At 40.3% G+C, this 144,179-nt stretch overlaps 1 protein-coding gene across 2 annotated transcripts; it reads left to right on the top strand.

The window, feature by feature from the left end:
• Window positions 1-74,231: 74,231 nt before the first annotated feature.
• On the top strand, window positions 74,232-143,727 carry LOC124776408 (nascent polypeptide-associated complex subunit alpha, muscle-specific form). Of its 2 annotated transcripts, none has more exons than XM_047251391.1 (7): window positions 74,232-74,876; window positions 75,042-75,129; window positions 96,984-97,579; window positions 99,369-99,545; window positions 126,187-126,568; window positions 135,706-136,614; window positions 142,174-143,727. In XM_047251391.1, exons 1-7 carry the CDS (start codon window positions 74,337-74,339, stop codon window positions 142,233-142,235), a joined length of 2,754 nt encoding a protein of 917 aa, XP_047107347.1. In that variant the 5' UTR covers window positions 74,232-74,336; the 3' UTR covers window positions 142,236-143,727. The 2 variants fall into 2 exon arrangements, with proteins under 2 accessions (XP_047107347.1, XP_047107348.1); XM_047251392.1 differs by having other exon boundaries at window positions 135,724-136,614; window positions 142,174-143,726.
• Window positions 143,728-144,179: the final 452 nt, after the last annotated feature.

Raw genomic sequence — 144,179 nt, 5'->3', positions numbered from 1 at the left:
CAGCAATATTTAAAGTGAACTTTCAAGAGACATTTCTAAAAGTACCCACATCAGTATCAATGATTCGCAAAAACAGATGGATAATAGCAGATATTAAGAAGTCCCCCCAAACCCCTAAGTACCTAATTTCCATGAAAGAAAGTCATAATGAGCCAGAGTTCTCGAATTTCTATCGTATGTACAAAAAGCTTTATAGGACGGTGCTGATTGAGGAAAAGAGAGTCATATAACGGAAAATAGTATACAGTACAAAGAATGAAAACAAAGAGATCTTCCCTGTCTTAAAAAAGGAAACAGGGAGGACGAACAAAGGCATAACATACTGATGAGGATCGGGCATAAAGTAATGAATGATCCACACCACTGTGCCATGTCGGCACTTATCTATTGTGGAATCAAAATGCAGTGACCTCTCTTCTCTCTGCGGAGGTTCTCTGGCGCTGTGGTCCGCTGGGGAGTGAGGATGTTGTTGACTGGAGTGGGGCAAGCCGGAAGCGTGATGGCGAGGCGAGGCTGGTGGGCCGAGAGAATTGGCCGGGAACACGTGGTGTGCTCAGTGCCCTGCTCAAGCAGTGTTACTGCAGAAAGATCACAGCTTACCGGAAAACGTAATAACTGCTTGTTTTGGCGATGTAAGCACGTTCGATGCCAACTTTTATGTAGAGGTATGATTGTACAGTGCCTCTGCTGAGAGTTTGCTAAAGAAGCCTCTTGGAACTGTTCACCACTTGTCAGGTCTGTCTCTTGTAAAATACCGAGTACTATTTCGGAGACAAGGCGCTGAAGTTAATGGTGGTCCCTCCTTCGCAGTGTATCAAAGGTATTTTAAAATGAACGTTAATAGCCATCCTTATAAGACACCAGAGTAATGGACTGGTGTTTCTCCAACAGTTTTCTTAACAGTCTGACATTACTGATTCGTTACGGGAGCTTGCACATTATTTTCTTAGCTGATGAAATGTTATTTTTTCCGGTGTGTAACATATGTCTGTTGCAGGTTAATGAAATCAGTGTCCAAGTGATATGTATAGGAAGGCGAGGTCTGTGCCGATGAACTCCATGTAATGTTGCTTCTCTCACAGAAAGCAGACGTTCTAGGCTCTGAATTACTGGACAGGATAACAGGATAGTGGCACGGCCGAGGCGAGTTGCTACAGAAGGGAAGCATTATTCTGTATAACATAAACTTCTGTATGTCTGTAAATGATGCTGTAAAAAGGTGTTCAACTCCTGGGTTCTAACCTGTATCGGAAGGCCACAGGATTCACTGGTTATGAGTTGTTCTATAGAGGCGCATAAATCAAGATGATTATATTATGGTTTTATAAAAGCAATAATTTTGAAATTTGCGTTTGTTGTTTTTAAATGTTCTTGTCTTCAAAACGTCCTGTTAAGTCTTAGATAAGACTTTGCTCCAGCAAGTCTAGATCCGTAAATGGCCACTGTGGTAAAATACTATTAAAATATTAGTAGCCTCCTCCTGTTAGTTATTCTTATATTAACTTTACGTTAAGTTGTACTAGTATGCTATTTATACATTGGGTCACTCTTGTGTAACCTGATGATCAATATATCTGACCTTGTATTGTACACTCAGTCGCTCGACTACACTAGTAATTATTCTGGACCGAACTCCCTGCTTCCATAACACCACCTAGTAGTACGAGAACGAGTATTAATCGAGTACTACAGAGAAGTTACAGCAAAAATTTCCGAAAATAAATATTACACTCGTAAATAATTATGCAGTAAGTACAGTGATGTTGATACCAACCACAGAGCATAAAATAAGTAAAAGTGTTCAAAAACTAAAAAGTAAGATATCAGGAGGTTTAGATGAAGTACCAATGTGTGTACGGAAAGAATGCATAGAGAATATACAATCTCCCTTAACGAACGTAATAAACGAATCCTTCACATCAGGAGAATTACAAGAGTATTTGAAACAGACAAAAGTTTATCTTCGCTGAAGTGTTATGTGGAAGACATAGAAAATTACCGGCCTATTTCCTTGCTGTTACCATGCTCAAAAATAGCAGAATCAATTAAGAAAGACAGGTTAATGAGTTACTTCAACGAACATATCATTTTAAGTGAATCACAGTTGGTTTCCAAAGTGGTAGAAGTGTGGAATCAACTATAGCGTAATTCACAAAAGTGGTACCTGATGCTCTTGACAAATATGATCAGGTCTCAGACATATTTTTAGATCTTTCTATGGCTTTTGATGCCTTTTTAATACTTTTCTTTACTTGTGCTGTATATTTGTTCGTTGGGTTATAGGGTAGTTCTGTGATGTTGTTAACTTAAACAACATCACAGAACTACCATATAACCCAACAAATAAATGTACAGCACAAGTAAAGGAAAGTATTAAAAATTTCAGTGTAATACTAGCGGAATGTGAAAAAAAGTCACGGCTTTTGATACTGTTGACTGTAAGACTCAACTATATAAACTAGAAGCATTAGCAATAAGAGGAGTAGCTAATGATTGGTTCAGATCAGATCTAGCTAATTGGCTGCAAAGAGTACAGATAACACTTACCTCAAATGCCTGAACTTATAGTAAAATACTTATCAGATCCAAAATACATTAATATACGAGGTGTGGCTAGAAAAAAACCGGACTAGTACTGGTGAAACAATAAAACGAATACAATAAGGCTGAAAGTCGCGTGGCCTGTCACGTGACTCTCGCTCCGCCTACTGCTCGAGTTTCATCTGCCTCCTGCACTCAGTCTGCCCGTGGCGTCTGTTTTAAGTAGCTGACGTTTTGTCTGTGCGTCGGAAAATGTTGAGTGTACAGAAAGAACAGCGTGTTAACATCAAATTTTGTTTCAAACTAGGAAGATCTGCAAGTGAAACGTTTGTAATGTTACAACAAGTGTACGGCGATGATTGTTTATCGCGAACACAAGTGTTTGAGTGGTTTAAACGATTTAAAGATGGCCGCGAAGACACCAGTGATGACACTCGCACTGGCAGACCATTGTCAGCAAAAACTGATGCAAACATTGAAAAAATCGGTAAACTTGTTCGACAAGATCGCCGTTTAACAATCAGAGCAGTGTCTGAGTTAACAGGAGTTGACAAGGAAAGTGTTAGGCAGATTCTTCATGAAAGTTTCAACATGAACAAAGTGTGTTCAAAAATGGTTCCAAAGTGTCTCACAATTGAACAGAAGGAACGCCGAAGAATGATTTGTTCAGACATCCTGGAAAACATTGAAAATGATCCCACCTTCTTACAAAATGTTATTACTTGCGATGAATCGTGGTTTTTTACTTACGATCACGAAACTAAACGCCAATCGATGCATTGGAAAACTCCTGGTTCTCCACGACAAAAAAAAAGCACGAATGTCAAAATCGAAATTCAAGGCAATGATGATTGTTTTTTTTGACATCAAAGGGATTGTGCACATTGATTGGGTACCAGAGGGACAAACAGTGAATCAGCATTACTACGAGTACATTAGCGTCCTGGCTACCCTACGTGAGCGAGTACGGAGAAAACGAAACGATTTGTGGAGAAAAAAGTCATGGATCCTTCACCAAGACAATGCCCCAGCTCACAGTGCGTTGTCAGTGAAGACGTTTTTGGCAAAACACAACATTCCCATCTTAGAGCATCCACCCTACTCACCTGATTTGGCCCCTTGTGACTTTTTTCTTTTCCCTAAAGTCAAGTTAGCTTTGAAAGGAACTAGATTAGAGACTGTTGAAGCAGTAAAAGAAAAAGCGACGGAAGTAATGTATGGACTTACCGAAAATGATCTGCAGCATTGCTATGAACAGTGGAAAATTCGTATGGAGCGGTGTAGAGACCTCGTAGGCGTTCCATGTGGAAGCACATTAGGACCAATACTGTACCCGATACGCATCAACGATTTTCCCACAATTGGTAGTCACGGGAAAAAAATTCGTTTTGCTGATGACAGTAATATCGCAGTCACTGAGAAAACAAGAGAACTCCTTGCAGAGGAAGCAAATAAAAGCCCAAGGAAGAGTACAATTGGTTAATTAGCAATAAATTGACGTTTACCGTAAAGGAAATAAATGCATGCACAACAGTTTGGACAGGGAAAATGCTACTATTAAATTAAATGTAAATGGCACTTCTATAGAAAGTGTAAGGAACGCAGAATTTCTAGGAATGCATAATGATTCGCAGTTGAAATGATGTGAACACAGAAAGATACTTGCAAACAGAGTGTCATCAGCACAATATAACTCTAGTCCTGTCGTCAGTGTGTACCAGCCAGTGTCTTTTAGTTACGTACTATTCGTATGTACACTCAGTTCTTAGCTATTGCATTGTTTTAAGGGGAGCAAATGCACAGAATGTGAACACAGTTTTCAAACTGCAGAAAAGGGCGATAAGAATAATAACGAAAAAAGTAGTCGAGCGTATTGCAAAGATCTGCTCAAAACATTGTGGACTTTAACCACACCGTGTGAGCACACTTACCAAACAGTTGTACACATAACAAATAAGACTGGTAGTTTCTGCACAGACAACTCTGTCCACCACCATGGGACAAGATCTAGACTGAACTTATACTTACCAAGGAAGAGTAAACGTATAACTCACAACAGAGTTTTCTGTAAACGAATAAAACTGTACAATAAATTGCCAAAGGAGATTAAGGAAATTGTTAAACTTACTTGAAAAGGCAGTTAAACAGTACTCGTTAAGCCAGACATTCTATACATTGAAAGATTACTTACGTAACACAGAGTTAGGGTTTGGTAAAAAATGTAACACAAATAACAATAACGATAGTAAAACATGTAATGTTCCACATAACACTTTGTGCCATATTTTTCCTTCTTTTTTCCTATTCTGGGAAAATTTACTCCGAAATATCACATTGACAGTATATTTTTCCTTTTCTGAAAAAACTTATTCCCAAAGCTATGCAGTGTACACTCTAAGACAAAAAAAAAGCGCACCACGAAAGAAGTACCCGAATGGGACGGAAATATATAGATGTGGTGTACATGTACAGACAAACAAATCATTACAATTTCAGAAAAATTGGATGATTTACACAAGAGAAACATCTTCACAAACTGAGCAAGTCAATAAAGCGTTGGTCCACATCTGGCCCTTATGCAAGCAGTTATTCAGCTTGGCATCGATTGATAGAGTTGTAGAGTGACCCCTTTTGGGATATCGTGCCAAATTGTGTCCAATTAGAGCCTTAGATAGTCAAAATGCAGAGCTGGTTGGAGGGCGCTGTCCATAATGTACCAAACGTTCTCAATTCATGAAGGGCAACAAATCGGACTTAGGTTACAGTCGACGTGCCAGTGTGCTGTAACGGTGTCGCAGATGACGATCAAAGGGATCCTGCTATGAAATGAAATGGTGCCACAAACCATCACATCTGGTTATCGAGCCGTATGGTGGGCGACAATCAAGTTTGTATGTCTCTACTCTCTGGAGCCTCTCCAGACACGTCTTCTCTGGTCATCGAGCTCACATCGAAACGGGACACATCACTGAACAGTCCTACTCCAGCCACGAGATTCCAGGCAGATCGTGCCAGACACCACTGCAAACAGGCTTGTTGGTGTACAGAGGTGAATGGTAGTCGGCGCAAGTGGCTCCGCGCACTGATCCCTCTTTTTATGAGGCACCTATTAATGGTCATTGTGGTCACTGAAGCACCAGTCGTTTATCGGATCGATGATAATGATGAATTCGGGGTTCTGAGGGCCTCTCTGACGATTGCTCGATCCTTACGTTCTTTCATGTCTTAGGTCCACCGCTTCCTTCTTGACGCTGTGTTCAGCCACGGCTCACCCATTGCTGCCAACATCGTCGAACAGTGGCATCGCTCGCTCCTATTCACATGTCAACCGATTTGGCAGTTACTCAAACCGGCTTTTATGGGCCCAACTACGCGTCCTTTCTCAAATGCTAATTTCTGCGTACATTGTTCACGCACTCGTCTGCGAGGCTTAGTTGCTGTCCAACTGAGTACACGGAATGAAATTAGCAAAGACTGTATTCCCTGGTATCGACATGTCCTCAGTTTACTATCCTTACCAGCTGGGCGGTAAGGTGCGTTGCAGCATCACACATTCATCCATCGGCCGTCAATGAATACAATTTTGCATTTTCCGTCGATGTCTTTATCAATAACAGTTTGTGACCAGTTTAGATAACTCCTTCGCGTTGAGTTGTCTTTTCTTTGTCTTAGAGTGCATAACACCAACGCCTATGCAGTCATGGACTGTGCGGCTGGTCCCGGTGGAGGTTCGAATCCTCCCTCGGGCATGGATGTCCTCAGGATAATTTAAGTACTGTGTAAGCTTAGGGATTGATGACCTTAGCAGTTAAACCCCATAAGATTTTACACACATATGAACATTTGAACTAACGCCTATCCTCTTTCTGAGCTCAACATCTAGGTCATTATAGACGGATGCTGGCCTAGTTTTTCAGTCTAGTGAATGGAAAATTTTGGTGCACTGAATGGTCCTGACATGAGCTGATAGTGTGCGTACCGTTATGAAACAATGTGTGTAGTGAAGTGTAGTGTGTGCAGTGACTAGGAGTGAGAAATGAATCAGAAGTGCCAGATTAGCCTTTTATGATTATTAAATAAGTTAGGTGGACTGATAAGGTGAGGAATGAGGAGGTTCCCCGGAGAATCGGCGATGAATGGAAAATATGGGAACATTGACTAGAAGAAGGGACAGGTAGGACATCTTTTCAGGTATCAGGGAATAACTTCAGTGGTACTAGAGAGAGCTGTAGAGCGTAAAAACTGTAGAGGAGGACAGAGATTAGAATACCTTCAGCAAATAATTGAGGATATGGGTAGAGTGCGTTACTCTGAGATGAAGAGGATCCCACAGGAGAGGAATTCAAACCAGTCAGAAGACTTATGAATAAAAAAAAAATGTTTTTGAAGTCATGTTGTACACTAGGGGTAAACCGAATGTGGTAGCACTGTTTCGGACAGAGTGGCCTTATATTCGGGAGGGTGTAGGCTCCAATTATCATCCAGCCATCCTGATTTAGGGCACCCATGGTTTCCCTAAATTATTTCAGGCAAATGCTGGGATGGTTCCTACTGTAAGGCCACGGCCGACTACCAGAACCGTCGTCATCATTCTAGACCTGTAACCCTGTAAATGTTTATGTATGTGAACTACTTTATTTTTGTTGTTCTTAAAATTTTAATACTAAGACATGTCCAGTATCCTATCCAACTTGTCTACCAATAAATAAAACTACTGTTACTACTACTATTCCCAATACTACTACTTCACATGGGATTCGTATTCAACGCCGTTAACTAAGTCTTGGATAGCGTCGTCCAAGTGCATTAAACGAGTCGAAGTTTCCTACGATTGACTGTAAACGTCTTCTGTCTCATAGTTTGGCGTGGAGTCGTCAAATGAATTTACTTGATTAATGAAGCGCGTACCGTTGGAACGCTGCGTTCCTCGTGCATGTTTTTTTAACTTGGATAGTCGGTTGAATCAATATTTGTGCTGGTGTTCAGTCGGAATTGTTGCGCCGCTAACAGGTGGCACCACTTGACAAGCATTAATATTAAACTTTCTCGCTAGAGATCAACATGAGCTTGTTGGATAATCAAATTTTCTTTTGTGCTCTAATCAAATGTTATTCCGACAGCTAGTATGTGGACAGTAAACTGATACATTTTAGTAATGAATGCAAATAATCCGAAAGTCACAATGTGTAGGTGACTTACTAGAAGAGCATACTGCACCGGGATTTTTCTAATTTTTCATAGTTATGACTCCTTAAGTTCAGACCGCAGATTTCAAATACCCAAGCAAGTCACATATATTTGTCAAACATTCTGGAGAAAATCGACTTTGAAATCTTCCGAGCGCCTTTAACGCAGTAAATTACGGTTGATTTTTCGCCAGGTAGCGTGGCTCTGTGATACAATGTTTCCCTGTCATATGGGACGCCTAGCTTCGATTCCGTGCAAATTTTTAAACAATGCTGCATGTTCAACAGCGTCTCCGTAGATGTAAAACACGTAAAGATGGAAAAAAAGTCGGTAGCATTAGAGACTGGTAATCGCACGATAACTGGATCAAATCTCATTTCTGTAATTATTATTTTTTTCTGTTCAGTTCGGTTATCTACGTCCTTTAAATCTAAAATTCATACAAGTATGTGCTAATTAAGACATGTATAGAGGAGTCCAGAAAAATGCAGACATTCTTTGCAACAAAATTACATATCTTTATAATTTTGCGTGATAGCGTAGTCTATTGTTTTCTCAACAGATCTTGGCGTGCGTTTTGCACTTTGAACAGCTAAAATAACCTTCGCCCTGTGCAAGAATCATAACGGTATATCATTTTGTTCCATTGATATTGACCATCAAAGAGTGTCTTCATTTTTCTGGGCCCCTATGTATGATTGTCATTTTTATAAAAATGTACGTTTTCTTATATCTATTACATATCACATACAAAAACCGAGTTGTCATTGGAAATATAAATTTTTAACTACCAACCTCTTATAAAAGATTGTTTAAATTAAATATTAAAATTTAATTTTTTCGTCTTTCGTATTTTACAGGTCAGGGAAATGCCAATAGAATATAACATGCACCTTTACTTGAAAATTAACCACGGCTGGATATAGCACCCAGGCCATTCACACGGCAGGCGATCATTCTACCACGCAGCCACACGACCCGTTGAGGAACTTCCTTGCTTCATTGTATTAACGTCGCTAGGAAAATTTCAGAGTCGATTTTCTCGATAATTCGAGAGAGTTGCATTGAACTGTATCGCAGGATTATTTATATTTGAGTTCCAAACTTCAAGTACAATAAATGGAGAAAAATACAAAGATCCGATTACCGTGTACTCTCCTTATTAGCGAGGAGCGTTTCTTGTAGTTACGCGAGAAGAAATTACGCCGTGTAGTCGCTCGGAATTGATGTGAAAGTCCTCTCGAATTACCGTAGAGCTCTCAGAGATTCCAAAAACGCCTGTCCGAGTCGCTTTTTTCTGTGTTTCGGCACCATAAAATATGTGGGAACAGTTAGAAAGTGATTTTAACACTAAGTAGCAAGCAACTATATTTGCACAGAACGTATAAATCATGGAAGTTACGTTACATATGTCACCAGGAAAGCAGAAATGCAGCACAATTCGGAAACATCTTTTAGCAGTTCCCCACACTTGCCACGAGTAGTTGATTCAGACCAAGAAGTCGCTCGTGCAAAATATCTTTAAGCCAGTCACACGCTCAGCACTGGGAAAATCCGTCTAACTGCTTTCGTGCATGTTAGTAATGGCCTCCTTGACCGAATGGCTAGAGATAGCGAAATAATGCTACAAACGTAGGTTAGACTGAAAGCAGATTGATAGAATCCGTAGGGCGAAACGAAATCCAAACAATCATCATGTGAATGTTGCAGTTCTTTTTTGCGCGCTTACTCAGAAAACTGGAGAAGAATTCCGTCTTATGCAAGACATCTTTGTAGTTTTGCTTTCATCCAGACATTTTCCAGCACTTTTGTGCTATCTTGGTTTGTTTGTCTGTTTTCCTTCTGCGAATTTGTTGTTCATGGTAACCTTTAAAGACACTTTCGGTATAAAATATTTACATTTGAAAAATGAGCAATCATCGACAAAAATTTTACATTGGTTTGCATACAGTACAGAGTTGAGCCATGTATTTCTGATTTAGGCCTTCTGTATTGTTTGTTCACGATACGTCTAAAGGTTTGGAAACAAAGTGCATGTATGCATTTGTTTACATACCTCAGGCGAAGCTATTGGATATTCATGCTAATAGCTTTAGGTCATCTGTAATAAGCAAAATGTTATTTTACTTTTCTGTTTATTATGCATTTCCGACCGAGACTCACTATGTATCACGTTACTTATCATGCTACTTTCAATTTTTGATACTATGGTGTTTGTTCATGTCGAGGTAACACGCCAATTTTTTCACTATCATCGTTTATTACACATGCATTCTCTACGATTTTTCCAACAAGTGTAGAGTCTTCACCTCCATTACGGGTTGTTGTGGCTGTTTAGCGTTCATTTCTTTCATGACATGTCTGTTTGGGGTGTGGCGTGCGGAATTGAAGTGTTGTTGACGTTTGTGGTGCTCGTGTTCTCGCGCGCGCGCGCGCGCGCGTGTGTGTGTGTGTGTGTGTGTGTGTGTGTGTTTCCTCTCCCTTTCTCTCCCACTCCCTGTCTTCGAAACACATGTACATACAGACACATAATAAATAAATAACAAAGAACACCTCAACTCAGTGATACATGTCTCAACTCTGCAAAGATCGCAAACCAATGTAAAATATTTGTTAATAATCGGTCATTTTACAAATGTAAATATTTTATGCCAAAAGTCTCTTTAAGGGTTGTACAATAAAAATAAACAAATAAACCCATTTAAGATAGCACAACAACAGCTGAAACATGTCTGGGTTCTAAAGAAGAGGGTAGTCGACATTGAAATTACTGCCATAGATTAAAAGTTGTCATAGAGCAAAGATGAACGAAAGTAGTAACTTAAAAAAATTTAAAACAGCAATGTAAAAATTGCTACAGAATTCAACAAGGTGTCCACGGCAAGAAAACTGAGAAGTTTTACATACAAACAATTGAAATCACTATAATTTTGAGCTGATTATAATAAATCATTATGATTCAGCAGAGTCTGATATGCCATATTTAATTTTTGTTGTTTTTCAAACAAAACAAAAATAATCAGTTGGTTCATTCTTGATTATTTGACAATGTGAAATTTCAAAAAATTTATTTAAAAATGTAATTATTGAAATTTATACTTGAGAGATGTGGAATTTAGACCCACCAAATAACTTTTTAAATGCTTTTTAAATGAGGAACAGGAAAGAAGATATTGATATAAACCCATATAATTTTATTATTTATATTGCAAACATGACTTGAAGAAAAATTTAGCAACACAAGAAAACTACCATGAAATTGTGTGCTACCTTTAATGAAACTTTAGCTTATAAATTTTTTTATGGAAAAAACAATGTAACTTATGGTGCTCATGATATAATATTATCTGAAAATTTTAAAAATATTTTTAGTTATTGAGTAAGAAACTTTTAAAAATACTATATAAACATGAATATATACTTTTATTGTTTGTGGCAAATTATAACCATAAAGATGATACAATAAATGATCATGATTTGGTGATAATCTTCCATTTTTTTACAGTTATAAAAAGAGAGAATTTGACTTTTTTATTTCCTTGCAAGTAGCTATAATATTTTCATTATAAAATCCCAACATATAATCAATACCAAACTGTATACTTTGTTTCTAAAATATTCTATTATTAAAGATGGTTTAAAATAATATTTGCAAGTGCTACATTTATCTTGTTTCCCTCAGTTTGTTATTTCTCCCAACAATAATTTTTTTTTAAATTTAAATTCACCTCATATATTAGGCATATTTTATTTCTGCTAATTTATAAGTTAAAAAATTATGAGATTTTGAAAAATGAAAAACATGAGTTTTTATTTTTTAGTTTTTGTTTTTTAAAAAATATAAATTTTATATTTTTAAAATTTACATTTTTTCATGTATAAGTTTTTTTAATTTTTTTATTGTGGTAAAAATTCATAATTAACTGAGTTTCAGTCATTTTCCCATTTAGTTAAAATTCATAATTTTTTATTTTCAATTCATTTTCAAATTTGGTTAATATTATACCTGAAATGATTTATTTATTTAGTTTTGTTCATGAAGTTCAGTTAAATTAATTTTTCTAATTGAATGGAATGTTTGAGTTCAAGGGGACAAAAGGTTGGTAGTAGTAGATGAAAACTGTTTACCCACCCCAGGGTTGGGACAGTGGTCCCAATTTTCATTACTTACACCTTTGTATATATATATATATATATATATATATATATATATATATATATGCAAAGCTTTTTTAGGATATCCGCCAAATCTTGCCAGACATTGACGTAAGGCCTGGGGCAGTTTGTAGGTCTCCTGTATTGTGGCACTAATTGGATCAATGTGTCCTAAAATCCCATGGTGTCACTGTGTTCCATCTACAATGCAACAATTTTATTCTGCTATCTTTCTCTAAATCTACAAAAGATACAAATGTGATTTTCCTCTCTTCAGTCTCTCTTCTAAGTCCCCTCTCTAATTCTTCATGCAGTAACATAACTTTCATCTTCATCCTTTTCCCTTTCAGTAATATTATCCAAGGATTCCTATTTACCCTATCTACTTGACTATTCTATGCTGTTCTGTCTTCACCACTTTACCTCTCAAAACTAGTCATTCACCTACCACTGTATTACTTCCCCTGTTCCTGGAAATCATTACCTAATGATCACTTTGAAATTCTTAATAACTGGTGGTTCTTTCAACTCATTCAACTACCATTACTTTTCTGCAATTTCTTCAGTTTTAATTTGCAATTTATAATCGAGAAATTACTGTCAGTGTCAACATCTGTCCCTGGCATGTTGTGTAGTTTAAAATTTTGTTTCTAAATCTCTGCCTTACTATTATGTAATCCATCTGAAACTTTCTGTTATCACCAGGCCTGTTCAGCGTATAAAATCATCTGTTATGATTCTTAAACCAAGTATTAGTGATGATTAAATTATCCTCAGTACAGAATTCTCCTAGATGGCTTCCTGTTTCTTTCCTTTCCCCCAGTCAGTCTGGTCTTAGTATTTTTCTGTCTCCAGTTTATCGTTCTTTCACATGCTGCTCCCCAGCTACAATTAAATTTTCATCTATTTAAACAGTTACTTTCATATAATCAAACTTCATTTTAATCCCTCTATCATCTATTGATCTAGTAGGAATATAAACTTGTGTACTCTAGTGGGTGTTGGCTTTGTGTCTATATTGACTAGGCTGTTCATAATAACATGCCTTCATTCCTATTTTTTTCATTCATTAATTATTACACCTATTCATGAATTACACCTATTTGATTTTTTGTGTTGATAATCCTGTACTGATCAGGCCAGAATACTTTTCTTTCTGACATTTTATTTCTCTTTTTATATTCTTAATCTGCCTACCTGATTAAAGCACTTAGCATTCCACAGTTAGACTTGTACAATGCCATTTTTTTTTTCCAGTTTCGTTTTTCATGATGACAAGATTTTCCTGGGTAGTTCCCACCCAGATATCAGAAGGAGTGTCTACGTTACCTTCAGAGTACATCATCTAAGAGGATCATTAAGACTTGTGAATATGAATTTTCAACCTAGAAGTCTGAAGTGTGCACAGAATACTCAATATGTGTAGGAGAAAGAGCAGTACTTGGTCACCGACAACATTGAAACAAATGTCCTTTTTTCATTTTCGCGATAATCTGAACGAGTATACCCAAGTCATGGTATGAAAATCACCCGAAAAACATGACAGTACTACGTCTGGCGCGAGCCCCCTGCACACACTGCACATTAGACGACTCATTCGTGTTTTGGTGCTGTCGACGCCTCACATTATTTGAAATTAGGCCTAATTGACAGTTACTGGACCAAACTACACGCTTCTAGTCAGCTACAGTCCAGTTTCTGTGTTATTTGCACTACTGAGCACTTGTAGCTTTATGTGCCTCTGTGAGCAATGGCCTTCTGCGTAGTACCCAACTCCAAATGCCCTTTAGGTGTATTTTTTGCGAATACTGGTGTGTTTGTTTCTAACCACATCAAACTGGTCGAAAATGAGCAAAAACTCGCCTATTTAGGATCAAAGAAGCGTAATTCCAAAAATAATGTTTTGAGATAATTCGATTTAAAGGATTTGTCCAAAAAACTTAATGTTTTCTGATAGTTTTCCACAAACATTCTATGGTAAACAAAAAGTATACTTCTTTGACTGTTGTTTTCTACTAGGTTTTACACATTCTAGTCACTCAGTGGCCACTAATGAAATATTGTTTGAAATTATGCACGTAGCTATGTTTGTCCGATCCTTAACTTAATGGCTGTTGCGGTATAACATACGAACGCCAAACAAATAATATGCAGCTTTAAGCAATATTATCATATTAATGATTACTGCAGTTGTGTTAATAAAGTTTTTATAAATACAGATCACACAGAACAAGCTATGGGAGTGTGTATCAGTGCTATTCAAATAGTACTATAAGGAAGAGAACTATTTCTCCGGAAGTTTATTATCAGTCTATGACAGAGAATACATAAAAGACGTTATTACTTTCACTTTGCATTATTTGTCTGCAGAACACTGAACTTACAATAAATAACTTATAGGTAACAGAAATAATATTCTTGCTCTTTTGTCTTCACATAAAAAACACAGGAAAAATCATTTTAATGAAACACAGCACTCCCTCACAACTGTTTTTTTGTTTGGAATTACTAGTTAAAACATAATACAATACAGACACTTAAACAAGCCACAATTAGTAGTTTACTTGAAATAGCTAAGGTGATGAACTAGCAACAATAATAAAGGAAACAAAAAACATAAAATAAACGTGAAGTCTATTCCTGTGAATCTTCCACGTTTTCCTCATTTTAGCTGCATTGAGTCCTTGATATAATGTGTTACACCTAGGAGGTATAATACCCGTATTACATAAATCCATAAGATCTTTTTTCTTTTCTTTACGTTTGCAGAGAGGGCTCTCATATGCTCGGCGCAGAGTATTGTCTTCAGGTCCTGAATTCGAAGAATTTCGTAGGTCAGGTTTTTTCCTAGTGTGCAAAACTTGAAAGTGACGATCATCGTAGGAATACTTGAAAAACATCATGTCAGGCTGATCTTTCCTATATTGCATCCAGACAATCATAAAGCATTTCACAGTTTCGTCATTCTCAGCAGTTTTCTTATCCCAAATTATTTTCTTCTGAAGCTGGTTGAAATCTCAGCCAATGGGATTAAAAAATCTACGTGTTTACTTTTTCTGTCAATGCTCGCATGCGCTGAGTCTACTTCCATTTGTGAATGTCCAGGCTCAAAAAAGCATTGGTCGATAGTTGGGAATGTCCAATTTATTCACTGCATGCAGACACGTAGTGCTCATGTTGGTATTCCAATTCTGGCCCCCACATGTATCAGAAAACAAGGTTATCGGTTTTCCTTGTGCATGATTTTTCAGAATACCCCACAGATGTGAAGCCACCTCTATGGACCCCCTTTTTGTTGTTGTCTCGTCCTACATATAGCAATCTGTTTTGTTTTCTCCTACATTAAGAACTGTGAGATTGTACATGGAGAGCCTTCTTTTACGGAATACTGCCTTTGCTTTCACTTTAGGGTAGTAGAGCACAGCTTGTAAGTCAAATTCAGCCAGCAAAGATTCGCCTTTGCTTGCACTTTCTTTTTTAATATTCTTAAATTCCCTTGCCATTTCTTTCCTTTTCAAATGCTCTTCCTGTTCCCTTTTAAAATCTTTGTCTTCCTTTTTCTCAGCCGAAAGGTGTGAAAACTTTTAACATTTATCACACATATCTTTTCGTCGCCTCTGGAATTTCAGATTAAATTCCTTTGTGAATATCTCCCTATACAGCCATAATTTCTCGACTGTCTCTCCTTCCTCATAGCATTGTTCCCGATATAACTCATACATTATCCTAATACTCATATTGGCAGGTAAATAATCTGCTGTACATTCTTTCCTCTTGTAATGAGAAGGAAGGGTACGAAAACTTCATGTGTTTCCTTATAGCCTCTTTACTTTCTTCTGGTCTCTTTATAACTGGCTCATGACATCCTCTTCGCACTTTCTCAATTACATGATGCTCATCTCATTTTTAATAGTACTTCTTACAAAGGTTTCGGAAATGTCAAATGTCTTGAGAAAAAACTGCACACACATTTGAATCTTATCAGATCCTATTATTAGATAGAATTTCTTGGACCTCTTCCTTCGTGAGTTATCTGATTTTGTCCTCATACTTTGTTTCCGTTCATCTTCCACTAAATTATTTAGGTACTGCCTTTGTAGCTCAACTGATCCAAGATCCCAGTAGGCTCTATGGATATTTTGTCTGTCTTGCTCAGTAAACTTACTGCTACACTGTCGTGGACATTTAGAGGAAAATTTTAGCGTCACATTTCTTGCTGGAACTTCGGAATTCTTCGTAGTAATATATGCCTTACCATACTGTATAGTCATTTTTTTCTTTTATTTCGTTTCCATTCCTCTTTAACCGCTGCCCTTTTCTCTCCACTGCAGAGAGTCTGGCAGGCGTCTTCACTTGGCCTTACGGCACCATCTATGACGGTGTACACAGTGACTGAATTTGGACTACCCGGCAAATACTACCCCGTTTGATAGGCGCCCTGACGTCATCGTTGGCGTGGTTGTTCGTGCAGAACACGATCGTACGGACATCCGTTGACAGTTTATATAATTATATCGTGGATTAGTCACAGCACGGGGAAATAGCGGTTTGCTGCTTTAATTTTGGACACCACTGTAATCACTCACTCTGTTCACATGAGACAGCAGTCTTCTTGTGGTGTATTCAGTTACCTCTTCTATTGTGGCTCCTTGGGTCTTGTAAACCACTGTTCATAGGCTTGCAGAGGACACTTAAAACATGACATCACAAGCAACTCCAGAAATAAGATGGTGGCCAAAACAAAGCTTATTTCGATTTCACCATTTATGTTATTGATCACTTGCAATGCCTTCTGCATATCTTGCTGTTGCATCTCTGTAACGATGGTTGATGAAATGCATTACAATAAGAGAGATTGTGACGATTTAATATTAAACATGACAGTATAATTTTTTTAAACATTACAAAGATTTCTACTGGAACACAGACTTCATTGTGTTCTTGTTCGTCACAAATTTTCTGTTTTAGCAGTAGTGAGGTTGATGAAGAGCTGTGGGTTCTTGAAATCTATAATTTCGTTCAGAATTTGGTTTTCCCACATTTGGTCATGGATGGATATTTCCATTTCCTCCAAAATGTCAGTTTTCCAGCTTTTCTCTAAAGTATGCAATATTTTTAAGATCATTTTCTACTGCAACACTGTGTCATTTCGTCTGTATGCTTCGCTAGAGCTGATTTTTAGATTTATCGAGTCTGGAACTGTCAACATGTTCTTTAAAACAGGTTTCAAAAATTCTGCTATTTCGGCCTTTGTAGTGTTTGTTTCAGTGAACGTATGTTACTATGTAAATTCTTGATTTGCTCAGTTTCTCAGGTGGCTGTGAGATGTCATGCACCAGTTTCTTCCTTAAGTTGTTAGTGGTGGAAAAAGTGATTCTGATGCCAGCGTTTTTAAAAAGCTTGACTGTTTTGTCTGAACTGACACCTAAATAAGGTAAAGTTACATGCTTAGACTTTTATGTGTTGTCATAAAAATAACAAAAATAATAACAACATCTATTTGGCAACTTCACATGGCATATTTCAGCATATAAAAGTATGACCACTTAAAGGTATGAATGTGCAAGACTTCTTCGAAGGCTTATTCCAACCACTTCTTGATCCATAGCATGATGTTTCGAAGGAAAGAGGTGAAACCTGGTAGTCAAGGGAAGGCAGGATTCGGTTACGATTGTGGACGGCGCCGTAATCAGTTACTATTGGTTGCCTTTTACAGTTACACACGATTTATTTTAAACTAGTAATTCCAGACTCAACAATAAATAAAAATACCACACGTTAGTAATGAAGGAATAAACAACTGTCTAAATAATAGTGTTTTCAGTGAGTTGCGATTTAGCAAATCACAGATACAGCAGATAATGTTTTAAAAGCAAGCCACTGTAACCTGGGCAGAAGGCCTTACACGCCAGGAATGGCAATAAATTAAGAATTGTTCCAGAACTCGCTGCAATTTACAACTTACAGGTATTGAAATATTAAAGGCAAGTTGCCACAAACACAGCAGAAGGCATCAGACGCCAGGAATGGCAGAAAATAAGGTTTTAAGGCTTACTGCTAAAATACAAATACCAAATTAGAATTTTAAGGCAAGTGACCACAATCATGGCTGAAGGCCTGACATGCCAAGAATGGCAATAATATAACAAATTTAGAAACTTGCTGCAAAACAGTAAATATAATAGCAAAGGTTAATTAAATAGACAAACAACTGATCACTAAGCAGGTGAAATATGGTGATGGTAAACTTTGTAACACAACCCTTAACATCCACTGAACACTACATTGCTAGATTTATTCCATAAGGCGACCAGAACTATTAACTAGACATATATACAATAACAGAACACAAGGACTCGTACATAAGTTCCTTAAAGGGTACTGAGGCAGATTATACCCGCAGAAGACGTGGGCTGAAAGAGCGTTACACTGAACTACTGGCCATCATACCTCCTTTTAGAACACACATGTGTTACAAGAACCAAGGGGCCACAGACGGTGCTCCAGGAATCGACCTCTGAGAAGGTCCGGCAACAAACACTTTCTTGAGTGATTAGATAGGCAGCCAAGAGTTGCATTCACTTCACAAGATGGTAACTCAGACTAGTGGCAGTCTAACGAATGACTAATGACAATCTTGCTGAGGCTACCTGACGTCCAATAAACCAAAAGCTACGATGGAACAATACGCCAAAGCCCGAACCGGCGGCCTGCACTACGTCTCCAGGATACTGTGTTTAGAGCGCCCGGAACGAGAGAGGGATCACTACCACCAGAGTAGAAGAATCACCAACCGGCCTACAATCAAGAAAGCTGTCAAAACTACACACCTTACCGGACAGCAGCGGCAAGACGAAGAAACGTACAAAGCCGTTACATACACTAACCCCAGGGCAGGTAACTGCGGCATTAGCGGCTACCAGGCAAGAAAAATTACCGCTGGTTGAACTTAACAAATTGTAACAAGTTGAACGCAGTAAATAGTAATAAGAAGTCGAGGAAAGCTAATCAGATACGCTTTCCCCAAACACTTCAATCGCTGCTCTTCGCCTCTGCGACACTACGAGCAGAAACACGAACCCAAGACACTGGAGAATCGCGAGATATCACAATTTTGGAGGTTTCTCTACTTGGATTGAAACGCACTCATCTTAAAGCTTGCTGGATCCGGTTTACGACGATGTCGTGCACCCTCGTGACCACAGCCCTTCCATCCAGCAATCCCTGCCCGCCGCCAGCGGTCCCGGCGTGTTCTGGCACTGCGCGGACCTGGCTCCTCCTGAGTCCCCAACCGAACTGGCCCACTCACACGACCCGGGAAAACAATGATGTCGCCGCAAAGATAGGGCAACAGTTACTACATATCGATAATCGCCGCTGCCGCCACTAGCGGACAGGCAGCGCTTGCGAAACCGAGTGGCGCCAGTCAACACGAGAAGAAGACAAACAACCGCAACCATGCTAACTAAACGATACCTTCTTGCCTCCAACAGAGGGCGGAAACCTACAAACAGCACTAACGCGAACTGAAAAGAAAGGGACAATGTCCTTTTCAAAGGAAGCAACCCATTGTACATTTTTGATGATGCAGATAAACCAGGATGGGTGGACGGGTATTTGAACCCGTCTTCCCGAATACGAGTCCGGTGCCTTAACCTCTGCGCCACCTTGTTCAGTACGACGTTTAGAAGCTCTGTCTGCAGCACATGGTACTTTCACATCATACTCAATTCTCTAAAGCTGATCTCGCTTGCATTTCCGAATTAAATAATGCAATCATCACTACAGGACGAAAATAACAAGTTAGTTAGAGATGTTAGGTCTAACACACTAATGAACCGCAGAATTGAAGTGTTCCTTAACCACACTAACTCTTCGTCTTCGACAGGCCCATAGGAATGATGTGTTCGCTGAAACGAGTGAAACAGAAATGTAGATCCGGACTCCAATTTACATCACTGCCTTTCAAGAAAACTTTGAAGGATGCCTCATTGTAAAACCTTTTATAACATTCTTCCTTTTCCAAAGATGATAGGGACTAACTTCTTACTGTGAAGGATTTCGAACATCGTGGACAATGGATATGTTGCACAATAACGCTGGCAAAATCAATCCCATCCAATCTGCATCGCTGGAATTTTCTTCGTAATAAGAATGCGTTCAGTCGATTTACTCCAATAGTGAAACACGAAGACTGTTCCTTGTGAGACGGCAAAGTGAACCAAACGAGAGCTGAGTCCATCTGTTACGTGTGGTCTGGCAAAAGGTTAAGCCTGCGCTCCGTGTTTAGTTCCCCACCTCCGTCTAAGAAACCTGATACACTAGTAATTAAATGTGCAAATCCAGCCGGTGTAGCTCATTCACTCTGGCTGTACTACGACCATGGCCGCATTTTAAGAGCGGGATATGTCGACTATAGTATGTAATAGGGGCCCGTCCCATAAAGGAGAAAGCGCGATAAAAATTTGAAATAAAGTTGTTAGTTTAATATTGTAGAGCTGGTGCCTCTTACAATCGTAAAAGACATGCCACGCACTCCAGGCCATGATCAAACGCTGTATTCCCTGTTAAACGCTCTGCTTGTCAACTGGCAAAGCCGCTAAGACGTTTAAAAAATTGCTGTCGGAATTCTGACTCTTTGAAACAAGTTGAGTATAACAAAATTCAATTTCTTCCGTTCCTCATCTAAATAATGATCTGCAATATTCATAAGCCTCAATTTTGAGATCCCTCTGAGAAAGTGCTTGTCACTAATGTCAACAAAAATTTGTGGGAAAAGGTCATTTGCAGAATTGAAGTTGGCCAAAAACAGGTTTCGAATATCCATACTAGAAGACGAGCCGTTGGCTTTCTTCAGTACTGGAAGTGGTATTTTAAGAGGATGTCGTTATCAGGAGAAAGAAAGCTGGCGTTCTACGGATCGGAGCGTGGAATGTCAGATCCCTTAATCGGGCAGGTAGCTTAGAAAATTTAAAAAGGGAAATGGATAGGTTAAAGTTAGATATAGTGGGAATTAGTGAAGTTCGATGGCAGGAGGAACAAGACTTTTGGTCAGGGGAATACAGGGTTATAAATACAAAATCAAATAGGGGTAATGCAGGAGTAGGTTTAATAATGAATAAAAAAAATAGGAGTGCGGGTAAGCTACTACAAACAGCATAGTGAACGCATTATTGTGGCTAAGATAGACACGAAGCCCACGCCTACTACAGTAGTAGAGGTTTATATGCCAACTAGCTCTGCAGATGATGAAGAGATTGAAGAAATGTATGACGAAATAAAAGAAATTATTCAGATAGTGAAGGGAGACGAAAATTTAATAGTCATGGGTGACTGGAATTCGGCAGTAGGAAAAGGGACAGAAGGAAATGTAGTAGGTGAATATGGACTGGGGGTAAGAAATGAAAGAGGAAGCCGGCTGGTAGAATATTGCACAGAGCACAACTTAATCATAACTAACACTTGGTTCAAGAATCATAAAAGAAGGTTGTATACATGGAAGAAGCCTGGGGATAATGACAGGTTTCAAATAGATTATATAATGGTAAGACAGAGATTTAGGAACCAGGTTTTAAATTGTAAGACATTTCCATGGGCAGACGTGGACTCTGACTACAATCTATTGGTTATGAACTGTAGATTAAAACTAAAGAAACTACAAAAAGATAGAGAGTTAAGGAGATGGGACCTGGATGAACTCACTAAACCAGAGGTTGTAGAGAGTTTCAGGGAGAGCATTAGGGAACGATTGACAAGAATGGGGGAAAGAAATACAGTAGAAGAAGAATGGATAGCTTTGAGAGATGGAATAGTGAAGGCAGCAGACGATCAAGTAGGTAAAAAGACGAGGGCTAGTAGAATCCCTTGAGTAACAGAAGAAATGTTGAATTTAGTTGATGAAAGGAGAAAATATAAAAATGCAGTAATTGAAGCAGGCAAAAAGGAATACAAACGTCTCAAAAATGAGATCGGCAGGAAGTGCAAAATGGCTAAGCAGGGATAGCTAGAAGACAAATGTAAGGATATAGAGGCTTATCTCACTAGGGGTAAGATAGATACTCCTACAGGAAAATTAAGGAGACCTTTGGAGAAAAGAGAACCACTTGTATGAATATCAAGAGCTCAGATGGAAACCCAGTTCTAAGCAAAGAAGGGAGAGCAGATAGGTGGAAAGAGTATACAGAGAGTCTATACAAGGGCGATGTACTTGAGGACAATATTATGGAAATGGAAGAGGATGTGGATGAAGATGAAATGGGAGATATGATACTGCGTGAAGAGTTTGAAAGAGCACTGAAAGATATAAGTCGAAACAAGGCCCCCGGAGTAGACAACATTCCATTAGAACTACAGACAACCTTGGGAGAGCCAGTCCTGACAAAACTCTACCATCTGGTGAGCAAGATGTATGAGGCAGGCGAAATACCCTCAGACTTCAAGAAGAATATAATAATTCGAATCCCAAAGACAGCAGGTGTTGACACGTGTGAAAATTACCGAACTATCAGTTTAATAAGTCACGGCTGCAAAATACTAACGCGAATTCTTTACAGACGAATGGAAAAACTAGTAGAAGCTGCCCTCGGGGAAGATGAGTTTGGATTCCGTAGAAATATTGGAACACAACTTATCTTAGAAGCTAGGTTAAGGAAAGGCAAACCTACGTTTCTAGCGTTTGTAGACTTAGAGAAAGCTTTTGACAATATTGACTGGAATACTCTCTTTCAAATTCTGAAGGTGGCAGGGGTAAAATACAGGGAGCGAAAGGCTATTTACAATTTGTACAGAAACCAGATGGCAGTTATAAGAGTCGAGGGACATGAAAGGGAAGCAGTGGTTGGGAAGGGAGTGAGACAGGGTTGTAGCCTCTCCCCGATGTTATTCAATCTGTATATTGAGCAAGCAGTGAAGGAAACAAATGAAAAGTTCAGAGTAGGTATTAAAATCCATGGAGAAGATATAAAAACTTTGAAGTTCGCCGATGACATTGTAATTCTGTCAGAGACAGCAAAGGACTTGGAAGAGCAGTTGATCGGAATAGATAGTGTCTTGGCAGGAGGATATAGTCGACTTAAGAAAGTCGGGTGATGCTGAGGGAATTAGATTAGGAAATGAGAAACTTAAAGTAGTAAAGGAGTTTTGCTATTTGGGGAGCAAAATAACTGTTGATGGTCGAAGTAGGGAGGATATCAAATGTAGACTGGCAATGGCAAGGAAAGTGTTTCTAAAGAAGAGAAATTTGTTGACATCGAGTATAGATTTAAGTGTCAGGAAGTCGTTTCTGAAAGTATTTGTATGGAGTGTAGCCCTGTATGGAAGTGAAACATGGACGATAAATAGTTTGGACAAGATGAGAATAGAAGCTTTCGAAATGTGGCGCTACAGAAGAATGCTGAAGACTAGATGGGTAGATCACATAACTAATGAGGAGGTATTGAATAAAATTGGGGAGAAGAGGAGTTTGTGGCACAACTTGACTAGAAGAAAGGATCGGTTGGTAGGACATGTTCTGAGGCATCAAGGGATCACCAGTTTAGTATTGGAGGGCAGCGTGGAGGGTAAAAATAGTAGAGGAAGACCAAGATATGAATACACTAAGCAGATTCAGAGGGATGTAAGTTGCAGTAGGTACTGGGAGATGAAGAAGCTTGCAACAGGATAGGGTAGCATGGAGAGCTGCATCAAACCAGTCTCAGGACTGAACACAACAACAACAACAACATTTTAAGACTACTACGTTACAAAGAATCATAAGTAGCTTCATTAGTATGGAATGTGAGTACAAACCAATAAGCCAATTAGATTATTTCAAACTTTCTGAAAGTATTGTATTTGAAGTAGACATAAGTAAAATTCGCTTGGTTGATACATTACTTTTGTGATCTTGCGTTTACCCGACACATATGTTTGCTTATAGTTACAACATGTTCTATTTTCAAACTGAAATACTAATGAAACTTCCTGGCTGATTAAAGCTGTGTGCCCGACCGAGACTCGAACTAGGTACCTTTGCCTTTCGCCGTCAACTGCCTTACCATCTGAGCTACCGAAGCACGACTCACGCCCGGTCCTCACAGCTTTACTTCTGCCAGTATCTCGTCTCCTACCTTCCAAACTTTACAGAAGCTCTCCTGCGAAGTTTCATATCAGCGCACACTCCGCTGCAGAGTGAAAATCTCATTCTGAAATACTAATGTTTGCATACACATGAATCTTAACTTTGTTATCCTTTTTTAAACTATAGTGTTGATCATAGCGATTTTAATAAATCGTATTGAATACGCTCGTGTCTCGCCCGAATAACGACGTCACTTCGCCACAGAAGATATCCACTTCACCGAGTGAAAGAGTTTACGGTGTACAGAAAGCCAGGATAGGTCGCGCTTAGGGGCGACTCGCCGGGTCCCACCACGTAAACAACAGAATGTCTCCATAAACAGCGGCCGGGAGCTCGACTGACAGTTATCCGTGTTAGATGCTATAGGATGCCCAGGTCGTATGCTCAAGACGATTGACTAGTTACCGACGGGTAGGTAATTCTTCGTCAGGAGCGGCGGTCACTCTACTGACAAAACAGCGATTATGGCTCGGGTGCCGCGGGTTAGGTTCTGGGACCCGTGCTCTACACAGTCAACATGAACGATATACCCAGGTAGGCGGGAGGGGAAATCGCCCTGTACGCCTATAACACCACACTAATCAAGCGCTGCCACAAGCTGAACTACATTGTAAGGCACCTCGAAAGACACCCGGACATGGTCACCCTGTGCTGTGCTGCCTGGAAGGCGAATACTAACCATAACAACAACCAGGTCACAGTGTTCACTACCAAGTTCAAGCTCCCCAGCAGGCAGTTAACGCTTGTTGGCCTGGACTTTGCTCGGTGTGCCTCGGCAAACTATCTTAGGGTCACAACAGATCAGCGGTCGACTTGGAGATCGCACATAACCTATGCGGCCAATAATGGTTGCAACTTGCTGTATGAGCAGGACCCATTTCTTTACAATGACGCACTTTCTACTGCTGCAAAGCTGATTGTCTGGCGCATCGGAATTAATAAAATATTCTGGGCTGTTATGCCGTGATCAAAGGGATTTCACTTTAAGACACGACGTTTCGTCCCCATCTGCGGAGGACATTTTCAAGGGGTATGGTAGCTTTGTTGAATGTCCGATTCACACCGTTGCTCGCTACTGACTGCAGCAAAATTCCGCGCAGTGGCGTGACGTCACATGTTTAGAATACGCGAGCGCAATTGGCCTTTGTCGACAACGGCCAATTGTGGTCACGTATTTAGAACATGTGACGTCACGCCACTGCGCGGAAGCTCGCAGAAGCGGAATTTTGCTGCAGTCAGTAGCGAGCTACGGTGTGAATCGGACATTCAACTAGGCTACGATCCCTCTTGAAAATGCCCGCCGCAGATGGGGAGGAAATGTTGTGTTTTAAAGTGAAATCCCTTCGAGCACGGCATAATAGCCTGGTATATTTTATTAATTGTGACAATTCCGGCCGTGAAAGTTTACATTTTACAATGTCTGGCGCCACGTTATACTTCCGATTAACGTCTGAGGTTCGGTGGTGTAGTCTGCGGCTGCTGATGGATACATCAGACGCTTGTAGCTATTGTAAAACAAGCTTTCCCATGTTATCACGAACGCTCCTTGATTCTGTCGTAACAGTGACATACGGCAGCACGTGGAAGAACCATTCATGTCTCATATCATACAGCAGAAATCTATCTCCTTTTGTCGGAAATCAGCTCTCTCGCCTCTAATCATTATCTCAAGAACTCCCAAATTCACTCACAATGGACTTCAAACGACACTTACAAGATACTTAGGGGATGACACATAAATACAGACAACGCAGATTGTGAGAGGCATCAGCCTGAGGCTCAACTGCCTGCTCTGATATGAATTCACGTCCTAATTACGATATGGTAACTTGGGAAGCTGCGCAGGGTGGCCGCGCGGTCTTGGGCGTCTTGTCACGGTCCGCGCGGCTCCGCCCGTCGGAGGTTCGAGTCCTCTCTCGGGCATGTCATGTGTGTGTCATCCTTAGCGTAAGTTGCTGTAAGTTAGATTAAGTAGTGCGTAAGCTTAGGGACTGATGACCTCAGCAATTTGGTCCCATGAGACCTTACCACAGATTTCCAATTAACTTGGGAACTAATTAACACATGCTTATGATTAAACTGATTCTCTGAGATCGGCAAATTGTTACGTGATCCATGTGACGTTTCTCTTCATCTCCTCGTTCTAATTGCATTTACAGAGCTTGTCTTCAGTAACGGCACTGCGTGCTAGGTTCAGGGACGCTGTGTGAGCTGTGGAAATGAGTGGAAAGAGGAAATCTGTTTCCGTTTACCTGGAATCTGTCCTTAAAGGAAGATTACAATCGCGCTGACAACAGAAGTCTCCGAAAGAGAAACATCTGGCGCCAGAGCGAACACTACCGGGCGAACGCCATGGGCTTGCTCGAGAATTGTGTCTGTGGAGGGGGCGGGAATCACCAGAAATGCAGAGCAAAACAGTGATTGCATTCTGGTCGGCCATTTAATGCTTTTCAGAGGTCACATTCCGACTGTAGATAAGCGCAGTCTCTTTCCGGTTGTAGATAACGCACAGTCCATTATTTGGTAAGAGGGCGCATTCCTGGAGAGCTGGCAGCAAACGATCTATTAAGATTACGTCTTTCTATGTTGCGTTAGAAGCAACTTCGGGCGATGCCTCATTTTTTGGTCTGTGGGGACGTAGGCGACGTTTTGACTTCGAGTCTGGAAACATGTTTGGGCGTGCGTTACTCGGGCGCCGGAGTATCGCCGGTTGGTTCATTTTTAAAAAAAAAAAAAAAAAAAGACCTGGGGCGAGTAGAACTCGAGCACTGAGGGTTCTGTACAAACTTAACTACGTATATAGACGGTTTATCCAGTCCGGTACTTTAGGTTCTAGACGACTTTTTCCTCTTATAGACATTGATACTGACAAGGTATCAGTCCCAGGGATTCCAAAACTTTCGAGAATGTTTTAATTTCAAGTTTGAAATCGGATAACAAATGACGAAAGAAATTTTTTTAGTTTGATAGAATTACAAATAAACAATTTCCTGATTCTTTTATACTGTGAAGCCTTTCTTCTTGCCAAATTTCATGATTCTAGACCGAAAGAAAGTACTCTACAAGTTTTTATGAATAAGTTTGAGAGTATCAAAATATGTGACGTAAATGGCCGTACCTTTTGATTGCACTGGCTTAGAAGGTAACGTTTATTACAACGCCAAGGGACCACATAGTATGCGAAATAAATTTCAACTTAGTACGTCGACCTATTCCTGAGAAAAACGAAGCTTCACAGACGGACAGACAGACAGACAGTTTGCTAACAAATGACATTTTTTTTGTTTGATACAATTACAAATTACTAATTTTAGAATTTTTTTCTTTGGTCGTTCTGTGAAGCCTTGTTTCTTGGGAAATTTCATCTTTCTAGGGCAACCCTGTAGGTTTTGATGGGTGAGTTCGGGAGTATCGAAGTATGTGACATAAATGGCCGTATCTTTTGACTGTATTGACATAGAAGGTTCAGTTTCTTACTTCGCCAAGGGACCGTAGATCTTAATGTACTATGTGATCAAAAGTATCCGTACACCCCGAAAATCATACGTTTTTCATATTAGGTGCATTGTGCTGCCACCTGCAGCCAGGTGCTCCATATCGGCGACCTCAGTTGTCATTAGACATCGTGGGAGACCAGAATGGGCCGCTCTGCGGAACTCACGGACTTCGAACGTAGTCAGATGGTTGGGTGTCACTTGTGTCATACGTCTGCACGCGAGATTTTCACACTCCTAAACACCCCTAGGTCCGCTGTTTCCGATGTGATAGTGAATTGGAAACGTGAAGTGACACGTACAAGCGTACAGGCCGACCTCGTCTGTTGACTGACAGAGACCGCCGACAGTTGAAGAGGGTCGTAATGTGTAATAGGCCGACATCTATCCAGACTGTCACACAGCAATTCCAAACTGCATCAGGATCGACTGCAAGTACAGTGACAGTTAGTCGGGAGGTAAGAAAACTGGGATTTCATGGTCGAGCGGGTACTCATAAACCACACATCACGCTGGTAAGTGACAAACGACGCCTCGCTTGGTGTAAGGAGCGTAGACATTGGACGATTGAACAGTGGAAAAACGTTGTGTGGAGTGACGAATCACGGTACACAATGTGGCGATCCAATGGCAGGGTGTGGGTATGGCGAATGCCTGGTGAACGTCATCTGTCAGTGTGTGTAGTAAAATTCGGAGGCGGTGGTGTTATGGCATGGTCGTGTTTTTCACGGAGGGGACTTGCACCCCTTGTTGTTTTGCGTGTCACTGTCACAACACAGGCCTACAATGATGTTTTACGCACCTTCTTGCTTCCCACTGTTGAAGAGCAATTCGAGGATGGCGATTGCATCTTTCAACACGATCGAGCACCTGCTCATAATGCACGGCCCGTGGCGGAGTGGTTACACGACAATAACATCCCTGTAATGGACTAGCCTGCACAGAGTCCTGACTTGAATCTTATAGAACACCTTTGGGATGTTTTAGAACGCCAACTTTGTGCCAGGCCTCACCGAACGACATCGATACCTCTCCTCAGCGCAGTACTGCGTGGAGAATGGGCTGCCATTTCCCAAGAAACCTTCCAGCACCTGATTGAACGTATGCCTGCGAGAGTGGAAGCTGTCATCAAGACTAAGGGTGCGCCAACACCATATTGAATTCCAACATTACCGATGGAGGGCGCCACGAACTTGTAAGTCATTTTCAGCCAGGTGTCCGCATACTGTTGATCGCATAGTGTATGTGACATAAATTTTGTTACGTCCCCTTAGAAAAATTAATGAATTACTGTGCTCTTAAGTTATTTGATTTTCAAACAGATGAGCAAAACTGAACGTACTCAAGACAGTTCTCTCTTTACTTATTCTGATCAACACTAAACTGACACACAATATTTTTAGCGCATCGCAATCTGACTTTCAACAGTCGCTACAAAAGAATGGCCCTGTCTAACAATAACCTATAACTTTCATTAATCACTTACCTCACAAAAATCTTCGTTACTCGAACTACTGCAATACAGCGAGCGCCAATACTGCCAGCTAAATAAAAGATTCTAACTACTGAAGGCACTAACTAGTGATAGGCATAGTTAGCAAATGAAAGATAGAGAACAAACAATATATTTACCTTAATAATGTTCAAAAGTCATCATATCTATATCAGTTCATGATATTCAATATTACAAATTTACTCTTTCTGATGGACACACGTCCAGATCGTCCGCTCTCAAAATTCTGCCATCTCTCTCCCCACATCCACCACTGGTGGCGGCTCACCTCCAACTGCGCACGCCGGCTTAAATGGCCGTGCGGTTCTAGGCGCTACAGTCTGGAACCGCGTGACCGCTACGGTCGCAGGTTCGAATCCTGCCTCGGGCGTGGATGTGTTTGATGTCCTTAGGTTAGTTAGGTTTAAGTAGTTCTAAGTTCTATGGGACTGAGGACCACAACAGCTAAGTCCCATAGTGCTCAGAGCCATTTGAACCAACTGCGCAACGCTATGCGCTGTTCACATCCAACTGCCCACCACTACAATAGCGAATATTTCAACAATGCCAACCAGCCACAGACTGCACACAGCACAGTCAGTGATTTTCATACAGAGCGCTACGTGGCGTTACCAACATACAAACCTAAACATCCTGCTTAGAATTTCAATTTGATCCGTCTACTCATTCCTGAGAAGAAAAGGTCAAACAACAAAGTGACCCTATAAAGGTTCCGTTTTTACAGATTGAGGTACAGAGCCCTACAGTTGCTGTAGATGGACCAGCAGCATTTTTATTTAACTTTCACTGGTCAGAAGCTGTACAGCCAGCGCTTGGAATGGTGGAGGAGGCGGTCGAAATTGTGATACCGACCTCTGGAACAAAGAAGCGAGGACAGCTGGGAGAGGGGTGGGGAGGGGGGGCAGGAAGGGGAACCTCGTGGTGGGTACTCTCGGGGTGAAATCGTCAGGAGTTTAATGTCATTCGGGACCATTTACACACACACACTCCAGACACAGAAAATCTTACGCTGATGAGCATTGCAGGAAGAGGGACACTGGTGGTGAGGTAATCTGGCAGTTTCACACCTGACGGTTGCGGCTGCACCGGCGGCAGCAACGCACGTCACGCAGTTGCAGTCCGGAATAGATGATAAGCTGTATCTGCGAGGCGGGGTTTGGAGGCTTCAGGGAAGCTTAGGGGCGATCGGAACATGGTTACATTCAGTCCATAACTGCTATTTCACATTTGTTAATGGCTCACCAGAGAGCTATTGGGATAAATATAGGGTCAGGGACTTGATACAACATTGCAGACAGAATCGCGTAACCACTCACGCAGCTATTCTCAGACGGTAGTTTCTGAATAACCTGTATTAAATAAACCAACGGCTGTATTTTCATTCATGGTTTATTCCTTAGACAACCAGTTTCGGCATTTAGTTGTACAATCATCAGGCCCTCTGTGGTAACGTAGTTGCTGCGCCTGTATTGCTACAGAAAATATCATGCTCGAGCGAACCAGTAACCGCCCCAGCGCATGTAAAATGATTGTACAGCCGTATACAATCTGTGCGCTCAAACTGTTTCCGAGTGTACAGGCGTTCCATGATATTTTGTCCGGCGATGCAAGCTCAGCCACCATGTTACCACAGAGGACATGATGATGGCACAACGGAATGCCGGAACCGGTTGCCTCTGGAATAAATCAGAGACGAAAATACAGCTGCTGGTTGTATGTATATCGTCTCTCGTCCTGTCGTCTCTCATAGTAAGAATGGATGAAGTGAAAAAAGGTCGTTTCTATAGTTGTCACTCAAATACCCTATGCTTTCATCTAAATATCCTCATCCTTCTAGCGCCTTCTTGCCAGCTCTGTTGAACATTAAGTAATTGTATCAATGTTTGTTTGTCATAGAAGTACGTTATTATCCAATTTTATTTCGTGACGTCGAATTATAGTACCGTGTTGCTGTCATGTGACTAAGTAATAAATGCAGTGTTTAAACTGGACCTTGAATTCAATTTTACTACTTAGAAATTTTATGCAGCATCACGTTAGGTACTGTATATGCAGGGACCAACACCATATCACAAGTACTTCGGGTCCGCAGCTCCTGGTCTAGTGGCTAGCGTTGCTGCCTGTAGATCACGGGGCCCCGGGTTCGATTACCAGCCGGGTTGGGGATTTTCTGTGCCGGGGCTGGGTGTTTGTGTTGTCCTCATCATTTCATCACCACCATCATCATTCGTGACAGTGGCTAGATTGGATTATGAAAAAAACTGGACTGCGTAAAAATTTGGACTTTGTATGGGAGCTGATGACCGCGCAGTTGAGCACCCCACAAGCCAAATATCATCATTATCACAGTTACTTCGGCATTGCTTGATCCCATTTAAGCAATTAGTCTCCATTAAAATCATTAGCGTTTCCATTGCGTAACACATTTGATAGGTAGTTGGGGTCATGGGAGTTGCCTGGCTCACGCAGATCCAGGCGGAGTGGACTCTTTTTACCCAGCTCTGGTTTCTAGCTCCGTTGGTACCTTGTAATTGTTACACTTTAAACAGTCGTATACCCTTATTTTCTTTCGTCTCTAGCAAGAAGGGAATCAGATGGGCCAAAGGCCATGTGGCTCTTCCAATCATCTTTTTCGGGATCAACGAGTCGGGCGACTGACACATCGTTCGCCTGTGAAGTCGATTGAAATCATCCTCGTGACACGCTACTGAAAGCTGGCTGCTCTCTGCTGGATTCTACTATGGACTACTGTACAGACTATTAATTGCTGTGCAGATGACGGCTTTGCAAGGACTTACAGATTTTTCTGGTGTTACTCTTCCTCCCTAAGTTTTATCGCTCACGCCAACATACCTTTTTTCCGGTTTTCTGAACCTTAATATCGTTCTGACATTGTTTAAATCTGAATTTGGAAGCCCTACAGGTTTGGCTAGCATCTACATTTATGTTCAAGCATTCGTTTCTCGTGGTGTTTCCATATTTTTGGTCAACCCCTGACATTGCTTTATATTGACGATAGGCGCCAGAAGACAGTTGCAACAGCCAGACGTATTTGACGCATTGTCATGAGACTAATCTCTAAACTTTTTTGGTCAGTATCGCAATGCTATGGCGATAACTGTTCAACCAGAATAACTAACCGAGAAGATGTCGCTCGTCAGTTCTCCGGTGATGTCATAATGCTAGGGGGGGGGGGGGGGGGATTTCGGACCGACATCTATAGACGGGGAGACGCACGCATTTGAAACGGGTGCCAGAGATAAGGAATCTACTACCGCTGTACTGCACATACTCTCCTAAAATTATTTAGAACAGTTGGTGAAATATCCCGTCCGGGAGTGAAATGTGTCGCGTATGCTGGAAATGAAAAATGCCCGACCTTTTCGACTTAATAAACATACAAGTAGGAATCAGCGAAGACAAGGCTATTATAGCAGCACTGATCACTGGTGTCTGACGAAAAGTTATGGAAGCTATAAACATTTTTCTGCCTAACAAGTGTAATAGGGAAATTGTTAGTAACTGTCCGAGAAAGCTACAAAAATCGGTTCTGGAGAGCAGAATATGGAGAGTCTCTGCCTGCAATTCGATCGTATTGTACTCGTACATCATATGCTGAATAAGGTGGTGCCATGGGAGACAGTGGGGGATCGGGAGGACTCACGAGTTTTAGGAACCTGCTAAGAAAGCAAAGAGAGCTGCATATCAGATTGAAACAAAACCGAACACTTGCTGAAAAAAGTAGAATGAAGCCAAATAGCGTAAGAACAGCTATGCTAGGAGCGTTCAATGAATTCGAAAGCACCTGCCTAAAACCTTAAAAAGTTTTTGTCCTACCTAAAATCAGCAAATGGAACAAAGCTAAATGTCCAAATACTCGTAGAACGCCGGCCGGAGTGGCCGTGGGGTTCTAGGCGCTGCAGTCTGGAGCCGCGTGACCGCTACGGTCGCAGGTTCGAATCCTGCCTCGGGCATGGATGTGTGTGATATCCTTAGGTTAGTTAGGTTTAAATAGTTCTAAGTTCTAGGGGACTGATGACCGCAGCAGTTAAGTCCCATACTGCTCAGAGCTAGCCATACTCGTTGAACATGACAACACCAAATGGTAGACAAAAAGAAGGCCGAAAAGATTGACTCTGCCTTTAGAAACAGTTTTACCAAAGACGCTTGCAATGCAATTCCTACGTTCCATCTTCACACGAATGCGAGAAAGAAGATATAAAAACAAGTACGCACGAAAATGAGAAACAGATCAAATCGCTCGACAGATGGAAGGTCACAAGTCGTGATCTGGTACCCATTTGATTTTGTGCTGTATAATTATGTTGAGGAACTGATTCCTCTTCCGTTTCCCGTACGGCACTGGTACAATGAAGCGTGTCAGTTTATCGTACTTCTCTGGAACAGTCGAGCTTGTCGAGTGACACATCGTTCTCAGTATACAAGAAGGCTCGTGAGTTGGATGAACAGGACTATACACCTACATCCGATCAGAAGTATCTGGGCACATATCAGTGAATATTAGTCTGGGATGTGTCCATCCATCGCCTTTATGGCGGCTTGAATTCTGCTGCTGACACTTTCAATGAGGTGTCTGAATGTCTATGGAGGAATCGCAGCTCACTCTCAACAGCTGAAGACAGAGAAGGTAGTCATGTTGAATGCTGGATTCTGCAGCAGTCAAAGTTCTAAAGCATCTCAGATGCTATATCTACATATACATAGGCGTGATTACTCTGCTATTCACAATAAAGTGCCTGGTAGAGGGTTCAACGAACCACCTTCAAGTTGTCTCTCTACCGTTCCACTCTCGAACGGCGCGGGAAAAACGAGCACTTAAATTTTTCGGTGCACGCCCTGATTTCTCTTATTTTATCGTGATGATCATTTCTCCCTATGTAGGTGGGTGTCAACAGAATGTTTTCGCAATCGGAGGAGAAAACTGGTGATTGAAAGTTCATGAGAAGATCCAGTCGCAACGAAAAAGGCCTTTGTTTTAATTACTGCCATTCCACGTATCATGTCTGTGGCACTATCTCCCCTATTTCGCGATAATACAAAATAAGCTGCCCTTCTTTGTATTTTTCGATGTCATCTGTCAGTCCCACCTGATGCGGATCCCACACCGCATAGCAATACTCCAGAATAGGGCGGACAAGCGTGGTGTAAGCAGTCTCTTTGGTAGACGTGTTGCACCTTCTAAGTGTTCTGCCAATGAATCGCAGTCATTGGTTTGCTCTACCCACAATATTATCTGTTGTTGTTGTTGTGGTCTTCAGTCCTGAGACTGGTTTGATGCAGCTCTCCATGCTACTCTATCCTGTGCAAGCTTCTTCATCTCCCAGTACCTACTGCAACCTACATCCTTCTGAATCTGCTTAGTGTATTCATCTCTTGGTCTCCCTCTACGATTTTTACCCTCCACGCTGCCCTCCAATGCTAAATTTGTGATCCCTTGATGCCTCAAAACATGTCCTACCAACCGATCCCTTCTTCTAGTCAAGTTGTGCCGCAAACTTCTCTTCTCCCCAATCCTATTCAATACCTCCTCATTAGTTACGTGATCTACCCACCTTATCTTCAGCATTCTTCTGTAGCACCACATTTCGAAAGCTTCTATTCTCTTCTTGTCCATACTAGTTATCGTACATGTTTCACTTCCATACATGGCTACACTCCATACAAATACTTTCAGAAACGACTTCCTTACACTTAAATCTATACTCGATGTTAACAAATTTCTCTTCTTCAGAAACGATTTCCTTGCCATTGCCAGTCTACATTTTATATCCTCTCTACTTCGACCATCATCAGTTATTTTACTCCCTAAATAGCAAAACTCCTTTACTACTTTAAGTGTCTCATTTCCTAATGTAATTCCCTCAGCATCACCCGATTTAATTTGACTACATTCCATTATCCTCGTTTTGCTTTTGTTGATGTTCATCTTATATCCTCCTTTCAAAACAATGTCCATTCCGTTCAACTGCTCTTCCAAGTCCTTTGCTGTCTCTGACAGAATTACAATGTCATCGGCGAACCTCAACGTTTTTATTTCTTCTCCATGAATTTTAATACCTACTCCGAATTTTTCTTTTGTTTCCTTTACTGCTTGCTCAATATACAGATTGAATAACATCGGGGAGAGGCTACAACCCTGTCTCACTCCTTTCCCAACCACTGCTTCCCTTTCATGCCCCTCGACTCTTATAACTGCCATCTGGTTTATGTACACATTGTAAATAGCCTTTCGCTCCCTGTATTTTACCCCTGCCACCTTCAGAATGTGAAAGAGAGTATTCCAGTCATCATTGTCAAAAGCTTTCTCTAAGTCTACAAATGCTAGAAAGGTAGGTTTGCCTTTTCTTAATCTTTCTTCTAAGATAAGTCGTAAGGTTAGTATTGCCTCACGTGTTCCAACATTTCTACGGAATCCAAACTGATCTTCCCCGAGGTCCGCTTCTACCAGTTTTTCCATTCGTCTGTAAAGAATTCGCGTTAGTATTTTGCAGCTGTGACTTATTAAACTGATAGTTCGGTAATTTTCACATCTGTCAACACCTGCTTTCTTTGGGATTGGAATTATTATATTCTTCTTGAAGTCTGGGGGTATTTCACCTGTCTCATACATCTTGCTCACCAGATGGTAGAGTTTTGTCAGGACTGGCTCTCCCAAGGCCGTCAGTAGTTCTAATGGAATGTTGTCTACTCCCGGGGCCTTGTTTCGACTCAGGTCTTTCAGTGCTCTGTCAAACTCTTCACGCAGTATCGTATCTCCCATTTCATCTTCATCTACATCCTCTTCCATTTCCATAATATTGTCCTCAAGTACATCGCCCTTGTATAAACCCTCTATATACTCCTTCCACCTTTCTGCCTTCCCTTCTTTGCTTAGAACTGGGTTGCCATCTGAGCTCTTGATATTCATACAAGTGGTTCTCTTCTCTCCAAAGGTCTCTTTAATTTTCCTGTAGGCAATATCTATCTTACCCCTAGTGAGACAAGCCTCTACATCCTTACATTTGTCCTCTAGCCACCCCTGCTTAGCCATTTTGCACTTCCTGTCGGTCTCATTTTTGAGACGTTTGTATTCCTTTTTGCCTGCTTCATTTACTGCATTTTTATATTTTCTCCTTTCATCAATTAAATTCAATATTTCTTCTGTTACCCAAGGATTTCTACTAGCCCTCGTCTTTTTACCTACTTGATCGTCTGCTGCTTTCACTACTTCATCCCTCAGAGCTACCCATTCTTCTTCTACTGTATTTCTTTCCCCCATTCCTGTCAATTGTTCCCTTATGCTCTCCCTGAAACTCTCTACAACCTCTCGTTCTTTCAGTTTATCCAGGTCCCATCTCCTTAAACTCCCACCTTTTTGCAGTTTCTTCAGTTTCAATCTGCAGTTCATAACCAAGAGATTGTGGTCGGAATCCATATCTGCCCCTGGAAATGTCTTACAATTTAAAACCTGGTTCCTAAATCTCTGTCTTGCCATTATATAATCTAATCTATCTATGTGATCGTTTCAGTTTAGGTTATTTGTAATTGTAATCCTTAAGTATTTAGTTGAATTTACAGCCTTCAGATTTGTGTGAATTATCGTGTAATCGAAGTGTAGAGGATTTCTTTTAGTACCCATGTGAATAACTTCACACTTTTCTTTATTCAGGGTCAGTTGCCACTTTTCGCACCATGCAGATATCTAAATCATTTTTCAATTCGTTTTGATCATCTGATGACTTTACAAGACGGTAAATAACAGCATCATCTGCAAACAATCTAAGACGGCTACTCAGATTGTTTCCTATGTCGTTAATATACATCAAGAACAATAGAGGAGATACAACACTTCCTTGCGGAACGCCGGATATTTCTTCTGTTTTACTCGATGACTTTCTGTCTATTACTACGAACTGTGACTTTTCTGACAGGAATTCACGAATCCAGTAGCACAATTCCATAGGCACGCAGTTTTTGTTAGAAGACGCTTGTGAGGAACGGTGTCGAAAGCCCTCTGGAAATCTAAAAATATGGAATGAATTTGACATCCCCAGTTGATAGCACTCATTACTTCACGACCATAAAGATCTAGTTATGTTTTGCAAGAACGATAGTTTTTTTAATTCGTGCTGACTATGCGTCAATAAATCGTTTTCTTCAAGGTAATACGTAATGTTCGAATACAGTATATGTTCCAAAACGCTACAGCAAATCGACGTTAGTGACATGGGCCAGTAATTCAGCGGATTGCCCCTACTTCCCTTTTTGCGTATTGGTGTGACTTGAGCAATTTTCCAGTCTTTAGGTAAGGATCTTTCTGTGAGCGAGCGGTTGTATATACACTGCTGGCCACCGTAAATGCAACACCAAGAAAGACAAGAGGTAGCACAACAAAATTTATTTTGTAGATAACATGTTGACCAAGTATCAAATGATTACGTTTACAGACGTCTGTGACATGTGGTTCCTGCCAGAATCAGTAGCCAGAGTAGCCGCCATTGTTGGAGATCACCGCCGCCACACGTCTCGGCATTGAGTCAAAGAGACGTTGGATGTGTTCCTGGGGTACAGCAGCCCAAGCAGCTTCCACACGTTGCCAAAGATCATCTGTTGTGGCAGCTGGGGATGTAATCTGGGTCACTCGTTGAGCAACCATGGACCACATGTTTTCTATCGGCGAAAGATCCGGAGAGCGAGCCGGCCAGGGAAGCAGTTCAATCTGGTTATTGACGAAGAACCTTTGGACAATGCGTGCCACGTGTGGTCGCGCATTATCCTGTTGAAATTTGGCTGTGGTCGAGCCCTGAAGGTAAGGAAGGACAACTGGCTCCAGCACCTCGGATATGTAGCGCCGGCTATTTAAAGTACCGGCAATGCGTACTAGAGGCGTGCGAGAGTAATATCCAATACCGTCCCATACCGTAATACCCAGTGCAAGACAGTGTGGCGGTGCATACTGCAGCTGTCCAGCATCCTCTCTCCACGGTGTCTCCACACTCGAATCCGACCATCGTGGTGCTGCAGACAGAAGCGTGCCTCGTCAGTAAAGACAACGTCATTCCATTCTGCCGTCCACATCCGTCTCTCATCACACCATTGGCGACGGAGATGTCTGTGGTTCTGCGTCAATGGTAGACGAAGCAATGGACGTCTTGCGGACAGACCACTCTGCTGTAAACAGCGTCGAATGGTACGCGCAGACACTGGATGATGCGTTACAGACGCAATGTGCTGTGCTATGGTTCGGGATGTCACTGAGCGATCCGTCACTGCCATGCGCACAATTTGCCTGCCTGTCAGCACGTGCAGTGGTGCACCGAGGTGAATGCGATCGACCACGTCGGTCCGTCGTACCCTCCTGCATCCAACGGTCACATATCCGCATTACAGTTGTTTGGTTTCGTCCAACACGACTAGCGATTTCTCTGTATGATAATCCACAATTTCGGTAAGCCACTATCCTTCCTCTGTCGAACTCGGATACCTGACCAAAAGATGTTCGCTGTTGTCTATGAGGCATAACTGATCATCTTGTGAAACAACCACAAGGTAAACACACGTGCAGAACGTACACTCGTCGAAATCGCCAAGCCTTAAATGGCGCTATGAGGTGGCGCCACAGGCGCGCGTGATGTGCGTCTGCGCTGAAATTCTAATCAGTTCCATATCTCATCGCTGCAAACTCATGGTGTAAATTTCACTTGATTCGGTGCTTCCTTCAGGGTGTTGCATTTACGGTGGCCAGCAGTGTAATTGCTAAATATGAAGCTATTGTATCAACATACTCTAGAGGAACCTGACTGGTATACAATCTGGACCAGAGCAAGGTTATCAACCGAGCGAGGTGGCGCAGTGGTTAGACTCTGGACTCGCATTCGGCAGGACGACGGTTCAATCCCGCATCCGGCCATCCTGATTTAGTTTTTCCGTGATTTCCCTAAATCGCTCCAGGCAAATGCCGGGATGGTTCCTTTGAAAGGGCACGGCCGATTTCCTTCCCCATCCTTCCCTAATCCGATGAGACCGATGACCTCGCAGTCTGGTCTCCTTCCCCAAAACAACCCCCTGGTTATCAAAGGAAGGTAGGACTCGGTTACGATTGTGGATAGGATCGTAATCAGTTACTACTGGTTGCCTTTTTCAGTTACACACACTTCTTTTTAAGACAGTAACTCCAAACTCAACAATAAATAAAAAATATCACACGCTATTAATGAAGGAATAAACAGCTGTGTAAATAATTGTGTTTTCAGTGCCTTACAATTTAGTAAATCACCATAAAATACAGATACATATAAAGTTTAAAAAACAAGCCACTGTGATCACGGCTGAAGGCCTTAAACGCCAGGAACGGCAATAATATTTTAAAAAATTTGAAACCTTCTGTAAAACAGCAAATACAATAGCAAAACTTAGTTAAAAAAAAAACAAGCAACTAATCCAGACGGTGCTCCAGGAATCAACCTCTGAGAAAGTTCGGCAACAAACTCTTTCGCGAGCGATGAGATAAGCACCCAAGAGTTGCATTCACTTCACGAGATGGTAACACACACTAGTGGCAGTCTAACTAATGACTAATGATAATCTTACTGCAGCTACCTGACGCCCAATAAACCAAATTCAATGGTGGAACAGTACGCCAAAGCTGGAACCGGCGGTCTGCACTACGTCCCCAGAACACTGTTCAGAGCACCCGGAACGAGAAAGGAACCACTACCATATTTCCGTCCGATTCCACAAACTCGAAAACCTGAACAAACAAGTCACAGTACAGAACATCAGACAACTTAACAGTAACTAAAGCCCCACTCGCTTTGTGTGCTAGGCAAAACCGAAATGTAACCAACCAGAATCAGCAACCACACATCACTGCGGAAACTATCACAAAGCGTGCCAAAAAGGAGTACGAAATGAGTGACATCAAATTCATTAGGCACACAAACACACACTGAACTCACTGACAACAGCTGGCAGAATGAAACAAATTTCTTCACTGCTTTATTAATTCACAGTTAAGTAACCACACCGTCTAATCACTGAGACAAGTGCTTTTAACACAGTAGGTCTTCAAAAGTACTAAGCAGTACGCAGATCCACCAAACTGCAAAATGACGGCGCGATGGTAATCTGTCACAACATCACAAACGTACTACAGGGTCCACATAGGTGACTGACTCCGCTCTACTTGGATTTGAAATGCACTCGTCTTAAGGCTTGCTGGATCCGGTTTACGACGAGGTCGTTCACCCTCGTGACCACAGACCTGCCATCTGGTAGTCGATGCGTGCCGCCAGCGGTCCCGGCACTTCAGTGCGTGGACCTGGCGCCTCTTGAGTCCCCAACCGAAATGGCCTACTCACACGACCCGGAAGAACAACGACTTCGCCCCAAAGATAGGGCAACAGTTATTACATATCGATAACCGCCGCTGCTGCCAATAGCGGACGGGCAACGCTCGCGAAACGAAGTGGCGCCAGTCAACACGAGAAGAAGAGAAACAACCACAACCATGCCAACTAAACGACACGGTCTGGCCTCCAACAGAGGGCGGAAACGTACAAACAGCACCAACGCGAGCCGCAGCACGGCTCACAGGCCTTGGCTTTATTGAGTGATTTAAGCTGCTATGTTACACTGAGGATATCTGCTTCTATGTTTCTCATCTTGGCAGTTGTTCTTGATTGGAATTCAGGAATATTTACTTCGTCTTCTTTGGTGAAGGAGTTTCGAAAAACCATGTTTAATAACTCTGCTTTAATGACACTGTCATCAGTGACTTCACCGTTGTCACTGCGCAGTATTGATTTTTTTCCATTGGGTTTAGGGCGGGACTCTGGGCAGGCGATGCTCTTTCAGGAATCTTATTGCCCACAAACCGTTGCCTCACAGATGCTGCTTTACAAAAGCGTACACTGTCATGGCCGGTCGGAGTGGCCGAGCGGTTCTAGGCGCTACAGTTTGGAACCGCGCGACCGCTACGGTCGCAGGTTCGAATCCTGCCTCGGGCATGGATGTGTGTGATGTCCTTAGGTTAGTTATATTTGAGTAGTTGTAAGTTCTAGGGGACTGATGACCTCAGAAGTTAAGTCCCATAGTGCTCAGAGCCATTTGAACCACACTGTCATGCTGATGCAAATGATCAAAGTCCACGAACTTACCCTACGATATACGCAATAAACTACGCTGTAAAATGTGTTCCTATCATTCCGCATCTAGCATATTTTAAAGTACAATAAGGGTTCTGCAGACAACCGCGAGAAACATCACCATACCGTAACACTCCTTCTCCATACTTCCCTGTTGGCACTACACGTGATGACAGGTAACGTTCTCCACGCGTTCGCTAAACCTGAATCATTCCATTGGATTATCACGGGATATAGCGTGAATCTTCACTCCAAATCATCCGTTTCCGATGATCCACTGTCCAGTAGTACTGCTCTTTGCACCACCTCAGGTGGCGCTCAGCACTGACTATTGAAATGTGTGGCTTTTGAGGAGCTGCTCGGCTATTGGACTTCTTTCTTTTTAGCTCCCTACTCACAGCCATTCTGCTAGGTTGACTTAAGGGTGATTCCTTCCGTGACTGCATGCGACTTGTTATAATCACCTTTCGTAATGTTCGACGGCCCTGCCTGTCCTTACGTGAGGTCTGCCTGGTCTTGATTTAGCTGTGATTGTTCCCTCGCGTTTCCACTTCACAGTCGCAGCATCAACAGTCAACCTCGACAGGTATAGAAGAGTTGACAAGTCCCTTATGTGACATCCAATGACTAGTCCACGTTCCACTTCACTATCAAAGCATCAACAGTCGACTTCAACAGCCTGAAGAGGGTTGAAATGTCTCTGATGGATCTGTTGCTTAGGTGACATCCAATGACTAGTCCACGTTCAATGCCCTGAGCTCTCCTGACCGAGTCATTCTGTTGTTTCTGGTTCTCTACTGACAACAAAGTTTCCCCACTTGCTTTAACACTGGTAGATACAGCTCTCGTTAAATTTAGTGATCACTTCCATGTTACATAGGGGCGACTGGATACTTGATCAGATAGTGTATTTTTCATACATGGCTCGTGAAGATAAGATTAATTACACCGCGCACCGAGTAAGTGCAGCAGTACTCACGTACGATTACTTTTCTGTAGACGGGACAACTCGTATGAAGGAATAATTTCCAGAAGCACCGATTGAGTGAAATCCAGCTTGCTCTGTTCGTTCAGATAGAAGTGCTCGGGTTGCTGCTCTGTTTTTTGACTTCCAGAAAGCTCCGCACCATCGCTTGATAAACAAAATAAATCCATTCTGTACGTCCAAACAGCTAGGTGATTGGATTGAATATTTCAAAACAAAAACAAATCAGTGTGTCGTTGATGGTGAGGCCTCTGAAGAAAATGTGGCATATGGCGTTCCTCAAGATCCGCGGCCGTTCGTGATATGAAGGACCAGACATACGTCTGAAGCTTAGGATGCTGTCCGTAGTCAACGTAGTTGGAGATAGCATCGTTAGATAGTTGCTACACAACGCGAAGACTCTTGCAGATGTTACTGCCTGGTGCAAAAATTGGTAGTCAACTTTTCGCATAAATAAATGTAAAGTAAAACGCCTAAATAGAGGAAAAGATACAACATTATTTCATTACAAGATCAGTGATTAGTAACTCGAATCAGTCACAACCTTCAAGTATCTAGGGGTGTCTGTCAAGGAGGATTTGAGGTGGAACGAACTCGTACGTTGTCTGACAAAAATGTGGAGCACCCAAAGGGGAGGATGAAACGAAATTAAACTTCACAGATTGAGAGGGAATTTAATGTTATTTCAGTGATTAATGTACCGAGTCAAATTTACAAAGTATTTGACAGTAGGAGCCCACCTATCAACATGACATTGCAACCCCTCTCGCAGTGATACATGCACTCATTCAGTTGAGAAGCATGTCATAAAACTATGGTATCCTCTCCTGAGGCAAACCGAGCCTCATCTTTTATGTGAATGCATAGTGCCTGTTCTTTTAGACATGTCAAAAAAAATGGGCGTTATTACAACTGCCCAATGAGCAGGAGATCCCGGTCAGGTACACATTTTCACTTGAGACCTCTGTTTCCGCGTAATGTCCCGCTGCAGCTCGCAGTAGTGATCACCTTCAGTTTACATACAATGATCCACATCTGTTGTAACTGATCTTATATGTACTGCATACTGACACTGGGACAGAGTTGATATCCGAGTTGTTCCATGCCTGCTCTACTGAGACCAGATCTGGGGAGTTTGCTGGTGACAGGATTACTTCAACGCCGCTCGGACAGTTCATAGAGACATGTAACCTGTGTGGACAAGCATGGTCACACTGAAAAATGGCATCATGATACTGTTGCATGAGATGTAACACAGAAGGACGCAGGATGTCTGTGACAAACCATTGTGCTGTCAGAGTTCCCTCAGTCACTACCAACTATGACCTGAAAGTAGAGCGGCACAGTACACGTGTGCACCATCTGCTTTGTTACCGGAGTTCCCCCAAGCTCATGCGCAAGGCCACACCCTCATCCCTTCCCACTTCCCAAATCCCACTCCTCCCCCACCCACTTCCCCACACTCTTCCTCTTCCCACTCCTCCACTTTTCTAGGCCAATTGGGTGAAGTATAAATGGTGGAAATTCAAAGGGATGCTATTCTGTTGATTAGGAGCTCTCACAGACTGCATAATCTCCAATGTATATTTACAGCTAACTTATGATGCAATTATGTTATTGGTTATGATTTATGGCCCACTATCGAAACATATCTATCTCTAGATTTACATCATCCTTACGACGCTTCTCAAGATGTTGGTTATAATTTGTGACCCAAACTGACGTGCAAATGGCAGCCTGTGTATTTAGTCTTACATTAATTAGTGTAATTTATGAGCCAAAATGGATCACACTTACGAATGGCATTCAATAAGTAATGCAACAAATTTTCTTCTCGGTCAGTTACGGTTGAAAAAAATGCTGAATCTGTTGTCGAACATCGTGGAATACCCCGCTTCAGCCCCTATAGTTTGATGAAGTCCCTACTGGTGGTGGTGCTATACGTACCCTTCAAAACTACTTCCGTAGCAGAGGTGCATTTCAAGCAGAGAGCTATCACTGAGTTTCTTTTGGCAGAAAAAGATATCCATAGGTGCCTGCAGAATGTCTATAGAGACCTGGCAGCGAGCAAAAGCTCAGTGGATCGTTAGGCGAGAGATCTTCATCATCACAACAAGGTCACGGAAAACCTGTCCGATCACCCGCGTTCCGGCTGGCCACACACAGCAGTGACTCCTACAATGATAGAATGTGCAGACACTCTCACTTCGAGGTGATCTGCGGATCACAATCAGACACCGTGCTGCTCAACTGGACGTCTCTGTTAGTAGTCCTGACACACTCGTCCACCAGTTGGAGTTCTCAAGGGTGTGAGCCTCCTGGATTCCTTGCTACCTAACATGAGACCATAAAGAGCAACAAATGACTATCTGTGCAGATTTACTTGCTTGCACGTTAAGTGGCTGATCGTGACAACTTTTGTCGAATATCGTCACAGGCGATGAAACATGGGTTCTCACTTCCCACCAGAAACAATCCATACAGTTCAGAGGTGCACGCTCAGCATAGTGACAGTCTACTGGAACTCTAAAGGGATTTTCCTGTTTGATGTCCTCCCTAATGGTGCAATGATCAACTCCGAACTATTTATGATACCCTCAGGAAATTAAAGAAACAACTTCAGCGTGTTGCTCGCCACAAAATCGCAAACGAACTTCTCCTTTTCCATGACAAAACAAAGCCCCACACAAGATTACGCACCCGAGAGGAAATTCATTTGATTGTTCTTCCTCATCCACTCTACAGCCTGAATCTCACACCCTCCGACTTCCATCTGTTTGTCCCAATGAATGATACACTCCGCGGGAAGCAGTACGTGGATCATGGGGCGGTCATTGATGCAGCAAGATGTTAGCTCCAAAGTCGACCAGTAGAGTGGTACCCTGCGGGCATTCAGGCCCTCCCAGTAAGGCAACGTAAGGCCGTCGCACTGAACGGAGATTATGTTGAAAAATGGTGTTTTGTAGTCAAAAGAGTGGGAAATAATACGGTGTATTCGAATCACGTAGAAAACCAACCTGCATTCAGAAAAAAAGTGTCTCGTTACTTACTAAACGTCCCTCGTAACATGGCTGCCTCTGTATATACGCCCCCCCTCCTCCCCCTCCCCATATCTTTGTTACTATAATTTATGACTCAGATTGTTCTCCTGTGTATTTAGCCTTATCTTAATTAGTGTAATTTATGACACAATATGGCCAACACACTGTGACACCACTGTCAGGTTGCCTGAGATACGTCCAACAACATGGCATTACAGTGTGCTTGCAAAAACTTCATGGCATTAAAAATATCTAAGCGTATTTATGAAGGAACGTTGCTCCTGAAATGTATACGTTAAAAACACACTGATGGTCACACATACACACACACACACACACACACACACACACACACACACACACATCACTAAATTACACTAGTACCGTATACTTCCATATTTAAACAATTTCCTCCATCCAGTTTCCAGCCCAATTCAGGTGTTTCTACCAACACTGGAATAGTATAGAAACAATACAATCTTTATTATAAGCGACAAACATGCTGGAAGGCCTCTCCCAAGTGCCACCGTCCCGCTCCATGGCCGCCCTGCCCCATCACCGCCCAGCACTGCAAGATCTGTCAGCCGGGGACAGCCGCCGCCCCCACCTTGCTGTGCTCTCTATAATTGCCGTAGCGGCCACCAACAGCCGCCGCCTCTGGTCGACTTGGAGATAATGTGGAATGATTTTAATAGAGCGGCCAAATTCACTGTGCGAAGATACGGGCTAGGCCAGTGGCGCACGTGCATAAATAAATCTCTCACTCCATCCGTCCGGGAGCAGATGGGAGGCGTCTCTTCAGGTCATGTACCACCTGTCCGAGGCAGCGTCTAAACGAACACTGACACTCCGATAACAATGTATTCCTCTTAACAAAATCATGTTTAGATACAAGACTTATTCGTGCAGTGTGTATGCGCAAACTTGTTTCCCTATTATTTGCTTGTAGTGAAATACAAGGCATACACAAAAGGCGGTACGCCATTCCAGCCCCCGACGAGCAAAACGTTTCCAGGTGCCCTTGCGTACCGTGATGTCCTGCAGAGGAAAGTAGTGGCTGTGCATTCACCAGAACAGGAAGTTGTGGTGTGCATCCAAGGAAAGTAACTCTATTGTGGCCAGAATGAGCAGGCGTCACTGTAAATGCGCCTTGGCACAATGCATCAATATTGTACGGAAGATGACAAACGTTATTTATCATAGTGTTTCCAATGATGAGCACTTGCATTGTGAATGAATACTTCGGCCGGCCGGAGTGGCCGAGCGGTTCTAGGCGCTACAGTCTGGAACCGCGCGACCGCTACGGTCGCGGGTTCGAATCCTGCCTCGGCCTTGCATGTGTGTGGTGTCCTTAGGTTAGTTAGGTTTAAGTAGTTCTAAGTTCTAGGGGACTAGGGGACTGATGACCTCAGACGTTAAGTCCCATAGTGCTCAGAGACATTTGACCTTTTTTTATTTTATTTTATTTTTTTAATAGTTCGATGCAAATGGGTGGAGAATTTTTTGTGATAGGCTAGAAATTTAACAATAAAAGTATTATCTAAAGTTCCTGCACGGTGAAATGGTCGAGATACATTCCTGATCTGCTGAAGGTTGTGGGTTCGAATTCCATTAAGTGGTTTTACATTTTTATTTGTAAATCTTTATTGAAATCAATTTGATCATTATTTTTATTCAGTTAATTGGTGTAAAAATAATTTTTTTTATTTCTAATCCTTTGTTGCATCATTTTAATCATTTACTCTTTTATCTGCTCTCATTCTTTTCTTCTTACCATTCCTTCTCATTTGGAATCCTTATCCATGTGATTTTAATTGTATTTGTTTATTTCCATAATACGAGTATTTAAAGTTCGAAAATGCCGATATATCAATTACAAAATAAAAGATGAAGTAAACTGTTTATAGATTATAATAGTGTCGAAATGTATTTTCGATACAAGATGAATACTTTTTTTGGATTGAAATCGTAAAGCAAACATTTAAATCATAAGTTCTGTTGTGTTACGGACAGAATAATACAGATGAAGATTTAAACGAAAGAATGAATTATAGATAAGACGAAATCCAAGCAACAAAGAACTAAAAACAATGAATGCAGTTATATGGACGAATGTATAAAATGATAAACTATAAGAAATTAAATCAGTATTAATACATAAAGATAATTACATTAACAATCATCACAAATAGAAAAATCAAATAAAAAAGTTATATGATGCTTAAAATAATACGATAAAGGATTAGAAATACAAAATTGCGTTTATACCAATTAACTGAATAAAAATAATAATCAAACCTATTTCAGTAAAGATTGAAAAATAAGAATGTAAAACCACGTAATGGGATTCGAACCGAAACCTTCAGTACATCAGGAATGTGTCTTGATCACTACACTACGCCGCAACACTCGTAGCAGATGTTGATGAGTCGGAAATACTGGAAATGACAGACGCTGTAAAAGCCTAAGAAAATTTATTGAGAGATACGGTAACAGTGTGTGATGACTCGGCATTCTCGAATTTTCTTCCAGATGCGGTGAAGTACATTGCTGGCTATATTGCATTTAAATGGCAAAACACTTATGAAGACGTCAAAGTTTTACGATATGTGATAAAACTGTGGGATAACTATTGTTTGTGTTCAAGCTTTAAGATATTTATTCAGTGAGGTATTCACAAGATGCGAAAACAGACAATCTGACAGAAGGAGTTGCAATGTTTTTTCAAAGGTATCCGCAAATTTCGGTTTTCTCCTTTTGTGTTCACACACTTAAATATTATGCCTAATTATGTATTTATTTTTATTTATTTATTTTATCCAAAGATCATCTCACATTGATATAGGAGCTTTCACGCTAATACAATAAAAATCAATAACTTAAGATTACACAGAATACTTACGTATGTTCTTAAGAATACAACAAGTGGTCGACCGTGGCATTGGCGAAGGAACCATCTCTGCATTTGCCAGAAATTGTCTATGAAAACACGGAAAGCTCAAATCAGGATGGTTGGACAGATGAATCCCATCCTCTTGAATATGAGGTCGATACCTTAACAGCTGCACCGTCTCATTTGGCTGGTCCCCTGTTACACAATGTTCCTTGATTTACACACAAATCTCTTCTGAGAACTAACAATACAAAAACTTATTTCTGTTCTCCGTTGCCGCGCACACTGAGAACACCTGCGGATGATTTCTGGGCTAGGAAGTTGTAGCTAAGCCAGTTGCCATAACTCCAGCCTATTCGGACAACAAACTCCTGGACACCAACATTGAAGTATGCTCCATATTTCCTTCCCGTCTTTCCCTCTGTCCATCTGAAAAAAAAGCTGTGTCAGCAGAACATTACTACAGTGCAGTTTAAATACTGTGCTATGTCAGCCAGCTAGTAGCATCCAAACACAATGTCCGCTCTTCGGTCTGCGAAGCTGCGGAGGTTCACTGGCGCTGTGGTCGGCAGTGGAGTGAGGATGTTGTTGACTAGAGTGGGGCAAGCCGGAAGAGTGACGGGCCAGGCGAGGCTATGTAAGCACGTCCGCTGCTAAATTTTGTTTTCAGGTATGATTGTACAGTGCCTCTGCTCGGAGTTGACTGAAGAAGCCTCTTGTGACTGTTCACCGCTTGTCAGGTATGCCAGTTGTGAAATACCGAGTACTATTTGTGGTTCGGGGACAAGGCGCTGAATTTAACAGTGGTCCGTCCTTCGCACTGTGTCAACGATATTTTAAAAGGAACGTTAAAACCCATCCTTATAAGAGGCCAGAGTAATGGACTGGTGTTTCTATAATAGTTTTCCTAGCAGTCTGGGGCCATTGACCTCGTTACGGGAGCTTGTGTATCATTTGTTAAGCTGATGAAGTGTTATTTTTTCTGTTGTGTAACATATGCCTGTTGCAGGTTAATGAAACCAGTGTCTAAGTGATATGTATATGAAGGCATGGTCTGCTCCGATGAACTCTATGTAATGTTGCTTCTGTCAAAGGAAAACACGCCATTAACAAATTCTATGTTGCTGAATTACTGGACAGGGCAGTAGCAGCGGTTGAGGCGTGCTGCGACGGAAGGGAAGCATTATTTTTTATTCACTACAGATTTCTGCATTCTGTAAATGATGCTGTAAAATGTGTTCACCTACTGCGTTTCAACCTGGACTGGAAAACCAGTGGGTTCCGTGATTATGGTTTGTTCGATAAAAAGAGATAAATCAAGATGATCGCATTAGGGTTTTATAAAAGTAATAATTTTGAATTTTGTGTCTGTTGTTTTAAGGATTATTGTCTTAATAACACCCTGTTAAGGCTTTGATTGTCAGAAACTATATTACGGAAGTTAAAGGCTGGAAACTGTTTTTTGATAAAATTTTGCTGCTTAGTAGCTTTATGCTGTTAATCATTCTTATATTAATTTGCAATCATTACGTTATACTACTTATGCTATTTATACTTGAGGTCACTATTGTGTAATTTGATCAATAAATTTGACCTTGTACTGTACACTCAGTCAATCGACTCCACGAGTAACTATTTTGTTTTCATTATAATACTGGCATACGATTTTCTTGCAAGAGCAGTAAACCATAATCATGTAATGAAATGCGACCGTGTGTTGTATTTAACTACTCTCCTTATTACCCACTACTCAGAGTCCTCCAAGTAATCTTCACTTGTGTCGTATGCATTAGTTATGAAGAATGTTTTAGCTTTCTTTTTGAACAACTGTATTTCATTTCCTGGGGAAGTTTATTGTCAGGTTTCATTCCCTTATAGAAAATATTGTTTTAAGTTTTTTGCTTGTTTATCCTTGGTAAATGTAAGTCCATACTGGCACTTTTTCCATGATTATGTGTAGAACCACAATGTTATCCCTCATATGTAACACGGATTGGCAGATGTACTCACTTGATGTGCCAGTACCCAGCTTCTTAAACAGCTCTTTACAATGATAGTGAGTATTACATTACGACGCCCTTACGAATGTGTTTACTGTTTTTTTCACCTATGAGCTGCAAGAAACGTTGAAAATTTCATAAACTGAAGGATAGAAAATTTTTTTGTCGGTATGATTGAATTATGTGCTTTCTTTACGTTACTTTGATAACAACTGGTTCTTTTTTTACAGAAATTTGTAGGGTGATGACCTTAACAATGTCTTCATCAATGTACTGCAAGAAACAAGAAATTTCTTGAATTTCGATAAGAATACATTATATTGTTCTACTGCACTCCTGTTATTTTAAACAAAATTGGTTATAGGTAGCCGCAGGGTTTGAGCTACGCCAACTTTTCGAAGTACTTATTAGAAAGCCTGAAATGTATGGAAGTTCTGACACATTCCAAGAGAGATCGAGATGCACTGCCCGGAGCACGCACATACCAAAGCAATACTTTCTGTGCTCCATGCTTTTACTATCCTGAAAGCGAGCGCAAAATTTCCGTTTCCTCTGACAGACAACACAGCTTCGGCAATATTTCAGAATGGTGTCAGTAAGTGATGTACGTTACAAGCAAAGTGAAGTCACGGCAGAGAAAGAAGCCGTGGAGATCATTCACAAACGTTTGTGTGAAGTCTTCTGAGCATTTTCAGTTGACAGGAGTACAATTGGCCGTTAGGCACAGAGCGTGAGGTCATCAGAAGGCTGTTTCGTGAAGATCCACGATTTGCAGCGGCTGGAAAGACCATGCGCCGCTGTCACGTCTGACGTTCTCACTAACGAGGATCGACGAATTACGAGTTGGCTTTTGGAGCTGCCGATGCCAGTTAGCGAAGGTAGTGTGGATACAGTTTTCCACGTTCTTTGACACTCAGTAGTGTGTGAAAGACGAGATGTGAGCTATCTAATGATGGAGCACAAATTTCACAGAAAAATAATGTTTTGAGTTGCTGAAACGGTTTAAAGCTGAGGGAGAGGCCCTCTTGTCCCGGATTGTGACGGCCGATGAGACCGAAATGACCGTTTTGAGGCCGAAACAAAAAGACAGTCGATGGAATGGCGTCATCCTGAATATCCACAGCAGAAAAAATTCTGAGCAACTACTTCCGCCAGTAAGACCATGATGACTGTGTTTTGGGACTGTGAGGATGTGATTCTCATCGATGTAAAGTCAAGAAACAGTAATGTTAATGCGGATCGTACGTAAATGCATTAATCAAGATCAACGAGCGTTTTCAGCGACTTCGGCGCAGTAACAACTCAGGGGGTGTTTTGATTCAACACGATAACGCTCGGACTCAAAGACTTCTGAACACGCCACGAAACAGTCTCGCAAAATTTTTCCCGATCCACCCTACAGTCGTGACGAAGCACCCTTGGACATCCACTTGTTTCTACCATTAAAGGACAGCATTCGCTGAAGACATTTTAGGGACGACGGAGGGGTGATGCCCACAATTGATACCGATAGTGCATACACGACCATGTGTCTTACTAGAGGAGGGACATTGAACTGGAAGGAGAGGTTATGTAGAAAAATAGGATGTGTACATAAAACACAATTCTTTCATGTGTGTGACTCCACCACGTGGGATAAATAATTGTTGGAAAAAAATGTGGGATGACACTTCATGCGTAACCCTTGTAGAATCATACTGCAACCAAACAAATTACCGTTTTAATATCATATTAGTAATCAAAACGTCCTCGGTCCCGAGTTCGAATCCCGCCACTGCTCAAGACTTCCGGCATGAGAAGTCACCGTCATTCTGCCAAATGCTGTGTCAAAGATGGCGGAGGAGCGGACGGACGTTCGGGGCACTCTCTTGACCTAGGGGGGGGGGGGGGGCGGGGGGGGGGGGGGGGGGCAAACTACCCATAAAGGTGGAAGAATCAGCAATGATCAATGGAATGAGGATGCAGAAGGCAATGAAAACCACTGCATTAAAGATACGCAACGTGCCTCCACAGGACATGTGGCCTGTAATTAACAAAGTGTCACGATGGTCTTTCCATTGGCAAAAGATTCCGGAATAGTCCCCCATTCAGATCTCCGGGAAACTCAGGAATACAGAAATACCAGTCGCTGAGGAATGAAATAAACAGGAACCGCAGAGAAGCTAAGACGAAATGGCTGCATGAAAAATGTGAAGAAATCAAAAAAGAAATGATTGCCGGATGGACAGACTCAGCATACAGGAAAGTCAAAACAACCTTCGGTGACATTAAAAGCAATGGGGGGAACATTAAGAGTGTAGTGGGAATTCTACTGTTAAAAGCAAAGAGAGCGGATAGGTGGAAAGAATATATTGAAAGCCTCTATAAGGCGGAAGATTTGCCTGGTGTGATAGAAGAAGAAACAGGAGTCGATTTAGAAGAGATATGAGATCCAATATTAGAATCAGAATTTAAAAGATCTTTGGAGGACAACGTCAAATAAGGCAGAAGGAATAGATAACATCCATTCAGGATTTCTAAAATCATTGGGGGAAGTGGCAGCAAAACGACTATTCACTTTTGTGTGTAGAATGTATGAGTCTGGCGACATACCATCTGACGTTTGGAAAAATATCATCCACACAATTCCGAAGACTGCAAGAGCTGTCAATCAACTTAAAAGCTCATGCATCCAAGTTGCTGACAAGAATAATATACAGAAGAATGAAAAAGAAAATAGAGTAAGTGTTATATGACGATCAGTTCGGCTTTAGGAAAGGTAAAGGAGCCAGAGAGTCAATTCTGACTTTACGGTTGATAATAGAAGCAAGAAAAACGAAAAATCAAGACACCTTCGTAGGATTTGGCGACCTGGAAAAAGCGTCCGACAATGTAAAATGCTGCAAGATGTTCGAAATTCTGAGACAAATAGGAGTAAGCAACAGGGAGAGACGAGTAATATACAATATGTACAAGAGCGAAGAAGGAATAACAAGAGTGGACGATCAAGAACGAAGTGCTCAGATTAAAAAGGGTGTAAGACAAGGATGTAGTCTTTCGCCCCTATTGTTCAATCAGTAAATCGAAGAAGCAATGATTGAAATAAAAGAAAGGTTCAGGAGTGGAATTAAAATTCGAGGTAAAGGATATCAATTATACGATTCGCTGATGACATTGCTATCCTGAGTGAAAGTGAAGAAGAATTACATGATCTGCTGAAAGGAATGGACAATCTAATGAGTACAAAATATGGGTTGAAAGTAAATCGAAGAAAGACGAAAGAAAGGAGATGTATCAGAATTGAGATCAGCAAGAAACTTAACATCTGTATTGATGGTCACGAAGTAGATGAAGTTAAGGTATTCTGCTACCTAGGCCGTAAAATAACCAATGACGGACGGAGCAAGGAGGACATCAAAAGCAGACTAGCAATGGCTAAAGGGGCATTCCTGGCCAAGAGGAATCTACTAGTATCAAAATAGGCCTTAATTCGAGGAAGAAATTTCTGAGAATGCATGTCTAGAGTACAGCATTGTATGGTAGTGAAACTTAGACTGTGGGAAAATCGGAACAGAAGAGAATCGAAGCATTTGAGATGTGGTGCTAGAGACGAATGTTGAAAATCAGGTGGACTGATAAGGTAAGGAGGTTCTCCGCAGAATCGCAGAGGAGAGGAATATGTGGAAAGGAGAAGGGGCAGAATGATAGGATATCTGTTAAGACATGAGGGAATGACTTCCATGGTACTAGAGGGAGCTGTAGAGGGCAAAAACTGTAGAGGAAGACAGAGATTGGAATATATCTAGCAAATATGGCTCAAATGGCTCTGAGCACTATGCGACTTAACTTCTGAGGTCATTAGTCGCCTAGAACTTAGAACTAATTAAACCTAACTAACCTAAGGACATCACACACATCCATGCCCGAGGCAGAATTCGAACCTGCGACCGTAGCGGTCGCTCGGCTCCAGACTGCAGCGTCTAGAACCGCAGCGCCCTAGCCTGACTGGTCATCGAATCGAATTGAGCTGGGCATGACAGATGATGGTACGTATTACTTTGTGTCAGACATATGAGCGTAACTGTAACTGATCAGCGAATTTCCTAAAGTGTACACCTTCACTGATTAAGGTAAGTGCCTGGATGGTCCCTTTGAAAAGAACGCAGGTGATTTTCTTTCTCATCCTGGTACATTCTCAGATCCAGCAGAAACTACAAGGGCAACACTGACAAGAGTTTATGAGTTGTTCGCTGATGAAAAAAATACGTAACAATAACACTATTATCTCCTGACATCAAGATCACACGATTTTTGTATTATCTTTGGGCTAAGTTGAAAACTCTACTTGCACTGAGACAATTACAGCAAAACAATTTAAACGCTGTCTTCGGCGTCAGCAATGTGTGATCCTCAGCAGTGTCGCTCTCTTGGGTCACCACCAGGGATGGCGCCATGGGAAGACTCCATAAGTGGTACGGTACTTGGGCCAATACTGGAGAAAGGTGAGATACTGCAGGCGCAGTGGTCAGTGGGCGAGAGCGAGTCTGATGTTAAGCTAGGCAAACCCTATTTGCTTCTATGTCGAACATCACATCATTGGCTATTATGATGCCGTTAATCCATCCCCAGATCTGACCATACGTGTGCACCCAGAATGTGGTACCCACTGCATATCACTGACGGTTGCCGCATATAAGACGTTGCAGCACCAGTTGCAGGAGGTCAGAAGTGCACACTGCCAAGCGCCATATTGTATGAGAGGGTTTCTACAGGCTGATAAAAATATGTAGCGCATCTCCCATTGTGCCCATAGTGACGGCTTCAGTCGTTTGCGTGTTGAATGTATGCATGAAGCATTCAGCTGCGCTATTACATGCGGGATGAAGAGGGTGCCCATCGGGAAATCTTGAATTGTACTTGGGGGTAGGTCGAGAGTCCGTCTTCCCAAACCTATCCGAACTTAGATGCACTAAAGTTCAAAGGTCGACCCAGGTGGAAATTCCCAAACATTTCTAAATTAAATCTCCTGATAGCGTTATATTCAATAGCAAGTAAGCCCTGAGACCTTATATGCATCTGCTACGTGAGATTTACAGTTCCCACTAACACACCACTGCTAACATTTTTTACTCTCGCGAAACTTTTCATGCTTCCAAGGAATAAACAACTAACACTTCATCGTAACACTTGCTTCACTCCGAATCAATTAATCTGTTCCATTAAACAATCACAGTGAAGGGAATATTTTGTCGTAATCTCCTAACTAGAAGTCAATGAACCGTAAAAACTTTTGTCAATTCTCCATAATACACCGTACCTTCTAAATAAATGAAGAAAAAAGATGCACCAAATACTGTAGAAAATATCTGAATGGACCGGAAATCGGTAGATGTGATGTACATGTACAGACAAACAAATGATTACAATTTCAGAAAAAAATGGATGGTTTATTTAAGAGAAAGAGCTTCATAAAATGAGCACGTCACTAATCCGTTGGTCTACCTCTCACCCTTAAGCAAGCAGTTGTTCGGCTTGGTATTGACTGACAGAGTTTTTGGACGTCCTCCTGAGGGTTGATTGATTGATTGTTTTGGCAAAGGAGACCAGACAGCGATGTCATCGGTCTCATCGGATTAGGGAAGGACGGAGAAGGAAGTCGGCCGTGCCCTTTGAAAGGAGCCATCCCAGCATTTGCCTGGAGCGATTTAGGGAAATCACGGAAAACCTAAATCAGGGTGGCCGGACGCGGGATTGAACCGTCGTCCTCCCGAATGCGAGTTCAGTGTCTAACCACTGCGCCACCTCGCTCGGTCTCCTCCTGAGAGATGTTGTGCCAAACTCTGTCATTAGATCGCCAAAATCCCAAGACGGTTGGAGGCCACTGCCCATAATGCTCCAAAGTCCTCTCTTGAGCAGATATCCGGCGACCTTGCTGGCCAAGATAGGGTTTGGCAAGCACGAAAGCAAGCCGTTTGCGGGTAGGCGTTATCTTGCTGAAATGTAAGCCCAGGCTGGCATACCATGAAGGGCAACAAAACGGGGCTTAGAATATCGTCGACGTACCGCTATGTTGTAAAGATGCCAACGGTGACAACCAAAGAGGTTCTGCTATGAAAAGAGGTAGCACCCCACACCATCATTCCTGGCTGTGAGGCCGTATGGCTGGCGCCAGCCAGTCCCACTGTTGTGCAGTGCGTCTCTAGACGCGTCTTCGGCTTGGAATATCATTGACTGGAGTAGAATTGTGTATAGTGAAAAGTCCTGTCTCGAACTGAGCCTCTGTGACCAGTGGAAAGGTACGAGGAGATCGACAAAGACAGGGTGGAGGTGGGGGAGGACGGACAAAGTGAGAGGGGGGGGGGGGGGGGAGAAGATGGATAGAGAGAGGGAAGAGAAGGAAATTAGGACACACGCTTACATCCAATTCCCATACATATTTATCGAATGTGAAGCATTGTCGAATTTGTAGTAGACTATACGAGTATGTAGGCAGAGAGATTGTGTTAAGAAGTCTCGTGGAGAAAAAAATGTCTAGAGACTACTTGTTTGGTCTTTGTGAATTTACAGAAGTCCTACGACAGAGTTCTACAAGCTAAAACATGGATCAGAATGATAGCGATCCCTTTACGCCAGTTAAACTATTTTATGCAGGCTGTACTATTGCAATAAAGTTTCTCTCCCAAAGCGATTGCAACAATACGGTGCAATAGTTCACAAGCCAGGAGAAGGAAACATAGGAGCATGGGAATATCAGTGAGTTGCTGCATACCGTATACCCTTTTTTTTACAACGGTAAAGTAAGTGTGGCTGAAGATGAACCATATTTGCTTCAAACGATGGGATACGATTGTAGTATATTGGGCTTTGTAATAAACACAAAGAATATAATATACATCTGTAAGTAAAACATAATGAGATATATAACATGAGCATTGAAACAGAAATGTCAAAGGCCTTAAAGCAATTAACTATTTGGACATCACCTTCTCATCAAACGGTCAAAGTACGAATGATAAATGACAAGATAGTTCGGGTTAAAAATACGTCAATCAAACTCTATACTGTGGAACACTGATGAATGAGAAAGAAAACTCGCTTAAGAATGCACTCTGATTAAAAACACATACACACACACACAGTTTGGAGCACTGTAGGTGGTGTGGAACTAGTACCAGGCGGCCATGTGACCCCCCACTGCTGACATAAACACAACAGTGTAGTGGTGTGTACATATCAGTTAGCTGCATGGGATCAGCGCTGTAGGGTGGGTCGACAAAGAGACATGACATAGAGACATAAAGGAGCTACTGTGTTTGAGATGCGTATGATTACACCCTGTATGATGATGCATAGTTTATTATCGTATCCACGCGGATTGACCAAAGTATCTGCAAGGAAAGTTGTACCATTTGCTGCCATGTATAATGGACTGTCTAGGATGGCTATTTGTGGGCAATAATTCTCTGCCAAAAATGGGTGGAGGTACAGCAGCGAAGGCAGCATATGGATACCAGAAATTTTTTATTTCTGTTTGTTTACATTGATTAGATTTTGATGCTGCTAGTGTCAGTGGCAGAAAATACGGCATTTCTTGGTAACTGACCTCCAACCCGGCCCTGTGGGCGTTAGCACCGCCTGTGTACCGCTACCACAGCTGCACTAAGTTGGAGAGGTCTGGTTGATTGGTTTGGTTGATTCGGGGGAAGGGACCAAACAGCAAGGTCATTGGTTCCATCAGATTAGGGAAGAATGGGGAAGGAAGTCGACCTTGCCCTTTCACAGGAACCATCCCAGCATTTACCTCAAGCGATTTAGGGAAATCACGGAAAACTTAAAACAGGATAGCCGGACGCTGGTTTTAACCGTCGTCCTCCTGAATGCTTTGTTTGTCATTATCATCGTGGTATGGGCTGATGACACCAGGCCTTTGGCCATTGCGGCCGTACTCTCCACACTCTGGACCCTGTCACAATCGTCACTGACCTTCACAGCATCCATCATCGTCAGCGCAATCACTCTCGGCCTAGCAGTATCAGTACCCCTGCTCCCTCAGTTATGGATCATGAAGTAAGTCCTGCTGCTACATTGGACTACTCTGTAGTTGCTGACGCTTTTGGGGAAAGAATCTCACAGATCCGTCCTGACAACACGAATGTTGGCTGCCAAGATCCTATAACTTTTCTCGTTGCCCACCAAGCCATTTTGGAAAGGGTACCCTCTGAAATTGTCAACGACTCGCAGTATCCTGGTGCTGTGAGCTGATGCCTCCGCCAAAAGAGGGCAGTGATACTGTTGAGGAAAAGTATATTCCAAATCTGGAGGAGAACTAACATCGCAGGGCGATTCAATCGCAGAGTGGTATGAAATTTTTAGCAAGAGGGTCATATTGGTCTGTTTTTGCAAAATTCGGGAAAGAGGATTGGCTGAGGCACTCAGCCATCTACTCCACCCTGATACCCACTCGCATGTCAGCAACCCAGTTAATGGGCATTCCAGTTTCATTTCCTTCCAAAAGATATTGCCGCTAAACAGACGTATATTAATGTCCAGATTCTGGACATGAATATTGCTTAACATGATCATTTTTGACTTGCGCCAGAAATTAGCAGTAACATGCCCAGCATACCAGCACATACAAAACATCTCATGTCTGCAAGCATTATAACTTCAAAGGCATCTCATTCCCTGCAAATCTCCAGGACCTATCAAAATTCAAGAGATAGGACCCAGACTATCCAGTCCACTTGTACAACCTGGAGGTTAATGATAGCAAGCTGGAAGACGAAGGTGAGCACCAGCACACTGTGCGGAAGAAAGAAGTCAAGCAAAAAGTGGTTGGACTGTACTACCTTTAAAAATTAGCTGATCAACATCCCAAACAAAGAGATTTGTTGCTATTCTCTGAGGGTCATAAGCAACATTACATATGGATCAAAAACATGTCCTGCCTACTTTCTGCCCAGTTATCGGAACATGACGGTGAAATGTACTTTTACTGCAGACACATTAACTCTTTTACCAGGAGTGAGTGTTTGGAAAGGCATCTGAATGACTGTTCTAGCCGGGAACCGATGCATTTCTACTGAGGATAAAGATCCTTAAAATTCAAAAACGCCAACCACCAGGAGCGATAATTCTTCGCCATATACGCAGAGTTTGAGTGTCAGTTGACTATCATATGTTTGGCCTTCCGTTGGATAGAATAATGGAGACTCCACGCAGAGACCACTACCATTTAACGAGTAAATTCCACAGTGGAGTCTACAGTGCTGGAAATTTGAAGTACCAACTGCCATGGCACATACTTGTCTACGTCCGTAATTTGACCAGCTATGATGCTTACTTTATTGTTGAGAACTTGGGTGACTTCGGTTTCAAGGGTGATAAGATCAATGTCATTCCTGACGCCGTCGAAAAGCACATTTCATTTTACGATAAAATCACGCCTACAATAAAACTCTGCTTTCCGGATCCACTATGTTTCACGCACGCAGCACTTCAAAAACTTGCTGAGGCAATGTGTCAGGAGGACATGTATATTACTAAATGCAGGTTCCGATGAGACAAAGTACCAGCTTGTGATGAAGAATGGGCTCTTCCCCTACCAATCCCTGGATTTGATGGAGAGACCCTATAAAACAACATTGCCCAACATAACCGCATTCTCCAGTAAACTGAGAAAAACAGCCTAATGACTACCGAGTATGAGCACACAGAGAACGTTTAGCAGGGTTTCAACATCCCTGGTTTAGGACAATGTGCCAGATTACACATGAACACCGATGTACACGTGCTCGCAGACATCTTTGAGAAGTTCTGGGCTGTATACATGGGCGCATACTTCCTAGGTCCTGCCTTCTTTCTCACAGCGTTAGGGTTTCTGTGGAACGTAATGTTAAGCAGAACACATGTCGACATTGAATGAGTGAGGAGGAGTACAGGCTAACTCACAATTTAGGTTACATGCTTTACTTGGATGCAAGCAACCTGTACAGGCACATCGTGCAGGAATCTCGGCCAATTGGTTATTACCGATGGGTGTCCAAAGGAGAAATTATCAGACTGAAGGTAAAGATAATAAATGTGTCTGAGAATTCTGATAAGGAATATGCCCTCGAGGCAGACCTGCAATATCGTGCCCATTTGCATGACACGCACAGTAACTTCCTGCTGTGTACTGTAATATTAGTAATTTTCGCCTCACAAACATTAATATACGCTCAATAGTAAACGCCTGATGGCCTAAAGTTATCGAACAATTGTAAAGTAAAAGAAATGAACCATCGCATAGCATCGACAGAAACTATTATTCTTTATCTTTACCGTTCTTGCGCGGTGCCAGTAAATCTCTATGTACATGTATCGATTAATGGTGTAAAAAAGAATTCTGTTGTTTCAAGACAAATGAGGCTTTTGGCGCCTCACCTTTTACTGTTTGTATTCCATGAGAGGCGGACGCGGACTTGCTGCGTTCCACAACTGTATATTATATTTGATGTGAAAATATTGAGTGAATATGCTAATTGTTATTTTTTTCCAATCACAAAAGATGTAGTTTCTTGTAACTGATATCGAACAGACAGCATCCAGAGGACATTTTGACTGTTATGTATAAAGTATTTAACCACAATGGTCATCTATTGTAACTTAATATGAAAAGGTACGTAGCATTAAAAAAAACGTGTGTTAAAGATAAGTGTGCTTATTTTCGTAAATTAACCTTGATGAGTCCATCTCCTTATTTACTTAACTTAATTATTTTGTGTTACTTCATCATCAGAAATTACGATCACGCTGATGGGCCGAACGCAGCATGAGGCAGAAGGAACATTATCGTTTTCCTATTATTTCTGAACCAACTCTTTTTTAATTGTGTAGTGTTGCATTTTTTTTAAAGTCTATAAATCTTCTGGTCCCTTAGTGTTGATCCGGGTATGACTACATCGCGACTATAAAAATGCACAGAAATGATAATGTTTCTTCCGAGCGATCTCAAATATATATATATATATATATCAATATGCTGCTCTTATTCAGGTATTCAATGGTCAACGTATGTTATTATAATAGCGTAATAAATCCCTGATTCTGTTGCCAAGTGGCCCACCAAAATATTCATTTTTTCGACATTAAAAAAAAAAGTAACAATTCTTTTTATTTTTGTCCCCCAAGAGCAACGCTACAGTACAGAGTACCTAATCCCACATAAAGGTTCTATCCCCAAGATAGTGACAATGCTGGGAGACAAACACATATTTCTGTACTATGGAAACCTATATTAGTGTTTCAGGTTACAGATGAAACTTGTTAGAATCACCCATGGTATATACTTTCACTAATCACACTTGTTGAAGGAGTGCATTGATTTAAACGTCGAAAAAAGGACCCTTGCGACGCGTGACTTCGAAAAAGATTTTTATAAATAAATAAACCACGTAGTTTTCGAAAAAACAATGGGTCACGTTAAGGAATAACGCGAAATTCATTTACTTTACCGTTGGGGTGGACAGGTGACTACATCGCCAGGCCAAGTTCGAGCAGGCTATCATCTTGAAACAAGGACTAGTCGCTGTGGAGATGGGTATGATTTCATTGCAGTTCACGAAGTCTATCTGTATTGGTATGTGAGTTCTGGCTCTCTCCAAACTCCACGTGTACTGATTTCATTATGAGTTTGCGAAGCCAGACTTCGCTGATCCAAAATTATTTTATACAAATGCAGATAGTTTCATCTTTTGGGCGAAAGGCTGCAATCCGTATGAAGTAATTAGGTACAATCCTGAGACATTCGACATGTCTGTATATGCAGCCAATAATTATTGTAGAATAACACCTCAAAACAAAAATGTTATCTGACCAATGAAAGGGAAGCGAATGGTATGCAGGCTGTGGATTTTGTGGGACTCAGGTCGAAGATGTATGCACACGATAAAATTAATAGATACGGTTTCCACTCAGAAACATGCTAATGGCGTGCATCATTCAGCCTCAAAGGCTATCTCGATAGAGGATTACAAGAGATGCTTGCTCAAGGGCGTTGGCGCTGCTATGCAAATGGTGTGTCAAGTAGTTTTTCTATCGAGGGATCGTGATGTACATACCACATTGGAGGTGAAAGTCGTATCATGATGACAAACGATGCATGCATGAGGATGGGATTGGAATCCTCCTGTACTCACACTATTCTTTGAACGATTGAGTGTGTGGCTAGTTAATTTATTTGTAAATAGTGGATGTGGACGTGGTATAGATGGATGAATCGTTTTTCGCAAGTGTGTGTGTGTGTGTGTGTGTGTGTGTGTTTTCATGTAAATACTTTTTTCTCACCTGCTGCTGCTAATCCCATTTCTCACACATTGTAAATAGAAAAAAATGATCGAAAAAAACAATTAAAGTGTAAATATTGTATGCTGAAACTGAAAAAAGTTGTAAAAAAATTAAAGCTAACAAATTCTATGATATAATTTTTAATACTTTGCAAGTTAATTTGCTGCAACCTATTTCCTGACCCTTTCCATAAAGAAAAAAATGTTGTTTATGACAAACCTCATCCTCTCCCTGTGGTGTCCAGCAGCTGAATGAAGCCACACACTCAGGTGCTCAAGTTATAAAAGCAGGAGTGGAGGAGGAGGTGGATTCTGAATCCCATTGGCCCAAAGGGTGACCACCAATTTCCCACCCGGCGGCAATGTGACCAGTTCCCGGAAGTGGATTGAACTTCTGGAGGCAGTAAATCAGGTTAGTGGGGGCTGAGCGTGAATACACCTAGAGCAATTGCCTCAGGTGTAACCTGATATCCGCCTCAACGTCAAGTGTAACCTGATATCCGCCTCAACGTCAAGTGTAACCTGACAGCGGCAGTGCCTCAGGTGTGTGGGCAGATGTGGTTGGAGGGTAGAAGTGTGTGGGCATGATGTGTAGCCTGATACTATTGATCATGTGTTACCTAATACCACATCTCAAGGCCAAATACAACCTGACATCAGAAGTGAATCATTAATATGGTTATTAACAAATCTGGGCTTGTACCAGCAATACACCAAGTGTGTGGGTACGATGGAAGTTCCGCTGGATGACCTTGAATAGAAGTAGCATGTCAATCATCATATACACTGCTATCGATATGAAAGGCTGCTCAAAACTTGCGTCATGTCACCGACGCAGGCCTATGGGGGCAGTATTATGCTGAGGAAGACATTCACCTGGGCTTCCATGCGACCCGTAGCAGTAATAAAAGGGGCACTGACGGCTGTGCATCCCATGAATGTTATTGTGCACCATCTATGTGCCTAATATCTTCCCTGAAAGCGACGACCTCGTCCAGCAGGGTAGTTTCCATGTCACAGGGCGAGAATCGTGCTACAGTGGTTTGAGAAACTTGATAGTGATCTCATGTTGATGTCCTGGCACCAAATTTTGCCTGATCTGAACCCGATGGAGAACATAAGGTACGCTATTGGGCGCCAGCTCTGCGCTGAAAAACCACAGGCCATAATTTGCAAAAACTGCCTCACTTCTGCGTAGACATTTCGTGCAACACACATCCAGAATGCCGTGCAGGACTTGTGATCCCATTCCAAGCAGAATCGCTACTGTTATGCTTGGTTATAGTGTCTGGCTCGTCAATGACTGTCACAAGCATAGGCTACCGCCAAAGGTGGCGGAGTATTTATGCTATAATGTCTACAGAGGACATTACAGATTCCATACGTAAAACAATTTGGATGAAGTTAATCATCAAAGGTACGGTATGTGAAACATAGTAATCTGATACTTTTATCAATCACCCACGTCAGGAGCTGTAGTGGTAGTGTACATCATTGAAACCTCAGAGAACATACATTGTGCAGTCCCATTAATGTGTCCGGACCACTGTGAGATGTGCAGGAAGAGGGTCAATGAGGTTCTGAAGGTATTGACAGCGATGTGGAATCAAGCCTACTCCAGTGCCGTGGCCAGCTGCGCTAGCTAGGTTTCTCGGTTGAGGACCCGTGGCGAGAACTGCCCGATCGAGGTGGTCCCACAGATTATCGATTGGGTTTTAATCGGGGTGTTTGGTGGCCAGGGGAGTGTGGCAAATTCATCCTGGTTCCCCTCGGACCATGCACGTACACTGCGAGCTGTGTGACACATTTCATTGTCCTTCTGGTAGATGCGATCGTGCCGAGGAAATACAAACTGCATGTAGAGTTGGACATGGTCCTCACGGATAGACGCTTACTGGTGTTCATCCACTGAACCTTCCAGGATGATGAGATCTCCCAAGGAATGCCATGAAGACATTCCCCAGACCGTAGCGCTCTCTCCTCCAGCCTGGACCCTTCTGACGATTGTTGCAGTGTGTTTGCTTTCAGGCGTTTCACGCAGTAGACGCCAACAGTCATCTGTCTGATGGAACATAAAACGGGATTAATCCGAAAAGTCCACCTGTCGTCACTCAGGGGACGTCCAGTTGTGATACTGGCTTTCAAATTCCAACCTTCGTCGCCGATGAACGTGAGTCAGCATGGGTGCATGAACCAGTTACCTGCTGCGGAGAGTCACATGCAGATACGTTCGCTGAACGGTCGTTGATGAGACGCTGTTAGTAGCCCCTTGGTTCATCTGGACGGGTAGTTTATCAACATTTGCACGTCTGTTCGCCCATACACATCTCGGCAATTGTCATTCACCCCTATCATCTATGGCCCATCGTGCACCACAGTTGCCTTAGCACTCGTTTTTGGTTAGCGCTATTTTGCCATGCACAGCATACATTAACCACAGCGAAGCGCAAACAGTTTACAAACTTAGCCGTTTCGGAAATGCTTCCACCCTTGGCCCGAAGGCCAATGGTCATGCCCTTTTGGGCGTGAGAGAAGTCGCTTCTTTTTCGCATTACGACAACGACTGCACCCCCCACCCCTCACCCCCGCCCGACATACTCTCTACTGCTAGCGCTGCCACCTGCTTTTTCTGAGTGGTTTATTGCACGTTGATATCTAACATAGGTGGTGATCTCATTAATTTGACTGGACCATGTATTATTTTAACAGGAGGAGATTTCAACTTCCCAGCAGTATAATGGAAGATATATGTGATTAAAACTGGTGCCAGAGGCAGAGATTCATGTGTAATTGTTATGAATTCCTTGTCTGAAAATTACGTCGAGGAGAGAGAGAACCGATGCATAAGGGCAGTCTTTTAGACCTTCTAGTAACTAACAGACACAATCTTGTCAAATCAGTTAAGAGGATGGTATCAGTAATCATAAGGTTGTGATACCATCAATGAGTATGGGTTCTGCAAGCAAGGTTTAGAAAGGTACGAAAATATTTTTATTTAGCAGCAGTGGCACGATGTAGATTGCAGAATATCTGGGTAGCAGCAATGTTAAATATTTATCTCTGAGAACTAAGATATGGAACACGAACGGCTAAAACTCATACGCATTGTTCATTATGTCTTAAATAAGTATATGTCGAGCAAGGTACGCTGTGTTTCAGTAACCGTCTTAAAAAGATTCTACGAAAGTAAAGGTTGCTTCATCTCCGATTTAAGCAAAGTCAGATCCTAGATGGCAAACGAAACCGGAAAGAAGTCAAAACGATAGTAAGGGGAGCAACGTGGGAGGGATTCAATGAATTCGGAGGTAACATTTTACCGAACTATCTGACTAAAATCCGGAAAATTTTGGTTTTACGTAAAGTTAGTAAATGGGTCGAGATCATCTATTCAAGTCATTCAGTGTTCATCCTGGCACCGAAACAGAAGATGACAAAGAGATGGGCAAAATACCGAATTCAGTCCTCCGAAATCAATCGTCGCACCAACGCTGTAATGACAGGTAATGATATAAACGATCGCGAGTTAGAAAATAAACAAAAAGTGTTTAACAGTGGAAAGGCAACTGGATCGGACGAGACAACAGTGAGGTTCTACGGAGATTACGCAAAAGAGCTTGCGTCACTTCTAGCAGCAGTTTGTGACTGGCCGCCGAGCAACTAAGAGTACCTAGTGACTGGAAAAAAGCGCAGTTTTCAAAACGAGGCATCGTACAGATGACAGGCCTATGTCGATACGTCACTCTGCTTCAGAAATACTAAACATGTTTTATGTCTCGCATTTGGCGGTTTCAGAGAACGAGAATTCCCTCGGTATAAATCAATATACCGGGTGGTTGTAATTATAAACTTTCCATATTTAACACGTTATAACACGGGAACTAATAACATACGAGTACCAAACTTGGTAGCATTAATGTCAAGAGGATGGGGAAGAGAAATAATACAGACTCAGTTTAACTGAAACACTTTTGATTTGCTGCTAAAGGGGCTCAATATGACGCTCATCAGTATCCATAAGAGTCTGAAAGCGCAGGATTGCCTTCTGCACAGCAGAACGAAGCATGTCCATAGGTATGCTGGCTACCTCTCTTGATATGCTGCGCTTCAGATCAGCACACGTGTGAATGTTCCCCCGGCAAACCCTATCCTTCAGGTAGCCCCACAACCAGAAATCACAGGAAGTAAGGTCAGGTGATCGTGCTGGCCAAGCATTTGCAAACGATCGGCTGATAATTCGATCGTTCCCAAATGTGTTTCGGAAAAGCAAGTGAACTTCATGAGCGATATGCGGTGGGGCCCCATCTTGCACGGAAACTGTTGAGTTCAATGCTTCTCTTTCCTGTAGGGCGGATATGATATGCTGGCGAAGCACATCGCAGTAATGCTGGCCGGTCACTTTGCTCGTCTTTGGTCCCTGAGCGCCAGCCTGTTCAAAAAAGAATGGACCAATGATGAACGTAGCCATGAAGCCACACCACACGGTGACAAGTTCACCGAACAGAGGAACTTCATGCACAGTGACTGGAGGTGAAGATCCTCACATTCGGCAGTTCTCCGTGTTCACCTCAACCGTCAGAGAAAAATGAGCTTCGACTGTCTATAGGATGGTCCAGAGCCAGCCCTCGTCAATTTCAGTCCTTGCAAGAAAGTGGAAAGGGAAGTCAACGCGTCATTGTGCGTCCTGTGGTGCAAGCTACTGTACGATATGGATCTTTTACGGACACTATTTGAGAATGTCAATTGATCATTGACATCCAACCATGTCTTATGGTTACTTTTTATCATCATGCAGTGTATACTTACGACCTAGTAGTAACGTCGGAAGCCCCACGAGATTATATTTTAACTAAGATGGTTGTCTAAATATAACCGAAACCGGTCACCTACGTTATTGAGACATAAGTGTTGTGATCAAGACTGAACTTTAGTTATAATGTAATACTCTATTGATCACTGTTTCCAAAAATGTTTACCAAAACTCCATGAGATTGTTCCCAGACTATGCCGTTGTTTATAGCAAGGTATCAACGCCAGAACACGAAGGCAAATGCAGGAAAACTTGCAGAGGTTCGACGATTGGTACAGAGACCAGAAGCTGACACTGAATGTTACTGAACATATTGTGAGCAAAAAGGCGAATAATTTCACTATTGTTCGCTTACTCTCCAGTCGAGAAATCACTTAAACAGTAACTGCCGTAGAATACCTCAAAGTAACAGTCCGGAGCGGCATCGCGAGGAATGTCCACATAAAACAAATAGTAAGAAAGAAAGACGCCAGGCTGAGAATCATTGATGGACCATTAAAGAAATGTAATTCATTTTCGTGGTCGACTGATTCTTGGGTATTGCTCACCAGTCTAGGATCCTTACCAAGTTGGATTTATAAACACACAGAAGACTCAACGACGAGCGGAGCGTTCCGTCACGGATCGTTTCTTGGCGCGAGAGTGTTACAGAGACGCTCAAAAAACTCTACTGGCAGACGCTATGAGAGAGCCATTCTGCACCATACAGACGTCTGGTGCTGAAATTCCGAGAGTACATTCCGGGAGAAGTCGGGCACGTAAATCTTCCGAAATGACCACGACAAGAAAATCAGAGATCTGAGAAATTAGAACTCATGCGGAAGTTTATCGACTCTATCGACGTATCATTCGTGAATGGTGCGCCTCGATAGCTGAGTAGCAGCCTGCACGGTAGTTCAGCGTGTTCGGTCAGAGGGTTAGCCGCCCTCTGTAATAAAAAACAAAACAAAAAAAAACTGAGTTAATGGCAAGACGATGAACTAGAACAAGCGTCCTGGGACGTCCGCCCCAAACACACAGAACGAACAATCAAGAACAAAATGAGATAAAAGACGTGGTCAGCGCGATGGAATGCCATGCGAAAGTGGGCCGCGTTCGATTCCCAGCTGGGTCGGAGGTTTTCTCTGCTTAGGGACTGGGTGTTGTGTTGTCTTCATCATCGTCTCATCATCCCCATCGACGCCCAAGTCCCCGAGGTAGCGTCAACCAATAAGACTTGCACCAGGCGGTCGGCCTACCCGGCGGGAGGCCCTAGCCAGACATTTCATTCGTGAACGGAACAACGGAGAGGTGCCAGAAGCATCCTCTGACACAAACCGTAAGGTGCTTGCGGAGTACAGATGAACATCCAGTGACCTATTAGGATTTTTATGGATTTAGTCGTCAGTGCACATATTTGAGATTTGGGGAAAGTAACCGCTGTGGCATTTTTACATCTCATAACTACAAAGAGGCCTTACTATATCGACTGTGAGCATAGCGATAGGGATTAGTGGTCAAAACGTCATAATAGCCACGACGGTTACTAAAATTAATAAATTTGACAAAAAGGCTAGGGGAGGTTCTACGCTGGAGGAAGCGGGTAAGCATTTGTTGGCATCCTACTTAGAAAATGAAGGGGACGTCGTTTAGTTCCACTGTGATGTAAGGGAAAATTTGAAACTGATTATCAGTCGCATTCTGGAGAAGCACGTGCCAAGTAAGTGTACTACTAGCGAAAAAGATCCACCGTGGTGTAATAACAAAATTCGGGAAATGCTGAGGAATCGAGACTGCACTCTCGGCTCACGAACGGACGCATAACTATCGACAGCAAAAGTTGGTAGAAACTGAAGCCTCTCTAAAAAGACTGATGCGCTTTAAACTTGGGAAGGGAGCTTTAAACTTCCATCGTCATATGGTGTGAACTCTGAAAAACTCTGGTCCTGCCTAAAATCGCTCAGCGGGTCGAAGGCTTCTATTTAGCCATTCGTAAAACAATCTGGCGTGCAATCGAAGACAGCAAAAGGAAAGCTTAAGTTTTTAAGTTCGTGTTTAAAAAGTCATTTTCGCAGGAGGCTCGTACGGGCGATCATCGTTTGACCAGAACACAAACTCACACAGAAATAGGCATTCCTGGCTTTGCAAAGCAGCTGAAAGAATCGGTAACAAATAATTCAACAGATCCAGATTTTTTTACACAGAGTTCAAATGTTCAAATGTGTGTGAAATCTTATGGGACTTTACTGCTAAGGTCATCAGTCCCTAAGCTTACACACTACTCAACCTAAATTATCCTAAGGACAAACACACACACACACCCATGCCCGAGGGAGGACTCGAACCTCCGCCGGGATCAGCCGCACAGTCCATGACTGCAGCGCCTTAGACCGCTCGGCTAATCCTGCGCGGCTTACACAGAGTACTCTTTGGCATTGCCACCTCGCTTAGCTATCGTCTATCACGAGTCTCTTACCGAGCGGGGCGTTCGAAACGACTGCAAGAAGTGCAGATGACTCCTATTCATAAGAAGCGCAAAAGAAAGGACCCGTAAAATTACATATCAATATCCATAACGTCGGTTAGCAGAATTCTTGAGAATTTTCAGAGTGCGAATATAATAAATTTTCTTGAGAGACAAAAGCTTCCATCGACTTTCAATACGCATTTAGAAAGCGTCTCCTGTGCAAAACCAAGTTTATCCTTTCCTCGCACGGTGTCCTACAATCGATGGGTGGAAAGCAACAGGTAGATTCCATATTCCAATATTTTCGGAAAGCGTTGGACACAGTGTCACGCTTCCGACTATTGACCAAGTTCTGAGAATACGGAATAGGTTCTCAGACATGTGAGTGGCTCGAATACATTTTAGGTAATGGGACCCTGTAAGTTGTCCTGAACGGCGAGTTTTCTTCGGACACGTAGGTATCGTCAGGAGTACGCCATGGAAGTGGACAGGACCGCTCTTATTCTGTATACACATAACTGTTTTGCCAGACAGGGTGAGCAGCAATCTGCGACTGTGTGACGATGACAGTGTAGTGTACTAGAAAGAGTCTTCTTTGAATGACTGTAGAAAGGTGCAGGCTGACTTGAATGGACGTTCTATTTGGTGTGATGCAAATATGCAAAACTGTGAGTTAATGTAGATGAACAGGAGAAACACTCTCGAAATTTTCGAGTACTGTGTTAGAGAGGAGTGCTGCTTCATAAAGTGACGTCGATTAAATATCTAGGCGTAACTAAGCAAAGCCGCATAAAATGGAGCTACCAAGTAAGGTTGTTTGTAGGGAAGACATATGGTAGACTTCGGATTGTTGTTGTTGCTACTGTGGTAGTCTTCAGCCCGAAGACAGCTTTGGTCCAGTGCAAACCTCTTCATCTCTGTACAGCCGCGAGGGGTAGCCGCGCGGTCTAAGGAGTCTTGTCACTGTCCGTGCGGCTACCCCCGTCGGAGGTTCGAGTCCTCCCTCGGGCATGAGTGTTTGTGGTGTCCATAGCGTAATTTAGTTGAAGTTAGATGAAGTAGTGTTTAAGCTTAGGGACCGGTGACCTAAGCAGTTTGGTCCCATAAAATCTTACCACAAATTTACAACTTTTGTCTCTGCATAACTACTGCAAACTTCATTCATTTGCACCTGGTTACTGTTTTCAAGCATCAACAATTTTTGCCCCTCACACTTCGCTTCAATACAGACTTGACGATTTATTGATGCTTCAGGATTTGTCCTATCAACCGATCCCTTCCTTTAGTCAGGTTGTGCCATAAACAGTTTTCTTTTTTCGAAATTGATTCAATACCTCTTCATTTGTTAATCGACCTACCCATCTTATCTCTGGCGTTCTTCTGTAATATCACATTCCAAAATTCGTAATCTCTTCTTGACTTGTCTGCTTATCGTCGCGTTTCGCTTCCATACTACTACATTAAAGATATCCTAACACTTAAATTGGTTTTAGGTGTTAATAAATTCCCCTTTTTCATAAACCCTTTTCTTGCTTTAGTCAATCTGTATTTTGTATCCTCTCTACTTTGGCCATCATCAGTTATTTTGTATTCCCAAACAACAAAACTCATCTACTATTTTTACTGTCTCATTTCCTAATTTAAACTCGGCATCATCGGACTTAATTCGACTACATTCCATTACATTTGTTTTACTTTTATTGATGTTCATCTTATAATCTCTTTTCAAGAAACTGTCCATTCCATTAAACTTCTCTTCCAATAATTTTGACATCTCTCATAGAAATACAGTTTCATCAGCAAATGTTAAACGTTTGTTTCTTCTCTCTGAACCTAAAAATTCTCTTTACAAACTTCTCCTGGGTTTCCTTCACACCTGTACAGATTGAATAACAGTTGGGAGGTGGTACAACCTCGTCTCCAGGGAAAATATGCCTACATTTATCGGCAACCATCAAACTGATCGTCTTCGAGACCGTCTTGCACCTGTTTTCCCGTCTTTCTGTAAATAATTCGTGTCAGTATTTTGCAACCTTAACGTATTGCACTGATGATTCGGTAGTATTCAAACTTGTCAGCCTTCTATGGAATTGGAGTTATTACATTCTTCTTGATGTCTGGGAATACTTCGCCTGATTAATATACCTTGCACACCAGATGGAATAATTTTGCTATTGCTTACTCTCCCAGGGATTTCTACAATTCTCAAAGAATGTCGTTTACTCTAGCAGACTTGTTTCCACTTAGGACATTCAGTTCTCTGTCAAATTCATTTCGCATGATCATATCTCCCATTTCATCTTCATCTACTTCCTCACATCTGTCTGTAATATTGCCCATTAATTTGTTTCCCTTATATAAAAATTTTATGTATTCATTCCACCTTGCAGCTTTCCCTTCTTTGCTTAGTACTGGCTTGCCATTTGAGATCTTGATATCCATACAGCTGCTTCTCTTTTCTCTAAAGATCATTTTAATTTTCTTATAGGCATTATCTATCTCAAGTTATGCATGCTTCTGCCGTTTTGCATTCTTCCCCTAGCAGTTTTTGCCTAACCATTTTGCACTTTCTGACAATCTCATTTGTTAGACATCTGTATTCCCTTTCGCTTGCTACATTTCCTGTTTTCTTATATTTTCTCCTTTCGTCAGTTAAATTCAGTGTCTCCTGTGCTATCCAGGGATTTCTACTAGGAGTTGTTTTCCTAGCCTCTGCTGCCTTCGCTATTTCATCTCTCAAAGGTATTGCGTTCTTTTCTCCTGTTTCGGACCAATGTCATCCGGTAGGTTCGATCAACACACGAGCATTAGAAAAACGTTCCATGAACTCGAATGGGTCTCCCTGGGAAGATGAACACGTTCTTTTCGCGAAGTACCATTGACAAAGTTTAAAGAACAGTCATTTGCGATAGACCGCAGAAAGACCACTCCCACCAACATACATTCCACGTAAAGCTCACGAATATAAGAGAAATCAGGGCTCACACGGAAGTGTGTAGATAGTCGTTTTTCCCTCCGATCTACGAGTCAAACAGGGAAGGCAACGACTAGCTCTGGTACAAGGCACCCTCCAACATGCAACGTTTGGTGGATGGTGGAATATGTAGGTTGTGATGTAGATATCACAGTAGTATTCACGTGGGAGCAGAGAAAGTATGAAGAACGTACGTCACGATAGTGCGATGGGAATTTGAACCCCGCTTTTCCTGAATACTCGTACATCAGTACTATCTCCCTCGATAACTCTCCGTGGAGTGTTCCGTACATCCTTCATTCTCCGTTAACCGATTACAGCTAAACTAACCTGAATGTTTTCTTATATCTCAACGTCTGATTGGCCGGTGTAATATGAACATTCAGTATAATCACTTGATCTTGTACAAACATATTACTAAACTGTTTCACTTTAATAACTATAATGGACCCGAAGGTCAGAGAACACTTCATGCTCCTAAGTGTCTTCATTTAGCACTAATCTGCTTTACCTGAAAAATGATTTAGTTGAATTCTGCTTCTTTCTGATGGTATTTGGAAGTATGAACACAACAACCAAATTATTTATAAATAATAGACAGTTCTGCAGTATTTTGATTTTTCAGTCATTAGTAATAGCAATGAAGGTTCTCTTTAAATCTGGAAGTCACGGAATTCGATGTGTGTGTGTGTGTGTGTGTGTGTGTGTGTGTGAGTGTGTGTGTGTGAGAGAGAGAGAGAGAGAGAGAGAGAGAGAGAGAGAGTCTGTGTGTGTGTGTGTGTGTGTGTGTGGTAAAAGGAAACCATCCATTAAAACAGCAAGTTAGTTCTAATTTTTAAGACCGAAAAAAATTTGTGCAAATGTAAAATTGTTCTGTATAATCTGTTGAAATCAGTTTATTTTCGTGCGTATTTTAGTAAACTTTTGCTTTTCCTGTCTGTCTGCTGATTCTACTCTAACAATTTCAGCCTTAAATGGTTGTTGAAAAAACAGATATCTTGTATACTGAAAACAATAATCCTGAGTTTCTAGTTTTTCGTTTATCAGGAAGTAAATTTTATACAGTGTAAATACAGATATTTAAGTAGAGTGGAGGTATTCTGATTCAAGGAGCACTTGTCTCCACATACTCTAATATTCACTTTGTAGTTCATTCTAGCGCCTGACAGTTCACGGAAGCGCTTTTCATGAACCGAAAGGACTGCTTGCCTTGTTCTCGTCTAATCTTCTACTTTGTATCTGTTTTACAAAGTTATATGTTATTATATATTATTTCTGGGATGAATCAGACTTGTCTTATAGTGTTATGTCCAATGATCAAAGAACCAATAAAAAATAAAATAAAATAGGAACAGCTCACTATGGTATGCGTGAAAGTGTATTTCGATCCGTTTTTCTGACATATTTATGCGGATGGACGAAATGCGAAATTTGTACCGTAAATATAAATTTTCGGTTAAGAGAAGCAGGAAATCGTTAACTGAAATAGATTTGATTCTACGGAGCGCAAAGTCAATTAGATCGACTTTCTTCCGTACGCAATTCAAAACGAGCGCGCAAAGTCGATCTCTCAAACGCAACTATCCTTGCACTCGAATGCGTATCGATACCAAGCCCGCTGCTAAATGGGGATTTTGGGAGAATTCTGGCTTCATAGTGTCGTGTGCTAATACTTCTAAAATCCTTGATTCACAGCAGAATTAAACTAAATTGTATCAATGGTTTCTGGAAATGGTGTGTAAGGAAGACGTTGTGTCATGGTTTAAAGAATTACGTGGTCACAAACGTATTGATGTGATGTGCAGTTTGCTGAATATGTGCCTTCCATTCGAACTGAGGTATCTTGGCACATGTCTGGAGGAACTTGGAAAGAGAGATTTCCATGATTTAAGGGAAACAGAAACACGAGCGAATAACGTCGCCGAGCTTGCGGACTTGCAGTGTATTAGTGATAAACGGACACAAAGGAAATTAACGTTGTACCTATCTCTTTTACAGTCCTCAAATCATGCATGTTCTAATGGCCTGTACAAAATTTTAGCGAGCTTAGATTTTAGTGATCTTAATTTAAATACGGAAAGTGCTGATGAAAATCCTTTTGATGAACTTTTACTACTGTATACGTTAGCGGCTAATCACCCTGCATTCACCTACGAACAAAAATCAGTGCTTGTTAATATTTTATTGAAGCTTCAAGACGAAGAAGACAAAATTTTCGCTGCCAAACAGCCAGTGGGAATTGGCCTGCTTTACGTGAAGCCTCCAATCCAGGTTAGAAACAGCGAAATGTATACTAAAGCGGTAAACTCGATTTATGTGTATCGAAATTCCGTGATGTTTATGTTTTAAGAGGTTAGGAGTGTAACATTTCAATAGGATAGCGTGCAGATTTGAGATGAATACACAATGTTGACACAGTATTTTGTCACTGTTTAGGCCTGCGTCCCTTGCCCGGCAACAGAAGATCGGCAAGATGTAATTAGCCACTGCTCAGGGATGGCAATACCCCCCACTCACCCAACAGGTGAGCTAGTTCTGTTTTTATTTTATTTTAACCACCAATAATTATACTAATGCGAGTGTACAATATTTACTAGAGTACACAAGCATTTTCGAAAACCCGTATTGCCTTAAGTTCCATCGTTAAAAATGAAATCAGCAACTATAGTTTATTTTGTCGTGAAAGAATTTTAGAAAATGTGTTACAGTCCCAAAATGTCCTCGCTCTTTGAGAGTCAGTGTGTTAATGCAGTAGTTATTGATATACACTGATTAAATTGCAGTGTTGCCTGTGTGTATAGTAAACAATACATTGACACTGACATTTCAGCCCTCACCACCCTTTCAAAAACATTTTTGTGTATTTGTATGTGTACTGCTAAACTCATAACATGTATTAAAAATCTAAAATACAGAAAGTGTCAGTTACTCATATTAGTTGACACTGTGGAATGAGTTGTTTACTATTACGCAAACAAATTCAGAATGTTCACATAACGGGTATTTTCCTTCATCCAAGACAGCTGTTTTACTTAAGCATTTTGCATATAAAGTGTAAAAAGAAATTGTGAACCTATCTAATATGTCTGTTGTATATAGTTCAGTGTAAATTAACATCATACTTAGTTCAAGTTCTCCTATCCCATAACAACTGAAGAAAAAACGTTTTGTATAATTATAATATTCACAATTTTTTTCTGATCAAGAAACATTGTTCAGCTCACTAAATCTGACCAGATATGATTTTATATAATTCCAACTATAAGCTTCTTAAGTCCAAAGTAAGATTTTTATTTAGTAGGCCTACTTACAGAGCAAGATCTAAGCCCAAGTGAGACTAAAGGCCAAACTGTAAGTTTTGGAGAAAGTTTTATTAATTATTGGTGAAGAAAACCACACATTAACATTTTGGAAGTGAGAATTTCCTGGTGAAATGGTACTTTCATGACACAAATAAGCTATCGTATTATAAACTGGATGGGTGAATCTCTTGTTGATGCAAACTATCATATATTTTGGATATTACCCCATATTAAAATTTGCACCATTCACCTGGCATTGACAAGTAATGTTCAGCTACTTATGTTTCAAATTTAAACATGTGTCCATGGATTCGTTCTTATTGTTCCCCAGTTATTGCTTCTGTGCTCTACCGTGGTGTTATTGTACTGACTGTCAGTGTGTGCCATCGAGTTGTCCTGTTTAATGATTGTGACTGTTTGTAAAATGTGTTAGAGGGTTTTTTTTAGTATTTAAAAAGTGAAGTAAAATAAGAAGGTACCAAATATTATATGTTGAAGAGCCAGACAGTGAAAGGATAAATGATGACATATCATTTGTTTTTATGGTTTGTTGACATAGGTAGTAAACACCCATCTCTGCCATCGGAAAACAGTAGAACATTTTCCTGTAGAATTACTCATAATAGAGATAGCCTAAATATGATTATCAGCCTGTGTTTTAATTATTTGTTGTGTAAGATCAACACTGAAACATGATTGTGAAACATATAACTGTAAAAACAGATATCATATCATATGAAAGAATGGTATTTATTTCTTATAGCATTGATTGTGGTATGAATTTAAATACATTTTGTTGATTCTCAACAGCTTTGCTTTTTGGTTTTACTTAATTTGTTTGATTTATGGTGCTAAGGCCCTGTTGGTATTTATTTGCTCATTTTACTTGATGTCTAGTGGTATGTTCCAAAAGTTCAAATATGAACATATTTTGTTTTATTTTGACTTTTAATTCCCTTTGCCAGTTTGATGTCTTTTTTTATTATGACTGCTGCTAAACTTTGTCTTCATAGTGTTTCACATTTCAGTACTTTTTTCTGCATATGTAATTTTTTACTGTAGCTCATGTATAGATGTTATTGAAATTAGTAAAATATTAAATTTTTTGTCCGTTTGTGGACAATTTACATTGAATGTGAAAGTAGAAGGTGTTTTTTTTCTTCGTAATAAAAACTTGTGCATTTTACATAGGTTACAGAGTATATCAAGTAAATAAGCTGTAGGACATTATCATATTTGCATCAGGTGTTGACGTTATTGAGAATTATGACCATAAGCTTACTAATCATGATTATTGTTTACTGATTGTTTGTGTGATCTTACCAAGTCCTGCTGCTTGATTATATCACCAACCACCCCAATTTGTGTCCATAAATATGAAAAATTTCCAGTTCCATTTTCATGGGGTTTGCCGAGATAGCTGCCATGACCTGTACAAAAAGTTAGCACATGTTGTACCACTACCACTGTTCAGTTGAAACAAGGAGTGTTGAAGTACAAATTGATGTGTGTAACAGATTTCAGCCATATCGGTATTGTATACTAAAATTGATATATGTTCTCTGTAAATTAAAATTGCCATAGGTAGCCTACCTGAAACTGACCACTTTCAAACAAGTTGCTCATAACATATATGTCATTGTCAAGATTGTGCTCAGTTCTTTAAGATGTAATCTGGTTGATTGTGTTTTATCAGTGTACAGTATTAACCATCTGGTGAAAGATTGGTGAGAACAATTAAGCTTATACTTCATGCCACCACCATTAGTCTTCAATGTTGCTATTGTATGAGTACAGCCAAGGGTCTGCCCTGGAGGTGCAGTTTGTGTCAGTTTCAAGCTGAGTAATTTTTGAGATTTCACAGCAAATCTGTCTGCTTACACATGATAGTACTCAGTACCTATTACATGTTGTGATGCTCTTCAGGCTAATACTAAATTACTGCATCTGTCTCTTTGGCAAGGCAGGATGCAAGTTCCTTTTGTGATAATTCCTCTCCCTCCCTCCCCCCCCCCCCTCACCCCCATCCTTGCTTTGTGGCTTGTATCCTTTGAGTCAAGTAGAAATTGTAAAAGACTGCATTCCTGCATTCAGCTGGCTGTAAATTCACTGTGGCAAGTGCCAGGGATGCTAGACTTGTCTAAACTGCTGTTACCTGACCTGCTACTAGTAATCTGTTAAGATTATTAATGTGCACTAGTTTAGAATTCCGTGTATGAGGGCCCTCTTTATCAGGAAATGTGAAGCTGTATGCAATATAATCGCATATATGTTGGTTAACACATTAACCTGAAATAGACCTATGGGCATTGCTATTTAATAAACAATAAGATTTTCTATGTTTGTACTTTCACACTCGTAAAGGATGTATGACAGATCAATTGGATTCATTATTATTTGCCTTCCCCTCTTAATTCTATTCATGAGTGGTTGGAAGATCCAGGAAACTACTGTTCCATGTGGTGATAGCTTCCATATTGTCCTCTGAAGAAAGCCAAGCAAGCAGTAAGGGATTTTGGACACTACACTTTCCCGATCATATTTGTTGAATTGTCATCAGTCAAACTGTGGCACTTTGGTAAAATATTGTGTAATGTTCCAGCATTGTGTCCCTCGTATGTTAACTGCAGTGTTATTTGTATTCTTTAAAAACTATTTTCATGTAAAAATATGCTTGTTAGCTTTAATCAGTTTTGTTAATCCATTCCAGCCACTTATTTAAAGCCATACACATGTGACATTCATCCTTCATGTATGTCATTGTTTCCTGCCTTCGTTTTTTTCCAGCTCTTTACGTTACACTTACTTGCAGTTATGCCCACAATGTCTCTATATAAAAGAATTTCTATTGTAGAACATCACAGATAGTGTATGTTACTGGAAGTTATTTTCTCTCTGTGCCCATTTTTTAACTATTATGCACATACAAGCAACAGTGAAGTTTAACTCGAAGCTACTTATTCCCTTCATTTTTCTCTACCAGGTTAGGTTGTTACCACATACTGCCTGCTGCAACGAAAACAGTTAATTACAGCTTTCAGTAGGATCCTTGAATTAAAATGTGGACTTTTACATGTGCGCACACTTAACACTAGGGCATTTTATGATATTTTTCCATCCAGAAGTCTATTCTATTGAAAAGAATAAAGATCAGACAAGAAATCATAAAAATATAATGTAAATCAGTCACAGTAAAGTCTGTTTCATGGCACTATGTTAAGTTATGCACAAAACACCCCATTTGAAGTGCTTGGCTTTAATAATAGTAATAAAAAAAATTTACTTTTTGTGGTAGGCCTACTGATTTTAGCTTGGTGTAACATTCATACTCGGAGAAGCAAGTTTAGAGTTATGTTTATAAAGGTATTTTTTGTGTAATTATACATACAAAATCATTTTGTGTCACTAATTTTAATACTGGGCTTTTTGGGAGCATGTGAACATACGGGAACAATTGAGACTATAGGATGGCCATAAAGTATATTTAGACTTGGAATTATATGCTATCTGCCTGGCTTGCAAGTTGACCACATCGCTGATGTTTGTCTTTGGATTGACTGATGATCAGAACAGAGGGCATCTGAAACATTTCCCAAGTGAAGAGCTTCTTTCTCCCAATTGATTAAAGTCTAATTACTTTGTGGTTCCTTACCGAACCAGTCACGAAACCTGTCCTGCCATCTGTATCATATTTTCGTTGTCGTACTTCCTTTCTTGGACCCACACACTTATCACTAAGTGCTGCTTCAAAGTAAAGTCATTGTGGTATCTGCCTTTGTTCTTCACCAAACACAGAAAGGCAAACAATGAATTAGTCATTGTGCAGACTTTATACTCCTCCCTGAGCAGTTACATAGCAGTCATTGTGCAATTCATGCGAAGAGGACTGTTGCAATATCAGTGGTTTGGATGAATGGTTCAAATCATAAATATTGTATCGTCTTACACTGTCACACATATTTAATTACAGTGTAAAGTGACACTCTGGCCATACTGTACACCTGCAATGGTTTGGGGTTGTCTAAGGTGATTGTTGTTGTTCGCAGTTCTTTCACCTGTGGCAGTGATTTGGATATGTAAGTTTCATCATAGCTCTGAGTCCACATTAAATTGTTTCCCTCAATATCTGGCTAGGTACATTAATTCGAGAAAGGCAAGGGCGTACCACCCCCAGTTGGACCACGCCTGGTAATGCACTGGCCTATTCAAACCAACTTTCAGGTGGAGAAAGAAATGATTATTGTTATCTGTACTGCTCTTTTGCATTAACGTAGGTTTGCTAACTGTAAATTCATATCTGTTTGAAACTTACTTACAAGTTCCTAGAACTGTCTTCTTTTTTCGAAGCCCTGTATCCTTTAAAATGACTCCTTGCTGTTACTAATATTTTCTGCTGACGAAATTTGCCATTTCGTATGTTGTACTTATGGCATTGTCCACACTTCAGATCATAGCATATGGATTTACTAATTAGTATTTTCATGTGTAACCACAAGTAAGAGCCAGCCAGAGTGGCCGAGCGGTTCTAGGCGCTTCAGTCTGGAACCGCGTGACCAATACGGTCGCAGGTGCGAATCCTGCCTCAGGCATGGATGTGTGTGATGTCCTTAGGTTATTTAGGTTTAAGTAGTTCTAAGTTCTAGGGGACTGATGACCTCAGAAGTTGAGTCCCATAGTGCTCAGAGCCATTTGAGCCACAAGTAAGAGTTCATTTCTACTTCCATTTTTGTATTCAATGAGCTGCAATCTCTACATTAAATCCCTGGATCATGTATGTGGGAGAACCTTTTGCCTGGCCGTGTCTAACCATGTCAAGGGAAAGCTTAAGAATATTTTACTAATTGCAAGATAGTGGTGCACAGCATGTGGACCACCATTATATGTTAACAAATATGACAGTTGTTGAACGACTTATTTCAGCCTCTCAACTGTTCTTAGATCAACCTACATATCAACAAAAGAAGAATGTCATCACACGTGCATAGGACACAGTAATATCACGATAGCCTCAGAATGTATGTAACACATTATATCCTGTGCTTGTACTGAAGTGCCTGTATATGAGCCATTACCATGCAGGTCATATCAGTTCCATGAAAAACTTAAGTAAAAAAATACTAATTATCAAAACTAATTGTTCAATAAATATTGTATTCTTTATTAGGTTATGGCAGTCCAACGTGAAAAAGCAAGAAAAAAGGGTGTGCACCTTATACACAGAGGTGACAAAAGTCATGGGATAGCAATGTACACAAATACAAATGGCCCTAGTATCTTATACACAATGTATAAAATGACAGTGCATTTGCAGAGGTGCCATTGGTACTTAGGTGGTTCATGTGGAAAGGTTTCCAATGTGATTTTGACCGCATGACGGAAATTAACAGATTTTGAACATGCAACGGTAGGTGGAGCTAAATGCATGGGACATTCCATTTTGGAAATCATGAGGGAATTAAATATTTGAAGGCTCACAGTGTGAAGAGTGTGTAGAGAATACCAAATTTACGACATTATCTCTCACCATGGACAGTGCAGGGGCCAACAGCCTTCATTTAATGGCCAAGAGTAGTGGCTTTCGTGTAGTGCTGTCAGTGTAACAGCCAGGCAACACTGCATGAAATAACTGCAGAAATAAATGTGAGACCAACAAACATATCCATTAGGACAGTGCGGCAAAATTTTTCATTAGTGGTGTATGGCAGTAGACGACCAGTGTCTGTGCTTTTCTAACATCGTGACATTGCGTGCAGCACCTCTCCTGGGTTCATGACCATATTGGTTGGAGCCTAGGTGACTGAAAAAGCATGGTCTGGTCAGATGAGTCCCAATTTATAAGAGCTGATGGTAGGCTTCAGGTGTGGCACAGATCCCACAAAACCATGGAGCTGAGTTGTCAACAAGGCACTGTTCAAGCTGGTAGTGGCTGCATAATGATGTGGGCTGTGTTTACTTGGAATGGACTGGGTCCTTTACTGAAAATGGTTATGTTCGGCTACTTGGAGACCATTTGCAGCCATTCACATACTTCTAGTTCCCAGACAACGATGGAATCTTTATTTGTGATGATGCGCCATGACACCAGACCACAATTGTTCACGACTGGTTTGGAGAACATCTGGCCAATTTGAGTGAATGATTTGGCCACTCAGATTGCCTGACATGAATTGCGTTGAACATTTATGGGATATACTTGAGAGGTCAGTTCATGCACAAAATCCTGCACTGGCAGCATTTTCACAATTAGACGGCTATAGAGGCGGTATGGCTGAGTATTTCCACAGGGGCTTCCAACGACAAGTTGAGTCCATGCCACATAAAGTTGCTGCGCTACCCCAGGCAAAAGGAAGTCCAACGTGATATTAGGAGGTGTCCCATTACTTTTATCTTCTAAGTTAGCCATTAACAAGTCCTATTTTAGAGGAAGCCATATTTTGCTAGGCCTGTATTGAAATGTACGCTCTTAAATTTTTAGAGTAATTCTCAGAGATTGGAGAGACCTTTGTCAAAATAGACAAATTTGACAAAATATTGTTAGTTACAAATTGCATGTAACTAATTTATAATAATAAACCTCTCAGGAGCAGGAGCAGGAGGAACAAGACTTCTGGTCAGGTGACTACAGGGTTATAAACACAAAATCAAATAGGGGTAATGCAGGAGTAGGTTTAATAATGAATAGGAAAATAGGAATGCGGGTAAGCTACTACAAACAGCATAGTGAACGCATTATTGTGGCCAAGATAGATACGAAGCCCACGCCTACTACAGTAGTACAAGTTTATATGCCAACTAGCTCTGCAGATGACGAAGAAATTGAAGAAATGTATGATGAAATAAAAGAAATTATTCAGATTGTGAAGGGAGACGAAAATTTAATAGTCATGGGTGACTGGAATTCGAGTGTAGGAAAAGGGAGAGAAGGAAACATAGTAGGTGAATATGGATTGGGGGACAGAAATGAAAGAGGAAGCCGCCTGGTCGAATTTTGCACAGAGCACAACATAATCATAACTAACACTTGGTTTAAGAATCATGAAAGAAGGTTGTATACATGGAAGAACCCTGGAGATACTAAAAGGTTTCAGATAGATTATATAATGGTAAGACAGAGATTTAGGAACCAGGTTTTAAATTGTAAGACATTTCCAGGGGCAGATGTGGACTCTGACCACAATCTATTGGTTATGACCTGTAGATTAAAACTGAAGAAACTGCAAAAAGGTGGGAATTTAAGGAGATGGGACCTGGATAAACTAAAAGAACCAGAGGTTGTACAGAGATTCAGGGAGAGCATAAGGGAGCAATTGACAGGAATGGGGGAAATAAATACAGTAGAAGAAGAATGGGTAGCTTTGAGGGATGAAGTAGTGAAGGCAGCAGAGGATCAAGTAGGTAAAAAGACGAGGGCTAGTAGAAATCCTTGGGTAACAGAAGAAATATTGAATTTAATTGATGAAAGGAGAAAATATAAAAATGCAGTAAGTGAAACAGGCAAAAAGGAGTACAAACGTCTCAAAAATGAGATCGACAGGAAGTGCAAAATGGCTAAACAAGGATGGCTAGAGGACAAATGTAAGGATGTAGAGGCCTATCTCACTAGGGGTAAGATAGATACCGCCTACAGGAAAATTAAAGAGACCTTTGGAGATAAGAGAACAACTTGTATGAATATCAAGAGCTCAGATGGAAACCCAGTTCTAAGCAAAGAAGGGAAAGCAGAAAGGTGGAAGGAGTATATAGAGGGTCTATACAAGGGCGATGTACTTGAGGACAATATTATGGAAATGGAAGAGGATGTAGATGAAGATGAAATGGGAGATATGATACTGCGTGAAGAGTTTGACAGAGCACTGAAAGACCTGAGTCGAAACAAGGCCCCCGGAGTAGACAATATTCCATTGGAACTACTGACGGCCGTGGGAGAGCCAGTCCTGACAAAACTCTACCATCTGGTGAGCAAGATGTATGAAACAGGCGAAATACCCTCAGACTTCAAGAAGAATATTATAATTCCAATCCCAAAGAAAGCAGGTGTTGAAAGATGTGAAAATTACCGAACTATCAGCTTAATAAGTCACAGCTGCAAAATACTAACACGAATTCTTTACAGACGAATGGAAAAACTAGTAGAAGCCAACCTCGGGGAAGATCAGTTTGGATTCCGTAGAAACACTGGAACACGTGAGGCAATACTGACCTTACGACTTATCTTAGAAGAAAGATTAAGGAAAGGCAAACCTACGTTTCTAGCATTTGTAGACTTAGAGAAAGCTTTTGACAATGTTGACTGGAATACTCTCTTTCACATTTTAAAGGTGGCAGGGGTGAAATACAGGGAGCGAAAGGCTATTTACAATTTGTACAGAAACCAGATGGCAGTTATAAGGGTCGAGGGACATGAAAGGGAAGCAGTGGTTGGGAAGGGAGTAAGACAGGGTTGTAGCCTCTCCCCGATGTTGTTCAATCTGTATATTGAGCAAGCAGTAAAGGAAACAAAGGAAAAATTCGGAGTAGGTATTAAAATTCATGGAGAAGAAATAAAAACTTTGAGGTTCGCCGATGACATTGTAATTCTATCAGAGACAGCAAAGGACTTGCAAGAGCAGTTGAATGGAATGGACAGTGTCTTGAAAGGAGGATATAAGATGAACATCAACAAAAGCAAAACAAGGATAATGGAATGTAGTCTAATTAAGTCGGGTGATGCTGAGGGAATTAGATTAGGAAATGAGGCACTTAAAGTAGTAAAGGAGTTTTGCTATTTGGGGAGCAAAATAACTGATGATGGTCGAAGTAGAGAGGATATAAAATGTAGGCTGGCAATGGCAAGGAAAGCGTTTCTGAAGAAGAGAAATTTGTTAACATCCAGTATTGATTTAAGTGTCAGGAAGTCATTTCTGAAAGTATTCGTATGGAGTGTAGCCATGTATGGAAGTGAAACATGGGCGATAAATAGTTTGGACAAGAAGAGAATAGAAGCTTTCGAAATGTGGTGCTACAGAAGAATGCTGAAGATTAGATGGGTAGATCACATAACTAATGAGGAAGTATTGAATAGGATTGGGGAGAAGAGAAGTTTGTGGCACAACTTGACCAGAAGAAGGGATCGGTTGGTAGGACATGTTCTGAGGCATCAAGGAATCACCAATTTAGTATTGGAGGGCAGCGTGGAGGGTAAAAATCGTAGAGGGAGACCAAGAGATGAATACACTAAGCAGATTCAGAAGGATGTAGGTTGCAGTAGGTACTGGGAGATGAAAAAGCTTGCACAGGATAGAGTAGCATGGAGAGCTGCATCAAACCAGTCTCAGGACTGAAGACCACAACAACAACAAACCTCTCAGTGGCCCACAACTACTTTCTTGTATCATCTCACTCTTTAGTTGATGAATGAACAGACTCCTGATGAATTCTGTAGCTGTTCACCTTAAAATATGTGATTTCATGGATAGTCCATTGTTAATTGATGACTGTGAAATTGTTCAGTTCTGTCATGCAAAGTAGTGTCAACTTTTGCCCATCCATTTTGGACAGTGTCTTTGGTTTCATGATGTTCTCTTGAATTTAACTGTGGTTGCCTATACTTATTTGCTCTCCCTCCTTCCTCATCGTTCCAATCTTTTCCTACCCCCTTCCCCTCACTTGTTCATTGTGTGTCCTGTTTGACCTCCTTAGAAATGAATATAACTGCTTCACTTGTAATTTCCTGTTGTTTTCTATTCAGTGTTTCCATTTGTCATTTTACTTCCTGTCAGTCCAATTGGTCAACTGATGGTATTTACCCACATTTCCTCTTTGCATGTCATCACATTGGCCATACTGAGGCACTTTTAAAACACCACTTAAAACTTAAATGTTTTCATCTTCAGATGACCTGTGAAATTACATATTATTTGTGATTTCTGTACTTTGGTTATCATTCATTTTGCTCAGATGTGAAGTGATTTGTTCTTGGGACACTGTACTTAAACGCTCATTAATTCGAGTAGTCCTTCCTCAAGGCAGTAAAATAATGCATATGTTACATCTCGTGCATAAATGGTATTTCACTTTAACATAAAGTTAAAACTCGTGTTTCCTAATCAGTGTCATTGCAGGACATTATTTGCATCTATTTATAAAAACAAGGCCCCAGTAGTAGAAGACATTCCAGCAAGACCACTAGTAGCCTTGAGAGAGCCGACCTTGACAAAACTCTTCCATCTGATGTGCAAGATGTATGAGATGGTGGAAATACACTCAGGCTTCAAGGAGAATGATTCCAATTCCAAGGAAAGCAGGTGCTGACAGGTGTGTGTGTTATCAAACTATCAGTTTAATAAGTCATGGTTGCCAAATACAAACTCGAATTCTTTACAGAAGAATGGAAGACCTGGTAGGAGCCAACCTTGGGAAGGTCAGTTTGGATTCTGGAGAAATGTATGAAAATGCGAAGCACTACTGAACCTTTCTTAGGAGATTTTGACAGTGTTGACTGGAATACTCTCTTTGAAATTCTGAAGGTAGCAGGGGTAAAATACAGGGACTGAAAGGCTATTTACAATTTGTACAGAAATCAGATGGGAGTTAAGAGTCAAGCGAGATGAAAGGGAATCAGTGGTTGAGAAGGGAGTGAGACAGGGTTGTAGCCTATCTGCATTGTTATTCAATCTGTACATTGAGCAAGCAGTAAAGGAAACCAAAGAAAAATTGGAGTAAGAATTGAAGTTCATAAGAAAAATAAAAACTTTGAGGTTTGCCAATGCCATTGTAACTCTGTCAGAGACAGCAGAAGACTTATAGGAGCAGCTGAATAGAATGGACAGTGTCATGAAGGGAGGATATAAGATGAACATTAGCAAAATCAAAATATGTATAATGGAATGTCATTTAATTAAATCAGATGATTCTGAGGGAACTGGTCTAGGAAAGAAGACTAAGTAGTAGGTGGGAGAGGACTGGCAGTGGCAAGAAAAGCATTTCTAAAAAAGAGAAATTTGTTAACACTGAATGTTGATTTGAGTGTCAGGAAGTATTTTCAGAAGGTATTTCTAAGGAGTGTAGCCATGTATGGAAATGAAACATGGGCAATTAACAGTTTAGACAAGAGAATAAAAGCTTATGAAATGTGGTGCTGCACATGAATGGAAGATTAGATGGGTAGATGATATAACTAATGAGGAGGTACTGAATAGAATTGGGGAGAAAAGAAATTTGTGGTTCAACTTGACTAAAAGAATGGATCAGTTGGCAGGACACATTCTGAGGCATCAAGGGATCAATTTAGTATTGGAGGGGGACCAAAAGTCATAGAGGGAGACAAAGAGATGAACACAGTAAGCAGATTCAGAAGGATGTTGGTTGCTGTAGTTATTCGGAGATGAAGAGGCTTGCACAGGGAAGAATAGCTTGGAACAATAAATACATAAAAGTGATGGGCTTTCTTGTTATCTGGCTATTATTTTCTATTTCTTTATGAGCTGCTAATAATAGAAGCACATCACTAGGAGTGTCTTGATTGTAATTGTTATGGCAAACATGTGAACTGGAAACAAAATGGACAAGGGAAAAAAAACACTACCATTAATTGTGAAAAAATTGAGGAAATTACACACTGATTGAGGGATTTTGTTATAAATTGCCATACAAAAGTGATACAATACATGAAAAACGAATACCAATAAAGGAATCACAAACAAAACAGAGGAATCAATTCTTTCATACTTAATGCCACTTTTCTGCTTGAAACAGTTTTCTGCATTTCTTGAATGCCCACAGCTTTTACATTGTGAACCAGTTTAAAGGTCAGGTCTATGTCTGTACTTCATTCACTCAGTTATGGAGTCTTCAGTTCTCGGGGTGTAAATGAATGTCACGACTGAATGTTATTTTTCTCCTGCATCATTTTTCTTACAAATTCCTTGGTTTCCCAAAATTATTTAAAGGAATTTCCAGGACAGTTCCTTTGAAAAGGTCGTGGTAGAGTTGTGCTCCACCATCTTTGTTCGGTCTGAGAGTGTGCTCTTCTCTGATTACCTCATATTGAACAGGACATTAAACATTACAATCTTCCTTCCTTCATTTCCAAGTAAATTTTCCTTCACATAAGTAGCCTTCAATTGACATATTAAAGATCTTACATATCAGTTTCTCTCTCTCTCTCTCTCTCTCTCTCTCTCTCGGATGTACTACTCTGTAGGTTTGCTTTCGTTTTCACAATACCATACCTCACTCAGTAAGAAAGGAACCCTTCTTTACAGGATTACTTTGGTGGAAGTCTGTCTGTCCCATGGCTAAGAACTCTTTTTTTTCCCTGAGGAACAGATTGGTGTATCAAGTTCAAATTTGTCACATACTAAGGTCTACGATCCCCTGGTGGTGTAACAAATTTAAACTTCTAAGTCAGTGCAATCAAAATATACAGCTATTTGCATCACATATTTTGATACAAACTCACTCATCAAAACCTGTTACTTTCCATTGACCCAGAATCATTAAATTTGGCAAGTAACAATGTTTCACAACTGTTAATTAGTAGTTATATCACGTGACAAAATATAATTTTTTTTTCATTTGTTATCAGACTGTCTGTGTGTTTTTCTGTTAAGACCCCTTTTGCTCAGAAATTACTATTGCGAATGTGAAAGTACACAAAGATTCTCAATTCCCAGGATAGATCAACTATGAACACTCTCTCTCTCTCTCTCTCTCTCTCTCTCTCTGTGTGTGTGTGTGTGTGTGTGTGTGTGTGTGTGTGTGTGTTTGGGGGGGGGGGGGGGGTGAAATCCTCAGAGCACGAATCCTATTCACACTTCGCCAAATATTATATTATTATATTGATTTGCATTATGTAAAAGTTTTAGAGCACTTCAAAGTCTATGGCGAATGCACATCTTTTTGTACTAGTTTCAACTGCCATTACTTCTACTGTATTATAACAGTTGCACCTAGTGATGACACCATTGTTAGCAATACTGAAACTTCTTGGACATTCCTCATGTTTTCTTTTATGTGAGTTCTACCAGTATTGATTGAGGTAAAAAGAAAACTTATTATGTTAGTAACTCATTTGTCGCATTCGTAAGACTGGAGCTTGTAAGACTTTGCTTTACTTCCTGTAGGTTTATGTGCATGGTTCAAAGAGCACCAAGATGCTCCTCTGACCACCAGACTCCACAGATTTAAACTCAATGAAGAATCTGTTGGACCATCTCGACTGGGTTGTTTGCATCATGGATCCTCACCCTTGAAACCTAGCACAGGTGGCCATGGCACTGTAATTAGCGTGGCTCCACATACATGTCAATATCTTCCAGAACCTCATTGACTCTTCCTGCACATCTCAGAGCAGTCCACACTGCAAAAGTTGGTTATTTAGGCTTTTGGCAGGTCATCACATTAATGTGACTGGACAGTGTATAACGATCCTGTACAGAAGTACATTTATCCCCATCTGCTTGATAATATTTTGCATTATTTTAAGAAAAAAATTGGGATTTATTCACAATTTGTGGTACACAAAATCAACTACATTATGAATTGAATCTTTCAAGTTAGCTGCTAATAGTGGTGTTATATTTTGTACAGAAAGCCTGTTTCAGTAGTGCTGCCATTGTCAAGTACACACGTGAATATCATAGTTTGTGAAGCTTATTTACTTTTGCAATATTTGTGCATAGAGTTAATTGTACATGAATGTTTATGTCTAGCTGGGCGAGACGTAAATATTGCATCATTGATGAATCCTTTTGTCATTTAATGAGCCATTATGTCTCTTTGGAAAACTTGAGAAAACATGACGTATTGCCTGCAAAACGGGTCGAGTTAAATTGAACTGTATTGTGACCAAATGGTTTACTCATATTGGCTGTTGAAGAGGATCTGTGCAAATAGGTTCCTAAATAAAGAAGTTGAAATCTTTGATCCCGGTTACTTCGGGCAGTACTTTAAAACATTTTTTATACATGAATAGGCATAGTTGACAAAAATGGGTGAAATGTGAGACATATGTGTATCTCATAAACGTGATGAAATTTATGTACATGGGGAAAAGTTCATTATGGTCATAAAGTTGACATCCTGGTAACTACAGATGTAGCAGTTAAATGATGATCTTTTGATTGTGTCTGTGGACCTGGTTAATAATAAAACCTGGCATAATTATCTGAAATATGCTCCACATGTGATAGTAGTTAGGAAATAGCACAGTTCACCTTCTATATATGTAATTTTAAAAACACTTAATCAGTGATCACATGTTGTATTTACTGCATGTTTCATTCAAGTGCACTGTTTTGTGAACAGAAGTAATGTTTTTTGAGTCCTTTGAGAACATGCATAGTCCCCCCTGCGATGCCATCTTGAAACATCTGCATCTGAAACCGAGTGAGCATCTCCATGGTGCTTCAACACTGACTAAATCCACATACATGTCTTCTCTGTTAATCCTGCCAGGAGAGTGTTCCAAACTGAAGAGCATTACTCAAGAATAAATCATATGGTGACTTTTTAAAGGTTACACCTCTTGTGGTTGAATTACATTTCAGAGTTTGGCTTCTGTACTTTCTATAACTTGTGTGGTGTGATTATTCCACTTTAAATTACGATTCTAAGTACATTTGTGTGCGGCACCAACGGCCCTCAAGTGCAGTTATTTTTTTACATGCAATTATGGACAACGGAGATAGGAAAATGTACGTGGAAAAATTTGGCAGTATTCTATCTGCTTTTAAGAGTAAAAGTTCTCTTGAAGCAATCTTGTATTTCTTCTATTTGATTTTCCTGGAACAACTTCAGTACATAGTAAGGAGACACGTAGTTAAGACACTGTGCTCCCATTTGGGAGGAGCAATTTTCAGCTACCTGTCAAGCCATTCATATTCAAGTTTTCTCTTTTCTTAAAATACTGGAGTTGAGTGAGGTGGGTAGTACCTTTGTGAAGAATTTGACTGATTTCCTTCCTCATACTTATAATTTGCGATCGAGCACACTTTCTTGTCACCTCATTGTCTGCACTGCTTTAAAATTCAGCCTTCCCTATCTTCTTCTCTCTCTTTTAAATATCTCTCCTGACATAATTTCTTCAACATGTTTTCTATCAGATCATTTTAGCATTTCAAAATGGTGAATTAATACAGTACAAATATAACTACTTAGTGTGTACAATAAGTAGTCTCCATATATGGGGCTGGTAGTGGGTAATATCATATGAGTTAGTAGTCTACTTCAGTTACTCAGAGCCTTCGACATGTATAGTTCAGTCTTTTCACTGGGAGTCAAGATCAAACGAACTACCAGACAGTGTTATGCCCTCAAATTTTTCTTGCTGTGAAGTTGTCTGACATCTGTAAAGCTCAAAATTCCATAATTTTTACACACACACACACACACACACACACACACACACACACACATATATCTATATCAGTACTTTGCAAACCAGTGTGAAATATCAGTACCCTGCAAACCACCATGAAGTGCATGACGGAGGGTATTGCCCATTCTAGCAGTTATTAGAGCTGCTCCCCATTCCATTCCTATCTGAAGTGGTTGATTAAACACCACTTTGGTATTGTAATTGGTCTAATTTTGTAGTCATGAGCCCTATGGGAACTATACATACAGTATTTTGGTATATTTCTAAATTCACCATGTAAAGCTGCTTCTTGAAATGTTATAAGTAGGCTTTCTCAGGATATTTTGTGTTCATCTTAAGAGTGTCTTCCAATTCAGTTTCATCAGCGTCTCCATGACAGTGTCTGATAGGTCAAATTAACCTTTGACATTAGTGATGGTTACTACTCAACCACAGTATTATTGCGCTTGGCCTCCCATGGCTGTTATTGGAAACACAGATGTGGCTTGAAATCAGAGAAATAGTATTGGCAGCAATTGAGAGATTTATACCAAATAAATTAACAAACAATGGAGCTGGTCCTCCTTGGTACACAAAACGGGTCAGAACACTGTTGCAGAAACAACGAAACAAACACGCCAAATTTAAACAGACGCAAAATCCCCAAGATTGGCAATCTTTTACAGAAGCTTGAAATTTAGTGCAGACTTCAATGCAAGATGCTTATAACAGTTTCCACAACAAAACTTTGTCTCGAAACCTGTCAGAAAATCCAAAGAGATTCTGGTCGTATGTGAAGTATGTTAGCTGCAAGAAACAATCAATGCCTTCTCTGCGCGATAGCAATGAAGATACCATAGAAGACAGTGCTGCCAAAGCAGAGTTACTAAACACAGTCTTCTGAAATGCCTTCACAAAAGAAGACAAAGTAAATATTCCAGAATTCGAATCAAGAACAGTTGCCAACATGAATAACATAGAAGTAAATATCCTCAGAGTAGTGAAGCAACTTAAATAACTTAATAAAAGCAATTCTTCTTGTTCAGAATGTATACCAATTAGGTTCCTTTCAGAGTATGGTGATGCATTAGCTTCATACTTGACAATCATATACAACTACCTCAATGAAAGATCTGTACCCAAAGACTGGAAAGTTGCACAGGTCACCACCAATATTCAAGATAGGTAGTAGGAGTAATCCATTTAATTACAGGCCCATATCATTAACGTCAATATGCAGCAGGATTCTTGGACATTTGTCGTGTTCGAAGAATATGAATTACCATGTAGAAAATGGTCTATTGACACACAGTCAACATGGTTTTAGAAAACATTGTTCTTGTAAAACACAACTAGTTCTTTATTCGCATGAAGTGTTGAGTGCTATTGACAAGGTATTTCAGATCGATTCCCTATTTCTGGATTTCCAGAAGGCTTTTGACGCTGTACCACACAAGCAGCTTAAAGAGAAATTGAGTGCTTATGGAATATCGTCTTAGTTATGTCACTGGAATTGTGACTTCCTGTCAGAGAGGTCACAGTTCGTAGTGACTGACTGAAAGTCATCGAGTAAAACAGAAGTGATTTCTGGTGTTTCCAAAGGTAGTGTTGTAGACCCTTCGCTGTTCCTTATCTGTATAGAAGATTTGGGAGACAATCTGAGCAGCTATCTTAGGTTGTTTGCAGGTGAAGCTGTCATTTATCAACTAATAAAGTCATCAGAAGATCAAAACAAACTGCAAAACAGTTTAGAGAAGATGTGTGTATGGTGCAAAAATTGGCAATTGACTGTAAATAATGAAAAGTGTGACGTCATCCACATGAGTGAGTGCTAAAAGGAATCTGTTAAACTTTGGTTACATGATAGATCAGTCAAACCTAAAGGCCGTAAATTGAACTAAATACATAGGAATTACAATTACGAACAACTTAAATTGGAAGGAACACATAGAAAATGTTGTAGGGAAGGCTAACCAAAGACTGCATTTTATTGACAGGACACTTAGAAAATGTGACAGATCTAAGGAGACTGCCTACACTACGCATGTCCATCCTCTTTTAGAGTGCTGCTGCGTGGTGAGAGATCCTTACCAGATAGGACTGATGGAGTACATCGAAAAAGTTCAAAGAAGGGCAACACGTTTTGTATTATCACGAAATATGGGAGAATGTTTCATTGGAATGAGACAGGATTTTGGCTGGACATCATTAAAAGAAAGGGCGTTTTTCGTTGTGACAGAATCTTCTTACAAAATTCCAATCACCAACTTTCTCCTCAGAATGCAAAAATATTTTGTTGGCACCAACCAACATAGGGAGAAATGATCACCATTATAAAATAAGGGAAATCAGAGCTCGTAAGGAAAGATATAGGTGTTCGTTCTTTTCGTGTGTTGTACGAGATTGGAATAATAGAGAATTGTGAGGGTGGTTCAGTGAACCCTCTGCCAGACACTTAAATGTGATTTGCAGAGTCTCCATGTAGACATTGACACAGTGACTTTATAGCAAACAACTACAATGATGACTAAGGAAAAGGCATTGCATTGTGAGGGATTTCAAGACAGAAGCAGATATACTATCAAGTGGTGAAATATCACGATAAAACCTCACAGTAAGCTAAACATAGCACTCTCACTTCCAGGTGCAATAATATTAGGGTCGAGTAATACAATGTCAGTGTTTATACAGTGTATGTATCTTCACATTCTTCAGACATGCATACACATTCTGATTATTACAGCTTAGGTAAATTGTTCAAAATGCATATTGCAAATCTGGATTGACATCAGATGTTGGGAAATCCAGGTGATAGTCCCGGTCCGGCACAGATATTTCCTGTGTCGAAAACAGCTGACGTCAATCCAGATTTGCAAAATGCTACTCCATATCATATAAACCTATGACCATTTGTGCTGCCTTTCTTTATGTAGATTCTATATCTTCTGTTAGTCATATGTGGTATAGGTCCCAACTACTTTAGCATTATTCTAGGCTTGGTTGCATGACCATTTTGTAAGCAGTCTCCTTTGCAGACTAATTGTACTGTTATACCAATGAACCAAAGTCTGTCACTCATTTTACCTGTGACCGAACATGTGTTGCCATTCCACTTAATATTCATACAGATTTTTGCACCCACATATTTGTGCAATCTGACAAGTTTCAATTGTGACTCGTCGATATAGTAATCACAGACTACAAAGTTTTTTTTCAACAAGATTCCACGTGAACCTCTCCAATTCTGATGAAATTTTTACAAAATGTATGTGTGGGTCTTATGTGAAGCCACACCAAATTACAGTTTGATCAGTAATATGCTGCAGCCACTAGTCGTGTTCTTGTAAAGGCCAGTTTTTCCATGTTGTGACTGAGATGAATAAATCACCAAGTTTACTATATTGTTGCTCATGATCAAGGAGGACTCATGTGCTGAAACTTTGAGCTTCTGTTTAACTTTTTAGTTATGTGCTGAAACTTCGAGCTTCTGCTTAACTTTTTAGGTACAACAGCCTAGTTGTTGAACATGTGCCTGATAGATCTGCAATACATCATTGTTGCTGTCAAGGTATCTCATAAAACTTGTCATTACAAATTTGGATCGTGTTTGGCCGCTTGTATCTTATGGTAGAATGGCTTTTAGGTACTACACAGAAACAACTTAAATCAGGAATTCCCAGAGAGTGGTACACACAACACTGATGGTGTGCAAGAACATATCAGGGTGGCACATATGCAGTTAAACAAAACATTTATTGATTTAAGCACATATTATTTGCTACGAATAAGTACCACATGTGAATATGAATGACTTTTTTTAAAAAAAAATAATTACATGAGATCTTATTACTTGGGTGTGTCACATTTCTACAATACATAGTAGTTTATCAGCACAGTGCAAAAACCATGTGTCTGTTGTCGACACTGAGCAAGATGATGAAAGTCATTTGCCTCGTACTGTTCCTCACCCCTGTGGCATTCGTCTTCAGCATTTCGCACCACTCCTACCCCATCTCAGGGTTTGTTAAAGGTGAACAAGCTGTAGTGGTATGCCCAAATTTCTAAAAATATCAAATGGTATGCAGTGGCAAAAAGTCTGGGAACACCTAACCTAAATGAACATATAAACACTTCTAAAAGTCAAGTGCGGAGAAAATTTTTGTTTTAAGAAAACAGTTAGTAACAACTTTCAGATTTTCAAATTTCGATATTGAGAAACACCACAAATTCTTTGTTCATAATATCAGTCAAAGTTTTTTGCAATTTTACTCCTTTGAACTGGTTTGTCTCAGAAGTGAAACACTCGTCATACTCAAACTAAAGAGCTCTTTTCAACGGCGCAGAGTAGTCAGATAAAGAGCCCTCTTCAAAGGTGCTGATTAGTCAGATATATGATGACCCTTTTGAGAACCGCACAAAATTTGTAAGTAACTGAGTAATTACGATGCCATTTGCACAGCCTTATGACATGCTGGCTGGCTGGAATGGGAGAAAAAATCAGCATCAGAAAGTCATTCTATCATATGTTACAATCTGCCAAAACATGTCCGGCCCCGGTAGCTGAGTGGTCAGCGTGACGGAATGTCAATCCTAAGGTCCCAGGTTCGATTCCCGGCTGGGTCGGAGATTTTCTCCGCTCAGGGACTGGGTGTTGTGTTATCCTAATCATCGTCATTTCATCCCCATCGACGCACAGGTTGCCGAAGTGGCGTCAAATCGAAAGACCTGCACCAGGCGAACGGTCTACCCGACGGGAGGCCTTAGCCACACAACATTTCATATCTGCCAAAACATGATCCAAATTTGTCACAAAAAGCTCTGTGAGCTGCTTTGACAGCAAATTGTGATAAATCTGCTGTACATTTTGCACATGTTCAACATCTAGGCTGTTGTATTTAAAAAGTTTATCAGAATTATCAAAGCTTAAACATGGTAGTCCCCTTAGATTTCGAGCAACAGTAAAGCAAACTTGGTGATGTATTCATATTTGTCACTACAGGGAAAAAACCATCCTTAACAAAAACACAGCTCCTGGCTCCACAATACTACTTATCAACCTGTAATTTGATACGGCTTCATGTAAGACCCATGTGTAAGTTACACCCTGTAAAAATTTCGTCAAAATGGGAGATGATCGAGTGGAGATTCGTATGTCATTGACATGGAATGACACTGTAGTAATCTGTTAATGGAGATGATGTCTACAATGCTGGTAAGCTGTTCTCAGTTTAGGGAACATTTTGTAACCTAATAGCTAGTGACATGACACATTATTGGCTAGTATTGAGTGTTTATAATTGGTTAGGAGACAGATTGGACAGGCACTGCCATCCTGCATAATAAATGGCTCAAGGATTATAATTCCACTTCTGCATTCTGCCATAAAAATAGTGTATTTGCTTGGTAGCAAACATGAGATTTTCCTCTTAACAATTATTCCCAATTTTTATATGAGTTTTCAATGGGAAATAAAGGATACTTCATTGTTTTATGTTTTCAAGAACTATTGGCCAGTGTCAAATTGTACTGAAATTCAGTTCTTACAGTTTTACACACAATTCATGTAAGTTTTGAAAACGTCACATTTTGCACATCCTGGAGTTATAAACGCTATACGTAACACAAAGAACTTCTAGGTGCTGCCATGTGTCTTGTTGTTAATGTTTTTGTAATTGCATAATATGTTGCAAAGAATTTACAATTAAAGGAATTAATTTTTTTTATTCTTTCCTCTTACAGCTGCTGCTGGTGATCCAAAAACTCGCATCGCTAATGCTGGCAATAACAGTAGTAGCAGCAGCACTGTTCCTCCTGGAATGGCTGTGGCCCATAGTTTGGGCTTGCCACCTCCGGAACAACTGGGCTATGTACAAGTTGCTGCCTTCCCATCGCCAGTTGGGAATAGCACACATCAGCAACATATTCCTTGGCCTCATCCTGCAGCTGTAGCGCCTGGCCCCATTGTAGTATGTGAGATGCCTGTTGCTCCAGCTACCACTGCTCCCAACCCTGCAGAGTATCCTCCTTCACCTCTAGTCAGTAGGCAGTCATCACCCTCCCAGTCAGGATCTCCTAGTCGTGCTGGATCACCTGCAGCTCCACCAGCCCCCTCTCGTCCTGCAACAGTAGAGAGGATACCTGGTAGCAGCAGTAATGGCACTACCGGATTCAAGGGTCCTCCTGTACAACGAAGAGCACGGTCCAATTGTGCACCTGAACCCTTGCCGCTGCAGAGGAACTTGTCACGAAAGGGTAGTGTTGAACCACCAGATGGTGTCTGGGAGTCCTTTACCAAAGAAATACCAGGCATTGTCAAGAAGTACACTCCTGAAGAGGTGAATAACTGGTGTTATTATTTTTTACTGAGTGTAGTGTTTTGCTGTATTCACGTAATTAACTATACTCTCTGTGTGTGTGTGTGTGTGTGTGTGTGTGTGTGTGAGAGAGAGAGAGAGAGAGGGGGGGGGGGGTGGTTAGATCTGGGCAGTGATGAACAAAAGCAACAGAGTAAAAGTAAATGCCACAAAATTGAATACCAGGGAAAGAACTGTAGTGACGGAAACAATCATAGAAAACAAATCACCAGTATTTGGCAGCAGACTGAACTTTGAGGTTATTAATAGAACACTGTGTGAGAGGATGTTTTTTTTTTTCTTTTCCCTCCTCCCCCAATAAGCAGCTGTCACCAAAGCTAAGATGTTATTTTACTTTTATTAATGAAAGGGGCTATTAAGGGTAAGTGACTAGGTATACCAAAAAATAAATAATACTTTCTGGTGTGTGTGTTGGGGGAGGGTTGCATTCCATTTGTGGTAAGAATGAGATCAGTAAACAAATAAAGTGCGTGCGCTGTTCGTTCGGTCTCTGTTACGTAATACATAATGCTGCTATTGGCAAGCTTGAGAGAAGAGAGATTTGATCTGTTTATGGTCTATCTGTTGCTTCATGATCACAAAAATTTCTCTGTGATTTTGATTTGATCAAGAAAGTAAAACAGACTTGAGACAGCTGTTAGGTAAAACGAGCGGCAGTGGGATTTATATGATTCCTCACAAAAACTGTCATTTGTTTTCTTGGGCTGATTGTAAGTAGCATCAAAATCTTGTTTTGGGAGCATATCAGTGCATTTAAATCTAATCATCTTGATAAAGTGTCTGTAAACACACACAATAAGTAAATTTCACTGCAAAAGGTCAGTTTAAGGAAGATTTCAAAAGATCGTATACACTGATTGAAACATACATCCAATTCCTAAATACAAAATCTGAATTGCATAACCAAATTTTTTAACTTTGCTTACGTTATTTACAGTTTTGGAGGAAGAATTCTGGTTACATCTAATGTATGTAGTCTATAAGAGTGTCAGAAATATTTGATAAGACAATTGGTTGCTCTACTGCAGTTGGTTGTTCTACTGGCGTCAAGTCAGAGTCGTTAGTGTGATTTTTATTTGTAAGAGATGGTCCCACATTTCACCATTTATAGTACTTACAACTTTTACCCTAGTTTTCTTGCACAGGCATATTAACAAGCATTCAGTCTTCAACATTCACTTTGTTTCTATCACATAATTTTGCAAACATTTGATATCACAAATGAGTTGCAATTGTATACCTAAAAGTATATCAAAAGATGCAGGTGCATGATACAGAAACCAAAGCATCTGAAAAAGATCCACAAGCTCTTTAAATTTCATTGTGCATGATTAAAAACAGTTTATTTTTATCGGAACGTGGCATTTACGTGCACTTTTTCTTTTGCAGTGAAATGAACTGTTATTAGCACAAGTATTTTATTCCAGTATGTTATTCATACAACCACATACACCGAGAAAAAAATGATTTGATCTTTACTAACACGTTAAAAATCAGTACTGTAGAATTTTACTAATTTCACTTACTGTAGTCTCATTTTGGTCTAATAAGATAAGAAGTTTATCAAGTAATGCAGGGAAGTAAACATATTGCTTTATTTGAGGAAGCTATTTGTGGTCTGAAATGTTGAAAGCTAAACACATTAAAATTTGATTTTACAATCCTAGAACCCATAAAGTCTCCATCTCTGTGTTTAGCAGAATTTGTTGAGGTATGGTTCTTTGTTTATTTGAGTCTTTTGGAATTCCAGCTCAAACAGAAATGTGATGAAGAACTAAAGGAAATGGGAATTCCATCTGCAGCTATATCAGAGCTCCGTGCTGTTCTGACAAAGTTAAGTAATACAAATGGCTTAAGTAACTTGGAAAGGAGAGGCGATCTGACATCCTCCAGCAACAGGAGAAAGCCAGAGTCCATGGACAGTGAGGTACAAATCGTAATATAGTTTTTTGTGCAGCTACATTTTATTGACAATTGATATATAAAAATTAATGTTCTGCTGCTCCCCCGTACCCTCCCCCATCACCCCTTCCCCAAGTAAAAATAGTTGCTATTGGTCTTCAATGTTTTGAATGAAGTGAACTTTATTTGTAACATGTTATGTTGCATTCAAAGAAAAATGTAGGGAAAGTAGGCATGTTGATAAGCACCTAATAAAATAAGTGACACAGCTGTGAATGTTCTGAGCCATTGCAGTCTCAGGGCCGTAGTCTTAACTGTGATTACATGGAGTGACTGTGATTCATTAAAAACAGGTGTTGATGAAGATGATCTGTTGATCTATGCACCTTTTCAAACTTGAACAAGAGAAGGATAATGACAAAACCTTCTCAGGCTTCCATCCAGGTGGCTGCATTGAAATTCTGAGGGGTTTCAGTGAGTGTGGCACTCGTCAAAGTGTCTCAGATTTCAACGCAGCCATGTGGATGAAAGCCCAGACAGATTTCATCAGCTGTATGTGTTGGGAAAGTTCTGCACTCACGTATAAGAATGATAATGCTTTGTTTTTATTTTTTGCTTAGTGGTTCATGGTGTGGGTTCCTGTAGCCATGTCCTAGTTCATGAACCACGGGCAACGTATGAGTGGCCAAGTAAGTGGTCCCGACAGTCGGGATACCAGTTACTTTGGAATAAGGCTGGGCATCTCGGACGTATTCTGAGTCGTGGTCACCTTTGTGCTCATACGGCAAAGACTACCAAATCCACCGGTTAGTCTCTCAGCCGTTAGGGGTAAAACCCAATGGGACTCGGGGCAAGTAAGGCTAGCAACCTGCTTCCCTGGTACTTTAAATATGATGCTGGCAACAATCAGAGCAAAATGCCTCGGACCTTTTGGAGGTGACGGAGTCCCACCTCTAACTGACAAACCAGGGACTCCTAAGATACGACTTGGCAAACAAATGGTAATGAGATGGGGAGCTATTAATATCAATGGGGGCTACTCTTGGAAGAAGGTAGAGCTGGCAGAGGCTGCAAGTAAGATGAGGCTGGACGTTTTAGCTGTTAGTGACATTCGGGTAAGGGGTGAGAAAGAAGAAGAAGTGGGAGAATACAAGGTCTACTTGTCAGGAGTCAAAGCAGGAATAGCACAATGGGGTGTAGGGCTTTACATCAGGAAAGAAATGGAACCCAGCGTAGTTGCAATAAGGTATGCAAACGAACGACTGATGTGGATAGATTTGACAGTGTCTAGCAAGAAAATTAGGATTGTGTCAGTATATTCGCATTGTGAAGGGACTGATCAAGATAAGATGGATAGTTTTTATGAGGCACTCCGTGATGTAGTTGTTAGAGTAAAGGACAAGGACAGTGTTCTGCTCATGGGTGATTTTAACGCCAGGATTGGAAATCGAACAGAAAGGTATGAAAAGGTTATGGGTAAATTTGGAGAGGATATGGAGGCCAACAGGAACGGGCAGCAACTCTTGGATTTCTGTGCCAGTATGGGCTTAGTAATCACAAACTCCTTTTTTAAACATAAGAACATTCACCGGTATACTTGGGAAAGCAGGGGAACCAGATCTGTCATTGACTATATAATAACAGATCAGGAATTCAGGAAGGCTGTGAGGGACACACGTATATTCAGGGGATTCTTTGATGACACTGATCATTATTTAATCTGCAGTGAAATTGGGATCGCGAGGCCGAAAGTGCAGGAGGTCAGGTCCATATGTAGGAGGATAAGAGTGGAGAAACTTCAGGATAAGGAAATCAAGCACAAGTACATAACAGCGATCTCAGAAAGGTACCAGTTAGTTGAATGTAGTCAATTACAGTCATTGGAAAAGGAATGGACAGGGTACAGGGACACAGTACTAGAAGTGGCTAAAGAATGTCTTGGAACAGTAGTGTGTAAAAGTAGGAGGAAGCAAACAGCTTGGTGGAATGACACAGTCAAGGCAGCCTGTAAAAGGAAAAAGAAGGCGTACAAAAAATGGCTACATACTAGAACTCAGGTAGACAGAGAAAGTTATGTTGAAGAAAGAAACAGAGCCAAACAGATAATTGCAGCATCCAAGAAGAAATCTTGGGAAGACTTTGGAAACAGGTTGGAGACATTGGGTCAAGCTGCTGGAAAACCATTCTGGAGTGTAATTAGCAGTCTTCGAAAGGGAGGTAAGAAGGAAATGACAAGTATTTTGGACAGGTCAGGAAAACTGCTGGTGAATCCTGTGGATGCCTTGGGCAGATGGAGGGAATATTTTGAAGAGTTGCTCAATGTAGGTGAAAATACGATCAGTAATGTTTCAGATTTCGAGGTAGAATGGGATAGGAATGATGATGGAAATAGGATCACGTTTGAGGAAGTGGAGAAAATGGTCAATAGATTGCAGTGCAATAAAGCAGCTGGGGTGGATGAAATTAAGTCGGAACTCATCAAGTACAGTGGAATATCAGGTCTTAAATGGCTACACGGGATAATTGAAATGGCCTGGGAGTCGGGACAGGTTCCATCAGACTGGACAAAAGCAGTAATCACACCAATCTTTAAACATGGAAACAGAAAAGATTGTAACAACTACAGAGGTATCTCTTTAATCAGCGTTGTGGGTAAAATCTTCTCAGGTATTGTTGAAAGGAAAGTGCGAGTATTAATTGAGGAGCAACTGGATGAAAATCAGTGTGGGTTTAGGCCTCTTAGAGGGTGTCAGGACCAGATCTTTAGCTTACGACAAATAATGGAGAAGTGTTAGGAGTGGAACAGGGAATTGTATCTATGCTTTATAGATCTAGAAAAGGCATATGACCGGGTTCCTAGGAGGAAGTTATTGTCTGTTCTACGAGATTATGGAATAGGAGGCAAACTTTTGCAAGCAATTAAAGGTCTTTACATGGATAGTCAGGCAGCAGTTAGAGTTGACGGTAAACTGAGTTCATGGTTCAGAGTAGTTTCAGGGGTAAGACAAGGCTGCAACCTGTCTCCACTGTTGTTCATATTATTTATGGATCATATGTTGAAAACAATAGACTGGCTGGGTGAGATTAAGATATGTGAACACAAAATAAGCAGTCTTGCATATGCGGATGACTTAGTTGTGATGACAGATTCAATTGAAAGTTTGCAGAGTAATATTTCAGAGCTAGATCAGAAATGTAAGGACTATGGTATGAAGATTAGCATCGCCAAAACGAAAGTAATGTCAGTGGGAAAGAAATATAAACGGATTGAGTGCCAAATAGGAGGAACAAAGTTAGAACAGGTGGACGGTTTCAAGTACTTAGGATGCATATTCTCACAGGATGGCAACATAGTGAAAGAACTGGAAGCGAGGTGTAGCAAGGCTAATGCAGTGAGCGCTCAGCTACGATCTACTCTCTTCTGCAAGAAGGAAGTCAGTACCAAGGCTAAGTTATCTGTGCACCGTTCAATCTTTCGACCAACTTTGTTGTATGGGAGCGAAAGCTGGGTGGATTCAGGTTACCTTATCAATAAGGTTGAGGTTACGGATATGAAAGTAGCTAGGATGATTGCAGGTACTAGTAGATGGGAACAATGGCAGGAGGGTGTCCACAATGAGGAAATCAAAGAAAAACTGGGAATGAACTCTATAGATGTAGCAGTCAGGGCGAACAGGCTTAGATGGTGGGGTCATGTTACACGCATGGGAGAAGCAAGGTTACCCAAGAGACTCATGGGTTCAACAGTAGAGGGTAGGAGGAGTCGGGGCAGACCAAGGAGAAGGTACCTGGATTCGGTTAAGAATGATTTTGAAGTAATAGGTTTAACATCAGAAGAGGCACCAATGTTAGCAGTGAATAGGGGATCATGGAGGAATTTTATAAGGGGGGCTATGCACCAGACTGAACGCTGAAAGGCATAATCAGTCTTAGATGATGATGATGATGATGATGATGATGATTCTATTTCCAGTGGTTCGCAGACACTATAAAGTTCTTGAATATAGTCATTTTTCTGTGTGAAGCTGTTTCATTGTTTGAGAGAAGTGCATTACAGTATTTTATTTCATGATTAGCAATTACACTGGTGTGCAAAACTTAAGGAGGGAACTAATTTTTTCATGATCTGTCACTGTCGAGTAACATAGCTTGTTGAAACGTGGACTGTACATAGAAATAACTGCTACAGTATACCATAGTACAAAAGATAACTGAAAGAAGTATGCTATGAGAGAAACAGAAATGACACTTTTATTCAAAGATGATAATTCCACTGAAGTCATCATGATTCATGATGGTTGTCTGGAAGTTACAAAAGACTATACATTGTTCTTAATAGCATATGTGATCACCACACACAGCACTGCGTGCTTTGCAATGTACTTCCACTTTGACTACGAGGTTGATAAGGAGTTCTTTTGGGTAGGGTATTTAATTCCTCCAACAGCATTTGACAACAGCTGGATAGCCATTAGAGGATGTGGATGGGCTGCAGTAGTTTCCCCAACACATCCCACACATGCTCACTCGCATTTAAATCAGGAGAACTCCTAGGCCAGTCCATTTTCCAGATATCCTGTCTTTCCAAAAGCTCATCCATCTGCACTGTTTTATGTGGTTGCACATTGCCACTCGTAGAAATAAATACAGCCCTGAAAATAAGAGCATGGGGAAGCCATACATTGGCACAATAACATTGACCAGTGAGCATACAATGTTCAGAGATTGGAAGATCTTGCAACATCAAGCCTCCCCACACCATAACATTTGGACAAGTAAAATGATTGTGTTTGACGATGTTCCTGGGTGCATTCCTTTCTCTCATCTCTCGCCATATGAGAGTACATTCAGAGTCACTACTCAGTGTTTCTGCCTTGCAGTCCTATTAATTGTGGTTGCATTTGCACCTGATGTGTGACGTGGATCCTTCCTTGCTTGCTGCATAGTGTAGTGGTCATCTCCTGCTGTAGTGGACTTGGTTGGCCACCTCCTCCCATTCACGCAGGAGTGCCTGTCATTTGGAACACTCCACAAGCATGTGAAACAGTGCTGTTACCAATACCAAACTCCTGGTCTACACTCATTACATTTCATCCTTCTTCCAATTTCCTGATGATTCTTCCCCATTGGAAGTCATCCATATGTTGTCTCCAGGCTCAGTTGTAATGAAGAACACCACCACGTAGTACTGCAAATGCTTGCATACACCATCTTTCTCCATTTCTTTAATTGCCTTGTGTTGCGGAGCCTCCACCATCTGGTGCTATAGTGATGCTGACCTCACATCGTGTGATGTCAGCTTTCTATTCACAACTGGGAGACCTCGGGCAACATCATTCCACACTTCCATAAGTTTCGCAGAGCAGTGTTATTAATTTTGCCCCTTGGACTTCGTGAAGCTACCTCATATCAAAAATTATGCTATACTTACAACATGTCCTAATCCACACAGCAGTGAGTGAAGAACAGTGTGTAATGGTGCCACTCATAACAACTTGGCACAACAATAGTAGGTACAGTGCAGCCAATGTGCAGGTTTTTCCACTGAACCAAGAAACATAACACATTAAAATAAATCAGCATAATTCTCAAACTGAAAACACATATGGTCTGATCATTTTAAAATTAAAATAAAGTGATTATTTCAAATAATAATTGTTGTTGTAAAAATTATAAAAATAAAAACAAAAAACTTCACTCAGGATAATGTAGTTATCCAAAACAGAGGAATTAACCTCAGTAAGAAAGTAAATCTACTCCCGAGGGCATCACCTAGATCTTCTTTTGTTGTTAGTTTGTATTTATTTCTGCATTAAGCAAATACGTATGCATTTCGCTCCTCTTTCTGTAAGTGTGAAAATAAAAAAAAGAAAACCTACACATTGTATTCAGTATAATCTCCCCTCCCCCCCCCCCTCCCCCCCCCACCCCTCCCCCCCCCCCCTCTCTCTCTCTCTCTCTCTCTCTCTCTCTCTCTCTCTCTCTCTCTCTCTCTCTCTCTCTCTCTCTCTCTCCCCCCCCCCCTCCCCCCCCCTTCCCCCTTTCCCCCCCTCCTCCCTTCCCCCTATGTATGTAGTTTTTTATATGCATTGACAGTATTATGAAAAGGGTAGTTGCAACTCACCATAGAGCGGACAGTCTGAATCACAGATAGATGCAACTAAAAGTCAGTCAAACAAGTAATCTTTTCTTTTGGCCAAAAAGGCCTTCATCGGAATTCAACAGCTAGAAACTGCGGTCAGTAGAGTGTGCGTGGGGGCGGGGGGGTTGCTAATTCCAATTAAGGCCTTTTTGGCCAAAAGCTTACCTGTTTGACAGTCTTTTTGTTCTGCCTATGTGCGACTCAACATCTCTGCTATATGGTGAGTAGCAACTGTCCTTTTCATAATATCGTCATTATTCCATCCTTGATTTTCCACTGTTATTTTTATGTACATTCTGTCTTGAACATTTCCAATTTACTTTGTTAATCATGTTGTTGTTTGCAGTAGTAAATTTCATGCTGGCTTAATTTAATTATTGTTTGCCTGCAAAATGTATATAGTACAAAATGGAGTACTGTGCTAGGAAATGTTCCACAACCTTTGTATCCTTGTAATGGTACCACATAATTTGTTCACTCATTTCCAGAATGAAGATTTAGTTATAATTTATTGTGTGTAATCTAACTTTCTGTGCTAAGAAGTGTGATATAAGTAAAGGCAATCTCAAGATTGACATTGTTTTGTTCATTTCAGTGTTTCCTTGTGGAATGGTACTCACGTGAAGGAAAGGGTTCTTTGTTTCTGCCACGCAGCAGTTCCTTGTTGCAAGTGCTTGGATTACACAAATAGTAATTTCCTCTCTTCATACAAATTACTCACTGAATGTGAATATGTTTCCAAATATGTTAGTGTGTCTCACTGCGACTACACAAGTGGCACAGTATCAGGCAATCAATACTATGCTATTTCTTTCCCGACCCTGCACTGAAACCATAAGAAATCACTACCACAGCACCATACTCTCCATGAGCCTGCCTTCAGTGTGTTCAGCATTGTGTTTTCCAGTCATTTGTCTCCATATATCTGAATTATTTCATCACTGCAATGATCCAGATTCATCTGTTTAAGAAGTCATTAATATCTTCCTGTGACACTATTCTGTTGTACCAGATTGTTTTAGCCCTGAATATACTTTGCGAAGTATCATATTAAATTTGCATTTGCTACATATGTTTTCCGTGACCAAACCAATCATTTAATTCTTGCAAAATACATACATAGGAATTCCATGTGCAGATCTGCCTGTTTGTATTGTTTCCCTTCAAATTTTTATCTTCTTTTTGCCTTGTTTACTGGACAGTTACGATCCTTGTAGGTATTAAATTACAATAATACTATGACATTAGAGTCAGAGGTACCTTGTTTGAATGATTTATCAATTTTATAGTAACTTAATGCCTTTTGTGAGGTATGTGCTTTGTGTCCACATTGGCTTTCACACACTCCATTCTCCCATCTCTGTCTTATACAGTGCAAACATAAAACTGTATAATACTGTCTTTTCTCAATCAACCACTCTATATAAGACGACATTTTGCAAATGAAAAGGAGGTGGGGGGAGAGCACATGGAAACCAGCAATCTTCTTTGCATTATATATAGATATAATAGAGGGAAACATTCCACGTGGGAAAAATATAGCTAAAAACAAAGATGATGTGACTTACCAAACGAAAGCGCTGGCAGGTCAATAGACACACAAACAAACACAAACATACACACAAAATTCAAGCTTTCGCAACCAACAGTTGCTTCATCAGGAAAGAGGGAAGGAGAGCGAAAGACGAAAGGATGTGGGTTTTAAGGGAGAGGGTAAGGAGTCATTCCAATCCCGGGAGCGGAAAGACTTACCTTAGGGGGAAAAAGGACAGGTATACACTCGCGCGCACACACACCCATATTCAAATGTCTGCTTGTGTATGTGCGGTTGGATATGGGTGTGTGTGCGAGTGTATACCTGTCCTTTTTTCCCCCTAAGGTAAGTTTCCGCTCCCGGGATTGGAATGACTCCTTACCCTCTCCCTTAAAACCCACATCCTTTCGTCTTTCGCTCTCCTTCCCTCTTTCCTGATGAAGCAACAGTTGGTTGCGAAAGCTTGAATTTTGTGTGTATGTTTGTGTTTGTTTGTGTGTCTATTGACCTGCCAGCGCTTTCGTTTGGTAAGTCACATCATCTTTGTTTTTTAATATATATGCAGGGCATTGTACTGCATATGGCAAATACAGTGTCATCCTGTGAGAGAAAAAATAAGTAGTCTTCATGTTCTTGCTTTTGTTCTTGCATTTATTGTAACTCTTTATAAACAGAGTAAGTCAGGAAGAAAGGTGCAAGCTTTGAGAGTTCACAGTATTGCCGATTCTGAACAGAAAACTTCAGATGCATATATTCCCAATTCCAAATGGTTTCCAAGATAGAAAACATTTAATGCCGCTTTTGTTTGTTTTTCTTTTATAATTCAAAAACCGTGGCTTCTTGTGAAAACATGTCACAGAACAAAATTAAACTACATTAAATTTCCTACAAAAAAGTTTGTATTCATTTTTTTGCTAGGGCTAATAGTTTGTGTGGACAGAGCGAGAGAATATTGAAAATCTTACACAACACACATGCCCTGTAGCTTAGGTAGTTTTTGTACCCCAATTTGAGAGAGTTTCCCAGTTTCATAGATCACAAGTATCCTATATCAAATTTGTTGTCTTGAATTCCTCTACGCTACTGTTGTACATTTAACATGGTGTGGTAACACACATTGCATTTTGATACTTTTTGATTAAAGCAGACCCCTCCCCAAAAAGAAGAAACATTAAGTTGTTGATAGACACAAACAAAAAGAAAGAAAACGTGCCATCTTTTGGAGTAATCCTTTCTCAAGCCACAGTAAACACACACGAACACGCACATGCCTATGCCCCTACATGGTGCCAGCTCCACGAACAGTACAATGGGTGGGTTGGGTAGAGGGGGCGAGAGGAAGAAGCCAAGGAGAGGGATTAGGGGTGGTTGGCTAACAGCCCAGAAGGAGACTGCTGGTTTGCTGGCTGGTGGAGGGAGGGATGATGGGTATGTGGGCTAGGCATGTGATGCATGGTTGTCGGAATTGTTGGGGAGTGGCACATGCTGAAGGTGACTTGGAGATGTGCACTGGGAGGGGTTGACAGGACGAAGGAAGGGGAAACTGTTGGATGTGGGTGGGGACAGTGGATTACCAGATATAGAGGTTAGAACGATATGGAAGTGGAGGAAGTGTTGTGAGAATAAATCTCATCTGCATACTTCAGAGAAGTTGGTGGTGGAGAGAAGAATCCAGATAACACATGTTGCGGAGCAGCTATGGAAATTGAGCACGTTGTGCCACCTTATGATCAACTTAGTTTTTTCAACAATCTGGCAGTGGCCACTCATCGTAGTGGACCGCTGGTTGGTAGGCCAACATAAAAAAGCTGTGCAGTGTTTGCAGCAGAGGTAGTATATGACATGGCTGCTTTTACAGGAGGCCCAGCCCCTGATGGGGTAGAACAAGCCCATGACAGGCCTGGAGTAGGAAGTGCTGGGTGGTTAGATTGAGCTGGTCTTGCACCGTAATCTACCACAGGAATATGAGCCTTGTGGCAAGGGACTGGGAGCAGGAGTGGCTTATGGATGAACAAGGATGTTGCGCAACTTGGGTGAGCAACGGAACATCACTTTAGGAGGGATGGAAAAGATCTTGGGTAGCATGTCACTCATTTCAAGGCATGATGAGTGATAATCAAAGCCCTGATGAAGGTTATGGTTCAATTGTTCCAGTTCAGGATGATATTGGGTGACAAGGGGGGACACTCCTTTGTAGCTGATTACTGCAGGTATGGAAGGGTTGGGGAGGGGGGGTTGAAGATATAACACAGGAAATCTGTTTGTGGACTAAGTTTGGGGTGGTAGTGCATGTCCGTGAAAACCTTTGCGAGGCCTTAAGTGTACTGGACAACAAGGGGGTTCTCTTCATTGCAGATGTGTCATGTAGCTGTCACCAGGATGAATGACCACCACCAGATTGTTGTCACGAACAAAGTCGACCACCCGATGGCACAACAAGCACAAATTGAATGGCTGGCCTCTACCACTAGTTTCTCCGAATTACACAAATAGGAGTTATCCTTAAAACACATTATCCACTCCTGTAATCGCTGTGATCTCGGTCTCTGATAGCTCCTTGTCTCTGCACCCCCAATGCCCACGCAACAGTTTTTGCTTACTCTGTCCTGTCACCCCCTCCCAATTCACATCCCAACATCACCTTGAGCATGCGATGCTACCTAATGGCTCCGACATCGGTGCATCACATGCCTAGCCCATGCACCTGCCACCCCATCCCTCACTCCCTCATGTATTCCTAGCTGGCAAATTGGCTGCCTGCTTCCGAGCTGCTGGCCACCTAACCATGCCCTCTCCCTGCCTCCCACCTCTCTCCCCCTCTACCCACACAACCCAACACTACTACTAATACAATCTAGTCACCTGTCTAAATGCAAATGGTGGTTGTCCAGCCAGCCCAATGTAGGACCATGAGCAAGTGTATGCACATGTGTGTGTTTACTGTGTGTATTTTACTTTCTTTCAAAAAGGGATTGCTCCGAAAGGTAGAAAGTTTTCTTTCTGTGTGTGCCTTTTGACAACTCATCACGTCTGCTTTTTGATGAGTGGTCTCCAAGGTATTTACTTTCTACCAGGACTTTCCATGACATTTAAATTGCATTTTGAGCTACCCTTTGAAGCTTTCTCACAAAGTGTACAATTTTGAATCGTTCCAGATAAAATTGAGAAATAACTTCCTTTGGTCTTTCTTTTGCAGAAATAATACATAGAACAAAAATCAGTTGTTGCTAAACATGCTTGACGATACATGAAATTATTGTTTGTTTGATGAGGCTGTGCTGCTGAGCAGTGAGCCTGTTGACATGGAACTGGTGTGGTTGTTGAAGGCCTTCTGTCTGCTGATGAGATTTGTTCCAAAACATTGTTAAAACTGATTGAACTACCACCAAAAACTGTAGTATCTCTCTTTTTTGCTACAAACAGTGTATTGCTTTTTGACACTACACTCAAGCATAAAGTTGGCAGCAAATAGTAAATTTGTAGTAAGTAGTAATTCTGTTGTGCCTCCCAGTGCACACAGACTATACTTAAAAGTTTGAGCATAAGACTTCGTCCTTCTCTCTCATTTCATGTGGTTATTTGGATAGCTGCCACCTGTAACATTTTATCAAATCAGTTGTAACATCATAACTGGTTAAACCACAACTAAATAATGCCTTTATTTCTTGTTCTTGTACATATCACCTCTAGCTGAAAAATTCATCTTTTAACTTGAAATTCTCTCCATATAGCATTGTGAAACTTTGGTTGATTTCAAGCACTCCACAGCTTGTTGCTGTACATAAATCCAAAATAATTATAAAACAATTTGTTCTGCACCCAAACAAAGTATTCTGCATTGTGTAACAAACTGAGATTTGGTCTCTGAATTACTTGTTCATAGTGAATAAATATCCTGTTGACCTCTTAAAATTATATTTTTAAATATAACTATCAAACCATCAGATATGCCAATAGACCCATTCTCAGCATAGTAAATGAGTGGTGTGTGTAAATCACTTTTTTCCCTGCCGTATATATTTGTGAATATGTATTATGATTTTGTTGGCTACTGTGTTCAGTTTGTATAACATCTTAGAACATCCCATTTGTCTACACCTTCACTAGTTTGCAGTAAATAGCTAAGAAGCACTTCACACGTATCTCAGTTACTGTAATGGAATTCTAAACATGTATCTGTGTAACTCAGTTTTTTCATAACCTTTAAGTAGGTTGTAAATAACTTTACCATTACTGAGTGGCCTAGCAGTTTTGTTAATCTGTCTCAGGGGTGGACAGCCGGCCGGTGTGCTGTGCGGTCCCTGGTATTAGTCACATGAGCCAACAGGTATGGCAGTTATCCTTACGGTGAAGGAACACAATGTTTATTTACTTTGGAGGGTACCTAACCAACCTGTACATAGTTTGTGCATGGTGGGAGGTCCCAACTTTTTCTTACTTACATTGGGCTGTCTGTCACCTGTACATGAACTATTCTTCTTAAAAACTCTCCTCAACAATTCCTTAAAAGAGTTTTATGTACTGTTTCTTTTGTATAGAATTAAAACAATGGTTGGGCTCTAAAAAGACTGCAAATTTGTGTTTCTTGTGCAGTAAGGCCAAGGATGTGGACTGTGTCTAATGTTTCTTTTATTAGCTGTATATAATGAAACTTGTGTGACAAGCATCTGGAGGAAATGTAAAGTGTTTTAAGATATGTGATGGTTATTTAGTATTCCTATATAAATCAGCATCACACTTTTTTTTCAGTTGAGAGTGGTTTTGGTCAGTAGCACTAAAAATAAATATGCCTTGGTATCCCCCTCACACTGGAAAAGCTCATAAGTGTCATTGCTGTTTTTATCCCATTCTCAGTTTTTATCTTATAGGCATATGACTTGAGATTACTTATTCATTTTTACAAATGCCGATCATTGGTCTTAATAATTATAAACTAGTGGTAAAAAGACTAGTGTTGTAAATTAAAAAGGTTCTGTGATATTGCAGTTTTTAATACAGGTGTTTTAATATTATTGATTAAAAAGTACTAAGTTATTTCTTGCAACTTGCACTTTTGTACTGAATTTCTTATTGATGATACTTGCAAATTCGATGTGATGTTCTCTCTCTCTGTTATCAATTTCTAGGTAAGTTGGATTTGAGATGGCAATGGCTGCATTATCTTCTAATGTTTCATTGTGTCTTTGAAGTGTTATAAATCTGTTAAAAAAGTCAGTGTTAGTTTTCAGATTTTGATCATTAGTGTCAGAAATTTCAGATATGTAATGGACTGTTAGGCAGTCGCTCGATGTGGATACATTTAGTATTGTAACTGTTTGTTGCATCAGTCATAGATATTTGCCAATGATATAACTTAAGCTGAGGAGATGCGATGCTAAAACATTGGTTAGTGCCATACATAGTTTTCGTTGAATTCAATATTTTCGTTACCTAGCATGTAACTCACATAAACATTCACACTGAGTTTCTGCTAGTGACACTTTATCCTCAGTTCTTGTGCTGTCGAATATTTATTAAATTGTCTTCAGCTGTTTTTGGTTCTTAATTTTCGTTCATTATACATTTACAATCTAGATTAATAGTTCAGAAATTTCTTGGTCAGTGAAAGGAGCACTTAATTTTCATTCATTTATTGCAGTTTCTGTGGTAGAGAGAGTGTCAGGGAAATTAAATGATATCATAGTGGCTCACTTCATTCTTCTGCTACTGTGTCACATTATCATGTTCATAGTTGGTTGCCTATTGAGTTTCCCTAAAGGTGAGCATCTCATTTACCTAAGTGTTGGTGTACTAGGTAACTACTTTGTAACAATATGAAAGTGAATGAGTGTTGTTGTTGTGGTCTTCAGTCCTGAGACTGGTTTGATGCAGCTCTCCATGCTACTCTATCCTGTGCAAGCTTTTTCATCTCCCAGTACCTACTGCAACCTACATCCTTCTGAATCTGCCAGGAAGTTTTACATCCTTCTGAATCTGTTTAATGTATTCATCTCTTGGTCTCCCTCTACGATTTTTACCCTCCACGCTGCCCTCCAATACTAAATTGGTGATCCCTTGATGCCTCAGAACATGTCCTACCAACCGATCCCTTCTTCTGGTCAAGTTGTGCCACAAACTTCTCTTCTCCCCAATCCTATTCAATACTTCCTCATTAGTTATGTGATCTACCCATCTAATCTTCAGCATTCTTCTGTAGCACCACATTTCGAAAGCTTCTATTCTCTTCTTGTCCAAACTATTTATCGTCCATGTTTCACTTCCATACATGGCTACACTCCATACAAATACTTTCAGAAATGACTTCCTGACACTTAAATCAATACTGGATGTTAACAAATTTCTCTTCTTCAGAAACGCTTTCCTTGCCATTGCCAGCCTACATTTTATATCCTCTCTACTTCGACCATCATCAGTTATTTTGCTCCCCAAATAGCAAAACTCCTTTACTACTTTAAGTGCCTCATTTCCTAATCTAATTCCCTCAGCATCACCCGACTTAATTAGACTACATTCCATTATCCTTGTTTTGCTTTTGTTGATGTTCATCTTATATCCTCCTTTCAAGACACTGTCCATTCCATTCAACTGCTCTTCCAAGTCCTTTGCTGTCTCTGACAGAATTACAATGTCATCGGCGAACCTCAAAGTTTTTATTTCTTCTCCATGAATTTTAATACCTACTCCTAATTTTTCTTTTGTTTCCTTTACTGCTTGCTCAATATACAGATTGAACAACATCGGGGAGAGGCTACAACCCTGTCTTACTCCCTTCCCAACCACTGCTTCCCTTTCATGTCCCTCGACTCTTATAACTGCCATCTGGTTTCTGTACAAATTGTAAATAGCCTTTCGCTCCCTGTATTTTACCCCTGCCACCTTTAGAATTTGAAAGAGAGTATTCCAGTCAACATTGTCAAAAGCTTTCTCTAAGTCTACAAATGCTAGAAACGTAGGTTTGCCTTTCCTTAATCTTTCTTCTAAGATAAGTCGTAAGGTCAGTATTGCCTCACGTGTTCCAGTGTTTCTACGGAATCCAAACTGATCTTCCCCGAGGTTGGCTTCTACTAGTTTTTCCATTCGTCTGTAAAGAATTCGTGTTAGTATTTTGCAGCCGCGACTTATTAAGCTGATAGTTCGGTAATTTTCACATCTGTCAACACCTGCTTTCTTTGGGATTGGAATTATTATGTTCTTCTTGAAGTCTGAGGGTATTTCGCCTGTTTCATACATCTTGCTCACCAGAAGGTAGAGTTTTGTCAGGACTGGCTCTCCCACGGCCGTCAGTAGTTCCAATGGAATATTGTCTACTCCGGGGGCCTTGTTTCGACTCAGGTCTTTCAGTGCTCTGTCAAACTCTTCACGCAGTATCATATCTCCCATTTCATCTTCATCTACATCCTCTTCCATTTCCATAATATTGTCCTCAAGTACATCGCCCTTGTATAGACCCTCTATATACTCCTTCCACCTTTCTGCTTTCCCTTCTTTGCTTAGAACTGGGTTTCCATCTGAGCTCTTGATATTCATACAAGTCGTTCTCTTATCTCCAAAGGTCTCTTTAATTTTCCTGTAGGCCGTATCTATCTTACCCCTAGTGAGATAGGCCTCTACATCCTTACATTTGTCCTCTAGCCATCCCTGCTTAGCCATTTTGCACTTCCTGTCGATCTCATTTTTGAGACGTTTGTATTCCTTTTTGCCTGTTTCACTTACTGCATTTTTATATTTTCTCCTTTCATCAATCAAATTCAGTATTTCTTCTGTTACCCAAAGATTTCTACTAGCCCTCGTCTTTTTACCTACTTGATCCACTGCTGCCTTCACTACTTCATCCCTCAAAGCTACCCATTCTTCTTCTACTGTATTTCTTTCCCCCATTCCTGTCAATTGCTCCCTTATGCTCTCCCTGAATCTCTGTACAACCTCTGGTTCTTTTAGTTTATCCAGGTCCCATCTCCTTAAATTCCCACCTTTTTGCAGTTTCTTCAGTTTTAATCTACAGGTCATAACCAATAGATTGTGGTCAGAGTCCACATCTGCCCCTGGAAATGTCTTACAATTTAAAACCTGGTTCCTAAATCTCTGTCTTACCATTATATAATCTATCTGATACCTTTTAGTATCTCCAGGGTTCTTCCATGTATACAACCTTCTTTCATAATTTTTAAACCAAGTGTTAGTTATGATTATGTTGTGCTCTGTGCAAAATTCTACAAGGCGGCTTCCTCTTTCATTTCTGTCCCCCAATCCATATTCACCTACTATGTTTCCTTCTCTCCCTTTTCCTACACTCGAATTCCAGTCACCCATGACTATTAAATTTTCGTCTCCCTTCACAATCTGAATAATTTCTTATTTCATCATACATTTCTTCAATTTCTTCGTCATCTGCAGAGCTAGTTGGCATATAAACTTGTACTACTGTAGTAGGTGTGGGCTTCGTATCTATCTTGGCCATAATAATGCGTTCACTATGCTGTTTGTAGTAGCTTATCCGCATTCCTATTTTCCTATTCATTATTAAACCTACTCCTGCATTACCCCTATTTGATTTTGTGTTTATAACCCTGTAGTCACCTGACCAGAAGTCTTGTTCCTCCTGCCATCGAACTTCACTAATTCCCACTATATCTAACTTCAACCTATCCATTTCCCTTTTTAAATTTTCTAACCTACCTGCCCGATTAAGGGATATGACATTCCACGCTCCGATCCGTAGAACGCCAGTTTTCTTTCTCCTGATAACGACATCCTCTTGAGTAGTCCCCGCCCGGAGATCCGAATGGGGGACTATTTTACCTCCGGAATATTTTACCCAAGAGGACGCCATCATCATTTAATCATACAGTAAAGCTGCATGCCCTCGGGAAAAATTACGGCTGTAGTTTCCCCTTGCTTTCAGCCGTTCGCAGTACCAGCACAGCAAGGCCGTTTTGGTTATTGTTACAAGGCCAGATCAGTCAATCATCCAGACTGTTGCCCTTGCAACTACTGAAAAGGCTGCTGCCCCTCTTCAGGAACCACACGTTTGTCTGGCCTCTCAACAGATACCCCTCCGTTGTGGTTGCACCTACGGTACGGCTATCTGTATCGCTGAGGCACGCAAGCCTCCCCACCAACGGCAAGGTCCATGGTTCATCGGGGGGAGTGAATGAGTGTGTGAAGTAATATTTGAAGCATGGATAGCACACTAGTAGTGCAAACTGGAAACGCATATATTTTTAAACAAGAACACATACTGCCTGCTCTCTGTTTTTGATTGATTCTTATAGTTTCTGCAACATATTTATCCCATATACATATCCCTCAACGAAAGGAAAACACAGGAAATGCAATTACGTCCTGGCTAACAATCATAACACTGTGGAGAGACTTTTTGAACACCCCAAATTTTCCAGTCATAAAAAAAGCAGTTTATGATCGTCTGAAGCATTTCCACTTGCTAAGGCAGTTATTTTGTCTCTTGAAAGAATGAAGTCCTTTGTGCTGGACTCCTCAGCTGCTGCTAGGGTTGAATTTGGCAGACACCACCATAACAGACCAGTCTCACCAGTGCCAAACTAAAGATGTGGGAATATTTCTTTCACATGTCAGACTGTCGGTACTGCCGGATTATCACAGTCTTACTGTATTTTTGATCTTGGGGCTGCAGTTTACTAGTATTCCTAACTGACAATTATTGAATATTGAAACTCTGTTTTGCCCTTAAAGTGAGATTCATGTATAATCTTAAACTGACAGTTCATTTTCCACATAACAAACTATGACGTGACATCCAAAGTAGCACTGAAATTGGCAAAAAATAACATAAAATTTAGGAATAAGCACACTAAAATTGGCAAAACAGCAGCAAAATGGGCAAAAAACACCAAATTTGGCAAAAGAAGGTAACACCGAATTTGGCAAGATACCATTGGAACTGGAAAAAATAACATTGACAAAATTGGCACACACTGACATAAAGAATGTTGGAGGTAAAGCAAAAGAACAACTGTACAGTTTGTCTCTGAGGATGAAGCACTACCATTGTAATTAATAAAAAGTAACACTGTTGCCATACCTACCCTCCTTTAAAGGGGAACCAGTTTGGATTAAAAGAAGAAATAGGGATTAGGGTAGCTAAAATGCCTGTAGGAATTAGTTTAAGAAGAAGAATTGACCTACACAAGGATTTCGGTAAAGTATGCTGGAAGAAACTTGGAAAATTGAATAAAGCTAGAATAAACTGGACAGATAAAAGATAGGTTCTCAATGTGTACAAAAATAGGTATCAGTGTTATTAATGTAGAAATAAGAAGAGGTATTTGATAAGTCTGTCCATTTTCTCCATATTTATTTATTTATAAAAAGTGGCACCACATTGATCAAAATTAATTATAACCAAGTACTTCGTGTGTGGTTTGCTGATGGTGTAGCTGGTTTCACATGGTATATTCATTAAAAATTTTGTGACTGGCTGAAAATAAAGGCAAAAAAGACTAAATCAGTTGTTATAGATAAATCCAACAGTCAAGTAAGAGCAAACATTAACATAGGAAATATAATACTACTGCAAGTAAATCAGTTTTGATACTTGGAAAGTACAGTAACGGATGACAACAGAAAGATCGTGGATATTAAAAGAATTGCAACAGCCAACCAAACCTTTAGAAATAAGAGTAATTTAATAACGTTTTTTTCGCTTTCATTTAGGGTCATTAGGAACCTCATCAAGTAACTAAAAGGTATTTCTGGAAGCAGTACAAAAGTATTTATTCACTCTCTGGCCTCCTATCGTCTCTGCTGTTAAGCCCCTGTTCTGCTTTTGCTCATCATTAAAGCTCTTAAATTTGTTGATCAGTGATCTGTGCGAGGTCTATTCAAACCATTCTGGAACTCTGTCGACAAAATTTTTCTGCACTTACCTTTTACTTATTGTGCATGGACTCCTTCAAAATACTCTCTGCTGCAGTTGGTACAATTCTCCCAACACTGTTCCCCCTTCCAGAAGCAGTCTTGGGACATGTCTTGTTGGATCATGTGAAGCACCATCTGTGAATCTTCTTTTATCTCGTCTACCACTGCAGAGCTTCATCGTTTCAATAGGATTTTCAAAAAATGTCCATAGGGGCCAGGTGTGGAGAGTAAAGAAGATGAGCCAGCACAGTGATTTCGTTTTTCGCGCAATAGTGCATACCAACAGGGATGAATGTACAGGCATCTTATCGTGATACAAGAACCATGAATTGTCTCACCACATTTCAGGCTCTTTCCTTCTCACATTTTCTCACAGGTGTTGCAGCGCGTCCCCATAGTACCATCGATTAACAGTTTGTTGCTGTGGCATGAATTCATGATGAACTAATTGTTCAAAGCAAAGAAAACTATCATCATGACTTTGACATTTGACCTGGCCTGGTGAGGTTTCCCCCTCTGGTGATCCGTGTCCGATGTATACTCACATCTCACCACCAGCTATGATTCTCTTAAGGAACATCTCATTCCCATCTGTGCAATCCAAAAGCTCTTCACAGATTGCGAGGCAAAGGCTTTTCTGGTCTTGGCTCGTGAGCCATGGGATGAACTTGGCAGCAACACGATACAGTCCAAGATGCTGTGTCAGGATTTCATGACATGATCCAACTGAAATGTTACATTCTTCTGAAATCTCATGGACAGTCTGTCTTTGATTGGCACTCACGATTTCATTCATGTTCCTGACATTATCGTCACCAGTAGGTGTCGAAGGGCATCCTGAACGAGGGTCATCTTTAACTTCCACCCAGCCATTGTTAAACTGTGTTAGTCATTTGTAACATTGAATAGGGCTTAAGCACTCATCACCTTAGGCTTCATGCATCATTTGGTGTGTCTCTGGAAATGTTTTCTTGAGTTTCACACTAAATTTAATGCAGATGCGTTTGCCCTCTAACTCTGCCATCTGTAAATTATTAAACTGTGCGACACAGTGTTCTACTCGATACCACGCTGAACAATAACTAACAGAAATACAACAGTGAAACTTTTGTCAGTTATACATTAAACGCAGGCGCGTGCAGGGATGCCAACCGCATTTCACTCCCAACACACTATTGGCGCAAAATTATGAATGTTCCGGAATTTTTTGAACAGACCTTGTACTTTGATCAGTTAGAGATGTCCTCTTCATTCACTCTAATGCTCTTGAGGTCCTAATTTACTAACAATTCATATAGGTGCAAGAAAGAAACTCATCAAGATATTTATTTGGAACATTTTAGGCTATTGCTGTGAAAGATGGGCCCTGGGAAAATAGACACAAAATTAGAAGGAATAAAGGTGTGGATATGGAGAAGAGCCACAAAAACATCTTGTAATGCAAAAAAAAATCCAGTTAACAGATATTGGAAGAAATTTAACAGAAAATGACATTGAGTAACACGATACAGAGAAGAAAAATCGAATTAACTGGACACACAATGCAACATATGAGCTTCATAAAATAAGTCTTAGAAGGAAATAGCTTAGAAAAAATCAAGAGACAGCCAAAAAAAAATCCATATTGCAAAGCAAAATGTTGTCAATGGAATGAAGTGCAGCAACTACAACCAAGTGCCAAAGATAATGAGAGATGGAGAAGGATGGTTACATCAACAAGGTTTTGCCTTTTGTGTCTGATGCTGGCCCTGTCTGCGTCATCATGCAGCAAATACATTACTACAAATTGAGCACATTGCAACTTGTTCCAGATGGTAGCAGATGGCTTTAAATTCAGTCACACATGTCTCATTAATTGAAGATACCTACATGTTACAGTTTATGTGATCTGAACAACAACTCAGTGGGTTTTTGCTCCAAATAAGGCATAAATTAATTTCAGTTTTTATCGGAGACACCAGCTGGTGAAACAGGTATGGGTGGGGAAAGCCTGACACACATTGTAATGTGGTTAAATTGGAAGTTTCTTGCAAGTGTGAAAGTTTTGTTACCTCCAAAAGGCTGTACATATCACCATTCCATATTCTACATCTACATTTATACTCCGCAAGCCTCCCAACGGTGTGTGGTGGAGGGCACTTTACGTGCCACTGTCATTACCTCCCTTTTCTGTTCTAGTGGTTCGCGGGAAGAACGACTGTCTGAAAGCCTCCGTGCGCGCTCGAATCTCTCTAATTTTACATTCGTGATCTCCTCGGGAGGTATAAGTAGGGGGAAGCAATATATTCGATACCTCATGCAGAAACGCACCCTCTCGAAACCTGGCGAGCAAGCTACACTGCGATGCAGAGCGCCTCTCTTGCAGAGTCTCCCACTTGAGTTTGCTAAACATCTCCGTAACGCTATCACGGTTACCAAATAACCCTGTGACGAAATGCGCCGCTCTTCTTTGGATCTTCTCTATCTCCTCCGTCAACCCGATATGGTACGAATCCCACACTGATGAGCAATACTCAAGTATAGGTCGAACGAGTGTTTTGTAAGCCACCTCCTTTGTTGATGGACTACATTTTCTAAGGACTCTCCCAATGAATCTCAACCTGGTACCCGCCTTACCAACAATTAATTTTGTATGATCATTCCACTTCAAATTGTTCCGCACGCATACTCCCAGATATTTTACAGAAGTAACCGCTACCAGTGTTTGTTCCGCTATCATATAATCATACAATAAAGGGTCCTTCTTTCTATGTATTCACAATACATTACATTTGTCTATGTTACGGGTCAGTTGCCACTCCCTGCACCAAGTGCCTATCCGTTGCAGATCTTCCTGCATTTCGCTACAATTTTCTAATGCTGCAACTTCTCTGTATACTACAGCATCATCCGCGAAAAGCCACATGGAACTTCCGACACTATCTATATTTCCTCTCTTCTTTCTAATTTGTATGTTCATCATTTCAATTTATTTTAGTGATTGGTAAGTTGACATAACAATGTTCTCTCAGTTATTGTTGTCGGTCAATATATTTGCTTTCTTGATATCACATTCCTATTTGGGGAGCAAAATAACTGATGATGGTCGAAGTAGAGAAGATATAAAATGTAGACTGGCAATGGCAAGGAAAGTGTTTCTGAAGAAGAGAAATTTGTTAACATCAAGTATAGATTTAAGTGTCAGGAAGTCGTTTCTGAAAGTATTTGTATGGAGTGTAGCCATGTATGGAAGTGAAACATGGACGATAAATAGTTTGGACAAGAAGAGAATAGAAGCTTTCAAAATGTGGTGCTACAGAAGAATGCTGAAGATTAGATGGGTAGATCACATAACTAATGACGAGGTATTGAATAGAATTGTGGAGAAGAGGAGTTTGTGGCACAACTTGACAAGAAGAAGGGGACCGGTTGGTAGGACATGTCCTGCGGCATCAAGGGATCACAAATTTAGCATGGAGGGTAAAAATCGTAGAGGGAGACCAAGAGATGAATACACTAAGCAGATTCAGAAGGATGTAGGATGCAGTAAGTACTGGGAGATGAAGAAGCTTGCACAGGATAGGGTAGCATGGAGAGCTGCATCACACCAGTCTCAGGACTGAAGACCACAACAATATCAATTTTCTGAGATACCTTCAAAGATACGGCTTGTATGCAGGTCACAAGAGTCAATATTGTGGTCAGTCAGTATTAACACTATTGAAATGTCATTTCTCAGCAGTAATTACTAGTACATTTTCAGCCATTGAACCAGTATTATCCTCTTGCTTTCCAAAGACCTGATGAACATGGCAGTAGAAAAATTTCCATCTGTGTAAAAGTATAAGTAGAGCACACTAATTGTTGATTGAAGTCTCCTAAAACAGTTGGAGATGTTTATAACATGGCAGAAAAAGGATAAGATAGACAAGTCTCTCAAGCAGCGGGAAGTTAAAAAAGGTGACCTGTAGAAATATCAAATAGTGTGTTCCTCACATCATATGAATGAATTTCACAGTTTCTAGCAAGTATTACTATTTTAAACAATCCCGGCAGCTTGCTATAAATATGTAGAATCTTGCTGGCTTCTTGCCTTTCCATTGTTAGAATCTTGCAGTTATGCATTTTTATAGTCTCCAGAATGTGGTGGAAAATTAACATAATGTTGGATTGAACCACATGGATATCAGCTGTTGTGGATTGAACCACACGGATATCAGCTGTTGTGGATTGAACCACACGGATATCAGCTGTTGAAATCTGTCTCCCTCGATGGCCATAGACAGTGGTCTTGTATGTGTGAGTTGTGCTTGTGTGAATGTGTATTGTCTTCTTCCGAAGGAGGCCTTTTGGCTGAAAGCTCACTTGTTCAACAGTCGTTTTGTTGGGCCTTTCTGCGACTCAACGTCTCTGCAATGTGGTGCGTAGCAGTCTATTCTTTTCATAGTATTGAAATCTTTATTTGCCGTTTTGTCTATAAAAAGCATAGTGTTTAGGTCAAATCTGTTTCTGACTTACCAGAATGCACACAGTAAAATTGACATTCCGTTAGAAGTGCTGTAAAAAGTTATCATTTGTTTGCTGTTTTTGTTTTTGAGCATTTGTTCAGAGATTATCGTATTGACTGTAGGAGAAATAGATAAGAAAGGTTCTTATGAAAAAGTTAGAATGGAGAAGAAAAGCAACGTCCAGTTTGGGGCTGACATAGTTGCAGGAGGGTGAAAGGGGAGGAGGCTGGTGAAGAACTATTCATCCAAGTGGATACTTCGTGTATGATCATTCCTGCAAAGAGTTCTGTACAGTGATCACTGTGAGGTCAGTACATGATGACCTATTTTTTACTTCTGGCATCTGCTTTTGATGAGTGAAGAAATGCTGGGCTGGAATACTGTTTATTAGCCATATCTTTGACGGAGAAAACACAAGCTCCCCTTTTGCATATTGAGTGGTGCTTATTTGTTGTTGGTTAACAGATGTGAGAGGAATGTTAAGTTTGCATATTGTGATAAGACATGGGAGATGTGTTTCTGACGTCCTTTGAGTGTCACTTCTTCTAACTCTAAATTATCCACCTTCCCCAGTACCTTGTTTGTTTGTTTGTTCGTGTGTGTGTGTGTGTGTGTGTGTGTGTGTGTGTGTGTGTGTTTCACTTGTGTGAGTATACGTGTTGTTTTCTGCTCCAGGAGGAGGACTTTCTTATCTTAAAGATAAAAGTTTAGCTTGTCTTTTCAGTGTTTCTGTCAGTGACTCAGCACCACCTCTACATGGTGATTAGCAATCTGTCCTTTTCATAATGTTGTTATTCCATCCTGGTTTTTCCATTGACAGATTATATTAAGATCATTTTATAGATTTTAGTGAAGAGAAAGTGAAAAAATTGTGATAATGGAAGTGCAAGAATTTGATGCAGTACATTGTGTGTGTCAGGTTTTAAAAAAACCTCTTATATATGAGTGGGGGGGGGGGGGGGTGCAGTGGAATAAATAATATGTTAAACAGTAAATTAATAAGATTATTAAGAAGTATCAAATATGTACAAAAACTGAAATTTTCTGTTGGGACCTGAACTTAGTTCGAGGTTTTTCTTGTTTTTTGTTGATATCAAACTCTCCTCTTTCTCTAGTTATGTCTATGGTAAAGTGGTTGCCTTCTTTTGGCCATAGTCTTAATGTTTCAATTCAGCACTTCGCTTTCAGGTGAGGTTCACTGTCTCAATGCCTGTTAATCATCACCCCTTTTCACCCTTGATGGTTTTACATTCTTCTGCATGTTCTGTTAGAGACTGGAACTGTATGGGTTTGTTACTGCTGTCCTACACAACATCCATCATTTATTCTTACTGAAAGCTCAATTGCCAGAATGATAATCATAATTGTGGTACTATATTAGAAACATCAGCACTGTTAGGAATTTCATTTTGTGATCTAATAGTAGTTGCTTCAGCATGTGACTTCATTGAAGCTTCCATCTGATATTCCCATCTCATAATACGGAAGAGAAGCAATGACTGTCTGGCCCCTCTCCCCGCCATCTGGGCTAACTAGCAATAGCTGACCACACCTTTATCGTACTATTTACCTTCCATCAGTTAATAGCACCTCAGTCTGATCACACTTTAACTAATCCACACTACATGCATATTTCTAGTCCATGCAGGGACATCCTATGATGCATTTTGCTGGAAGAAACTTTCAACTTTTTCGTACAATAAACATTACCATTATATAAAAGCTACTTGTTTTAATGGAATTTCCTACATAATCAAATTTTTGAGCTCTATTTTTATGCCTCACTCAACTCACATTTTATGATGTGTGAACAGGGGGATTAACAGATCCATCTGTGACCTGCATGAAAGTTTTAAAAGTAACTTAACAAATTTTGCTGACTTATTTAGTGAAATTTGTAGATCAGATTGTTTTAAATTCAAGAACACAAGCTTTGTATGAATTATTTTCTGATGATTCTAGAAGAAATAGGTGGCATTTAAATTAAAACCTGTGTTATTTATAACACAATGACTGTTTTCTTTATCATGTTGTACATAATAAGTTGACATTGTGTACAGAATTACATTTTGATGCTCTAGGCTGTACATAGGATGATAGTTGTGAAGGTGGATTGCCAGTCATCTGTAGAGCTGAAGTTGGAGAAAATTATAAATGTACAGATGGAGTGCTTTAGTGGAACTCTTCTCCTATAAGTCTGTCTTCATCAGTTTCAAGTTATTAGAAAGAATTGTTTAATAGGAATGTTGAAAAATCATTATCCATTCAAAATGACTACGCGTTACTTGCAACTGTTTGCTTAAGATGACTGGTGGTATCTCTCACCACAGATGTGTATGCGCTTCTGAATTCTACAGTGTCTCAAGTTGAGTGTACAGTCTCATTTTATTACTTGTCTTAATTATGTTTTAGCAATAATACATGCTTCTGGGTTTTATTCTTTCAGAACTTCCATTAACTTGGCTTTTTCTTGGCACATCTTGAGCATGAATGTATATCACATGCATTGGGGTTTAAATTATTTCGTAACTTTTTTTTTTTTCCAAAAGTGTTCCATTTGAAGCTTCAGTAGGTTTACCATAAGTAAAAAAAATCAGAATTTTTAAACTTAATTAAATTAATCAGTATATTCACATGTCATTTAGTCCTAGGTTAATAAAAATAATTTTGAGTGAATTCATTCAGTCGGGGCTTCCTTCCATGTTACAAAATAAAGAATGTGCATGCAGATTGTACATCATATGTATTGGTTTATTGTATTTGAGATACTGCTGTGAAAAGTATTGTTATTAGTATAATAATATGTACCTAATTTAATTTTAGATACCATTTTAAAACACACAGAGAGAGAGAATGAAATATGGTTGTTTCTGCTGCACAAGGCAAAATCGGAGGACTTCTTTCTTTGTGTAGTGCAGCCTCCATATAAATACAGAACACAGGCTAGAAAACACAAAATAATTAAAAAATGTACAAGCGGTTTCCATCCTAGAACTGTAAAAGAAAACATTTGCCAGCCATCAGTTAGCTATTTTTTTAGAAATAATTGGACGATTTAAAAGGTTGGGAATTCTTACTCTGAACTTCATGTCCTTTCCATTGGCGTGAGAATAGTACTTACATATTCTTTGGGCAGGGTGCCGTTGTTATTATAAATCATCATCAAAATATTTCCCCAATTATTTGTTGTAGACGAGTTTAATATCCACTGGTTATTTCCTTTATAATAAATTTGTTATGATTGCTGTCAATTTCAGTTCAGAGTAATTTAAAATATTCCTGAAATTTGAAATTTACATAATAATATTTATTAAATAATTGTTTCACGTAGCTTGTAAATTATGTTTTTGGAGTCATCATGTAGGAGCAGGTATTTTCTTGCATATGAAAACAATCACTTAACTTCATATCGCATAACTCCAGTCAGTATTCCTTAACAGTTCACATCAGGTGTGCTTTGTTTTTGTAATATCAATGTACATTTTCTTGATCTTCACAAGCATACATAACTGAGTCAAATGACTTAATCACTGGAATTTGCTAGGTCATCCGTCACTTCGATCATCTATCATATGGTTTTCTCACTTGTTGATGCATTCTTGAACAGGTACCTGGGGAACGGAAAGGTGTGCAGCAACCACCACAACAGCAGCTGCCACCACAACAGCAACATCAACACCAACATGCATTAAGACGATGGGAAGGAGCTCCTGTGATGTATCCTCCTCAACCATTGGTGCATGGTCCATCTCCTTGCCTGACATGTTTTGTGCCAATGACGTCGACAGCAAGGTTTCAGCAACAACAACTGCATCAGCATCATCCAGGGCCTATGTACTGCATGGCTCATAAATTGCAGACTTTGGTCCTTGAAGATGGACATGGCCGATCTGGTGGTAGTAGTGGTGGTGGGACATCTGACAGCTCTAGCAATGGGCATTCACCACCTGACACACCATCAGCACCTAATGCACCTCACTGGGATCGCAGTAAGCTACTATCTCTTTTTATTTTTGTAATACATACAAAATGGCTGCAAACTTAATTACTTACTTCTTTATGTAATTGGACAACTTCCATTTTTCTAGTTTAGTATTTACAGTTTGCAAGCTGAACTGTGTGGAGCTTTCTCAGTATTGAAATTCAGAGAGATTTGAGGTAGATATAGAAGCAAAGAAACCCCTACATAGGAAGTGTTTGTGTACATTGTACCTATTGTGCTTTCTCATTGCCTTAGAATGCATATTCTCTCCTTAATTGCGAAAGGTCTTATTTCACCACCTGTATATCCGTTTCCTTCCTTTCATGACTCTGGCATATTTGACTCGGCATTGATACTGACCGCTTGTGCCTTTACCAGATCTTGAAACACTTGCTATTATTTTTTTGTTCCTTAAGCTTTGTAAACATGGTTTTCTGTTCATGTTACTATTGCAATGTCAACTACTAAGCAGAAATTGATGGAATAAGACATGCAGCAAATCAAAATAAGTTAATGGCTAAAACTAATCTTAAAAAGATGCAGTTTGAGTGATTAACTTATATGACATAAGATGTGAACTACTGGTCATTTTAATAAGAATGTAGTTCAAAATTTAGCTAAGCTGTAGTTTGACTCAATTTGTAGAGTGGATTAGCCCTTATTGCAAATCTCACATTCACAAATCTATTATTCATACTTGTATCGTCTGTAAAGTGCCCATACACATTTCAAACCATATAATTTAGTTTGTACCTACAGAATGTATTTTAAACTCATATCTAGACGTCATCATCATCAGCAGCAGCAGCAGCAGCAGGAGCAGCAGCAGCAGTTATGCTCATTGCTGATTGTTGTGAGACACATAAAACAAGTGTCTCCATCTCGGACAGTCACCAGTTTCTTAGAGCTTGCTGAAGAGGTGGACTGGAGGTCATCTTGATTTGATTTATCCTCCTGCTCACTGATTTTCTCCTTATATATAGACATTATAAAGCTGCAGCTCACGTGTATGGAATGAAAAGGCCAATTAATAGCCTAAAGCAAAGGGGAAAATTATGTCCATTCATAGTCAAGTTCTGTGACTTTTGCTGTGACAGGGTCAACATTTTGACACACACACACACACACACACACACACACACAGTTGGCAGTTCTTGCACTGAAATCACAGGAGAAGAGAAGGGCTCATATCACCTGGTGGCACAGTTCGAACATCACACCACTGGAACATCTGCTTAATTGCTCAACAGGTACACAATCAGCTTCCACAACAGAATGATAACTGACAATGAGTTCATCTCATTTATTATGCATAAAAGGATTGCTACTCATTTTTGTTACTTAATATTAATTGAGATAAATATGATTTAACCGAATTCCTTCAGAGACTCTGCATCTGAGTTTACTATAAACCACCTGAAACCACTTCTACACATTTGAAATGTACCCCTACCCCATCCAGATAATTTATTTTGGAAACAGTATATTAGAATATGGAATCATAGGTGCAAAGTAAGTTATTTTCTGTGGTTAACACAGAATGAACTAGCAAAAAGAAGAATATTAAACTATAAGCAAATGAGAAAAAAATTGCAAAGGTCGTGAAAACATTAAAAGATGTCGTGTCACTTATAACAGCTGCAGATCTGTGTGGGATGTGCTATTTTTATATAACATATTATGAAACATTAATGTAGTGGATATTAAGATGAGTGGTAGTAATTGGACACCAAGGTTACCAGATTGTTACCATTCAAAGTACACAAGTCAGCAGGTTTTCAGTGCAGATGAAAAATGAAAGCTATAGGATTACATTATTAAAAATATAACTATCGACTTACTTATTTACAAATATGACAGGTTGTATATCAATATGCAAAACAGCTATGCTCAAGCATACAAAGGAGTTGGTTTGCAAAGGGGTTGGTGGAACTACTTGTTAACTGCTTGTGAGGCTTTCCAGAGTATGACAGAAAATGTGAGCCGACTAATCCTTTCGAAATTGAAGATTAACTAACACTTTCTTCTTCCAGCAGTTTCAAATAAAATAGCTGGAACTGGCTGGGTCAAAGATTTCATAAGCTGGTATCAACAGCTAACCTTCTGAAAATTTAAACAAACTGCCACATTAGTTTTTGGTTACTATAAGCAAGCTATTCATTTATATGGTTGTAACCGGTTCTTTGCATGGAGAACTGAATGATGCAGTTGAATGTGAATTTCGCTCCAGCAATGAAAATCCATCTATTCTGAGCTACAGTCCTAGACCTACAGCAGAAAAAACGTAGAATCATAGACAAACACAAGTGGAGGATGCATGAAAAAGGTAGCAGTAAAAAGTAAAACTGAGAGACAAAAAAAAGAGGAAAATCAGTAATATGAACATAAAAAATAGTGAATTGAAACGTGGAAACCTTTAAAATATTGGAGGGAAAACAAAAAGATATTTTAAAGGAAATGTAATCTGGAAAAAATAAACAAATAATTAAATGTAAGGCTGCAAGGTAAGATATATTGGATGTATATTGTGATACTGAAGCTCTCTGACAAGATAAATCAGATTGTGAGATAACAAATTAAAAATTACACCAATTTAAGGACCAAATACTAGATTTTGAACCTGTAGGTAGTGTGCAGGAAATAACAACATAGTCGAATTGTAGGGCAAGATGAAGAAAAATTCACTTGTATCCATAGGTACATTATAAGCTTATTATATGACAAATATATTTTTAGTTGATTTAAAAATTACAAGAACTGATTTTATTTAGGTGTTGAAAGGCATCCCATTCTCTATTGAAAACTTCCTCATGGTAGAGGTGTATTTCAACAAAAGTGTTTAGCTGAGATGTAAAATTTGACCTTTTGTTTACTGCTAAGAACTCTGATTAAAATTTGCAAGTTGTCCAACATACTATGGTTACTAATAGTACTGATTAACACACACACACACACACACACACACACACACACAGAGTGTACTCCCAGTTACTTGTGTACTGATTATTTCAATTTGCGGATTGCTTGTGCATCTAAAAAAAGAAAGGAAAAAAACGTGTCATGCACACGGGGACCAGCAGAGTGGGTCGCCGGCTGCTGTGAGCATATGACAGAAAATGTGACCCAACCAATCCTTCCGAAATTGGAGGTTAACACTTTCTTCTTCCAGCTGTTTTCAAATAATATAGCTGGAACTGGCTTGGCATAAGTCCACTAGCAAGTAAACTCCACAGGTTCCATGTACTTGCAGAATAGTGGGAGCAGTTTCTTGCACCTTACTGTAAGTTCTTGCTGAACTTGCAAGTTGCTGGGAGTTTTCTCAAACTTACGGAAATTTTGTGTGTTCAATAATGGCGTAACAATGTCATTGTCAAAAAGAAGAAAGACAGAAACAAACTGAAAGTGTGTACCATGGGAACTCATAAACATGCATACTTGGCCACCATCGGCCAAAGGAAGTGCGATAAAATTTACTGACTACTTTGTTTCACCAGAGGGGAAAGTAGAATGGTGGTGGAGATGTCTGTATATTTTAGCTTATTTTTAATTTTGGCATAAACATAAATGTGTTATGCTTATAATAAGTAATGTTTGCAAAATTTGAAGAGGAATTAAAAGTCCATCTGTTAATCATCTAGCTCACAGCAATTTTGTGTCCTGTTTATGAATGCATTAGATTTGTAATAAAAGTAAAAATACTGTCTTCAAAAGATGAAGAATGATTAAAAGGTAACCTCTTGGTAACACAGCTTGCAGCATTTTTCTATCCTGGTTTCAAATATTTTATTGTACAACAGAAAGAGATTTTAAAAAATTGCTTATGGCATTCTCATAAAGTTTTTAATCTGAGCGAAGTCCTCTGGCTTTTAATTCATTCAGTAGTGTTTCTTGATAAATATGTACTCCTCTGTATCAATTTCCTCACCCAAATATTTCTTCTTTTCCTAACTTGTTGATTTTTCTCATAATTTTTGTTCAATACAACACTGTAAACATCCACTTGCTGATCTCACGACATGTCTCTAGTGGAAAAACTTCTGAAGATACTTGCGGCAAGTTGCTGAAATTAACTTGCCCAAGCAACTTGCAGAAGCAAAGTTGCGTATGTTTTTGTTATAATGTAAACATCTCAGCAAGTGTTTGCAGAAATTATTTTTGGAAGTTCATTGTCTGTGGACAAGGGCCTGAAGGCAAAGGTGCTGGGCTGTGCCTGAGCACATGCAGACGTCAGTTCCTGATGCTGTCGCTACTACCCATCCAGTGGACATCGTCCCAAATACATGTTTGAAAACATCTCAGTTTTTTGTGTTTTTTGATTATTCTGCATCTTCTCCCCCACATTACCCCGAATAATCGAGAATATATTGCAGATATTAATGTTTCATGTGAAAAGATTATAACCAAAATTTGTTAAAATTTGCCCCCCTCCCCCTCCATCATTCTTGCAGGATTGATGGTAGACAATGTGAACTCTTTAAATGGAAAAGCAGCATACTTTCAGAGAACACATAGCAGAGGAAGTGTTTTTATTTTGAACATATCCCAAAATACTGTTTAAAAAAATGTACAGCATTGATAAGTATACATTTTGAGCAGACTTCCATAAAACTTAGACTGTTTGCAAAGCAACAAGCCATAGGTTTTCAAATCCAAGTGGAAGATTTTTGCCAAGGAAACTGTTTACTACACAGGAGTAAGAGTATGACTCCAATTAATATTGCCATGATTCAGTGCAACAAATGGGTGGTTCTTTTTATTGTGCCACACTAATTGCAAATCACTAAGACAAACTTAAGGCTAGGATAAATGATTAATGTAAGGAAGGTACAGGTTGGACCTCTTGTTGGTTGTCCCAACTAATCATGCAGTGACTGATACCTTCCCATCTCCTTGCTCATTATTAAGATATGTAAAATTAAGTAACCTCTTGTGCTGTATGTTTTGGTGTTGTTTTCATTCTTGAATTTCATAGTTTAAGATTCTATTTGTCTGTTTCTTATATAAATGTCCGGTTATGTTATGACTGGGGACCTGGAAATGTGGCATTTGCTGTTGGTAAAATTAGCATCTGTTTTGGAAAAAAAACAGTGGTTGTGAATAAAATAACCAGCTGAAAAAATTTCATGTTGGAGCACAAAAAATACAAATGTACTCCTCTTTAAAACGCTCTGACAGGAAAATGGAGAATCAGCTGCCCTCAGTCCTCATTCCACCTTCCTCACCAAAAATTCTGGCATGCAAACATATTTACATTCCTTCAACATAGAAAATTCTAAATCCTTGTACCCAGTCTCTCTTTTTAGTGAAGACTTCACACTCAGCATCTCTCTCTCTCACCGCCACTGTCTATACATGTCTTTCTCCCACTATCTCATCTTTATCCTGTTTTTTCTCCTGCTGTCGAAGTCTTCATATATATATATATCACCTCACTCACTCACTCTTCCTTACCACTGTCTCCTTTCTGCCACTTTCACTGTCTCTTTTTCCCACTGCTGTTGTCTGTGTCCCATTCTTTTTCTCTCCTCTTGCCACAGTCTCTTTATTTGTCACTTGCAGTCTGCTGTCTTTCTCTTCAACCACAGTTGCTCCTCTCCACATATGTCCTTGGGGATTCCTTGCTGTGGGTTTCGATGTCTTGATTGGGAAACCTATATATGGTCTCCACTTATCTCTTTTTCTCTTTTTAATTTCCATTCTCTCTCTCTCTCTCTCTCTCTCTCTCTCTCTCTCTCTCTGCCACTTTCTCTCTACCACCCCACCATCACTGTCTCCTCTCTCTTCCTCTGTCACTGTCTCTCTGCTACTCTATTTTAGTGCAAAAAAGTGTGAATATGTTATATGTTCACATGCCAAAATTTTTGATGAGGATTGAGGCAGCTGGTCCCCCACAGTCAGAGTCTTTTAAAGGGGAGCATAATCACCTTTTTTGTACTTCAACAGGAGCAGTTTTCTGCTGGTTCTTTTCTTTTGTGTGCTACAGTGGGATATGTTGCTTATATAAAATGAATTCTGTAGATCAGTAAAGTTTTAACAGTTTATTTATATACATAAACACATTTACATACTCTGAACACACAAACAATAAATAAGTATGCATACTATAAGGTTAAAACAAAATCATCTCCCATCCAACGCAAGTTCGTGTCACACTATTTTACATAAAAATGCACAACATATTTAGGCTACACCTACAGTACACCACAATATGCAATGTTTAATTTGCAGGTACAAAGAATTTCGTACAACAGAATCATTTTTGTATGGTGCTTATGCTGCCAGGTGGCACTGTCGAATAATTTTCAGGCCAAAAAATCCTTTATAGACATAAAGTGCCCGTTATACAGAGGCCTTGTGCCACAAAATTTTATTGGTTAAAAAACAGTCACTAAAAACATAGTTCAGTGACATCAGAACCTTGCGATGGCTCCAGAACTCTCAACATGTGTTCACTGTGCCAGTGAAAACTACATTTATGCCTCATGCAGATATTATGTGCATAAGTATGGTAACTTTTGAATCTTTGGATTTCAGTAATGGGTTATGATGCTGTAAAAAGTTTCAAAATTTCCGAAGATAATGAGTACATATAGTAAAGATATCAGTGATTTGCCATGAATAGAAATTAAAGAAGCGGCCACCAGCACAAATTGGTACTTTTGGTACCCAGAAATCATGTTCCTTTTTTTTTGGGGGGGGGGGGGGGGGTCGCTCAGTAAGTGCTGATGAACAAATGTTGCTTTTATAATCCATCTAAGGCCCACCTTAGACCAGACATAATGCAAAAGAACCAGCAAATTTTCACAATTTACCTGGGCTGGAGGAACTCTGTAATGTTTGCATGTTGACTTCGTGTTGTGGGATAGACACAGTATGCCTATTCTTCCAACACAAATGATCGCTAGGCCAAGGGCTATCCAAAACACTATCAGTAGACCCTAAGATATAATTCTCCTCCTCCCCCTCCTCCTCCTCCTCCTGCCCCACCTGAGAAGTTGCACTTTCACACACAGCTTTTTGTAACATATTGGTACCATGTACTGTTCTGCACCAAGCAACAATAAAAGAGAACAAATAGTTTTAGTCTCTAGAATAAGAGCTTGAGTGGAATATTTGCTTGTTTGAAAACTTGAAACAGTTTTTTTTTTTCTGATATAGTCTTTGATTGTTTCTTCTTTTGGCTCCATTTAAGTGTTTTGTAAAGGATTGTTTCACTTGAGCAGCAGCACCAGTGAAAAGAGTACTCTTCTGATCTAAGATGTTTCTTGACATTATCTTTCTTTTCCCACCTGTGAGGTTTCAGAGCCCTCATATATACACACACACAAAGATGATGTGACTTACCAAATGAAAGTGCTGGCACATCGATAGACACACAAACATACACACAAAATTGAAGCTTTCGCAACAAACTGTTGCCTCATCAGGAAAGAGGGAAGGAGAGGGAAAGACGAAAGGAAGTGGGGTTTAAGGGAGTGGGTAAGGAGTCATTCCAATCCCGGGAGCAGAAAGACTTACCTTAGGGGGAAAAAAGGACGGGTATACACTCGCGCGCACACACACACACACACACACACACACACACACACACACATATATCCATCCACACATATACAGACACAAGCAGATAGTTCCACATGTGCTGTGAGCCTTACTTTGAATAGATCCAGTTTGCATCATGTGTAAAACTTACTTTAAATTCAAAGAAAACAAGTGCTGCTCATGTCCAATCTTAAATAAGAAGAATCACAATAATGAATGGTAAATGAAGTCACTTTCATTAGCTCTGAAAGGGAGATAATTAATAAAATGCTACCCAGGTTGTAATGTAGGCAGATAGCATTATATACCCAGTTTGATAATTACAAAATCTGCAGAACATTGAGTTTGAATATGTTGCATAGAAGCCATGATTACCATATTTCAGAAACCTTTCGTGGGCCATGCGACTCACACTTTGCAAAGATACAGATAGAACCGAAAATATAATTAGAGTGGAAGTAGAACCGAAAATAATGATAGTTCCACTTCACCGGAAGACTCTTGGTGTGGTTGTTATAATGGAGACAGTACAACGTAAAAAGGTGACCACAAGTGTTAACAAACGAGAACTTCGAATGCATGATACATGAGGAGCTGTGCAGTAGGAACAAGCACCACCTCCCTATCACAGATCAGCCAGGTTACACCCATATTCTCTATGTCTGCAAGAGCAGAATTGACACATGGACCACTGAGCCTCCCTGGTATTGTGAAATTCACACTAAAACCCCGTGACTGACCAGGATTAGTTTCCTCATTCATTTCAAAACAAGGAAAGAAATTAACAGACTATGCACAATGCAGGGCAAAGCAGAGTGCACAAAGCATTTGGTAATGGCTACCGCAAAGTTTCTTGTTGAGGTTGGCAATGTCATAAACAATATAGTTCGGGCCCAACCTGTATCTTATGGAATCATAGTTCAAAACACATTTCACCCAAAAGTGCCATGTTACATTGTCTGTAATTTTCAGTTGTGCCAACTTCAGCTAACAGACGAATGTGCAAGTTTCATTGTTGTAAAACATTAAGTCCAACAGCTGAATCCTACATTGCCATACACAGTGTGTATCCTAAAGAGACAATTCAACCATCCACTGTTTGATGTGTGGCCAGAGCATAAGTTAGGAGCGCACTGATACGTCATTGCTTTCGTTCATAGGTGCACCTCTTTATTTTGCAGATGGGTTCTTACACACATTCTCTTTCCAAATTGGGCTTTGCAGGTGTTGTGTAATACCAGTATATGAAAATTGGTTACTTTTTCGATATTTAGATACAGAATATAACCTATTTCAGACTCTCTGATAAAATAGTTCGTCTGGATACAGTTCACTGTGAAATAGGATTTATTACATAAATTCACATTTTGAGGCAGAATTCCCATCCCTATTTGCATTTATTACAAATGCGAATTTTTCAGGTCCCTAGTTAGACATGTTCTGTTAAGTTGTTGAATGAGACAGAGGCCCAACAAAAACAGCTTCTTATCAAATGATCTACATCAGCTGTCTATAGTTAAGCATTTTCTCCTTGCTTTACCTTTAAACTTGTGCTATAATGTATCTTCATGCAAATATATTCATTTTTCTTGGCTATTTCAGGGAATGCATTGTTCACAGGTTATCCAGGCAAAGATGTGGGAGTTGCAGAAAGGTGGAGTCCTGGTTGTGAAGACCGTTCTGAAAAGGATCAACGAAGGCCTCAGCTTGTAGAGTCAGACAAAACAGATATGCCTGAAATAGTTCCTGTGGTTACGGGACCTGTGGGTGGCCGAAGGCCAGGAGGTGTTGGACGCGGAAAAACCTCGAACCCCCCTGGTTTACAAACGTTACCCAGAGGCCGTGGACCAAGTGCCGTTGTGCCTGAAAAAGGACTGCCTGGTGCAAGACAGCCACGTCCCAGTGATGGAAGCGGAGTCAGTATAGGTCCGCAGCAACAACAACCACAACAGCAGCCTCAACAACAACAGCAGCAGCAGCAACAGCCCCAGCAACAGCAGCAGCCACCTCAGCAGCAACCTGGGCAGCCGCCTCTACAGGATAATCGCAAAGTCTTCACTGTACCAGCAGTCACTGCTGCAGATGTTGTTCATGTGGCTCCATACCCTCCCAGCACTAGTCCGCAGTACCTCCCAAATGGTGCATCAAGAGTGCCAGATGCAACGACTGGTGCTGTGCCCTACCAGCCAGCTGCTGGTGCAACAACTGCCGGTTTTGTGCCAACTGGCCACTTTGCAGGCCTTCACAGGTCTGGAACTGTGTTCCCAGGATTCAGCAGCTACTCATTAAGACCGACATTTCCATTCTCGCACAATGGTGAGCTGGTGTATCAGTATCATGGACCTCAGACGCCGCCACCTCCTCCACCACACCCCACAACGTTTCTTCCAACTCCAGTTGTGTACTCCAGTGTCATGCCACCACCCAAAGTATCCTGTTACAACTGTGGAAGCCAAAACCACCATGCAGCTGACTGCAAAGAGGCTACGATAGAGGAGATAACTAAACCAAGTAAGTATAATCAGTTGTCCTCTCTTTGGTACAATAGCTGTAGTATTGAGAGCTTGAATTTATTCTCGCTGTTGACAAAGAGAGGGCAGTAGTTGTATAAGGGCAGCCTAGCAGACAGCTACACAAAACCAACTTAACAGTAGAAACATTAGGCTTTCAGATCTGTGTGTCACTTTAGAGTGGAGTGAAATGAACATACTTTTTTGATACCTTCAACTTCTCACAAAATATCTGCTGCGGAGAGTCATTGTTTGCTAGTGGAAGCATATGGAGAACATGCTCTGTCGAAATAACATGCAGAGACTGTTTCAACGATTCAAAGAAAAGGATAAGAATCAGTGACAAAATATGTCCTGGTCGGTGTGGTGTACCATATGTCGCTACGTATGGTAAATGTTTAATGCTTGAATGCTATGAGGCACAGTTACTCAATTTGATTCACACACATAAATACAGGTACCAACAATATGCTCCGAGACATGACAAATTCATTCTGTTTCATAAGTGCCAAACCACATGTTACAAACCAAGTGAAGGAAACCTTGAGTGGACTTTAATGGGATGTCTTACTCCACCCACAAAATATAACAGACACCACCCCTTCTGATTACCATTTGTTTTGGTCCATGCAACAGGGCCTTTATGAACAACACTTCACATCTTTTAATTATCTCAAAAACTGGCTTCATGAGTGGATCACCTCAAAAAACTTCATTATTTTTATTGGAGAATCCATTTGTTACCTGAAAATTGGAAAAAGATTACAGCTGATGAAGGACACTACTACAAGTAAATTGTTTTATGCCATTCTTTTAAAATAAACGTGGTTTTTGTCGAACAAACAGCGAGAATTAATCAAGTACCCAGTAGCAGCAATAAATCTCTCTAAAATGTGTGCGGAGTGTAATTAACTTCATGTATATGTGCCTACCTGCAATACTGAATTTATGCATCCTGAAGATAAATGATGGTCATAAATATATAAAGTTCAGTTAGTTTGTATTTCTGCTTTATAGACTTATTTGAAGTACTCAGTGGTGGCCATAAGTTACAACTTTTCTGTTATCTGCTTCCCATTCTTCAGCATTCCTCCACATTGGTTACCAAACTAGCTCATTACTTTAGGTTTTCATATGAAGTTTCTAAATTGGCTTCAGTGGTAAGCTAGAGTGGGCCTTGTTGCATGTGTGTCATTTACAAAAATACTAGCTACACCCTTATAAATATTGTAAACACTGTTACAAATTTATTACATTCTACACGGTCTAATTGAATCACAAATGAATAAGTTTAACAATGCAGATAATCAATGTATGACAATGTAATGTAATTGGACATATGAAAAACTACCCCCCCCCCCCCCCCCCAAATAGCAGCAGGTGAACACACACATAAAAGAACATTCTTTTGTGTGTGTTCTCCTTCCACTGCTTAGTGAGTGTGTTTTTTTTCTGTCGAATTAAATGAATAAGCTTCTTATTTCTCTACCCATCATTGTTGAGTGACAGGCAGCAATTACATTATTCACTCAAGTTGCACGATACCATAAGATTCAACATTAATCCGTTACACTTGTGTTCATTGTGTTACCTGTTGAATGTTAAAAAATTGGTAATTGGCATTTTGTTGCCGGCCACGGTGGCCGAGCGGTTCTAGGCATTTCAATCCGGAACCACGCAGCTGCTACGGTCGCAGGTTCGAATCCTGCCTTGGGCATGGATGTGTGAGATGTCCTTAGGTTAGTTAGGTTTAAGTAGTTCTAAGTTTAGTGGACTGATGACCTTGACTGTTAAATCCCAGAGTGCTTAGAGCCATTTGATTTTAGTATTTTGTTAAATCTGAGTTGGTAAACAGGGAGTGGAAATGACAACATACTGACTCGCCTTTCATTTAGATTTTCTTGTCTATTACTAGTAAAGATAATCACTCCTTTTGCCTTTCTCCTCCACGCCTTTCAACTTTTCTCTTCCTCTATCTTTAGGCAAGGAGCTGTCACATTAATTAAGAAATCTTTTTACATATGCTCACTGATTCACAGCACTATATATCATGTCCATATACATTTTTCAACTGTTTCGTGTGTGTGTGTGTGTGTGTGTGTGTGTGTGTGTGTGTGTGTGCGCACGTGCACGCGCGCATGCCGTTTTCACCTTCTACATCTTCACCTGCTTCTCTCAGAGTGGAAGTTTATGGGAAAACAGTGGAATAGTAGAGATCAAATTGAATAAAACTTATGTGTCGTTAACAAAAATAATCCATTTTTCAACATATAATTGGATGGATAAAAAGATCTTCTCCCCAAATTATGGCAGGAGAAAAAACACAAAAGTTATGGAAATGTGCAAGCTTTTGAAGCCAGTGATTCCTTCTTTTGGCAGAAGGGTTGAGGGTAAGGAATAGGGATGAAGGAAAAGGGCTAGTGAGGTTTAGGAAATAGGGAAGCTGTGGAAAAGTTACCCAGAACTTCAGGTCAGGGGAGACCACCAGGCAGGATGAGAAGCAAAGGCTGACTCCTAACCTGGGATTCTTACATAACAAGCTGACTTATGGAAGTGAATATTATAATCCACACTGTACTGAATCAGAGTTCAGCAGTGATATCCAGTGATATGTATGTTAATGGCAATTTCAATTAACACCATTTACAGTCATCTTCTCAAGCAGCCATAGGCTGATCACTTGTGAAATTTTGTTAAGTTAGTGTCAATTATGCTGTTACTAAAAAGCTTGAAACCGGAACATCTCAACATGCTCTCCTTTAAATTTACAGAATTTTATGTTCATCAATAAATTGTTTTTGCTTTGGTCACTGATTAAGACAATGAATTTCCTTCAACATATGACTATGCACTTTCACCCAGCAACACATAAATTAACCTGTTTCACATTACACAGAATACCCATCCACACCTCTACTATTTTGATACTGGTAATAATTGCACTTTATTGAAACTTTTATAACTGTAATAGGTAGCGCGAAATCTTGAACAAATGAGTTAATGTATTTCACTTTAAAGAGAAAAGGTAAACAGAAAAAGAAGTGAAGTAATAGTCACCAAACAGTAAAACACATACAGTGCTTCATGGGAATAACTGTTCACTGAAAGTGTGTTGTGGAGTTGTTGGCTCATCTTTTTTCTTCCTGGTGTCAGCCAGCCACAGTCAGCTGCTATGTTGTTTTAACATCTTCTACATCTTTTTCCTTATTTAGTCTAAGTTGTAATCTTGACATGATACCATATTTTCGTGCTTCAGTGTGGGTACACACAAGGTTGCAGCAGTTGTGGCGAAGGCTAATCAAAGACTGTGTTTCATTGGTAGGACACTTACAAAATGTAACAGATTTAGTAAAGAGACTGCCTACACTAAGCTTGTCCGTCCTCGTTGTGAATACTGCTGCGTTGTGTGGGATCCTTACCTGATAGGATTGACGGAGTACATTGAGAAAGTCCAAAGAAGGTTAACACATTTTGTATTATCGCGAAATATGAGAGAGAGTGTCACCGAAATGATACAGGATTTGGGTGGACATCATTGAAACAAAGGTGTTTTTCATTGCGGCAGAATCTTCTCACGAAGTTTCAAACACCGACTTCCTCCTCAGACCTGGAATTCTCAGGGAATTTTTTTCCAAGTTTGAGCATCCACCCTTATGGAATCAATCCAGTAATATGGGTCACCCTGAAAGAATGTTGTTCAGATGTGCCCATTAAATTGGCAGATTTGTTGTTGTATCAATGCAGACCATCCAACATGTCTACGAGGGATACTGTAACACTGGCAGTCATGTAAAACAGTGTCAGAACAGTGGTTATAAAAAGACGCAAACTTACAGGGACAGGAAAGGAGTGTCACATCTTATAAGTGACACTTGATTTCAAACCCATCAGGCATTGGTGCTGTTGTTGAATGCAAGTCCACCTCAGCTAATTTCCAAGTGAACATTATGAAGGTAACAGCAATCAGTAGACATTTGGTGATGGGTATCTCAAGGAAGGCCATTAATCACAGAGGCACATAAAGCTGCACATCTGCAGTGGGCAAATCAATACATAGTCTGGCAGTACGTGACTGGAGGTATGTGGTGTGGTCCTATGAGTCACAATTTTGCCTCCTTTTCAGATGATGTGAGACTGGTGAGTGCACCGATGACCCAATGAGCTGCTTAACCCACAATGTGTGGAGAATGTAGTTCAGGCCAAAGGTGCTTTTGTGACGTTTTAGGGGTCTTTTTCGTGCCATGACATGGGTCCAGTCATTCAGCTTGCCTTGCGCGCTAACCGAGGTCTTATTTCAGTGTTCTCGATGATCTGGTATTGCCGTTTCTTCCACATCATTGTGCTGATCATGCTGTGGATAATGCCATCTTTTGGGATGACAACAACTGCACATATATGTTCCTGCCTGATTTGATGAAAACCCAAACACCCTACCACACCTCAACGGGCCAACTTAAATCACATGACCTTATTACTCCTGTAGAAAATACCTGGAACTATTTCAAATAGCGGGTGAAATTCAGCAATCGGCAGTTCCACATTTTGGTCACTGTGCAGTATCTAATCGTCAGTGAGTGAGTGGCTTCAGCTCAATATAGCATACCTGAAGAAACTCAATGAAATTAGCTAGAGACATTGTCACAGTGTGTGACGTCTCCTGGAAGTGACTAATTTTTTGTCCAATATGCTTAGTAAGATTATGACTCGGATTTGGATAACTTTGTAACTTGTCTATGTAATGTGGTGGTTTCAGACATAAGAAAACCAAAACTTTTGTGTCCCTTGGTTGTTTTCATAGTACACATTCTAGAAACACAGAGAATACATATGCAGAATTGATCTTTACCTTCCCAGGCGATAAACGGATGGCCATGACTTACCTTCAGGACGCAAAATTCTTAGTATATTAGGTAAAAACACTTAAAAGCCCTGGCTTTTGAAACATGTATGTTCCTGCCTCAGCTATGAAAGAGGAATTGGTTGGAAAGGAGGGGCTGGTCACATAGGCCCTAAGTTGTGTGTGATCCACATATTGTCCAAATGAAACTGAAGACCTGTCCGTCTCAGGAAATGGCAAAATATTCCTCAAGAACTAATGAATACCTTATTGAAGCCATAACGTACATGTGGTGACAGAACATAATAGAGGGGCAATAGTTATGATTTCATTATCTGTTACAGCTATTTAACCCTGATCATGTAGAAAACTATAACAGAGCAAATGCAAAGACAGTGTTGCTTGAAGTTTTTCAAAATATTTTCAGTAAGTGAAATACACTGAGTGATGATTATGAAAGATGACACAACACCAAGTAAAAATATGACCCTGCTGTTAGTAACAGAACATAAATGTACAAAATACGTGATGCAGAGTTTCCTCAACTGACTCATCCATTATTTATAGCAGAGGTGATGCAACCATTTTTAATTAAAAATGCATAAAGTCAAAATTTTTAATTCTAAATTAAGTGAAAAGAAGATGCAAGAAACCACAGGAGGCAGCATTGTTTCCATCGTGACATTTCTGACGATAATATTTACACCTCCTTTTTATTTTCAGGCCAGTATCGTCTGGATTATGCTCCATATCAGAAACAAGCTGAATGTTCGACTGAGAAGTGACCCTCACGGCACAAGCTGGTACAGGCGTTTTCTCCTGGTGAGTCCTGTCACACATACCCACGTCACCTGCGCTCTTACTTGTACTGGCGGCTTCTACATGCTGTGCGCTCAAAGGGTAGGAACAGTTCCTAAAATTTTCAAAGAGCTGCACCCTACTCCATTCATGGAAAGTGTGTCTTTTTGAAGTTGTGTGATTCACAGCAATTCGATTAAAATTGCTTCCATGATCGATAGCTCGGGGGAATGATCACGTCCTTTTGAACCCCATTGTATTGTAATATATTAAAGATGCTGTACAAATGTTTGTGTAAATGTAAAGTATCAGTTACCACGGCATATGAAATGTCAGTCACTTTTTTATTCTATTTTTGTTTCAATGCCAACTGAAAATGTGTGCATCCAGTACCAACCATGTTCCAGAGAACCTGAAAAACCTGTGTGTATCTATAAGTAGGTGGAAATGGAAAACTGTCCATTTTGATTATTTTTATTGTTTGTCATCTAGAAGGTGTAAAGTTCAGTGGATTACTTTAGATAACCATTGAAGGCGTAGAATTGCTCTTTTGTCTCCCCTGTGATTAAAGATTATTGTAAAATGTATTTCTTATTTTTTAACTGTGTTATTTCGTACAGTTTTATTATGCCTAGGCAGTTTAACAATGGCATTTTTACTATTCTGCTGAAAAAATACATTATTTTTAAATCGTACAATAGTAGTTTGTACGAAAAATATTTGACATTTATTATTTTGAATTTTATTTTGTAATCAAGTATGGCTCTGAATTTTGTGATACTATGAATTATTGTATGAAATAGTAATTTATTGTTACAGTGTAAAATTTCTGTACAAATTCACTGAATGGCAGTCCACAATTTGTGTTGTTAACATCTCCACACTCAAACAAAATGAACTACATACATCAGTGCCACAGATATGACAGGCCATTATGAGCTGATCATTCTAGTGCCGTGCCTTTTGGTAACGTAATTTTGATTCAGTAGATGCATCACAGACTACTGTTTAGTCCATGTAACATGTATGTGTGATATAGATCAAAACCTTGTTTTAGTTATAGATTCTATTTATTTATTAAAAATTATTTAAGTCCATTGTAAAGTGTTGCTTGGTGTACTGTACAAAACAAAAAAAGTATTGTTTTATAATTTAAATTGTTGATTGTGAAACTGTATGAGAAGGGACTGGCAATAATTGTTATTGATATTAACTTCCATTTATATATATGTCATGCAGCAGTTTGTTGTATCGTTGGTACTTGGATGCATTGTGTGTAATTTATGGGCTAGCTGTGCCTCTTGTACATAACAAAAATGTAAAAATGCAAACTAGTGTAAGATTGTTTTTGAATAATGTGATCTGTACATACATATACAAATTATATATATATATTATATTATAAATATATGCAGTTATGTCATAAAAATTGAAATATATTTGTAAATTCAGTTGTAATGAATGCATTGAAACATTTTACCACTGTATAAAAAAAAAAAGAAAAAAAATATTGCAATAAATAACTGTAAAACTCCGAATGACTGTATTCTGATTGCTGTTTCGCCAGTATTTGGTGTTTTGTGAATCTGTTTTCACATTCTGTTCATATTGTAAACCTGAGCTGCAAAATTCTCAAATATTAGCAGTTGACAAATAATATCCAACATTTACAAAGGCAGAAGTATGTGGGTAAAAGTGTACATGTCTACAAAATTACTTTTCCTTCCGCACTCTTAACTTCATTGCAGCAATTTCTTCTGTAATATCTTTTATTATTATGTTGATCACACAACTTGCATTAATTTTAAAGTTTAATATAATATATTTATAATGTTTCTATACATGTGAGGATAGAATTTACCCTGCATACCAAGGAATAGATTGTTGTAGTTACAAATCTTCACCCCAAAAGGGTGCTGAAAAAGGCATGG

This window comes from Schistocerca piceifrons, chromosome 2 (genome assembly GCF_021461385.2).
Source record: "Schistocerca piceifrons isolate TAMUIC-IGC-003096 chromosome 2, iqSchPice1.1, whole genome shotgun sequence".
NCBI classification, from domain to species: Eukaryota; Metazoa; Arthropoda; class Insecta; order Orthoptera; family Acrididae; genus Schistocerca; species Schistocerca piceifrons.
This window is presented reverse-complemented; position numbering and strand designations above follow the sequence as displayed.

What these genes read in the sequence shown, in the direction of transcription:
- LOC124776408 (XM_047251391.1), top strand. Translation starts at nt 74,337, where the DNA reads ATGGTGTGTAAGGAAGACGTTGTGTCATGGTTTAAAGAATTACGTGGT. An exon ending in ACGTGAAGCCTCCAATCCAG is followed by an intron (nt 74,877 to 75,041) that starts GTTAGAAACAGC and finishes GTCACTGTTTAG; the next exon opens with GCCTGCGTCCCTTGCCCGGC. An exon ending in TGCACCTCACTGGGATCGCA is followed by an intron (nt 126,569 to 135,705) that starts GTAAGCTACTAT and finishes TGGCTATTTCAG; the next exon opens with GGAATGCATTGTTCACAGGT.